This window comes from Geotrypetes seraphini, chromosome 10, assembly GCF_902459505.1.
Source record: "Geotrypetes seraphini chromosome 10, aGeoSer1.1, whole genome shotgun sequence".
NCBI lineage: Eukaryota > Metazoa > Chordata > Amphibia > Gymnophiona > Dermophiidae > Geotrypetes > Geotrypetes seraphini.
The window spans coordinates 129507774-129651952 of NC_047093.1; the positions used below are offsets into that span (position 1 = coordinate 129507774).

General features: G+C 43.0%; 2 protein-coding genes across 2 annotated transcripts; both read right to left on the minus strand.

The window, feature by feature from the left end:
• Positions 1 to 25229: 25229 nt before the first annotated feature.
• RGS5 (regulator of G protein signaling 5) lies at positions 25230 to 98013 on the minus strand. Its single transcript, XM_033961860.1, has 5 exons — positions 97864 to 98013; positions 45502 to 45612; positions 38008 to 38069; positions 28360 to 28526; positions 25230 to 25611 (listed from the first exon to the last, which is right to left on the minus strand). Exons 1-5 carry the CDS (start codon positions 97905 to 97907, stop codon positions 25450 to 25452), a joined length of 546 nt encoding a protein of 181 aa, XP_033817751.1. The 5' UTR covers positions 97908 to 98013; the 3' UTR covers positions 25230 to 25449.
• A 13592-nt stretch (positions 98014 to 111605) lies between these two features.
• LOC117368574 (sperm surface protein Sp17-like) lies at positions 111606 to 112483 on the minus strand. Its single transcript, XM_033962305.1, is given in 2 exon segments — positions 111606 to 111920; positions 111922 to 112483. Coding segments are annotated over 2 exon segments (708 nt in total). The 5' UTR covers positions 112315 to 112483.
• Positions 112484 to 144179: the final 31696 nt, after the last annotated feature.

Consider the following 144179-nt stretch of genomic DNA (forward strand, 5'->3'; position numbering starts at 1 on the left):
TGCTCCTCCCATGGCCACACCCCATTTTGAGTTGCAGACTATAAAATTTAGGTTAAAATCCTGATTCACTCACTTGTCCCGCACTATCTTCACAAATTCTTTTTTAGGGGGGAGGAGAAGACTTTGGAAGCTCAGCTATATGGCATCCACAATCGTAGAGCTGAGCAAAATCACCATAAGTCAGAAAAAACTTCCCTACCTCTTCATTTCAATGCCCTCTTGAAAACCAGGATGAATGAGCATTGCTTGTGTTTTCTACACAAGAAGACAGAAGCACCTATGGTGTTTCATTGTGTGGCTCTTGTCCATTCATTTGAAGATCTATGATGTTTTGCGATTGACCCCCAGGGACCCCTGAAGAAGACTTTTTGTCGAAACGTGGACCGTGTTGGGTTCTGTATCCCTAGCGGACTAGGTCCTTTAAGGCTCTTATGTGGATGATTCACTTTTATGTGGATGGAATTATTTTATGTGGATGATTTCAGTGGACCTTTGGAACTTTGACACTTTCAAATAAAGTCCATTTAGGAACATCGTCACTCCACAGAGTTTTTTTGTTTTGTTTTGGTTTGGTTTTCATTTAAATAATAGGCACCATTTTGAAAGTGTAGGATGGCATGAATTGTACTTCAAGCAAATAAAGCAGTGAGTTCAAATAATAGAAAAAGTATTTCAGGGGACCCATTTGAGGCACACCATAGAAAATAGTTTTTCTCTCATTTCTTCCTACAATTTTCATGTAGGAATTTTTGAGGTTGGCTTCCTTTTTGTTTCAAGGCAGAAACCGCCTCCCAAAACGTTCAAAGGTATAACAGGTACTGGAACATCAGGAAGGCAAGTCTTCCTCCCTTCAGTGGTTTAGGGGAGGCAGAGCAGGTGAAAGGGAAGATGGAGTGCTACAGTCTATCTTCTAAAACCAAACTAAACCTTACCCCCTCTTTTACCAAGGTGCGTTAACCGATTAGTGTGTGCTAATCGCTAACGCGTCCATAGACTAACATGCATGCATTAGAGTTTAGCGTGAGCTAATCAGTTAGCGCACCTTCGTAAAAGAGGGCCTTAGTTTTATAGACTGAGTCATCAACGAAGAGGAGCTCGACTCGGTTAACAATAACATAATACCTAATATATAAACTTGACAAGGAAAAGTCGACTGAAATAGTTAATTTCCAAAATGTTTAGCAAACAAAAAAGTTTTCAGAACTTTCCGGAATAAAGCAAAAGAACCTAAACTTCTTCATGTAAGCGGATGTATAGAAATAAGAATGCTGCAGGGTGGACCAAAACCGCAGCCAACCTTAGAAAAAAATTACTCATTGACGTCAAAACTCAAGTGTAGGCATCGTGATTCTATTTATATGCATCTATGGAACTGCACCCTCTGAGGGGAGCAGGATGCAAAAGCACATTGATGGGATGGTGGTAAAGCTTAATGGGAACCTCATGTTAATGGCAATTTTAGAAGGGCTGCCCCTGAGGAAGCTGGAACGTGAAACAGAGGCTCCATTGAGCATTAGCCATTTCAATTAGATCCTCTAGTATGCGTCGAGTTAGGATAAAAACTTGTTTTGATAAAACTTGCATTGCAACTATGGCAAACTGTAGCCCATTAACTGAATATTATGCATGTTAACCTGTAAACCGTGCTGAGCTCTATCTTTATGGAGATGATGCGGTATACAAACTTAAGGTTTAGTTTAGTTTCTCTTCTTCTCTCTCTTTTTTTTTCTCTCTCTCTCTTCCTCCTTTTTTTCTCTCTTCTTCTTTTTTCTCTCTCTCTCTTCCTCATTCTTTTTTTCTCTCTCTCTCTCTTCCTCTCTCTCTTTTTCTCTCTCTCTTCCTCTCTCTCTCCTTTTTTTCTCTCTCTCTCTTCCTCGTTCTATCTTTTTTTTTCTCTCTCTCTCTCTTCCTCTCTCTTTTTTTTCTCTCTCTCTCTTCCTCCTTTTTTCTCTCTTCTTCTTTTTTCTCTCTCTCTTCCTCATTCTCTCTTTTTTTCTCTCTCTCTCCCTCTCTTTTATCTATTCCTCTCTCTTTTTTTCTCTCTCTTCCTCCTTTTTTTCTCTCTCTCTCTTCCTCATTCTATCTTTTTTTTTTCTCTCTCTCTCTCTTCCTCTCTTTTTTATCTATTCCTCTCTCTCTTGTTCGCTCTCTCTTTCTCCTTTTTTTCTCTCTCTCTTCCTCTTTTTTCTCTCTCTCTCTCTTCCTCTCTCTTTTTTTCCCCTCTCTCTCTCTTCCTCTCTCTCTTTTTTCTCTCTCTCTTCCTCTCTTTTTTATCTATTCCTCTCTCTCTTTTTCTTCTCTCTCTTTCTCTTTCTCATTAAAAGGCGTCATGTATGCAGGTAAATTAGGGAAATCCCTTTTCTTCAAATTCACTGAGCTTTGGAACAACCTCCGCTGCTGAACCTAGGCTCATTCCAATTATTCCGAAAGCATCTCAAAAACCTGGCTTTTCTCCAAAACGTAAAGCTATTTATTTAAAATGTAAAGCTAGCTATCCTCTTCATAACCTCTAATTTCTTATTATGTCCTGCCCTCATTTATTGAATTACCTGTAAACCGTGTCGAGCTCTATCTTTATGGAGATGATGCGGTATGCAAACTTAAGGTTTAGTTTAACTGATTTAGCACGTGCTAAACATTAGCGTGCTTTTCGGTTGGGTGAGGTCCGAATTAGGAGATCTTAGCTCAGTTGCTACCAGTCAATAGGCTGAAATTGAACTATTAGAAAGTGAAGATTGGTAAGAACAAAGGTCAACAGTGGAGTGCCCCAAGGATCTGTACTGTGACCCGAGTTATTTAACATCTGGGAAAAGGAGGAGCCCTTTTAGTTGTAGGTCGTGAAGACACATACTAGCAAAACACGGACCAGGATCAGGCTTGACTAACAGGGGTGAAACATCTACCGGCTGAACATTTGTGATATTCGATTATTGCATCCTTGAAAGCTAAAGAAGATTTTTTATATGTGTTAAAAAAAAAAAAATATATATATATATATATATATACACGTAGATCCGGTTGGTTTTATTTTCCTTCAGCGAAAACGTGCCGCTTTAAGAAATTCTTAGATAGGACTCCGGCGTTTCATGTTTGAATGCTCTTGTTTCTCCAGCCCTCACTTATTATCAAGTTCGGAAAGATCTTAAAACTTATCTAAACAATGCACAATTTAATCGATTTTAAAATTATTTTGATAAGCAGATTTTTTACTATTTTTATGGAATGTTTTACAGTTTCTTATCTATCTTAGTATAAATAATTTGCATTGTGCATATTTTTACTTTAAATAAGTTTAGGGTCATATTTTGTTAGTCAGTATCTTTATTGAATTATGTTATTTTCTTTTATAAGACACTTATCTGGATCTGCATTTTAATTACTTGCTGTAATTATTATTGGGTAAACCGCCAAGAACTGATGGTTTGATGGTATATAAAAATAAACTATTATTATTATGATTATTTTGTGGAGTTCAAGATGGACAATAATGTTGTTAGGTTGAAAGTTTTTATGGTCACTAGAGGGGTTTTGTAGCATGAATGATTGGGGTTGTATTGTATTATAAGATTGTTTTGAATTATTATGTTGACTGATGAATTAAAATTTATAATAAAATTGATATTATTTATAGTTTACTAGGTCAATAGCTTTCTTCATTTTTAGGAGCATTATATTCTATGGGCGTCTCAGCAAGTCGCCTTAGTAAAAGGACCCCTAAATAAATAAATAAATTAAGTTACCAATGTTTATTATCCAGCACTGCACATATTTTTAGATTCAGGGCTCCTTTTACTAAGGTGCGCAAGTAGCGTTTCTATGTTTCTACTACGGTTGCCACCGAAGCCCACTCAAGCCTATCCTGATCTGTCTTTTGGGACACAGACCGTAGAAGTCGGGTTGGTGACGTAAAAACCCTCCCCATTCTGCCCCCCAACCTCATAAAGCCTCGTCTCTTCTTCCCTGAGCTCTGGCCACGTCTGGAGGGCCTCTGAGCAAGCACAGATGTCACGGCATGTGTATGACATCATCCACGCATGCTCGGAGGCCCTCTAGACGCAGCCAGAGCTCAGGGCTTTCCCAAACCCAGGCAAACTGCTGGGTTTTGGAAAGTCCGTCCAGGCACCCAGGCAGTCCTCTTAAAAAGAGCATCTGCTAACCCTACGTAGAAGTCTACCCAGGACTGGCCGTGCTTTCCAACTTTTGGAGTAACCATCTAAGCACCACTCCTGCCCATCATGACATCAACAGCCATGAAAATAACTCTAGTTGTGCCAGAGGGTTTCCCTAAAGATAACTTTCAGCAACATGGAACAGCTGCTGAATATTTGGCATAGTTGACCAGGTATCGATATGTGCTTAACTTTTGTTGGTCTTTGTCTCTACATAGATGAGAGATTATTATACTGGAAAAGAGAAGATAAAGCTATGCATTACGGAAGTGCGGTCTTGAAGATTCTCTCCAGATGCTCAGCTGCTCCACACCCTTGCATTTCTTCCTAGATCTTTAGCTCAGACGACCACTTCCTTTCTCTCTTCTTTGCTTTTCTTCCATGAGAATTTTCTCTCTTCTTTCTCCTCTCCTTGTCTTTTTTCACAGCCTCGTCTGTGCGAGATCACACAGCCCAGGGCGGGGGTAGGCAATTCCGGTCCTCGAGAGCCAGAGCCAGGTCAAGTTTTCAGGATATCCACCATGAATATGTACGAGATGGATTTGCATGCACTGCCTCCTTGAGATGCAAATCTATCTCAGGCATATTCATTGCGGATATCCTGAAAACCTGACCTGACTCCGGCTCTCGAGGACCGGAATTGCCTACCCCTGGCCTAGGGGATCATTGCAGAGTTGGGTTAACAGCCGCAATATTTGAGCAGGCCATATGCCCCTGGCTGTATGAATAGGCACTCAGCTACTATCGTAAGTGCTACCAACCCCTTCGGCATTTGCAAAAATGGTATAACATAAACACTTGTGAAAGTTCCTAATAAATTATTACAGCCAAGTCTGTTTACTTACAACATGCTGTTAGAAAATACATCAAAAGAACCGTAATGTATTCATTAGCAAATGCATTAGCTGTCCTGATGCAGTGTTTTGAGCAGCAGTTGGCATGTGTTGATGCCATAAATTTCAGATGGAGCAAGATGTTGATAGCATGACAGTATTGTGTCTCATCTCTTCTTCTTCTTTACTCATCCAGTTTCCCACCTGAATATATATACATATATATTATTTTTTTCTGTAGAACTTATAAAGGAATAACAGAGCTAGCAATAACTACTGTATATCCAACTAGAATTCAAGAAAGACCCGAGATAAACTTCTTTACATATCTTGCTGCCAATACAATTAAATGCTGACCTTCTAGCATCGAGTATCATGGTCCTGTCTCTGCCTGTAATGCTAATGAACCCCGCACTTTTACTTAAATGTGAGATGAGAGAAAGGCGAGATGCTGGACGGCGGGGAGTAAATAGAAAAGGGAGATGCTGGATGTTAGGATGGAGGTGGGAAAAAGGAAAGATGCTGAACGGGCAGAGCAACGAGAGACTGGGGAGATGTTGGAAGGTGGGCAATAAAGAAGTAAAGAGAAAGGGGAGATGTTAGACAGGGGAGATAAGAAAAAGGGGAGATGCTGGATGTTAGGATGGAGGTGGGAAAATGGAAAGATGCTGAACGGGCAGAGCAACGAGAGACTGGGGAGATGTTGGAAGGTGGGCAATAAAGAAGTAAAGAGAAAGGGGAGATGTTAGACAGGGGAGATAAGAAAAAGGGGAGATGCTGGATGTTAGGATGGAGGTGGGAAAAAGGAAAGATGCTGAACGGGCAGAGCAACGAGAGACTGGGGAGATGTTGGAAGGTGGGCAATAAAGAAGTAAAGAGAAAGGGGAGATGTTAGACAGGGGAGATAAGAAAAAGGGGAGATGCTGGATGTTAGGATGGAGGTGGGAAAAAGGAAAGATGCTGAACGGGCAGAGCAACGAGAGACTGGGGAGATGTTGGAAGGTGGGCAATAAAGAAGTAAAGAGAAAGGGGAGATGTTAGACAGGGGAGATAAGAAAAAGGGGAGATGCTGGATGTTAGGATGGAGGTGGGAAAATGGAAAGATGCTGAACGGGCAGAGCAACGAGAGACTGGGGAGATGTTGGAAGGTGGGCAATAAAGAAGTAAAGAGAACGGGGAGATGTTAGACAGAGGAGATAAGAAAAAGGGAAGATGCTGGATGTTAGGATGGAGGTGGGAAAAAGGAAAGTTGCTGAACGGGCAGAGCAACGAGAGACTGGGGAGATGTTGGAAGGTGGGCAATAAAGAAGTAAAGAGAAAGGGGAGATGTTAGACAGGGGAGATAAGAAAAAGGGGAGATGCTGGATGTTAGGATGGAGGTGGGAAAAAGGAAAGATGCTGAACGGGCAGAGCAACGAGAGACTGGGGAGATGTTGGAAGGTGGGCAATAAAGATGTAAAGAGAACGGGGAGATGTTAGACAGGGGAGATAATAAAAAGAGGAGATGCTGGATGTTAGGATGGAGGTGGAGAAAAGAGGAGATGCTGAACAGATAGCGTGATGAGAGAATGGGAAGATGGTGAGGAGTAAAGAGAAAAAGGAAATGCTCGATGGGGAATAAAATAAAGGGAAAATGGGGGTTGATGTGTTAGTGGGGTGGTAGGTTTGAGAGTAGAATATAAGCTGAAAGGTTTTAAGGACTGTTGTATGGGGTGAGAGACCAAAGGGAAGGAGGGGATTCGAGGGTAAAGGGGTTATGGATTTGATATATCGCCTTTCTGAGGTACAACTAAACTGGTTTACACATTTTACTTGCAGGTACTGTCTTTGTCTTTGTCTCTAGTGAACTCACAATCTAAGTTTTGTACCTGGGGCAATGAATTATTGTATGTTTATATTTGATCATTTTACCATTGTTATTCCATTAACACTGTAAGTTTTATGTTGAACTGTACTTGCTGTATACCACCTTGAGTGAATTTCATCATAAGGGCAGTTGATAAATCAATAGGACTTGAACACTGCCTTTTGCATTCAAAGCGGTGGGCACTGGAGGATTAAGTGACTTGCCCAGGGTCACAAGGAGAAGCACCGGGATTTGATCTCACGACCTCTGGGAAACAGAGCTGCTGCTGCCACCCCAGAACTCTCTCTACTAGCCAAAACCAACCCTGGTCACGTGCTGCTGATAGATTTAATTAACATATTCAAGTTTCAAGTTTTATTTATATTTGATTAAACGCTTAATTAGATTATTTCTAAGCGAATTACAGTTTGTAAGTAAACACAATATTGAAACAGTAAATAACATAAAATATAAAAAATTTAACAATTTATACATTAAGTTTTAAGATAAAATCATATTAGTAAAATATACAATTACAAATTAAATGTTAGAAGATATAAAGATCATAAAAATTACAGAAATTTTAGATTAAAAATTATATCATAAAATAAGAATTCAGCAATATAACGGATCTTGAGATATAAAAAGAGCACTTGGATAATTTTAAATATTAAAAGCGTCTTTAAATAAAAAGCATTTTAAATTCTTTTTAAAATCGTTTAAGTTATTTATTTCTCTTAAGTATAAAGGTAAAGAGTTCCAGAGTTGAGGTGCTACTACAGAAAACATATCCTGACGACGGGTTCCAATGATTTTTAACGAAGGAATAGTTAGAAGTTTGTGGTTATTTGATCGCAAAGAACGTGAAGAAGTATAGGGGATAAGTAATTTATTTATGAATTGGGGTTCATTGGTGTCTAAGGTTTTGAAAGTTAACAATAGAATTTTATAGGTAATCCGATGATTAATAGGGAGCCAGTGTGATTTAATTAAGAAGGGAGTCACATGGTCATATTTTTTCCCTTTATAAATGAGTTTAATGGCGGTATTTTGTATGATTTGTAAGCGTTTTTTTTCTTTTTGGGTAATGTTTAAGAAAAGAGAGTTACAATAGTCCAGTTTAGAAATGATCAAAGAATGAAGTAGAATGTTTAGCGATTTAGGTTCTAAAAATTTTGAGACTGAACAAATCAATCGAAGTCTATAAAAGCATGATTTAACGATGTTATTTAAATGTTCATGATATGAAAAATTGTTATCAATAATGATACCAAGTATTTTTAACGAGGATACAATCTCTATAGAGACATTGTTAAGAGTAAAAGGCATTTGCAAATTAATTCCTTGTTTCCATGTGAACATCATAGCTTTAGTTTTTTGGATATTGAGGGCCAACATGTTTGTAGTGAGATCAGGGGTGCCCACGCTTTTTTGGCTTGTGAGCTCCTTTCGAAATGACCAAGTCAAAATGATCTACCAACAATAAAATTTAAAAAAAAACGCAAAGCACACTGTACGCAGAGAAAATGTTTAATTTGTATTTGGGAGTTTTTTTTCCAAAGAGGTCAAGGCAAATGACTTTAAAATACGCAATGTCACTTCAGTAACAACTATACAAAAATAGACAAATATACCCCCCTCCCTTTTCACTAAACCGCGATAGCGGGTTTTTAACGCAGGGAGCTCCACGCTGCTCTCGACGCTCATAGGCTCCCTGCGCTAAAAAACGCTATTGCGGTTTAGTAAAAAGGGAGCCATAGTGCAAAATAAAGACAGCAGATATAAATTCTCAAAATGGACACATTTTGATCACTAAATTGAGATACAATCATTTTTCCTACCTTTTTGTCTGGTGATTTCATGAGTCTCTGGTCGGCACTTCCTGCTTCTGTAAATCCAATATTTCTTTCTTTCTGCCCCCTCCCCTTTTCTTTCTGTTTCCCTTTCTTTCTCTATCCCCCTGCCCCCCCCCCCCCCCACCAAGCCATAAAATAATAAAAGGATTTGATAAAATAGATCAAGAAGCAGCATTACTAACTTTTTCGGATGTGACACGGACAAGAGGTCATAGACTGAAACTGAGTGGCAGCAGGTTCAGGACGAATATCAGGAAGTACTTTTTCACACAGCGCGTGGAGGATGTTGTGACAGAGATGACTGTTCTGGGATTCAAGCGCAAGTTGGATGCACACCTTCTTGCAAATCATATTGAGGGCTACGGTATATCTGGGTCTCCATTCGGCAGTACCTAAATGGGCCGCCGCGTGTGCGGAACACCGGACTGGATGGACCTCGGTCTGATCCGGTGAAGGCTTTTCTTATGTTCTTAACATTTCGTTTGGAGCAAGACAATTCTCACTACTTATCTTCAACCATCCCATTAGTTGACATATCTTTCTCTATCCCAGGTTTGTCTTTCAGAAACAGCTCTAACTGGGAAGGACCCACAAATGTATACCTATTATTCCCATAGGAAACCAAGCACTTACAGCAGGGGTGCCAAAGTCCCTCCTCGAGGGCCGCAATCCAGTCGGCTTTTCAGGATTTCCCCAATGAATATGCATGAGATCTATTTGCATGCACTGCTTTCATTGTAAGCTAATAGATGTCATGCATGAGATCTATTTGCATGCACTGCTTTCATTGTAAGCTAATAGATGTCATGCATGAGATCTATTTGCATGCATTGCTTTCATTGTAAGCTAATAGATGTCATGCATGAGATCTATTTGCATGCACTGCTTTCATTGTAAGCTAATAGATGTCATGCATGAGATCTATTTGCATGCACTGCTTTCATTGTAAGCTAATCGATGTCATGCATGAGATCTATTTGCATGCACTGCTTTCATTGTAAGCTAATCGATGTCATGCATGAGATCTATTTGCATGCACTGCTTTCATTGTAAGCTAATCGATGTCATGCATGAGATCTATTTGCATGCACTGCTTTCATTGTAAGCTAATAGATGTCATGCATGAGATCTATTTGCATGCACTGCTTTCATTGTAAGCCAATAGATGTCATGCATGAGATCTATTTGCATGCACTGCTTTCATTGTAAGCTAATAGATGTCATGCATGAGATCTATTTGCATGCACTGCTTTCATTGTAAGCTAATAGATGTCATGCATGAGATCTATTTGCATGCACTGCTTTCATTGTAAGCTAATAGATCTCATGCATGAGATCTATTTGCATGCACTGCTTTCATTGTAAGCTAATAGATGTCATGCATGAGATCTATTTGCATGCACTGCTTTCATTGTAAGCTAATAGATGTCATGCATGAGATCTATTTGCATGCACTGCTTTCATTGTAAGCTAATCGATGTCATGCATGAGATCTATTTGCATGCACTGCTTTCATTGTAAGCTAATAGATGTCATGCATGAGATCTATTTGCATGCACTGCTTTCATTGTAAGCCAATAGATGTCATGCATGAGATCTATTTGCATGCACTGCTTTCATTGGATGCTAATAGATCTCATGCACATTCATTGGGGAAATCCTGAAAACCCGACTGGACTGTGGCCCTCGAGGAGGGACTTTGACACCCCTGACTTACAGGGAATTCTAAGGTAGAAAGTAGCGCCTACAGCTATAACACTAGATTTCAGATGAAGGAACGGTTTCCTCCTCATTTGGGTCTGTTTGGCTACATCCGGGAAAACTTGAAGTTGACCACAAAAATCACCAGTCTCTTAGCATAATAAAGCTTAAGAACAGTCTGTTTCTCAACCTCTGTTCTAAATGTAACTAGCAATGCAGCATGTTTTTCAATATAATCCTTTGAGGATTCCAAAAACCGGGACATATTTAAACTGTCGGGAGACACCAGTTGATCTAGTTGACCTTTCTACAACTGTTTTTGATCCTCTGGGAATGTAATAAAGATTATCAGGAACAAAAGAGTCCACTATTGAGCACTGAAGAATCTCTCTTAAATACATTCTCAGTCGCTCCAATGGAGCCAGATAATGAGAGATTGGAACGGTAAGAAACCTAAGATTCCTATTTCTAATCAAATTTTCCATCTTCTCACATGCCTTAGCATCTCTTCCTCTCCCTCCATGGCCTAGCATCTCCGTTCCATCCTTCCTTTCCCACGGTCTGGGCATTTCTCTTTCCTCTCCCTTCCCTGGTCTTCTTTCTCCCTCCCTTCCCCCCTTTCTCCCTCCCCCGGTCTTCTTTCTCCCTCCCTCTCCCCAACTGGGAGCAGCATTTCGCTCCCCCTCCCCCCTCTCTCTCTCTCTCTTTTTCTCCCACCACCCCCCAGTCAGCAGCACAGCATCTCTTCCTCTCCCTCCATGGCCTAACATCTCCGTTCCTTCCTTCCTTTCTCAGGGTCTGGGCATTTCTCTTTCCTCTCCCTCCCCTGGTCTTCTTTCTCCCTCCCTCTCCCCAACTGGGTGCAGCATTTCTCTCCCCCCTCCCTCTCTCTTTTTCTCCCCCCACCCCCCAGTCAGCAGCACAGCTTTCCGAACTCACTGCTCTTGCTGGCTTCAAGCCTTCCTCTCTGTCGGGTCCTGTGGGGTACTTCCTGTTTCTGCAAAGGCAGGACCCTGCAGAGAGGAAGTCCCAAAACAGACAAGAGCAGCAAATTGTGAACGCTGCTGCTGTTGCTGCCGGTACAAAGTTCTTGACCCCAGCACCAGCCCTCAGGGGAGTCACCGGAACACCCCCTTATGGGCTGCACCGGGGGAGGCCTGCCCCCTCGCCCCTTGGTACACCACTGGTTCCAGATGAGTTACATCCAGATAAATTAGATCCAGATTTACCCGGACATGTTCTCTTTTTAGAGGACTGACCAAGCTTTTCAAAAACCCGGCAGTTTGTCCGAGTTTTGGAAAAGCTGTTGAGATCAGGGCCGAGTCTGGAGTGCATCTTTGCGTGCCCAGATGCGCCACTGTGATGTCACATGCACCCGAAGAGACGGGGTTTGCATAAGGCTGGGGTTGGGGGGTTGGAACGAGGCAGAGCTGGAGGCAGAATAGGACGAGACCGGGGGTGGGCCTGGGGCGGGCCATGCATCCTCTTTATTCCAGATGCAAAATCTGGTAACCCTACTACGACTACTATTTATTTCTATAGTGCTGAAAGGTGTACGCAACGCTTTACAGATTAACACACAATAGACAGTCCCTGCCCAGAAGAGCTTAACATTAGGTATTTTCCTAGGAGCTAAGTGAGTTACCAAAGAAGAGCCAGCCTAACCTATGCACCAGGTGAGGTTAAAAGGTGCCAAACGCCTGACACTGTGATGTCACCAGCCCATACGTTAAGCTGAAGCCAGGCAAGGAGAGAGGGGTTCAGCTTGCTTACCATCCTGAGCAGCATGCAGGCAGGAAACAGGCTTTCAGTTTTCCTCTTCCCTTCCCTGATGTGCCGTTGCTCCTATTGTTTCAGGCCCTTCCCCTTTGTGGCAGCAGGCCTGTGATACCGACACCCTTCCCATTCTTTGAGGCTGTTTAGGCCTTCCCCCCTCATGGGAGCTGGTTTCTAATAGATCCACAGAGTATGTTAAGACTGCCCCCTGCCACCCTCCCTCCAGGAAGACACACGGGTTGGGTGTCTAAACCCAGCATGCCTTGCAGGGAGGAGTGGTGTTGGTCCAGGGTTGCACAGCCTCTTGAGCTGGCCATATGGCCAAGGAGCAGCAGAAACATCTAAATCTAGCTGCCCTGGTTCTTGGGCGGTTACTATGCCCATTAAGGTACTCCTCCACTGGGATGTTTGTTCATTATTTTTGGGGTGTTTATGTCCAAATTATCAGCTGGAGGAGCTAGAGGCTTGGAAGTTAATTGAAGAGGCCACAAACTTGAAGAGTAACAAATATTCCCTTGTTCCAGTCTTAGTTCAATGCAAAAACAGTCAAAGCAAGACAGTAGATGACAGGCACACAAATTCAAACACCCCCCCCCCCCTCTACTCCCAATCTGGCTGTACTTTTACCACAGGGAGAGTGGGAATTTCCAAGAAGCTCATTACCCTCATTAGGTGTACACTAAAAAAAGCTTAATATTTACATGTAGGTTTTCCAATTATGCATTTTTATAGGATTGTTCTGGAAAGTAATGTATCAAGGTGATCATGGTTGTTAAATTTATCAGAGTCTCAAGGGAGGGCCTAAGGGCCTTGAAATTGAGGGGACCATGAGACCGAAACAGTCTTGTACTAGTCCTGGCCCTCTGCAAAAGTAGATAGATTCAGACTCATCAACACCTTGTAGGCTGTCTTGAGATGGAGCACCTTTTGTTCACCCTGGGGATCTTTCTCCACCATTAGCCACACTGGTGTTTCTCGGCCCTGTCTATATTTGTCAATTAAACTTTTTCGGACCGTTACTGTTTTGCAAAATACCAAGAGAGCCCCACTGTCATAAGGCTGCATGAAGTGACGGTGACAGTCCTTGGTGCGATTAAAATATGATTCACTGTAGCCTCATCACAGCACGAGAAACTGGAAATACCCCAGGCAGAGCTTAAACAGATGGCTGCCAATAAGGACGACAATGAATGCATAACTAATCATAGAGTGATAACAATAATGCTGGCAGGTATTGATTATATTAAAATTACATATGTATAAACATATGACACATACCAGCATCTGGAATTCTGAAACCCATTACATTTAATTTCAGTCTACATTTGGTACGCAACATACATGAAGATAACATGTATGATACATCTCTCTTGTACGGTTCATAGACAAAACCGCGGAAGACAAAGGCGCGTGCCGACAACTGAGCGCAAGATGGAAGCGCGCGCCGAAGAAAAAGAGTGTTTTTAGGGGCTCCGACGGGTGGTTTTGTTGGGGAAACCCCCCCCACTTTACTTAATACAGATCGCGGCGGCGTTGTGGGGAATTTGGGGGGGTTGTAACCCCCTTCATTATACTGGAAACTTAACTGTTTCCCTGTTTTTTAGGGAAAAAGTGAAGTTTTCAGTAAAATATGGGGGGTTACAACCTCCCAAACCCCCCACAATGCCCCCACAACGCGGCGCGACCTGTATAAAGTAAAGTGCCCACACCCCCCCCCCCCCGTTGGAGCCCTTTAAAAGAGTCATTTTCTTTGGCACACGCCTCCGCGCTGCACTCAGTTGTCTGTGTGCGCCTTTGTCCCAGCGCGCTTTTGACCTGACACCCTCTTGTACTTGCTGGCAATGTTTAGCTTTCCAGGAAGCGATCGTTATTATTCAGAATTAAGTTATAGGATGAGGCCTTCGTTTACTACCATTATTATTACATATCTTAATCCCCCCCATTGCCCCAGGTACATTAGATAGATTGTGAGCCCACCAGGACAGACAAGGGAAAATGCTTTGAATACCTGAATAAATTCATGTAAACTGTTCTGAGCCCCCCTGATAACTACAGCTGGTATTATGACATCATAATGCCTCATTCCACCAATGCCTGAGAGCCAACCTCATCAGTGATGTCACAATGGCTTGATTGTCCTTTACTTGGCTCACTTTTACTACATTTTGGTATGGTAGGGTTTGGGTGGGTTCATGCTGAACACCATAGATGTTGTGGTTAGAGTGCCTTATGGACCTGGGTCCTCCTCTCTATGGTTCACTAGCCTATCTACCGGGTTACTTAAGACACTAGGCTTTCCCATACCAAATACTATTGTGCTACAGACAGGTATGTAACTCTTTCATTTAGATTTTTGGGGGTTAATGAGCAGTGAGGGAGCATGGGGGAGGGGGACTTCCCATCCCTGGGGCCTGCACAGAAGGTCTCTCTCACTTTCCCACACCATCACCTCTGCTGTACTCCAGCAGTTTCTCTTATTTTGGGAAGTCCATAACGCTAACAGTTAGTCTCTTGACATCTGGAGTGGATATACCTCACTAAGACTTGAAGATGAACTTCGTCTTTCACATTCAGGAATGTCATATCATTCCCTGATCAGTTCTTGGGTTTTTTCAAAGGTCAAGGTCATTTCCATTCTTTTTTACAGCCCTGTGCTAATGTCATCCTACGAATTGTTTATTGAACTTTTAGAAACCATCTAATCTTTTTCCCTGAATGTATGCTGTGGTCAACTGGTCAGTTTGAGTACCTTTTTGGCACTTAGATGCTTCTAAAACAGGTCTAGCTTCGAGCTAGTGTCCAGAAAGACAGTTTCAATTATAGGCACTTGAACTTCCAAGCAATTAGAAGGTCCAAGTGCTGACTTAAGCGGGTTTTTGGATGGTTTTTCTTTTTCATGAATACCCCTAATTGTGTTTAACATTAAAATAAATGTTATATATACCGTGCACAAATGAATGGATAAGAAAGACATTTATTAAGCCATGCGATAAATGGTTTATTCAATAAAGTTTAAGTCAGTTTTCCAATTACTCAGTATTCTTGACTGATCATAAGCAGACCAATAAGCATAAGTGAATAAGCACACAAGTTTTCAAACAGGTGGAAGTTATTTTGCTGAAACTGAACAATAATCCTCAACGAGAGGAAAAACAGCCATAGGGCTGCGTTCGGCATAACAGTATTATCAATGCAACCATTCGTTAGAGGCCTAGCGGCAATTGCAATGCTATTTCCCCTGAAGGCCGGAGGATGCTACTTTGAATCCTAAAGAATATTATCAGTAAAACTGTCCACACTATGAAGAAAAACAGAAAGTTAGTATAATTTCACACAACGTTCAGCAGGATTGGGGCATGTACAGAAAGTAATGGTTAGAGCAAGAGAAGAAGATGACCAAAAATTGGGTAATTTCTGTAATGAGAAAGCAGGAAGGTCAATTGGGCAGACTAGCCAGGTCAAAGTCCCTCCTCGAGGGCCGCAATCCAGTCGGGTTTTCAGGATTTCCCCAATGAATATGCATTGAAAGCAGTGCAGGCACATAGATCTCATGCATATTCATTGGGGAAATCCTGAAAACCCGACTGGATTGCGGCCCTCAAGGAGGGACTTTGAGACCCCTGGCCTATCCTGCCTGCCCGTCCATATCATTACTGCCCTTTCCTCTTCTCTTAAGCACTTGTCCCAAGCTTTATTGCAGGGGTAGGGAACTCCGGTCCTGGAGAGCCGCACTCCAGTCGGGCTTTCAGGATTTCCCCAATGAATCTGCATGAGATCTATTTGCATGCACTGCTTTCAATGCATATTCATTGGGGAAATCCCGAAAACCCGACTGGAATACGGCTCTCGAGGACCGGAGTTCCCTACCCCTGCTTTATTGAATTCAGAAACATTCCCTGTTTTCTCACTTGCACTGGGAGACCATGCCACACCTTCACCACCCTGTCCATGAAGAAGTATTTCCTTAGGTTTCTCCTGAGTCTGTCCCCTTTTACCTTCATCCTATGCACCCTTATTCCAGAGCTTCCTTTCAATTGAAAGAGACTCACCTCCTCGGGCTAAAGTCCACAGTAAAAATCCTAAGAATCCCAACCAATTAGAGATCAGGCAGGAAGTTCTAGGGACCACAAGTCATCAATACACATTGTAAATATTGCACATATCCCTTAACCACCACCTTTGTTCCAGAGAAAAATTGTAAGAAGGATATTCTGATTTCTTTCTATGAAGCCTATTTTAGGAAAACACTTTAATTAATTTTCAAGTTAAGCAAAAGTTATTCCTGAATTAATATCTACACAAAATTGTATCCCAGTGATTGGTGCCTAATCCAAACTGCTTCACCCCCCAACAAGCCAACTTACAGCTGAGGCTAAAGTCTTATAAAACCACTACCAGAGTCACCAAGTTACATCCCGGCCAACGTGCTCAGAGAAGCATATCGATATCAGACCAATAATGTCTTTGTCCTGTACAAGAAGCTCTATCATATTTCTTTACAGCTTGCTTGGTTTAGAGAAACACGTTAATTTCACACTTTTGGGTAGCCAAGATAAGATGGAATTGTGGTCTTGTCAGCCCTCTTAAAGGAACAACGGACCCAAAAAAGTAGGCAGGGTTAGGGGCGGAGAATAGCGGTGATTGACAGGCATCTCTAGGCATCCGCGCCTAGCCCCACGAGGTGGGATTCTATAAAGGATGCCTAGCAGTTGATTGACAACTGCGCAGGGCGGTACCTACAATGTAGACACGCTTGGGCGCCGTTTCACATGCTAATGGGAATATTAGTACAAGACCAGAAAACACAAAACAGAAATGCTCTTAAAAGTGCCATGCTTAGCGCACAGGAAAATAAGAACATAAGTATTGCCCCTGTCGGGTCAGACCAGAGGTCCATTGCGCCCGGCAGTCCGCTCACGCGGCGGCCCCTCAGGTCCATGACCTGATAGTGCTCATAACCTAAAACTCTCTTACCCTTTTCGCTTAATGTCATGTAAAGTAACCCTCTATCTGTACCCTGCAATCCCCTTCGCTTCCAGGAAGTCATCCAGTCCCTTTTTGAACCCCAGTATTGTACTCTGTCCTATCACCTCACTTGGAAGCGCGTTCCAGGTGTCCACCACCCTCTGAGTGAAGAAGAACTTCCTTCTTGAGTTATCACATTAAACCCAAATACTATATATATATTTATCAGACATACACCTTAACAAGATTCCTAGAGGCCAAAGCCCTTCTTTGACATATATATGTCTAGGCTAGACATGGTAATATGTGTTTATGTCGGCCCCCGTAATATGTTGTTGAAGCATCTTCAGACACTGCTCTTCATCTTTTGGGTAATGCTCATCACCAAGATCACGTTTCACCTCTTCTTCTCTGTTTTTGCTGGCTTCCGATAAAAATTCATATCAGCTTTAAGTTCTTGCTCCTCCCAGCTTTGGCCTCTCCTTATGCCCCTAACAGACCCCGCTGCTCCCTTCTTAATGGTTATTCCACACCCCTCTACGGTTTGTTGGGTCACCACTTGGGATTCCACTTTTTAAAATTTAGCTTCATGTCCTTGGAATCAACTCCCCACTTAACTTTCATGCAGAAGGAAGTGTGAGAAGATTTAAAGCTTGTTTACAGGCTTTTTTTTTTTTTTTGCTTGCTTTTGAAGACCAAATCTTGGGTTTACTGAAGTTCTTTTTTGATGCCTGGGAATTTTTCTTGTATATGAAGAATGAATGTTTATATCTTTTCTATTCATAATCGAAGTTACATTCTCTTTATTTTATACTGGCTGTTCATTTTATTGTACCCTGCTGTGATGCTTTTGGCAAAGGAGTATATCAAATTTTGAATAAACTGCTAAAGTAAAGTAAAAAACCTAATTTTCCATGTTTGCAAACAATGCGGCCCTGGACCATATTATGTGTGATAATATCTCACAATCTTCCCGTGCACGAATTTCACATGCCTGGGAAAAATCATCGGACAGCAGGAGAAAAGCAGAAGGAGAAGAAGTTTCATAGTGGTTATACACAAAAGAACCTTAAAAATGAGGTGGAAAAAGTACAAAGGACCTCCAGGCAGTGGTAGAATTGTGGATATTAAAATAGATTTTATTCAAAGTACAAATAATAGGGAGGAATCGATGCGGCCGTGTTTCGGCAAAGTGTCAGGAGTCAACATGAAACCAAACCAAAACTGCAGGAAACGTTCAAGGTAGAGGAATTTATTCAAATAAAAGTGTAAAAATGAATAAAAACAATGCTACTGACAACAATACAAATTCCAGAATTGTTTAATCTAATCTAATCCTTAGGTTTGTATACCGCATCTTCTCCACGTTCGTAGAGCTCGACGCGGTTTACAGTAGGAGAAATAGGAAGGAACTACAACAGAGGGTTATACACCAAACAGATCAAAATTCAGCTTTACCGAAGAAGAATGTAAACCCAAGGCTCGTTGAGACTGGCAAAATGACTTTCTGCTGTGCAGGAGTTAAAAAAAAACACGGTACTCTCTTGTAGGCCAAATACGAAATTGTCGTGAAAAGGGTTTGTTTAGGAAATTACTCAAGATTGCAGCTATTTGTAGATGCTTTTTTTCTAATCAATAATTGCTTTTTCATAAAGCTGATGAATTGCTCATGATCTTTTTACTATCGTTTTAGTTTGTAATAATGTTTTTTTTTTCAATGATTTTAAGGATTATTTGTATGCTTGTGTTATGATGATTTTGTCTCTAAATTATGTATGTAGTTTGCGAACTGTTTAGCTATAAACGGTATAAAAATTTTTAAAATAAATAAAAGTAGTTCTTGACGTAAGACGTGTCTGGCTACCAATTTTTACTGTTTATTTATTTATTAAAAAATTTAGATACCGCATACAACTATGCGGTTTCCACATCACATACATAGAATCTGGTTTCCCTCTGATTATCACGTATAACATATATAGCGTTAATCATCCCTGTTATAATAGGGATAGAGCACAAATTTGATCAATTCAGAAGTACAAACGTGCTTTAAATCATAGTTCGATGTCTGAGAAAAAAAAAATAATTCTAGAAGGCGATTATCAACTGAAATACATCTTAGCCTAAGAAGGCATTGTTAGACAATGTCTTAAAATTCATCCTCCCCATACAAAACCGCAGGATACCAGGCAAGGCATCCCATAGTTGTACGCCAGCCAGAAATATCTTTGATGCTCCGATCCTAGCTTGCAAAGTCGACATTCTACCCGCCAAACTTAATTTCATCCCATTCACGTCTCTAAGCTCTCTTCTCGGTTTATAGATCCGGAAGAATTCTTGTAAGATCTTGGGGGAAGCATATATAATTGCAACAATCTTAAACCACATTCTTTGTTGCATAGGAGTTAGATGGGTATCCCTAGGAACGCCTGCGATTAATCTTGTAGCGGAGTTGATAAGCATTTGCAAAGCCCTCAACTTCCCTTTCACAACTCCTAGGTATAGTGTTGTTACCATTGCTTTTACACTTTTATTTGAATAAATTCCTCTACCTTGTACATTTTCTGCAGTTTGTTTTTGTGTTGCAATTTTACCGAAGTTCTTTGTTGCCTTCTTTTTGCGTTACCTCAAGGAGTCAACATGAACCCGACTGCAAATCCTGAATGAACCTGGATGACACCCAAATGTGCCTATCGCAAATCCAATCTGGAAGATGTTAACTTATGTGATCGACGATGGAAAGAAAAAGTCGGCATTTCACAGACTCGGTCACTTTCACCTCACGTTTTGGTCCTAGGAGAAAAATCGCCTCCACACTATGTGCCTTGAAATTCAGCCATGTTTTATTAGTTCGCTTTTCGGCCTCTTGGTTTGCGCGTCATTTCCTCAGAAAATCCAGAACGTTCAGCAGCCACCTCAAAACTTCATATTTTTCACTCAAAGTTCATAAATGAAAAGCACATTATGTAATCAGCAGGCCTTGAGTGCAATGATACAGAAAGAACAGACTTTGCTAAATACTGAAGACTCTGTTGCAATAAGTACAATCTGTTACCAGGTTAATGTAATCTAGACCAGTGTTTTTCAACCTTTTTAGACCTATGGACCGGCAGAAATAAAAGAATTATTCTGTGGACCGGCATTGGTTGAATAACATTGAGCTAAGTCGTGGGCTAGACCCCTCCCATCTCTACCCAATCTCCACCCTAGACCCCGCCCATCTCTACCCAATCTCCATCCCATAATAGTACTAATTGCACCTTGCACGTCCCGTGCCTCATCTGGAAGCCTTCACTCTGACGTTGCAACATCAGAAAGAAGGCTTCCGGTTCAGGCGCAGGATGCCCGTAGGAGCCACTGCCCGTGCCTTTGTGCACCGAATCAGTTAGGAAGAGGGAGCTGGCTCGAAGATAACGCCGCATCGATCGCACCGTGGACCGGTGGTTGAAGAGCACTGTTTTGGGCCTGATGCACGTGCTGGCCCTGTGGACCGGCAGGAAATTTCTGTGGACCGGCACTGGTCCGTGGACCGGTGGTTGAAGAACACTGATCTAGACAAACCATCTACCTTTGAATGGTAGGTTGTTTTTTTAAAAACAATAACTCGAGACCTTTACTACAGGCGAGAGAATAAAGAAATGCAATATGACTACCTTGACAGAGAACATAAAACAAAGAAATATGCTTCCCTTCTTGCTGTGCATGGCTTCTGGGAGACCATGGCTAGCGCCAACATCATTTAGAAGCTAATACATGATTCATATGCAAGCGATATTGCTGCCAGGGGATGACCACAGTTGCTCATTGCCAGCATCAGTTTGTGCACGGAATTGATCCATGTGCACTAAATTTGAGAGTGACTTTTCCCCCCCCCCCCCCCCCCCCCGAGTACAGTCAAGAGCTCTCTCTGCCCGACAGTTCCAAAAAGTAAGTTGAATAGCCTAGCTCCGAACTCACAGCATAGTTAGGGTGACTGAAAACTGTTAAGCAAAAGTGCGTGTGTTGTTCTACTCGCAGGGGTCTCAAAGACCCTCCTTGAGGGCCGCAATCCAGTTGGGTTCTCAGGATTTCCCCAATGAATGTGCATGAGATCTATGTGCATGCAAACCCGACTGAATTGCGGCCCTCAAGGAGGGACTTTGAGATCCCTGTTCTATTGTGTATATACTTATATATGCATCCCATTTATGTCTCTAAGCTCTCTTCTCGGGGCGAGTTAAGCTCTCTAGGGGCGAGTTAGAGCACAGGATACTAGAATACTTGGGGGGTCATTCTATCATGGTTGCCTAGATTCGGGCAGTAAAATGCAGGGCGTTGAGCACGAATTCTGTAATGACATTTGGGCCCCCAGATTCTGTTGTAGAATTGAGCACAAGTTGGCGTTTGCTGCCAACGTTTAGGCGCTCTGGTGCCACGTGAAAGGCAGGCCTAAGGGACCAGATTCAGTCTCAAATTTAGGTGACGGGAAAAAAAAGCCCATAAAGGGTGCTCCGGGCCGAGGATTTACCCCTGCTGAAACCCGATGGGAATCCTGGCCTGAAAGTTGGCCGCATAACCCCATTGCCCCAGTGCCAACATTTTTTTTTTTTTTTTAATCGTCCCTGATTTGACCATCCCCTTCCTGTGGCCACGCCCCCCCGTTGGGTTGCACGCAAGATGACTTAGGTGTGCAGCGTTATGGAACAGCGTGTAGGCCAACCCGCATGTCAATCCAGATTAGGGCCAATTAACGCCAGCAATTGTGGGCGACTCCTTAACCTCTTAATTTGCGTGCGCATTTGGGCAACCAACTCTGGGTGACCTATACAGGATCCAGAGTTAGAATACTTTAAGTTACGTGCTAAGTGTGGTACTTGTCCATGCCCCGCCCATGTCTACGCCCGCTGTCATTGTGCGCGATGCAGGTTGTTAAGCTGTTATATTTCCGCACTTATGTGTATGAAAATGTGAACTTTATGGGTGCTACACTTAAGACCCTTTTAACTAGCCACGGTAGAGGTTTCTACCGCAGCCTGGAACGCTACATGCTCCGACGCTGCTCCATCACTCATAGCATTGAGTGCTCTGGGCTGTGGCAAAGTCTTGTACCACAGCCTAGTAAAAGGTGGGGTTCGTGTACAAATTGTGAGGCCCTGATTCTATATAAGGCATCTAGAAAATCAGCGGAGCATTAAGCGTGAATCTGTCAAAGTTAAGTGCACCGTACAGAATCAAGCTTAGTGCCGTCCAAGCGGCATCAGGCAACGCTAGGCGTGACAACTTTTAGGTGCCCCCTAATTGTGCCAGGGTTTTCTTGGCATAAATGCCTGCGCCTAAGTTAGGCGAACTACGGTGCCTAACTCAAAAACAGGCTCCTAACTCAAAAGCACCCCCACTTTTAATTAGGTACTCTGCATTAGACGCCTTTTATAGAATCTTACCTAGTGAGTGGCGCGCCTAGCTTTCAAGGAACTCCAATTGACGTCAATTATGAGCTGTTACGTGCCAATTATCAGTTGCCGATTAAGCCTATTACTCAATTAAGTTATTCCCCTACTTTGGCTTGGCACGCCAGACTTTATAGAACAGGGCCTAAGATTACAGAACAGAGGGATGTTTTTGCATTTTGAAGACTATCCCCCTCTTCTACAAAACCGCACTAGCGGTTTTTAGCGCAGAGAGCCACGCTGAATGGCTCGCGCTGCTCCCGGCGCTCATAGTAGCTCTCTGCGCTAAAAAACGCTAGCGCGGCTTCGTAAAACAGGGGGGGGGTATATGTATTGTTAGAAAGGGGCTCAAAGATCTATCATACGAAGAAAGGCTGAACAAATTGCGGCTATACTCTCTCGAGGAACATAGGGAGAGAGGGGACATGATTGAGACGTTTAAGTATGTCACTGGTCGCATCAAGGTTGAAGATGATGTTTTCCTTCTTAGGGGACCCTCGGCCACAAGAGGACACCTGCTGAAAATAAAGGGTGGGAAGTTTCATGGCGACACCAGGAAGTACTTCTTCACTGAAAGAGTGGTGGACAGCTGGAATAAGCTCCCAGTACAGGTGGTTGAGGCCAGTAGCGTGCCCGTTTTTAAGAACAGTTGGGATGCTCATGTCGGATCTCTACGAGGGAAAAGGTCATCAGAGAGCGATTAACTAGGGGGGTGGGTCAATGGAGTGGGCAGACTCGATGGGCCTCGGCCCTTTTCTGCCGTCACTTTCTATGTTTCTATGTAAATTTTTGCAAGTACTGTACCCCCTTTCCTAGATCAATGATTCTCAACTCTCTTGTGAAGGCACATCTACACACCTAGCCAGTCAGGTTTTTCAGGCTTCCACAATGAATATGAATGGGACAATATGCATACAAGAAGTCTCCATTATATGCAAATATATCTCGTACATGTTCTTCGTGGTAACCCTGACAACCCGACTGGATGGGTTAAGAAGCACCGAACTAGACAGGTCTCGGAGATAACGTGCATGCGTGCATTCCCTCTAGAACTGCTGCAAATCACCCACAGCCTTTGTGTTTTCTTGGATATTTCTTTTAGTTTAACATAAGCCGTTTTAAAAATAATTTTAAAAACCTTCTTGTTTAAAGATGCTTTTACCCTCCGATTGGAATATTTACAGTGCAGTAGACTTTTTACCAAAAAATCAAAAATAGAAGAAAGGGGGGGGGGGGGAAAAAAAAGATACCCTTCCTGATGTTTTTTTCCCTTTATTGTTTCCTTCTTTTCAAAATTATTAATTTTGTAACTTTATCCCTTCACTCCCTTCGTAGTCAGTTTTGTCTGTTGGTCTGTTCGTCTAACCCCTTCTCTTATTAGTTGCATTTTTTAAATTGTATGTTGTATGCATATCTTGGATTTTAATGTTATTCGCTTAGTAAATTATGTATAAGCGATTCATCAAATTTCTAATAAACTTGAAACTTGTGTGAACCGAGTATGCGTAACTCCAAGGAAAGAACTGTTGCAAACCAACTTCTTGGTTTATAGGGTCCGTTTCCGAAATAAGGTAGAACCTTGAGAAAGTTCAGCTACAACAGGCCTCATAGTCAGTCAGTTTTGGTCAAAGGTGAGCTTTATAATGATCTTCTACCACTTTCGTTTAGTAATTCAGTATTCACACTTTTACTTTTCGGACTTGGTAAAAACAAAACAAAAAAAAAACACGTCTTGGAGGATTTTAATTTCAAAATGGCAGCTATAAGCTGCTTAGAATTTTTCCAAATTTTCTGTCCTCTGGGTTAGGCTACAACTTTCCATCCTATAAAGCAGTGGTTCCCAAACCTGTCCTGGGGGACCCCCCAGCCAGTCAGGTTTTCAAGATATCCCTAATGAATATGCATGAGAGAGATTTGCATACCTGTCACTTCCATTAAATGCAAATCTCTCTCATGCATATTCATTAGGGATATCTTGAAAACCTGACCGGCTGGGGGAACCCCAGGACAGGTTTGGGAACCACTGCTTTAAAGGATGGGTAAACTGTTTAGAGCAGTGGTTCCCAACCCTGTCCTGGAGGAACACCAGGCCAATCGGGTTTTCAGGCTAGCCCTAATGAATATGCATGAAGCAAATTTGCATGCCTATCACTTCCATCATATGCAAATCTCTCTCATGCATATTCATTAGGGCTAGCCTGAAAACCCGATTGGCCTGGTGTTCCTCCAGGACAGGGTTGGGAATCACTGGTTTAGAGGTACTAGTGCCTATATGCAAATCAAATACGGCATAAGAAGCAAGAGAGATGACGCCCCCCCTCCCCAATCATTCAAAAACAAGGAAAAAGAGAAAATGTTTTCTGTAGACAGAGGTGGATTCTCACAGATTTCCTCACATATGACACTAAGGCCCTCTTTTTACTAAGGTGTGCTAATGGAATTAACTATCAATTATCAAGTTTCTTTCTTCTAGTTCTTGACACTGCTCCCTTAACTTTCCCGCCCAGTAAGTTTCTAAAACCCTTGCAAATTGCTTTTGACCGCCTCAGTTCCAACAACCGTGTACACAAGCATTTAAAAACGAGTTAGAAATGCTCTGTGAGGAAAATCAAAGACCTGAATCGGGCGTCAGAAATAAGAGATTAATTTGCAAAATGTTTAATTTTGGGAGGTCAGTTCTTAACATCCTGAGGTCTTTTTTTTTTTGGGGGGGGGAAGCGTGACTATTCTTTTGCTGGAACTGATACCTGGCAAATTCAGCACAGCGTCTTAAAGAATCATGGTAAATCGTACAGCAGCATCAGTACATATGTATCACTGCTACAGAAAGCTGGGATTTGGACCCCCAGTAATGCCCTGCACAGCTTTGCCACATGGCTACTTGATTAACTCCTGATACATATCGGACCGCACAAATCTGGGGAGGGAATCTTTCTCCATCAAAGCATGGATCTTCTTCTGAGCCAGGTCAAAGCTTGTGACAGAGGGCTCCACCAGGTTCTCAGTGGTTATGGCCTTAGTAACGTGATCAATATTAACCTGTAAAGAGGAGAAAATTTCAATTAGTACCATCTACTAGATATTATAAAAAAAAAAAAAAAATAAGGGCAAAATGGAGTATAAAGCTCAAGGAGTTGTGGAACCCTGAGCTGACACTTGTGAGAGCAAATGGGCATGTTATCAACACTGTGAAGGATGAACAAGTGACTTTGGGAGGCTCCTAAGTTAGGCGCCTAACTTAAGGCTCCTTTTACCGCTGCTGGATCAGACCAGTGGCCCATCGTGCCCAGCAGTCCGCTCATGCGGCGGCCCTTAGGCCAAACACCAGTGCCCTATTTGAGTCTAGCCTTACCTGCGTATGTTCTGTTCCAGTAGGAACTTATCCAACCTTGTCTTGAATCCCTGAAGGGTGCTTTCCCTTATAACAGCCGCTGGAAGAGCGTTCCAGATTTCTACCACTCTCTGGGTGATGAAGAACTTCCTCACGTTTGTATAGAATCTTTTCCCTTCCAGCTTTAGCGAGTGCCCTCTCGTTCTTTCCACCTTGGAGAGGGTGAACAGTCTCTCTTTCTCTACTAAGTCAATTCCCTTCAATATCTTGAGTGTTTTGATCATGTCCCCTCTCAGTCTCCTCTTTTCAAGGGAGAAGAGGCCCAGTTTCTCTAATCTCTCATTGTGCGGCAACTCCTCCAGCCCCTTAACCATTTTAGTTCCAGTTGTCTACCACTCTCTGGGTGGAGAAGAACTTCATGTTTGTACGGAATCTATCCCCTTTTAACTTGAGAGTGCCCTCTCGTTCTCTCCACCTTGGAGAGGGTGAACAGTCTCTCTTTCTCTACTAAGTCAATTCCCTTCAATATCTTGAGTGTTTCGATCATGTCCCCTCTCAGTCTCCTCTTTTCAAGGGAGAAGAGGCCCAGTTTCTCTAGCCTCTCGTTCTATGGCAACTCCTCCAGTCCCTTAACCATTTTAGTTCCAGTTGTCTACCACTCTCTGGGTGAAGAAGAACTTCATGTTTGTACGGAATCTATCCCCTTTTAACTTGAGAGTGTCCTCTCGTTCTCTCCACCTTGGAGAGGGTGAACAGTCTCTCTTTCTCTACTAAGTCAATTCCCTTCAATATCTTGAGTGTTTCGATCATGTCCCCTCTCAGTCTTCTCTTCTCAAGGGAGAAGAGGCCCAGTTTCTCTAGCCTCTCATTGTAGGGCAACTCCCCCAGTCCCTTAACCATTTTTGTCGCTCTTCTCTGTACCCTGTAGTAGAGGTTTCTACCATGGGCCAGTGAGGTCAATGCTCTAATGTTCATAATTGAAAATTAATTGGGTGATAGGCATGATTCTACAAAAGATAGGCAACTAACATGGTGCCTAGCATGCACCTAATACCAACGTAGGTATGTTTAGAAGCAGAGAAGGATTTAGGCGCTGCTAGGCACAATTCTGTAAAGGGCTCAGGCGCCTATAATGGAGGCCTTTAAAACCCTGGCCTACATTGACAGGCACTTAAGTTAGGCGCTCGTAGGTGTAATTCTGAAAAAGGCGCCCAAGCGTGATTGACACGTAATATAGGAGCTTATCTTTTTAGACGCTTTGGGGATGCTTTAGGGGAGTGGGGGTGGCTGGAGGACATGTCCAGGTTTTCCAGAACATATGGTAACCCTAATGCCTCAATCAACGTACAGCATATTGAAATCTCCCATTAGAGGTCCGTCCCCTTTTTTGTGAATGTCTTTCATTTGGTTTGTCTGTGAAGGAGGCTTATATATCACACCAATGTAAATAGATTTTCTATTACCTCTTTCTGGATTAATTCACGTCGCCTATTCCTTACCCCATGTCCTGAAATTCTGTTACTCTTATTTTATGTTTCACATATAATTCCAGTCCTCCTCACTTTTATCTTATTTTACCACCTTAAATAGATTATAGCCTGTCACAACTATGGTATGTTCCAGTCATAGTTTTCCAGAAGCCATGTCTCTGTGGCTGCTACTAAATCCAAATAGGCCTCTTCCATCACAACCTTTAGATCCAAATTACGGGCATTACTATACACATTTTTCTAGATATTGCATTTTTCCCCATTTCTATAGGGGTATTAATATCAAAGGCATTTTTATCAACTGGGGACTTTGTTCACCCATCCCCAAAGATTTTAGATTTAAACTTTATTATTATGCCTCAGAGAAGAGCGACAAAAATGGTTAAGGGACTGGGGGAGTTGTCGTACAATGAAAGGCTAGAGAAACTGGGCCTCTTCTCCCTTGAGAAGAGAAGACTGAGGGGACATGATCAAAACATTCAAGTCTTAGTAGAGAAAGAGAGATTGTTCACCCTCTCCAAGGTGAATAGAACGAGAGGAACGAGAGGAAAAGATTCCGTACAAACGTAAGGAAGTTTTCTTCACCCAGAGAGTGGTAGAAATCTGGAACGCTCTTCTGGAGGCTGTTATAGTGGAAAGCACCCTTCAGGGATTCAAGACAAGGTTGGATAAGTTCCTACTGGAACAGAACATACACAAGTAAGGCTAGACTCAAATAGGGCACTGGTCTTTGACCTAAGGGCCGCTGCGTGAGCAGAGTGCTGGGCACGATGGACCACTGGCCCAGTTGACCCAGCAGTGGCAATTCTTATGTTCTGTAGATTTATGTCCTTCCATTGCTACTACAATATCACGGTCGGATGAGACTATGAACCTATAAGGCTATCAGTGTATGTTTGGAATTAGAGCCCGAATACATATTCTCAACACATAGTCTGCAGAATCGTGATCAGTGTCCCCACAAACCTCTCTGGGAGCCTCGGCTTGGATGTATTCCTCATAGATTTTCTTGGCCTTCAGAGTCAGTTTGGCGGGTGACTTGGTCTTCTTGTAGTCCTCGCATGCAATCCAGAACTCAATATTCTCCTCACTGAATTCGGACTTCAGAAAATTTCTGAAAGTTGCGAGCCCATCTGAAAATATAATAGCAGAAATAAAAATGTTGGACCTGATAGAAAGGCTTTAACCAATATTCAGTCCACTATCTAATTAGCTAACATTTCATTTCTAGACTGCAAAACCTCTCGGATCAATGTGGTTCACAAAAATAAGAAACTGGCCAACCCCAGCGACCTACAGAGTAACTATAAACATTATTTAATTTCCTAGAAACCTCACAAATAAAATCGATTTTACTAGTTTATGAACGTGACCGCGCAGAGTATGTAACTCCCTGTCCCAACTAGGGCCTTATAGGCATACAAGCACTGTAAAACAAGAGGAAACACGAATAAAGACGCAATACGTAATGGTTGATCCACTTTAAAGAAAGTAAATAATTCCAGTAAATACTCAGGTGCTTGCCCATACAAAGCTTTATAACAAAGGGTCCCAAATTTAAATAGTATTGCCGATATCTGGTTACCATAGTCTGGATATATAGTGCCAGGACCTAAGGGGGAGGGGTTTATTTTTCAGATATATATTTATACTTTCAGAAAATAATTTAATCTTATTTGATCAATCATCTGTATAAAAGTAAGGCCCAATATTCAGTGGGATACATATGGTAGGTGAGAAGAAACGAAGACATATTCAGACAACCCAAATTTTGGATTATGGACTTCAGAAAGACAGACATGGGAAGTACAGTGGTGAGGAGCAAATGATAGTACACAGAAAGCCTCTTACCCTCCCAAAATTACAGGACACAGAACTAACCAGTATAAACACTGCCAGTGTCAGTTACTAGGGCTAGAATTAAAAAACTTAATGGATTATAATAAGACTATGAGCAGGGCATAAATTTTCAATTTAGGATTTCTCCCCAATTTTCAGACATTTTGGGTTCATTTTACACTTTTGTTTTAATAAGTTTTAAGCCTTTAAAACAAATAAGTGCACCAATTAATACATATAAATGTATATGCTGACACACATTAAGGGCCTCATTTTCAAAATAGAGAAATGTCCAAAATGTGGCATAAAGGGGCAGGTGGACTGCTTTTTTTATTTTTTTATTTTTTTTTCGTTAAACCCTTCCGAAAGCCATGTCCTAGATGGATTTCTAGGGTGGTTGTCTGCACTGTGTCTAAATCTCAAGGGGGACTTTGGCGGGCTTATGATTTATAATAAATCCTATCTAATCACTAGTATATCTACTAAAGTCCCTTGAGCAAAGGCCAACTTAAGATCAAGAAGATCCTTGCTTAGTAATATCGGGGATAAAGACTGCAAATCTCAAGTGCCCGTGGCCAGGTACCAGAACTAATCGTGGCTACTTAGCCTACATACGGGCTCTCGTTGATCAGAATCTTTCCCCGCTATATGAGCATTTCTTGCCTTTTTTTATTGCTAGTAAAACAACTTATTGTTCTTAATGTTCAATAATATCGTATAATATAGAGAATGACACGGTGACAAAATTCATCACCGTTCCCGTCCCCGCGGATAACCGCGGGAAATAATCCCATGTCATTTTCTAGTGTCTATTTCAACCTCGGTCCTTCTACACCAGCATTCTTCAAAGCAAAGCTTGCGGGTCAGTGGTTGTGGCCATTCATACTCCGATTCTTATGGGAGCCAAGGATAATGAAGCCATTGTGACATCACTGATGTGATTGGCTCTTAGGCACTGGTGGAATGAGGCATTATGACATCACAATCTCTGCTCTGGAATGTTGCTGCTCAATCTCAGCATTCTTCAAAGCAAAGCTTGAGGGTCAGTGGTTGTGGCCATTCATACTCTTGATTCTTCCCTCTCTCCTTAAAGAATGACATGAAGATGGTTTCCCGCGGTTATCCGCGGGGACGGGAACGGTGATGAATTTTGTCACCGTGTCATTCTCTAGTATAATACTTAGCTCGGGGAAAGACTCTGATCAATGATAGCCCGTATGTAGGCTAAGTAGCCAAGATTAGTTCTGGTAACTGGCCACGGGCACTTGAGATTTGCAGTCTTTATCCCCGATATTACTAAGCAAGGATCTTCTTGATCTTAAGTTGGCCTTTGCTCAAGGGGCTTATGATTTAACCACAAAAAACAGGGAGGAATGGAGGAAGTGTAATCCAAAAATATCACCCCAAGACAAAAGTTTCAAGTTTAATTAATTTTAATATACCGACCATCGACGTGCACCTGGCCGGTTTACAATGCTAAAAATGAAAGGTTAAAATAAATTTTTGTAGGGGGAGAAATGTGAACATTAAATAGACAAATTACAAATATGAACATGAGGGGAAAGGGGGAGGGGAAGTTAATAATTACATCATTAAAAACAAATTAATTAAAGGGAAGAGGGGGGGGAAGGATAAAACATCAGGAATGGCCAAAAAAGCTAGTTTATTACTTAAGCGAAAGAAAAACCTCAGATGAACGGAGGTGGACCCACACTCTTTCACCCAAGCCATCATAGACAAAAAACTTTCACACAGGTAGGAGCAAAAAAAATAGCTGAGAATGATTAATGGTAAAAACCACTGACCACAAACAGGCCAGGCCGACGATCGTTTCGTGACCGGTAACCACTGCTTCAGGGCCTTAGCGCCAAATCCACGCTATCAATACGCCGATCCTAACTGCTGCTTGAAACTTGTGCGAACGTTTTTTTGCCTATGATGCTTGAGTGGAAGAGTGTGGGTCCACCTCTCCGTTCGTCTGAGGCTTTTCTTTCGCTTAAGTAATAAGCTAGCTTTCTTGGCTTGTGTGGTGCTTTTGTCTTAGAACATAAGAACATAAGCTGCCATCTCCGGATCAGACCCATGGTCCATTGAGTCTGGCGATCCGCACACGCAGAAGCCCAATCAGGTGTACACCTGGTGTAATTTTAATCACCCATATCCCTCTAGGCCTCTCGTAAGGAGATGTGCATCTAATTTGCTTTTGAATCCTAGAACGGTGGATTCCGTAATAACCTCCTCTGGGAGAGCATTCCAGGTGTCCACCACTCGCTGCGTGAAGCAGAACTTCCAGACATTTGTCCTGGACTTGTCCCCCCTTAGCTTCAGTCCATGTCCTCTTGTTTGTGTCACTTTGGACAATGTAAATAATTTATTTCCTTGCCCTATTTTGTCAATGCCTTTCAGTATTTTGAAAATCTCAATCATGTCCCCTCGCAGTCTCCTCTTCTCAAGGGAGAACAGTCCCAGTTTCTTGGAGTGATATTTTTCGATTTTTGTATTGGGCTTACGATTATGATTTAAACATTTTCTGCAATAAGTGAACATTTTAGAAAACATCCAGTGGACAAGTTGAACATTTGGGGCTAGACCTGTTTTTACCACAAATAAGTGCCAAAAGGGTGCCCAAATTGACCAGTTGACCGCTGGATAGATGAAAGTATAATTCTTCCAAATTCCCCCCAGTGGTCACTGACCCCCCCTCCTACACCCCAAAGATGTAAATGAAACAGTAAGTATTTGCCCGTATGATAGCTTCAGATGGTATGGCCAGTCCTGATAGAGCAGCAAGCAGATTCTTGGAGTCGCCGAGTGGACATTGTAGCCAACCATAGAAAGGTGACCTTCCAAAATCCACCTAAATCCCACTGTACTTACATATAGGTGCCACCTGCAGGCATAAAGGCTATTGGGTCCAGTAGGTTTTGGGTGGGCTTTGGAGGGCTCAGCAAACAAGATAAGAGGGTTATGGTGAGATGTCTACCTGGGCCTTTTTATGTGAAGTTCACTGCAGTATCCCCCTGAGGTGCCACCCTGCTCTGCTGGGATGTCTGTGTGGCCAGTCTACTACAAATGCTGGTCCTTCCTACGTCCCGATGGTTTGTTTTGTGTGATTTTCTTTTGGATGCATTTTTTTGTGAAAATGGATCCAAAAGATAGATGCACTGAGGGCAAGCACACCTGAGAAATGACCATTTTTGAAACCAAAATATAGATGTTTTTCGGTTCCAGAAATGATCATGTTTGCTACTGGAGTGTTGTGCCTGTTCCGTGAAATGTCCCAAATCAGATTTGGGTGTCATATTGAAAATCTAGTGTGTTCCAAAATTTTATGGCACGGGAACGAACTGGATGTTGCAGTCGCAGCCTAGCCTGAGAACCTCATGTCACCAAAAACAGAAGTTGATTTCCCCCATCGCCACCCTGACCCTCTTTCTTCCTCTTTGCCTCAGATCATCACTGTGGTCCCCAGTCTCTCCTTCCATGCCATCAATTCAGAACAAGACTGGACAAATTTCCAGTCATTCTATCCCCCCCATATGGGGTTGGCCTCATGTCTACTATCACCATATTCAATATGCACCAGAGGGAGCAAGTTCAACTATTTCAAGGTACAGTGGAGCTGTTATGAAAGTTGTATAGATAGTGTGAACCTCACTGAGGCTATAGAAACACATGTACTTCAGAGCGGTCAAACTGCATATGGGAGTCAGGACAGGAGGAGACAATTGAGAGAGATCCGAGGAAAGTTGTTTACAGTGGTGGCAGTTCGAGCTTTCAAGAGGCTGGAGCTGATGTTTTGAAAATTAAAATCAACATGTTCGTTTCATTTGTTTTCAAAAGAAAATGAAGCTAAACAGGAAATTGTTCATTTCCTACAGAATGTTAGAAATGAAATCACATCCCAGCTGAGTCTTTCAAAACATTAACTGGATAAACTTCTGGGAGTGATCAAGAGGGAATGAACTTCTGTTAGAACTGCTGGGTCCTTCCAAGTGACCCAGACAGAGCACGGTTGAAAACAGGATGCCGGGCCCATGGATCGTGATCACCTCATGGAATATCTTATGTCACTTGAGTGCTGCCAGAGAATGAATTCTAGGTTTTGTGAGAGTTATTTCCTGCTTTACTGTACTACTAAGTGCTGTAAAGATCATTTTATATTGCAGCGGCTGTGAAATTTTCTTTTGTTCCTGGCGTGCAGCAGGCTAGGATTGCTGCTCCACGCCGGGAATGATAAAGAGGCCCGAGGAAGGGAAAGAGCGGATGGGAGAGCAGGAAAGGGGCTCCACCGCTCCGGGTATCTCACCCTAACTACGCCACTAGGTTAGGGGCATTCCAAATATTTAGGTGCAGTGGTATAGAATACTGGGGTTATGTACTCAACTTGTGAGCCAGGATTTATACCAGGTTCCTCATGCCCAAAGCGGGACATAGGAATCCACTCTATATGCTTTTCTAGGAAGGGAGCTCCGTCCGGAGTGTCCTTTATAGGATAGCACTTAGAGTGGATTTTCCCTGTGCATAAATTTGAGCACCGTTTACTGAAGCTAGGCCTAAACCACAGCGGGAATTGAACCAAATTAAAACCGACTTATCCCCACCCCATGTCTTTCACTTAGCTTCTCAGCCCTTTTTAGATCACTGCTTTATACGCAGTAATTGTCCCAAACTCTGTCACCACCAGTGTTCCCTCTAAGCGGGCGGGTGTTGTGAGCAAACTTTTTTCACTGTGAGCTAAAAATATCGGGCGCCAGCAAGTTATGAGCCAAATAAATATGTTGCTTTCTACCACAGAACTTCCTTACGTTTGTATGGAATCTATCCCCTTTCAACTTTAGAGAGTGCCCTCTCGTTCTCCCTGCCTTAGCTACTAAGTCTATTCCCTTCAGTACCTTGAATGTTTCTATCATGTCCCCTCTCAATCTCCTCTGCTCAAGGGAGAAGAGGCCCAGTTTCTCTAATCTTTCGCTGTACGGCAACTCCTCCAGCCCCTTAACCATTTTAGTTGCTCTTCTCTGGATCCTTTCGAGTAGTACCGTGTCCTTCTTAAAGTACCAGTGCTGGACGCAGTACTCCAGGTGAGGGCGTACCATGGCCCGGTACAGCAGCATGATAACCTTCTCTGTCTCTTCAGTCCAGCATCTGCCCCTTCCATTCACTGTCTGTCTTTCCCTGCCATCTCTCCTCCTGCCCCCCCCCCCTACCCCCCAATTTGGTCTAGCATCCATCATCTTCCTTCTGTTCCCCTCATGGTCTGGCATCTCTATCCTTCCCTCCCCCCTGTGGTTTTTAGCATATCTCTCTTCTCATTTCCTCCACTCAGATCTGATCATTCTCTGCTCTCTCTTCCCTTTTCTTCTCTGGTCTTCCTTCTCTATTTTCTGCCTCCATCTAAATTAAATTCTTTCTTACTATTTAGTCCCGTTTCCCTCTTTTCACTGTGTCTACACACAGCTTGTCACCCCTTTCCCTCATCCCTCCATTATCTTACTATTTTCTTCCCCCTTTATTTATCTCCTCCTTCCATCCAGTATGTGTTCTTTCCCCACTTCCATTCAGCATCTGCTCTCCCTTCTCAACTGACATCCATCTGCCTTCTGCTCTCTCTCCCTTCTTCTCACTTCCATCATCTGTCCCCTTCTCTCTCTCTCTCATCTCCTCCATTCCATCATCTGCCCCTTCTCTCTCTCTCTCTCTCTCCCCCCCCCCAACTTCCATCATCTGCCCCCCTTCCCCTCACCTTTGTGGGTCACTTTCTTTCCCCTGAGGGTGGCTCATGTCACAGGGGAAGCTTTGGCCGAGCAGAACCGCTTGATTGACAGTGGAACTTACTTGATTGATGTCGATGCTGGGGCCCGTTGCCGTTTGAAGGAAAAAAAAAAAGGTGGAAAAAAGGAACCTGTAAAGGCGAGAGGAAGGGAAACCTCCAGGACAGCTGCTTTTTGCCCTCCTTCAGCGGCCCAAGAGTTCAGACCAGCAGCGGCAGCTCTGTATGCTTTTAACTTCGGCACAGAGCTGCCCCTAATCAATAGTTTAGCGCGGTTTCATGAGGCAGCCTCAGGGCCTTTGATAGCCGGCCCGCTTCGATGATGCGATGTGGGCCGGCCTAGCAAAGGCCCCGAGGCTGCCTTATGAAACCGCGCTAAACTATTGATTAGGGGCAGCTCTGTGCCGAAGTTAAAAGCATACACAGCTGCCGCTGCTGGTCTGGAGGTGCGGAGACAAGGCAGGAGGCAAACGCGGTGGAAGGCAGGAGTCCCGGCACAGCGACTGCAACAGGAAGTTGCAAGTCAGCTGACGCCGGCCTTTCGTTGCGGCGGGGACCGAATCCTTCGCGGACCGGCAAGATTTTGTTTGCGGACCGGCGGTTGAAGAACTGTGCTCTACACTGTGTGCGCTGTGACGAGAAACTTGTGCGCTGCGAGGTAATATTTTGTGCGCCAGCGCACCCCAGCGCAGCTTAGCGGGAACACCACGCTGACCTTCCTACGAGTAGGCTATTTCAGAGCTTGCCATCTTGGTTTCCACAAAATCCGTGTTCCAGCTCCTTTAGTCTCTTACAACTAAGGTTTGGAATCAATACATCTACTAAAACCAGTGAAGCTGTTTTAGGTTGCATTTGCTGTAGGCATCAGTCATTCTTTCACAGAAGAGGGTTTTTTTACTGTTAACAGCAATGCGAGCGACAGTGGCCTGGCTCTGCAAATTTCTCCCAGAAATCCTCTTTGTTTTTCCAGGCCCATTCCCATTACTGCCACCTTGTGGTGGCCTTCTGTACATGGCAAAATCTGCTGCTCCTCGCCTGCTGCCTCTGCTTCTTGGTTCAACAAATAAAAAAGATCAGACACTTATATGACCGTTTGCCTACCAGTAATGCTCTTTCAGGAGAATTTGTGGAACTATGCTGAAGATAACTTTGGGGACAGGGTTTCTGATGATGTTTAATATCATAGGATTGCCCTTTCAAACAGCAAAAGTGGTAGTCGCATGGATGAAGGGCATTGAGTATAAGAAATAAAATCACAAATTTGTTTTTGCAACTTAACTTTAAACTCCAAATCTATCGTATTGCTAGTCCACAATATGAGGGGACGGAGCTGAAAGAAAGACTGAAAGAGAGAAAAGCAAAATAAAACAAGGAAGCAAATATTTTCAGGAAATAAAGATAAACTAGAAGCAGCCCTCAAACTTGTCCCCCTGAGCGAATTACTTTAAATTATTTGTTTTAAATGTTTACTTAGACTTCCAAAAAGCCTTTGACAAGGTACCCCATGAACGCCTACTTCAGAAACTGAAGAACCATGGGGTGGAAGGAGATGTACACAGATGGATTAGGAATTGGTTGGAGGGTAGGAAGCAGAGGGTATGAGTGAAGGGCCACTACTCGGACTGGAGGAGGGTCACGAGTGGTGTTCACAGGGGTCGTTGCTTGGACCGCTGCTAGTCAATGTATTTATAAATGATCTAGAAACAGGGACGAAGTGCGAAATAATAAAATTCGCAGATGACACCAAACTATTTAATGGGGCTAGGACTAAAGAGGAATGCAAATATTTACAAACGGACCTGAACAATCTAGAGGAGTGGGCGACAAGATGGCAGTGTAGGTGATCAAGGCAGACAGCGTGCCAGACTTTAAGAATAAATGGGATACCCATGTGGGATCCCTACGAGGGTCAAGATAAGGAAATTGGGTCATTAGGGCATAGACAGGGGGTGGGTAAGCAGAGTGGGCAGACTTGATGGGCTGTAGCCCTTTTCTGCCGTCATCTTCTATGTTTCTATGAAGTTCAATGTAGAGAAATGTAAGGTCTTGCACTTGGGAAACAGAAACCCAAGGTACAGCTACACGATGGGAGGGCTGTTATTGAGTGAGAGTACCCAAGAAAAGGGACTTGGGGGGTATTAGTGGACAAGACAATGAAGCCGTCGGCACAGTGCACAGCGGCCGCTAAGAAAGCAAATAGAATGCTAGATATAATCAAGAAGGATATTACAACCAGAACGAAAGAAGTTATCCTGCCTTTGTATCGGGTGATGGTGCGCCCACATCTGGAGTACTGCGTCCAGTATTGGTCGCCGTACCTAAAGAAGGATATGGCGACCCTCGAGAGGGTTCAGAAGAGAGTGACACGTTTGATAAAAGGTATGGAAAACCTTTCATACGCTGAAAGACTGGAGAAACTGGGGCTCTTTTCCCTGGAGAAGTGGAGACTTAGAGGGGATATGATTGAGACTTATAAGATCATGAAGTGCATAGAGAAAGTGGAGAGGGACAGATTCTTCAAACTCTTGAAAACTACAAGAACGAGAGGGCATTCGGAAAAATTAAAAGGGGACAGATTCAGAACCAATGCTAGGAAGTTCTTCTTCACCCAACGGGTGGTGGACACCTGGAACGCGCTTCCAGAGGGAGTGATAGGACAGGGTACGGTATTAGAGTTCAAGAAGGGATTGGACAACTTCCTGAAGGAAAAGGCGATAGAAGGGGATAAATAGAGGGTTACATACTTGTCTGGACCTGATGGGCCCCCGTGTAAGCGGACTACTGGGCACGATGGACCTCTGGTCTGACCCAGCAGAGGCACTACTTATGTTCTTGTGATTTCTTTTTGACTTTTACTATTATCAAATGTAAAATTGCATAAATAAATAATAATAAAAAAATCAAATCAAATCACTGGTAAAAGGGGTTAATAGAAGAAAAATCATGCTGAAATTACAATCATCATACACCACGGAACAGAAGAAGGGATTAGATAATTCACTTACAGTTGTTCTGTAAGAGTTTCTCCAAGGAGTCACGCCACTGCAAAACATCATCAGCAGGAGGTCTGGGTGGGGGAAAAAAAAGCACAGCACAAAATATGCGGGTTGGATTTCTCTAGTTTTCCTTCATGGAGATGCAAAGGCACAAAGAGGGCAATTCTATACCGGGGTGTCTCCAAAGGAAAGCGGGCGCCTACAGGTTAATCCTTTATATACTGTCGAGGCCTCTGAGGTCCTCTCAAGTAGCATCACGGTCTGTACCCTCATCAAAAGAAATCGTACAATGCGATACTCACTAGCAAGCCGTCTCGGGAGTAACTACCACACTCCCAGAGGGGTTACGTCTACATCCTGACTACCTCGACTTCAGAAACTAGTTTCAAGTTTTTATGACAATTTGATTTAGTCGCTTATCCAATTTCTAAGCGAATTTACAAGGTAAAATGCAAAAGGGAAAACAAAACCAAAAACATGATAAAGATAAAAACAATGCCATTGACATTAACAGAGGAAATACAATTTTTTAAAAAAAACATCATCTAATGAATGGCATATTGAAGGGGGACAAAATGTGACAGACAAAAGGAAATTAGGTTGGAACTACAAATTCGATAGGAATGAAAGCCAAATAAGGAGAAAACAAAAGGAATGGGAACATTGCTACTTGTTTCTTTGAAGGAATTAGAGAGATACTATGAATAATTAAATCAAGTTGAAAGCTTCTTTGAATAGATGACTCGAGTAGGCCTTTGAAACGCTCAAGGTTGGTCTCCTCCCTTACGGGAGCTGGTAGGGTATTCCAAAGTTGTGGGGCTACAACTGAAAAAATGTCGTGCCTTTTTGTTCCTATTATTCAAAGGGAAGGGACTGTATGCAATTTACAATTGGATGATCTAAGGATGCAGGATGGCTCATGTGGAATAAGATATTTATCAATAAATTGGGGTAATTTAGAATGAATCGTTTTAAACGTTATTAATAAGATTTTGTAAGAAATTCTTTGATTGATTGGCAGCCAATGGGCATTCCGAAGCAGGGGGCCATATTTCCTAGATTTTGTTATTAATTTGATTGTAGCATTTTGAATTATTTGAAGGCGTCTCAATTCCTTTTGGGTTATTCCTATAAATAGACTGTTACAGTAATCTAGTTTTGCAATGATTAATGAATGGACCAATATATTAATAGATTTCGGGTCTAAAAATTTAGAGATTGACCTTATCATCCTTAACTTGAAAAAAACAAGTTTTGATTACAGAACTTATGTTTTTGTGAAATGTCAATTTAACCCCTGGAATTTTTATAGAGTCAACACAGTCTAGGGGAGACTTGTCAAGGAGGATTGGGCCATTTAGTGCTATTCCCTCTTTCCAGGGGAAGAACATTATTTGTGTTTTTGATGTATTCAATGCTAGCATGTTATCTTTCAGCCAAAGTGTGATCTGGTTGAGTTTGTTGTTAATTCCGGTAATTTCACCCAAGCCTTTATTACATAGGGTGATTGACTATACACTCATTCTGCACCAGGACTAGCTTGCCACACACACGAACTAAATCCGTTTCCTATGCCTTGTTTAACTGTATAAACAACTTGCCTTGAGTTTAGCCTCTCACCTGTTTATCCCAACACCCATCTTGTCCCCCTTCTTGTACCACCCATCTTGTCCCCCTTCTAATATCTGCATTTGACGATAAGCTGTATTATAGAAAAGCATTAGTGTTATATCTATGTTATTTAAGCTTTACTGGGTCAGACCAATGGACCAGTAGCCCGTCCTCACGGTGGCCAATTCAGATCACTAGACCCTGGCAAAACCCCAAAGAATAGCAACATTCCATGCTACCGATCCAGGGCAGGCAGTGAATGTTCTGATCTGTGCTTATTAGATGCTTCATAAGGGTTGTCTTCCTAAAACTCTGATTGGCCAGATACGTAAGGCCGTACCCATGATTATTGTACATGAAAAAGAAATTAAGACATTCCCCGAAAATAAGCCCTAGTGCATTTTTTGGAGCACAAATTAATATAAGACCCTGTCTTATTTTGGGGGAAACACAGTAGTGTTTTTTGTACCTGGGACAACGGAGGATCAAGCGACTTGCCTAGGGTCACAAGGAGATGCAGTGGGAATCAAACCCAGTTCCCCAGGATCTCAGTCCGCTGCACTAGCCATTAGGCTCCTCCTGCCTGGAATACAGTACTGTGGTTAGATAAACTCCATCCACAGGTCATCATTACATTGGATTTCAAGACTCTGCCGAGTTTGTGCAACTTTCCCGTGTCCACCTAGCAATGTCATATGCCATTTCATCTGGATTATTTTTTTAGATTTGGCTTAAGATAATGATTCATGGGCGGCAGCTGCGGAGTAGCTCTGTTTTTCTCTGTTTCCTGCAGCAAGATGTGGTGGGGTCAGCAAACCATTCATCTGGACATCAATGTTTGCACCGTGTTGGAATACGAATGAATCCACATCAATGTTCCACTTGCAGGCGCTAAGCAGAGAGGTCCAGCCATCCACAGACATAGCAGTCATATCTGCACCATGAGCACCAGCACTTGAACAGCCTCCAAGGTCATGCTGGACGTTGAGTTTTTTTGTTGTTCTTGTTGGTTTTTGTTAAACTTTGATGTTATTTTAATATTTGATATCATTTTATTATTCTGTCTTAATTGTCTTTACCCTACTCAAATGCATTATGAATGTTAGCCGCTTTGAAACGTTGAAAAGGCAGGATAACAAAATTTAAATGAACTTGAAACTAGAGAGTTGCATGGGGACAGAAATCCCACCCATCCCCGCCAGGATCCTCTCCGTCCCCACCCGTCACCGTCAGGATCCTCTCTGTCCCCACCCGTCCCCGCCAGGATCCTCTCCGTCCCCACCCGTCCCTGCCAGGATCCTCTCCGTCCCCACCCGTCCCTGCCAGGATCCTCTCCGTCCCCACCCGTCCCTGCCAGGATCCTCTCTGTCCCCACCCGTCACCGCCAGGATCCTCTCCGTCCCCACCCATCACCGCCAGGAACCTATCCGTCCCCACCAGGATCCTCTCTGTCCCCACCCGTCCCCGTCAGGATCCTCTCCGTCCCCACCCGTTCCCGTCAGGATCCTCTCCGTCCCCATCAGGATCCTCTCCGTCCCCACCCGTCCCCGCCAGGATCCTCTCCGTCCCCACCAGGATCCTCTCCGTCCCCACCCGTCCCCGTCAGGATCCTCTCCGTCCCCACCCGTCCCCGTCAGGATCCTCTCCGTCCCCACCCGTTCCCGTCAGGATCTTCTCTGTCCCCATCAGGGATCATCAATTCCACAGTTTCTTTTGCTGTTTTCCTTGTGGAATCTCTTTGGTGGAACCCTTTTTTTGTTTTCTGTTCAGGTAATTAAATTATAAACCCCCTTTTACTAAGGCTGAAGTGTCCATTATATTATATGGGCGAACCCTGCTTCCAAAGCCTTCCATCCCCGTGGGAGTCCCGTGGGCCAGAGGGGGTACCCATGGGAGTTCCGTAGGTTAAGGGGGGATTCCCGCGGGACCCGCAGGATTCCCCCGATCCCCGTTCCGACCTCTACTTGAAACGCACAATAGCACTTGGGTGCCATGCTAGCATTCACAGGTGCAGCCGTGCCCAGGATATAGAATAATAGTGCGGATTTTTATGACCTCTATTTAGGGTTACCAGACATCTGAGAAAACCCAGACATGTCCTCTTTTTAGAAGACTGTCCAGGCTCCCGGATGGACTTTCCAAAACCCGGCATTTATCCGGGTTTTGGAGAGCCCTGACGAGCTCCTGCTGCATCTGGAGGGCCTCTGAGCATGTGCAGATGACATCACACATACCCGCGCAGGCTCTAGGCCGGGGGTGTCAAAAGTCCCTCCTCGAGGGCCGCAATCCAGTCGGGTTGTCAGGATTTCCCCAATGAATACGCAGGAGATCTATTAGCAAACAATGAAAGCAGTGCATGCAAATAGATCTCACGCATATTCATAGGGGAAATCCTGAAAACCCGACTGGATTGCGGCCCTCGAGGAGGGACTTTGACACCCCTGCTCTAGGCCCTCCCGACGTGGCTGGAGCTCGTCCGGGAGAAGAGAGGAGGCTTTCTGGGGGTGGGACTGGAGGCAGAACAGGGCAGGGTCATGTGTCCAGGGTTTCCCAGAGAAAAAGATAACCCTACTTATAATGATCAGTTGTATGTCATTTCAGATTCAAAGGGTTTCTTTGGCTGGTCACGTTCTGAAGTGTTTTTACTCTTTTTTTTATCATTAATTATGTCCTTTGAACTGCTGATTATTTTATTATTATTTTTCAACTTGCTGTTATGATTATGTTATTTACATTTCAAATATGGTCCATCGTGATGGTGAAAAGCAAAGTAAAGCCATTAACCAGCGGAAGACTATTTAATCATGCTGAAGGCGTACTGGGCCTGCTGAAAAGCTCTTTGTGATTTTATCCAGTCCCGTTCAGTGACATAAAACAGAATTTGCTTTGAAGTCTCGGTTTAGTCAATAACGAGAGCGGGTCTTAGCTGTTGGTGTCTGGGAGAAAACATCTGCCGAGCCACTTCATCTCCCCCTGTGTCTCGCTACATTGAGCAGCTGCACCGGGGCTCCGGCTCGGGAAATGAGATAAATGATTTTCCTTCCAGAGAGGTTTATGCAACTGGGCTCACTTTTACCCCAGATCTATAAATCAAGCCGCTCACCTGAAAGCTGGCAATAAACTTTCTTCTTCGTTTGGGCACGATGTGGATAAAGCCAGACTCTTGTGCATACAATAAAAAATTTGCCTTCTTAAATCAACCCTGTGCGACGCGATGGAATTTTTTTTAAGCAGCCATACTTACTGCATCCTAGAAAAGAGACATTCTGGCAGATTTTAGACAGACAAGTATACAGTAAGAAAGGAACAGAGGTAGTTTAAAACGCATATTTACACTATTACTTTAGATGGCATCTATGAGTTGAACTTGGATTATTGTTTACTAGTGTTTCAGCCCATTACATTAACGGGTGCTCGAATAGATTAGTCTGATCCAGTATGGCTATTCTTCTTATGTCTTACCCACATATTCAAGCTCCCATTTCCCCTTCCCTATTTCAACTGTCCCCCTTTCTCTGCCCTTCACCTCCCTAGAACTCCCTCTCCATTCCCCCTTTCCCCATCAACCTTCACCTATTCTTCCAGCTCCTATCTTCAGCCCCTTTCTCTCACATGCCCCCTTTTTAGCCTCCAGCTTCAGTCCCAGTCCTTTTCTCTCACATGTCCCCTTCTCCCACCTCCCCCTTTTTTCATCCCCCAGCTCCCTTCTCTCACACATTCCCCTTTTCTAGCCCCCCACCCTAATCCCCTCCTTATACCTACTCTTCCAGCGCTCAGTTCTAGCCCCAGTCTCCTTATCACACCCGTCTTTCTTTTCAGCCCCCAAATCCAGATCCCTTCTCTCACGTCCCTTTTGCAGCCTCCTTCTCACACATATCCCCTTTTCTTCCCCCAGCCCCCTTCTCTTACACATCCCCATTGTCAGCTCCCAGCTCCTTTCTCTAACATGTTCCCTTTTTACAATACCGACCCCAGCTCCTGCCCCCTTCTCCCACCTACCCCTTTTTTTTTTTCAGCCCCCAGTTCCCTTCTCCTATTTGACCCTTTTGCCTCTTGAACCCTGGTCCAATGAAATCAGTTCCCATTCGCTCTGGAATACCGACAGCTCAGCGGTTCTACTGTACTGCGCATGCGTTTTAATATGGCACGGAAGCACGGAGTTTCAATCATAGTGCACATGCGCTAACTAAGGGAGTCACACTAGATTGTCATCTAACCATGATAGAATATACTGATTCAATGATTTAAAAAATGCTTTTTCGCACTATGGAAATTAAAGACCATAAAAATATACTTTGATCCTTTAGATTATTGGTGCAGGCACTAGTTTTATCCATACTGGTTTATTGCAATATTTGGGAGCTCCAAAGAAAGTATTAAGAAAATTGAGAATAGTGCAGAATACGGCTGTCCAACTGATATTTGGATTGAAGAAAAATGACCATATTAGTCCTTACTATTGACTGCTGCATTGGCTGCTGGTGGAGGTGCGAGTACTATTCAAATTTTCTTGTATCTGTTTTAAGTTGATTTGGGGATTGGCTCCAATTTATCTTTTATCTCATTTCATGTTGTACAGTCCAACGAGGAAAACTAGGAGTTTGCAGCCAGTAAATTTTGGATAAGCGAATAAATGTCCCGTTTTTAATGGGACCGTCCAGTTATTGGCCCGACCGACCGGCCTGTTATCCCCACCCACCGCTTCGGGACGCTGAAATGTCCCGTTTTCAGGGACAGTGTCCCGAAGCTGTGTGTGGGGACAATGGACCGGCAATCGCTTCCCCTCTCTGCCGCGCTAAAGCCTACCTTCCTCCAGCACCGATTCAACTCTCCCGGTCCACCGCAGCCGCTGATTCTTGATACCCAGAAGCCTTCTTCCCGACGTCAATTCTGACATTGGAGAGGAAGTTCCGGACAATTGGCTGGCCCGGAACTTCCTCTCCAATGTCAGAAGTGACGTCAGAAAGAAGGCTTCTGGGCGGCAAGAAGCAACGGCTGTGATGGACCCGGGGGGGGGTGGGGTTTGGATCGGTGTGGCAGGGAGGGAGGCAGGCTTTAGCACGGCAGGGAGGTAGGCAGGCAGGCTTTGGCACAACAGGCAGGCAGGTAGGCTTAGGGAGAGGGGTGGGACAAAGGCTGGAAGGCAGTGAGGGGACATAGGAACTTCAGGAAGGAGGCACTGAGGACACTTAGGACATGGGAAGGAGGCACTGGGGGCACTAAGGACATAGGAAGGAAGGAGGGAGGGAATAGAAAGGGGCAATTGTTGGGCCTGAGTGCAGAAAGAATGAAAAAGGATGCACAGTCAGAAAGAAACGCAACCAGAGACTCATGAAATCACCAGACAGCAAAGGTAGGAAAAGTGATTTTATTTTCAATTTAGTGATCAAAATGTGTCAGTTTTGAGAATTTACATCTGCTGTCTATATTTTGCACTATATTTGTCTATTTTTCTATAGTTAGTGAGGTGACATTGCATATTTTAAAGTCATCTGCCTTGACTTCTTTGAAAACCCCCTAAATATAAATGATAATTAACATTTTCTCTGCATATAGTGTGCTTTGTGGGTTTTTAAAAAAAAATTTTATGGTTACCATTATGAATTAATAAGATATTATGTGTACATGAAAAATGAATGGAAGAAATTGGGGGCGGGATTAGTGTGGGGCTAGGGCAGGATTAGGGCAGGGCTAGGGCAGGATTGGAGGCGGGACTGACAATTAATAGATGTCCCATTTCGATGAAAAAAATAAATGGTCACGTTATGTATTATTAATGTATAGTTTACTGTTCACTGAGGGAAAATTTGTTCTTGGATCAGCATAATACAAGTTTTTGCAAAGTAAAGACATATATTTGAGCAGAATATACTGAAAGAGTCAATGACTTACTTCTGAACCTTGATTGGCTTTTCAGGTTTATCCGGATAAGGGATGATCAAGTCGATGGCATTCTCAGGCTTCTGCAGGAGGGTGCCTAGTTTGATCTTAATCTCCTTGGCACTGGGAAGAAAAAAAAGGAGAAAATAATGAGAACGAGTCTGAAAGTTTATGCTGGGAGCATGTAAGGAATAACACAGCTCTTGCCTATTGTGCATCACCTTTCTTTGTCAGGTTGACACTGTGAAAGCAAATTTACATTGCCCGCATTATTATAAAGTTCAGCAAAAATAAACACATGTATCTAATATAATAAAGCCCTAAGTGCGCATGTGCACTCCCACCTGCGTGCTCCCGTTTTCCGTGTGCTGTAGGGACCACAGGTAGGAGTGCGCATGGGCGTGGCCCACGCTCACGGCAGCAGAAAGAAGAGGCCGTACAGCACCGCGTCTCTCGCGGCTTCGGAGTGTGAACTGGCCAGGGCGACGTCAGCAGGGGCTGGACCGGAACTGGAAGGGAGAGAAGCTGCTCTTCTCCCCTCCCCCAATGGACTTTAATTCCTGGCTCCCAAGGCTTCTCCTCCTGCTCTGGCTGGGCCCGCGTAAAAAAACCAAAAACCCCCAGAGCTCGCTTCGGGTCCGGCAAGGGCTGCGGGTCCTGAAACCTTCTGATTCAAGCAGCATCTGCAGCACTCTACACAGGCTGCTTCGGGGCCTTCTACTGCCCTGATTTGCTGGGCAGTAGAAGGCCCCGAAGCAGCGTGTGTATTATGGATAAGTTTAACAGCCGTAGTTTGTATTATTTGAAGTCTTCTTTTTTCCCAAAACACTGTAGCCATGACCTTTCCTGCTGACTTTGGGGTCTTGGATTTCCTGGCCTTGGAGAACCTGAGTGTCACCATTGCATGGGCTGTTGTTTCGTCTCAGGATAATAATACTAGTTTATATACCGCAGGACCGTGAAGTTCTGTGTGGTTTACAATGATTCAAAGATGTTACAGATTGAGAGTGGTATAACCATGTTTCATCAACAGTAACTAGTTCCAAAAAGTTAGCACCAGCTTGCTGAAAATGCTGCAAAATCAAATTAGAAACATAGAAAGATGACGGCAGAAAAGGGCCATAGCCCATCAAGTCTGCCCACTCTATTGACCCACCCCATTAAGTCTGAATGCTAATGACCTGGTTCCTTAACTCGACCCTCGTAGGGATCCCACGTGGATGTCCCATTTATTCTTAAAGTCGAGCACGCTGGTGGCCTTGATCACCTGCACCGGAAGTCTGTTCCAGTGATCTACCACCCTTTCTGTGAAGAAATACTTCCTGGTGTCACCACTAAATTTCCCTCCTCTGAGTTTGAGCGGGTGCCCCCTTGTGACCGAGGGTCCTTTGGGAAAGAATATATCGTTTTCCACCTCGACACGACCCTTGACGTACTTAAATGTCTCAATCATGTCACCCCTTTCCCTGCGCTCCTCTAGGGTATAGAGCTGCAGTTTGCCCAGTCTTTCTTCGTATGAAAGAAATTGAATGTGTCCACTCTATGATGTTTCTCGTCAGCATTCAAACATTTGGGCACGTACTTGGCTGACAGCTTCTGCATACCCAGCTGCTCATGGATAATATTAGAGAATGACACGGTGACAAAATTCATCACCGTTCCCGTCTCCGCGGATAACCGCGGGAAACCATCTTCATGTCATTCTTTAAAAAGAGAGGGAAGAATCAGAGTATGAATGGCCACAACCACTGACCCGCAAGCTTTGCTTTGAAGAATGCTGGTGTAGAAGGACCGAGGTTGAAACAGACACTACAGAATGACAGTCTCTGGTATCCAGAGCAGATATTGTGATGTCATAATGCCTCATTCCACCAGTGCCTAAGAGCCAATCACATCAGTGATGTCACAATGGCTTCATTATCCTTGGCTCCCATAAGAATCAGAGTATGAATGGCCACAACCACTGACCCGCAAGCTTTGCTTTGAAGAGTGCTGGTGTAGAAGGACCGAGGTTGAAATAGACACTACAGAATGACAGTCTCTGGTATCCAGAGCAGATATTGTGATGTCATAATGCCTCATTCCACCAGTGCCTAAGAGCCAATCACATCAGTGATGTCACAATGGCTTCATTATCCTTGGCTCCCATAAGAATCAGAGTATGAATGGCCACAACCACTGACCCGCAAGCTTTGCTCTGAAGAATGCTGGTGTAGAAGGACCGAGGTTGAAATAGACACTAGAAAATGACAAGGGATTATTTCCCGCGGTTATCCGCGGGGACGGGAACGGTGATGAATTTTGTCACCGTGTCATTCTCTATATATCCAACATGTTTCCCTGGATATCTGTAGTGTCTCAGCAATTGTTTTAGCCAATATCTACTGATCTGTCAAAATCAGGTAATGGACATGGTCAACAATTTCAGGAATTGACATTGTTTGAGGCCTCCCAGACCTTGCTGCGTCTTCAGTCTTGAAATATTTACGCTGAAAACGGGCACATCACTTCTTCACTGTGGAGTACGATAGGCATTTGTCACTCAGTGTTTGCATCACCCATTCATGGATTTGCTTTGGCGTCTTCTTCTATAAGAATAGTAACTTCATGACGGCTCGGAGTGCCACATTTGAAAATTCCACACTTTTCGTTGACATGGTTCCATCAATGATCTAAAACAATGTCAAAACATAGCATTACGATTCTGCAAATTGGCACTTTGCAAAATAAAATGGCGCTCTTTTCAGCTGTAGTGGCAAAATAACGCTCAGAATTCCGGAAGTTGCAGTACATGAGGGGCTTTTAGCAGCCCTTCATAGATAGGACTGTGTTTTATCTGGTCCTATTTATACGGTTATCCAAACTGCTTAAGTACTGAATATCGGCATTTAACCAGCTAAGTGCCAACTCGGTTCATAGACAAAACCGCGGAAGACAAAGACGCGCGCCGACAACTGAGCGCAAGACGGAGGCGCGCGCCAAAGAAAATGACAGTTTTTAGGGGCTCCGACGGGGGGTTTTGTTGGGGAGCCCCCCCACTTTACTTAATACAGATCGCGGCGGCATTGTGGGGGTTTGGGGGGTTGAAACCCCCCTCATTATACTGTAAACTGAACTATTTCCCTGTTTTTAGGGAAAAAGTGAAGTTTTCAGTAAAATGTGGGAGGTTACAATCCCCCAAACCCCCCACAACGCCCCCACAACGCGGCGCGATCTATATAAAGTAAAGTGGGGGGAACCCCCCACACCCCTGTCAGAGCCCCTAAAAACAGTTATTTTCTTCGGTGCGTGTTTCCGCGCTGCACTCAGTTGTTGGCGCGCACCTTTGTCTTCCGCGGTTTTGACCTGACACCGCCAACTCTGCTCTGGTAACATCCACAAAAAAAAGCTAGTTTTGTTTTAGGCACTAATCAGGCATTTTCATTGGCACTTTCAGGTTAAGTGGTGATAAATATACTAGTTTAGACCTGGAAAATTTAAATGGCCAGAAGTCATATCAGGCTGTTTATCTCGCTTTGAATATACAGCTGAGGGAAGGCTTACCTTACCAATATTTAGATGGAAATAATGTAACTGTTCCTTGAGAAGGTGTTTGACAAAGTCTCTCGTTAGAGAATCCTATAGAAACTTAAGATGTCATAAGACAGGATATAAAGTTTTATTGCAATGCGTGGTGGTGGTAAAAAGGGCAAACAGGGCCTACTCCTGCTGGAGCATTGGTCAAAGACTTGGCAACTAAGTTTCAATGCCAAAAAATGGGTCGGGGTCGCAAACTGGTCGGGATACGATCGGTGAGCTTAGTGAATCTAGCCCTAAGTCTTGAAATGGAGACGGATGGAATTATGTTGGGAAAGCATCTTTAAACTAAAATGCTTTAAGATTAGATTTGAATTTTGCCAGGCAGTCTTCTTTTCTAAGGTAATGCGGAAGGGCATTCCATAAGCTAGGAGCAGTAACTGGGTGGTATCATCAAATATATGATGAATCGAGGGGACTGAAAGAAGATTTTATTGGGCTGAACGAAGTGATCTTGAGGGGGAAGATGGTATTAGCAGTCCAAACATTTCTAAACAATTTAAAAATGGAGTTATAATGAAGAAAACGTATGGAGGTTTTTGACCGATGAAAGACAAGTGTGGAATCCAGAGTGGTCGATTTTGATAAGCTCAGGATGTGTGAGGTCTTTTCCTCCTTTCCAAAGAAAATATTTTGTCGAAGAGAGATTGTTTGTTGATGTTTCTGTACTTTGCATTCCAAATGGTTCTGTTCCTTGAGAAAGCATTTGACAAAGTCTCTCATTAGAGAATTCTGATCTGAGGAAGAAGAGGTTACCTTCAAAAGCAAATCATAAACTACATTGTTAGTTTGACAAAAAAGGTATCATATTTTTCTTTCCTTTATGTTTTTGTTCTATTTCTAGATATTACCTTGAAGAGTGGACTATCATGGCCACCACACCTTTTCACTCAAGAATTTTGGTTGCCCTTCTTTATATCTTTTCTAATCCTGCTACGTCTTTTTTGACATGCAGTGACCAGAATTGCATGCAGGATGTAGTCTCACTATTAGAATATTCTCCGTTTCATTCTTCATTCTTTTCCGTATGCATAATTTCCAACTTTAGCTATGAAACTAACCAGGCACTGGTCTGAATATTGGACAGGGCCCGGAATACTTCTGAGTCACTGCCGTGACCTTCCTAGGCCCCCTTGATCCTCCTCCCCAAGAGCAAGTAGGGCTAACTGAGCCCACCCCTGTAGGCCCCATGTCCTATCATGAAGAGTCCCGTTGGTCCAGTGGAGTCCTAAGGGTAACAGCGATACTCATTCACTCCTAACCATTGTGGCTGTTTGTTCAAAATGTCTGCCACAACTTCTAGCATTAACTATCTGGGGCTGATTCTGTCCAAAAAATGTTGACCACTACAGGCTGAACATTGGCCAGACTATTGTTAAGAGCTAATGAATGGCTGACAAAGTTGTCCTGTAAGGAACTAAGTATATTATTTTCATTAACATGAATGGGGATAACAGGATGATAGGTTTAGTTAGACAGTTACTAACTTAAAATGGAAGACAAGAGGAAAATTCTCTCTCTCTGGAAATGGCTGACAGACCCGATTGCTTAATTCGGTTTCTTTTCAGATCAACAGAAGCCCTTTTGGCTTCTTATCTGATAATTGGCAATGATCATATATTTAAGTTGGGCCCAAATATGGATGATCGTGCAAAACCAACAGGGATGAAGAGCAGACTTATCAGACATGCCTGAATACGGGGAACAAGGTGACCTGGACCAGAAAGAATTCTGGGAAAAAGGAGATTGGCGTGATCATGGATGAACCAATCGTAAGCTAAGGAAAAGGGGTATAGCATAATCTTGCTCCCTCTGTACGGAAGCTGTGTAAGAAGACATGTGCCCTAAGCCACATATACATGGATTTTGGGGACTTTCCATAGGGTCACATGGTGTAAATTTTATGGATAATAGTCTATTTTTTTTTTATTATTTGATTGAATTTTGTTAACCACTTGGACCCGTAAAATGAACAAGCGGTATTTTGAGAGGAATTGGGGGCTGCTGCCTTTTTAGGGCAGCTCCTGGTTTTGCCTCTACTGGGTGTGTGAGCTTTTCCACAGTGAGAATCAGTTTGAGGTAATATATATATATATTTTTTTTTTCTTTGATCTAATTTAAAGAATAAAGGTAGAATTGTTTATTTATTTCTTCCATTTGTGCATTACACATACCTATAGAATCTCTTGGCGACATTACAGAGGAAGGGGTTAGAAGAGGATAGGGAGGACAATGGAGGGCAGGAAGATACAGGAGGAGAAGAGGATACAAGTGATTAGGTGTCAAATAGATGAGTTTTCAGTTTCTTCCAGAATTTGGTGTGGTTAGGTTCCGTCCTGGTCATTTCAGTAAGATCATTCCAAGTTTTTACGCCTAGAAAGGTGAGCATGGAGTGGAAGACATGCTTGTACTGCAGATTTTTTGTGGAAGGGAGGTTTAGAAGTATTCTGTTGAGGGTTCTGCGGGAAGTAGACCATGCCTTGGAGAAGAATTGGGCGAGAGGAGCCGCTGAGTTTCCGTAAAGTATACAGTGAATGATGCATGCGGTTTTGAAGGTTATTCGTGACGGGATGGGTAGCCAGTGCAGTTGCCTGATGAAGGCTGTAATCGAGTCATATTTTCTCAGTTTGAATATTAATCTGACAGCGGTGTTTTGGATGAGTTGCATTTTGTGAATCAGAGTGGTGTTGATTCCCATGTAGACGGAGTTGCAGTAGTCAACTGTTGAGGAACCAGTTTATCTTTAGGTGAGGAGAATATGGGGTAAGAAGAGCTAGCTACCTTAGAAGGGTTTAAACTGTGATCAAAAGCAGAAATGTATTTGCCTCCAGTTTATAGATTAACTAGCTGCCCTAGTTCAATTCTTTCTTGTAATTGTTCAATTAATTCTTTCAATAAACCAATTTGATGAAGTTCATTTCTGGTTTCCATTGTCATATTTGGGGCACAATCCTTGTGAACGGAAATCAAAGGTTCTGGGTCCCAATTTCCTAACAATAGTTTAATTAGATACTGGTTTTTGGGTAAAAGCATAGCAAAAGAGAGAAAGCTCACAGGTATTTTGGGTATAAATTACAAAAGGCAGGTTTCTTTTACTCTAACAGTCCTATTAAATCTTAGGCGTCTGTGATAGGCACCAGTAAATTAGGCCAGGAGAACCCTGTCCTGGCACCTACCGACACATAACCCACTTAGGCATTGCTAGACGTGATTCTATAAATTTATTTATTTATTTATTTATTTATTTATTTTATTTATTTATTTATTTAGATTTATATCCCGTTCTCCCAGTAGCTCAGAACGGTCTACAAGTAAACATACACAGTAGAAGTAATTAGGCAAATAAGATGTACAATAGGTTTAGGTGCTTGGACATACAAAATTGTGCAGTATTTATCAGGGTACAAACAATTTTTCAGAGTACAGACAATTTATCAGAGTACAGCCTAAGAGAGGACTATACTGAAATTTAGGAGAAGTTAAATAGGGGAGAGAAGAGTGAGGTGGGGTTTAAGGGGGGGTGTAGACTGAGGGAGATCTTTAGTTGAAGAGGAGGGTCTTTACCATTTTACGGAATGTCAATAAAGAGTTCTGTTGCCTGAGTTGGGGGGGGGAGTTTATTCCAGAGATGTGGGATGAAGTGGCTGTAGGATCGTTTGCGGGCAGTTTCTGAGAGGAGGGACCTTCCAGGGGGAATGCATAGGCGTATTTCCGATTTTGAGCGGAGGGAGCGAGTGGGGGTGTAGATGGGAAGCTTAGATTTTATGTAGGAGGGGGTGGTGGCATAAATTCTCTTGTGGGCTACTGCTAGGGCCTTGAAAGCACAGCGCTGGCTAATTGGGAGCCAGTGTTCAGCGCGGAGTGCTGGGGAGACGGGATCATGGTAGTTGAGGTTGTGTAGGAGGCGGATAGCTGCATTTTGGACACGTTGGAGGCGTTTGAGATTATTTTTGGTTAGTCCATTAAATAGGGAGTTACAGTAATCCATTCTGGAGAGGACATATGCGTAGAGGAGTTGGGCGAGGTTTTTTTTTTATACTTTATTTTATAACTTTATTTTTCTATACTGCCACAATCTTGCGACTTCTAGGCGGTTCACAAAGAAGAAGAGCTGTACAATCAGCGAATTAGATGAATACAAGGTGGTTAAAAGGAAAATTATACATAGGTTGAATTATAAGAAATTAACTATTTTACATCTTAGAATTGAAAATAGTCGGACACCAGCGAATATCAGGGTGTCAGGTCAAAAGCGCGCCGGGACAAAATTACTGTTTTTACGGCTCTGACGGGGGGGCGTGGGGGGGAACCCCCCCACTTTACTTAATAGAGATCGCGCCGCGTTGCGGGGGGGTTGTAACCCCCCACATTTTACTGAAAACTTCACTTTTTTCCTGTTTTTAGGGAAAAAGTTAAGTTTACAGTAAAATGTGGAGGGTTACAACCCCCCAAACCCCCCACAACGCCGGCGCAATCTCTATTAAGTAAACTGGGGGGGGGGGCTCCCCAACAAAACCCCCCGTCGGAGACCCTAAAAACTGTAATTTTCTTCGGTGCGCGCCTCCGTCTTGCGCTCAGTTGTCGGCGCGCGCCTTTGTCTTTCGCGGGGTTGTCTATGAACCGAATATCAGGATACAATTATGAAGAGGGAATTTTAGCAGACAGGGAATGTGGATACCTAGTGTGAGGAAGAAATTCAGGGTAAGGTGTGGAAGTTATGTTCGCGGGAGAGTGTCTGGCTAGGACTAAGAATTTCTTAAACAAAGTGGTCTTTAGTTCTTTCCGGAAGATGCTGTAGGTCAACCTGCGCTGAGCGGTGCCATTGATAGAATCTGCGCCTTTGCTTTAGCTCTATCTTTTTTACATATACAGTAAAACCTTGGTTTATGAGCATAATTCGTTCCAGAAGCATGCTTGTAATCCAAAGCACTCGTATATCAAAGCGAATTTCCCCTTAAGAAATAATGGAAACTCAGATGATTTGTTCCACAACCCCAAAACTTTAATAAAAATACTATAAGTACTTATATTGCAAGACCTCGCTCGTTTAGAAACGGTCACCACACTCCTGCAGCGCTAGAGAGAGAAGAACCATCGGCTGAGATGTGATGAGGTGTATACTGTATGTACTCGTATTGCAAGACCTCGCTCATTTAGAACAGTCGGTACGCTCCCTCAGCGTCAGAGAGAGAAGAACCATCGGCTCAGTTGTGATGTGTGTATACTGTATGTACTCGTATTGCAAGACCTCGCTCATTTAGAACAGTCACTACACTCTTGCAGCGTCAGAGAGAGAGAACCATCGGCTCAGTTGTGATGTGTGTATACTGTATGTACTCGTATTGCAAGACCTCGCTCATTTAGAACAGTCGGTACGCTCCCTCAGCATCAGAGAGAGAAGAACCATCGGCTCAGTTGTGATGTGTGTATACTGTATGTACTCGTATTGCAAGACCTCGCTCATTTAGAACAGTCGGTACGCTCCCTCAGCATCAGAGAGAGAAGAACCATCGGCTCAGTTGTGATGTGTGTATACTGTATGTACTCGTATTGCAAGACCTCGCTCATTTAGAACAGTCGGTACGCTCCCTCAGCATCAGAGAGAGAAGAACCATCGGCTCAGTTGTGATGTGTGTATACTGTATGTACTCGTATTGCAAGACCTCGCTCATTTAGAACAGTCGGTACGCTCCCTCAGCATCAGAGAGAGAAGAACCATCGGCTCAGTTGTGATGTGTGTATACTGTATGTACTCGTATTGCAAGACCTCGCTCATTTAGAACAGTCACTACACTCTTGCAGCGTCAGAGAGAGAGAACCATCGGCTCAGTTGTGATGTGTGTATACTGTATGTACTCGTATTGCAAGACCTCGCTCATTTAGAACAGTCGGTACGCTCCCTCAGCATCAGAGAGAGAAGAACCATCGGCTCAGTTGTGATGTGTGTATACTGTATGTACTCGTATTGCAAGACCTCGCTCATTTAGAACAGTCGGTACGCTCCCTCAGCATCAGAGAGAGAAGAACCATCGGCTCAGTTGTGATGTGTGTATACTGTATGTACTCGTATTGCAAGACCTCGCTCATTTAGAACAGTCGGTACGCTCCCTCAGCATCAGAGAGAGAAGAACCATCGGCTCAGCTGTGATGTGTGTATACTGTATGTACTCGTATTGCAAGACCTCGCTCATTTAGAACAGTCGCTACGCTCCCACAGCGTCAGAGAGAGAAGAACCATCGGCTCAGCTGTGATGTGCGAATACTGTATGTACTCGTATTGCAAGACCTCGCTTGTATATCAAGTTAACATTTAATAAAATGTTTTACTTGTCTTGCAAAACGCTTGCAATCCAAGGTTTTACTGTAGGAGAAAGGGATTGGGACTTATATAATCGCCTTTTTGCAGTTTTACAACCACACTTAAAACGGTTTGCATACAGGCGTTTCAAGCATTTTCCCTATTTGGAGGATTAAACCCCTCCCCCCCCCTTTTTTTTTTTTTTTTTTACAAAACTTCAGAAACAGTTTTTAAGTGCAGGCTGGTGCGCTGAATGACCAGCGCTAACCAACACTTTTGCTGTTTTGTAAAAAAAAAAAAAAAGGGGGTGGGGAGGTGACTGGCCCAGGGTCCCAAGGAGCAGCATGGGATACAGAGGCTGTGGTTCTAACCACTATGCCACCCTCTCTTGAACCCCAAAGAGTAACAGGGTTCCAGAATCCCAAGAGCAACAACATTCCATGCTACCGATCCAGGGCAAGCAGTGGCTTCCCCCGTGTGTTTCTCAGTAACAGACTATGGACTTTTCCTCCAGGAACTTGTCCAAACCTTTCTTAAAACCAGCTACGCTATCTACTCTTACCACATCCTTTAGGGGACTTTTTGTTAGTCTGTGCATTGGAGAAGGATATTTTGAGAGCATTGTACAGTTTTAGCTACAGACCCTACCACAATTGTTTATGAACCCACCAAAGGGGGTCAACTCAACCACACATGTCAGAGAGGTCTATCACATATCTTTGAATAATTTTGTACACTATGCGGATGTAATCACCTCACTCGTCACTCCTATCCAGTGGCGTATTAAGGGGTGGCTGCGGTCCGCCACGGGCGCGGTCTTTCTCGGAGGCACCTCTCTGCCCCCTCTTCCCCCCTCCTCCCCTGCTGCTTGCATGCCCCTTCCCTTCTTTCTCTCCCAACATCACTTCCGGGACCCCGGGCCTATGAAGTGACATCAGAGAGTGTGCCGAAGCCGACGCAAACAGTGCATTGGTGGCTGCTCGCATCAAAGTTAAAAAAAGGTACGGGGAAGGGGCGCACGGGACAAGGGGGTGCCACCCTCACTACGCCATTGCTCCTATCTCCGGATCATTAATGAACACGTTAAAGCACAGGTCCCAGTCCAGATCCCTGGGGCACTCTAATAGTCACCTTTTTCCCCATTAGGAAAATTGGCCTTTTCATTCCATACTCAGTTTCCTGCCTTTGAACTAATTTTCAATCGACGACAAGGCGCTGCTTTCTACCCCAAGATTTAAATTTCCCATGAAGTATCGCATAGAAAACATTGTCAAGTGCCAGCTGGCTCACTTTTAGCCATAGGATTGTTGATGCAGTAGCACAGAAAGATAGTGGATGATGACAGATAAACGGGGACCAAAAAACATGAGAAAACCCAAACGCTCCCATAAAATACTAATGGGAAAAACAACAAAGAAGTGGGAATGTCCAAACTGATGAGTCGGTTACAATTATTTATACCTCACATTTATTAAAAATGAGCAATAATTTATTTTTTTTTATTTTTTATTTTTTTTATAATCTTTATTCATTTCATTCAGTTCTGTTGTTAAAACCTGCTTCTTCAAATTACGTATCATCCGCTCTCTCAGTTCTATTTTAAATACAGACTCAATTAATATTCTAATCCACTCCTTAGTCATTTCACATTTAGACTATTGTAACTCTCTTCTTAACGGTCTACCTCAAAAAGAAATTCGACGTTTACAACTCATACAACATACAGCAATCAAATTAATAAATAAAAAAGGCAAATTCGAACATGTCACTCCGCTCCTTAAAGAGGCTCACTGGCTTCCTATCACTCACCGTATAACTTATAAAATTATTCTCCTCTCTTTCAAAATTAAAAACTCTCACTTACCTTCATTTCTTGATAAATTATTAATACCCCAAAGTTCACCTCGCTCTTTAAGATCTACTGATCAAAAACTTCTCTATATACCATCCTTAAAAGAATCCTATTACACTAGAAAAACTAATTTCGCAATAACAGCACCCACCTTATGGAACTCTCTCCCTCAATATCTTCGTGATGAATTACAACTACCAAAATTTAAAATCAATCTCAAAACTTTTCTTTTTCAAGATGCATACGACAAACCCTAATCTTAAAATCATCTTTTTTTTTTTTTTTTTTTTTTAGAACAGTCCACCTTCTTTATTATGCCCCCACCCCTTATGTGTCATCCCCTTCCCCTCTATATCCTTTTTTCTTCTTTAATTATGTAACTTTTTCCCACCTCCCCATCTTTCCTCACTTTCTAGTTTGTCTGTAAATGTCATACTTGTTCACTCTATCTACTCTTTTACACTCTTTTTTATTTCTCTCTATTCTATATTAAATTATGTTTTGTTTTGTTTTTTAATTTTCTTTATTTATAATTGTAAACCGGTCAGATATTCATTTTATGATCGGGATATTAAAAACTAATAAACTTGGAAACTTGGAAACTTAATACTTTCATTAAGTGAATCCAAGGAAAAGAATACATTTTACACTTTATACATCACCTAAAGTCTTTACAATAATTTATTATTATTAGAGGAAATTTGTTTCTTTGCCCTCATTTCCATGCCAAATAATACTGTGTCATATGATAATGCCACATGATTTTCTAAAAGGCAATTCATTTGGTTCCAAATTGATTTCCAAAATTCTAGTATATATGGACGATAGAATAACACATTTATACAAGGTGAATCGCAACGTTGCATGCATAATAAAATGCGAAAACAAATGACGTAGAAAACATGCTACAAAGCAATAAGAACATAAGAAGTCGCCTCCGCTGAGGCAGACCAGAGGTCCATCTCGCCCAGGGGTCCGCTCCCACGGCGGCCCATCAGGCCTATTGCCTGAGCAGTGGTCCCTGACTATTCCTATAACCTACCTCTACTCCTATCTGTACCCCTCAATCCCTTTGTCCTCTAGGAACCTATCCAAACCTTCTTTGAAGCCCTGTAACGTGCTCCTGCCTACCACAGCCTCCGGAAGCGCGTTCCATGCATCCACCACCCTCTGGGTGAAAAAAGAACTTCCTAGCGTTTGTTCTAAACCTTTCCCCTTTCAATTTCTCCGAGTGCCCCCTTGTACTTGTGCTTCCCCATAATCTGAAAAATCTGTCCTTGTCAATAACATGCAAACATCAAGAAAGCTGGAGGAAGCTGAGCTTAATATCAATCCAGCGCCATACAAAAATCACATCAGGAGGCACATGTCATTTGACAAAAAAAAAAAAGATACCACTTCAAAAAAGTTTCTTACACTGGCCCAAATCTTTCTGCTCTCGATCATATGCTGGAAGTTTGTTCCGCTACACAGGTCCCGCACAAGAAAAACACTACTACCGTACTACTGTGACTTATTTCTATAGTGCTACCAGATGTGCGCAGTGCTGCACAAAGTCACAAAGAAAAAGAAAACAGTCCCTGCTTGAAAGAGCTTACAATCTAAACAGCCAAGACAGACAAACAGGATGTCATGGATACAGTTAAGGGGAACGGTCAATCAGCTGGCAGAGGGGAGTAGAGGACAATCAAGTCATTGTGACATCACTGATGAGGTTGGCTCTTATTGGTGGAATGAGGCATTGTGACATCACAAACTCAGCTCTGCTTTCCAAAGACAAACAGGATGTCATGGATACAGTTAAGGGGAACAGTCAATCAGCTGGCTGGGTTGGAGGGCAGAGGGGAGTAGAGGACAATCAAGTCATTGTGACATCACTGATGAGGTTGGCTCTTATTGGTGGAATGAGGCATTGTGACATCACAAGCTCAGCTCTGCTTCCCACTACTACTACTACTACTACTACTACAAATTATTTCTATAGTGCTACCAGACACGCAGCGCTGTAAAGAGTCACAAAGAAAACAGTCCCTGCTCAAAAGAGCTTACAATGCAAGCAGGCAAGACGGATAAACAGGATGTCATGGGTACAGTTAAGGGGAACGGTTAATCAGCAGGCTGGGTTGGAGGGCAGAGGAGCAGGGTTAAGGATTGAAAACTGAAAAAGGTGGGTTTTCAGTCTGCTTTTAAACAAGGGGCTTGACGGGCAAGCTCGGGTCATTTATTCCAGGCATAGGGGGGCAGCTAGATGAAATGAACGAAGTCTGGAATTGGCAGTAGAGGAGAAGGGTAACCCTAAGAGTGACTTATCTGAGGAACGGAGTTCTCTGGGAGGTGTAGAAGGAGAGAGAAGCGAGGAGAGATATTGAGGGGCGGCAGAATGAACCCACTTGCAGCTCAGCCATAAGATCTTGAACTGTATGCGATGGCAGACAGGGAGCCAGTGAAGTGACTTAAGGAGAGGGGGCGACGTGAGCGTAGCGAGGTTGGTATGATACGATATGTGGAACAGCAACTTTAAACAAAAATAAATTCAAGTTTCAAGTTTGTTAGGATTTTCTATACCGCCTATCAAGGTTATCTAAGCGGTTTTTACAATCAGGTACTCAAGCATTTTCCCTCTCTGTCCCGGTGGGCTCACAATCTAGCTAACGTACCTGGGCTATGGAGGACTGAGTGACTTGCCCAGGGTCACAAGGAGCAGCGTGGGATTTGAACCCACAACCCCAGGGTGCTGAGGCTATAGATCCAACCACTGCGCCACACAGTGGAGTGGCACTGCAATCTATATTGAGAAATTGGAAAGACGTCACACTTTTGAACGTTCATTTTTGGTGGGAAACAGTACGTCTCTTATCGCTATGAAGCTACAGTAATTTAGCTGAAAGATCTGAGAATATGGCCTCATTTAAGGATGTAAGGAGCCCTTTAGAGGGTTTTGTTAAACAGTATGTGTGATCGCATGAATGACCTGCCAGACAAATGGAAGGGAGGGTGGGTGGGGGCTGGGTAAAGGTGAGTGGGGGTTGATGGGTGGATAAGATATTGATGCGTTCTTGTTAAGAATTTCTTATTGTAAGTATATATCTAATCTAATCTAATCCTTAGGTTTGTATACCGCATCATCTCCACGTTCGTAGAGCTCGATGCGGTTTACAGTAGGAGAAATAGGAAGGAACCACAACAGAGGGTTAGAGGTAGAAGTGTGAAGAAAATTTAGAGGACTTGGGATGCCAAGATAGAAGAGTTTCCTTGATTCCTAAGTTGGAGGGAGACTTACATTTTTTGAGAAAAGCCAGGTTTTCAGATGGAGGGAGCTCAAGTTCCGAAGAGGGGAGGTAAGGTTGTTCCAGAGCTCAGTGATTTTGAAGTGGAGGGAGGTCCCTAGCTTTCCTGTGTGGGGAAGGATAGTTTTAATTTGTGGGAGGATCTATTTGTGAATTGAAGTAGTCTGTAAGACAGTGCTTCTCAACCCTGTCCTGGGGGACCCCCCCCCCCAGCCAGACGGGTTTTCAAGATATCCCTAATGAATATGCATGAGCGAGATTTGCATACCTGTCACTTCCATCATATGCAAATCTCTCTCTAGGGGACCCCCCAGGACAGGGTTGAGAACCACTGCTGTAAGATGTTACAATTTAACGTTCCTTAAATCCCTTAATCAGTTTACAAGATACTGTACCAGGAAAAAGAAGGGAATAAAGCCTTGATGAAAACAAGGAAACATACTGTAATTATCAAAGTTCCTGACATTGTTTTTCAGCGTTCAAAGACATTTAAGCAAAGACATCGGGATTTCTTTTGTGCCAACTGCCATGTTCTTAATAATGTGGTGTCAGGAAATGCACTTTTAATCCCCTCTCCTTCAGAATTACCTATGAGTCATTATGGAGAGAGCGAGAGAGTAAAGAAAACTGCAAAAGATTCTCTTAAATTAAGGAAACCTTTCTTCTAGACAGCGTCAGGAAACCATAAACCTTAATGAGAAAGAACATTCCTCCATCCAGGGTAGCTCACTAATTGTCACTTAAGAACATAAGATTTGCCGCTGCTGGGTCAGACCAGTGGTCCATCATGGCCCACAGTCCGCCCCCGTGGCAGCCCATAGGTCAAAGACCAGTGCCCTATCAAAGTCTAGCCTTTCCCAGTAACTCATTTATTGTCACCTGAGATTTTATTAAGGAAGTATTTTAAAGAATACTGGGAACGACCAATGCTGAGAATTTTCCAATAAATTATTATTATATTCCTCCCAAAAAAGGTTGAATCTGCCCAGGAGGTGGACCATCTGACCACACCAGAGGTAAATTTGACTGAATTTTTGGAAGATACACAGGATGTGATCCAGAGTCGGTCCGCCCTGGTAATAACATCCCTGAGCGAGGTGGATAAGATGTTGATAATGAGACTTTATTTTAAAAACAGGTTAATGAAATTTTGTGGGGATTTGGTTAGGATTTTTCCGGATGTATCTAGAACCACTCAGTTGAGGAGGAAAGAATTTTTGAAATTGAAGGATAAGAGTGTTGGCACTGGATGCATCCTTTTACCTGAATTTCCCTGCAAATGCTTGATTAAGTTACAAGATATTGAATATTTTTTTGGGGATCCTATACAACTACAACAATTTTTAATTGCAAGAGAAAAGAAATAGAAATGAGATTTGTTTCACTTAGCTGAGAATATGAGGAGAATTAATATAAATAGTATCCCAGTTTAAGGAATGATTCAAGGCTCATTAGTATGAACCAGGAATTATTGTCCTTTATACTTCTTGAACTTTATTTTATTAGAAATAGCAAGATATACTCCCCATTAATGTGGGCTTGAAAGGAATGTATGATTTGATTATGTATTGTTTTATGCGATTCTCCTTTTTTCTTTTGAATTATTGGATATTGTAATGTATTCAAAATTATTAAAAAAAAAAAAAAAAAAATCTAGCCTTACCTGCGTATGTTCTGTTCCAGTAGGAACTTATCCAACCTTGTCTTGAATCTCTGAAGGGTGTTTTCCCCCTGTAACAGCCTCCGGAAGAGCGTTCCAGTTTTCCGCCACTCTCTGGGTGACGAAGAACTTCCTTACGTTCGTACGGAATCTATCCCCTTTTAATTTTAACAAGTGCCCTCTTGTTCTCTCTACCTCGGAGAAGGTGAACAATCTCTCTTTCTCTACTAAGTCTATTCCCTTCAGTATTTTGAATGTTTCGATCATGTCCCCTCTGTCTCCTCTTTTCAAGGGAGAAGAGGCCCAGTTTCTCTAATCTCTCGCTGTATAGCAACTCCTCCAGCCCCTTAACCATTTTTGTCTCTGTTCTCTGGACCCTTTCGAGTAGTACTGTGTCCTCCTTCATGTACAGTTTCTGCTCTCTGCCGCCCTTCCCCACAGTGCGAGCCCGTGGTTTTAACCCGTGGGTTTAGAGTGGGTTAAAACCACGGGCTTATGCTGCAGAAAGGGGAGCCAGGCAGAGAGCAGGAGAGTCAGGGAAGGTAGTACTCCGAATGGAGCCTCACCCAAAAAATAGCAGGGCAAAGAGCAGAAAAGCCTGATCGGGGCAGAGAGCAGGGCGGCCAGCACAGGAGAATCGGGGCAGAGAGCAGTTTTTTTACACATGTGACTGGTCCTCACTAGTCGCTTATTCTTGATCGGCCAGCCAGTCGGTGTGTCAGGAAAAAGGCGTGAATCATGTCCTTCGTGCTTTTATGCCGATTCCCCTCATTTGCATGCACGGATCGGGATGGGATCGCAACACAGGTTAGTGAATCGGGTCAGAGGGAAATCGGGTCGCAAAGGGCTCGCAAACCAATCGGTACACGATCAGTTTGCTTTGTGAATCCAGCCCTTAGTTTTTACAAATTTCAGAGTCAATATCATTAACAGTGTGCACTATTTTTCAGTAGAGCCAGAGTACGCTTCAAATTCCATTGCCTGCTATTCAAAGCTATAAACGGAAACAGCCCTGCCTACTGGAACAATCGACTAACTCTTTCCACCTCAGACAGACACAGGACAACCCACACAATATTCACACACCCGCCAACCAAAAAATGTCAAACAATGAAAAATGTATGACAACCTACTGGCCACCAGAGCAGCGAAACTGGACCGACAACTCACCAATCTGCTGACTTCGACCACAGACTACAAAACCATTAAAAAAAACCCCAAAAAACCATTCTACTCTTTAAACAAATACATAAAACCAATATAACACTAACTTAAACTAAGCTAAACTCTTAAGTTTATGTACCGCATCCTCTCCATGGAAGTGGAGCTCAGCATGGTTTATATGAACTTAAAATATAAGAAGAGAAAGGAAAAGGTTTATATGAGCTTATATATAGAATGGAAGAGTAAGGGGGAAAATAGAATTACATGTTAAGAGAAGAGCCAAGTTTTCAGTTGCTTGCGGAATAGTTGGAGAGAGCCCAAGTTCCGCAACGGGATAGTAAGGTCGTACCAGAGGCCTGTGATTTTGAAGAGAAGAGATTTTCCCAGTTTACCTGCATAGAGAATACCGCGTAGAGAGGGTAAGGATAGTTTATATCTTTGGGCGGGTCTGGTGGAGTCAGGACACGAGGAGTTAAAGGATAGTGGGATTAGGGGAGGAAGGATGCCGTGAATGATCTTAAAAGCCAGGCAGGAGCATTTGAAATGGATTCTGGAAATCACTGGGAGCCAATGAAGATTGGACAAGAGTGGGGAGACGTGGTCAGATTTGCGTTTTGCAAAGATCAACTTGGCTGCAGTATTCTGGATAAGCTGGAGTCTTTGAAGTAAATGGCATTACAGTAGTCTAGTTTGGAGAGGATGATGGATTGGACGAGGTCAACACAACCAATAATGTTCCGAATTCCTCCTGCATTACCAACTACTCCTTAGCAAATTAGAAAATGGTCAATCTATTCCTTAGTACTTCTTAATATCTTATCAATATGTCCTTCTTAAGATCATAACAATTCTTACGTAATCGCCTTGAACCGCAAGGTAAAGCGGAATAGAAATCACTAATGTAATATAGAGTGCATATTCGTGCATCACTTTGCATTTGTCCACATTAAATTTCGCCAGCCAGCCAATTTTCTAAGGTCTGCCTGCAAGTTTTCACAGGCTGCATGTGTTTTAACACCTTTGAAGAGTTTTACCCCCTCTTCCACAAAGGTGCGCTAAATGCTAACGTATACAACAAAGCTAATAAAGGGCGTGGAGAACTTGGAATACGAGGGACGACTTAAGAGACTGGGATTGTTCTCCCTTGAGAAAAGGAGACTGCGAGGGGATATGATCGAGACTTTCAAAATACTGAAAGGAATCGACAAAATAGAGCAGGAAAAAAAAATTATTTACAATGTCCAATGCGACACGGACAAGAGGACATGGACTGAAGCTAAGGGGGGACAAGTCCAGAACAAATATCAGGAAGTTCTGCTTCATGCAACGAGTGGTGGACACCTGGAATGCTCTCTCAGAGGAGGTTACAATGTCCAATGTGACACGGACAAGAGGACATGGACTGAAGCTAAGGGGGGACAAGTCCAGAACAAATATCAGGAAGTTCTGCTTCACGCAGCGAGTGGTGGACACCTGGAATGCTCTCTCAGAGGAGGTTACAATGTCCAATGTGACACGGACAAGAGGACATGGACTGAAGCTAAGGGGGGGACAAGTCCAGAACAAATATCAGGAAGTTCTGCTTCACGCAACGAGTGGTGGACACCTGGAATGCTCTCCCAGAGGAGGTTACAATGTCCAATGCGACACGGACAAGAGGACATGGACTGAAGCTAAGGGGGGACAAGTCCAGGACAAATATCAGGAAGTTCTGCTTCACGCAGCGAGTGGTGGACACCTGGAATGCTCTCCCAGAGGAGGTTATTGCGGAATCCACCGTTCTAGGATTTAAAAGCAAACTAGATGCACATCTCCTTACGAGAGGCATAAAGTGACACGGGTAAGGGTAATCTAGATGCACTTCTCCTTATGAGAAGCTCAGAGTGATATGGGGACTAAAACTATGCCAGGGTACACCTGGCGCGGCCTCCGCGTGTGCAGATCGCTGGACTTGATGGACCTAGGGTCTGTTCCGGGGGTGGCACTTCTTATGTTCTTATGTGATCCTATGGACGCGTTAGCGGTTAGCGCATACGTTGATTTAGCGGGCGACATTAATGGCAGACAAAATGGAATGGAATTTGTGCGTGCACTTCTGAAACCCGCCTAGATTGTTCTGGATATGCGGGATAAAAGTGTTTTTAAATTTAAAAAAAAAATTTTTTTGTTGGAAATCAACAAGACATGACATTGGCCCATCTCATGTCCAAAGACCGCACGTCCCTCATTCAGAATATGATGGCGTGAGTATCGACGAGGAACAGAATGCGTGACTAAACTGCCATATTTACGAGCTTAGCACAAAAAGTAAACTGTGGAACAAATGTGCGGGTTGCAGGCGTTTTATTCCGTCAATACAATGGTGCATACAACAGCTCAAATCTACATACAGTATGCTTTAGGACAGGGGTGTCCAACCTGCGGCCCCGTGAAGCATTTTGCGCGGCCCCGGTTGAAGGCGATGCAGTGTTTTCCTCTGCGGTTCATAGTCAGTGGCGTGGAAGACGCCAGCATGCCGACAATTCGGCGCAAGACAGAAGCGCCGGAGGAAAAAGTAATTTTTAAAGAGCTCCGATGGGGGGGGTGGTTTGGGGTGGCAACCCCCCCACTTTATTGGTTGGTGTTCGCGCTGCTGTTGGAGGGGGTTTGGGGGGTTGGAAACCTCCATTATAGAGAAAACAGCGTGAACACTAACCAATAAAGTGGGGGGGGGGGGGGTTGCCACCCCAAACCTCCAGTCGGAGCTCTTTAAAAATTATTTTTCCCCCCGCGCGCTTCTGTCTTGCGCCGAATTGTCAGCACGCTGGCGTCTGGCGCGCGATTATCCCGTCACCTTCCTCTGCTACCCCTGGGTGTTTACCGTCTTGCCGGCTCCTTCCTCTGTCTTGCTGCAGCGTTTGCGCGGCCCCCGGAAACATTTTTTTCTGGCCAATGCGGCCCAGGAAAGCCAAAAGGTTGGACACCTCTGCTTTAGGAGGCAAGCACCCGACACGGCCTGCGTTTCAATTAAAACATCTTCCTCAGGGGTCCCGAGAAAACTGTATTCGAAAAGAGAAAGGGAAAAAACCTGCAAAAGAGGCAGTGGGACCCCTGGACGACCAGGGAAGAAAAGGGTACATCAAGGAAGATAAACAAATCGCAGACAAACTAAATTCCTTCTTTGCGTCCGTCTTTACGAAGGAGGACACCTCAACAATACCTGAAGCGGAGAAAGTGTTTGCAGGAGAAATAGAAGACAGCCTCACCACAGTTGAAGTGGACTTAGACCAGATATACTATCAGATCGACAAACTTAAAAGTGACAAATCCCCTGGACCGGATGGAATTCACCCGAGAGTCTTAAAGGAATTGAAGGTTGAAATCGGAGAGTTATTGCAAAAACTTGCAAACCTGACAATCAGAACTGGACAGATACCGGACGACTGGAGGATAGCGAACGTCACCCCAATTTTCAAAAAAGGATCGAGAGGGGAACCGGGCAACTATAGACCTGTGAGTCTTACGTCTGTCCCCGGCAAGATGGTTGAAGCACTGATCAAGGATAGCATAGTCCGACACTTGGACGCACACGACTTGATGAAACCCAGTCAACATGGATTCAGGAAAGGGAAATCATGTTTGACGAATTTACTCCAATTTTTTGAGACCGTGAACGAGCAAATTGATAGTGGGAAGCCGGTGGACATAATATACTTGGACTTCCAGAAAGCGTTCGACAAAGTTCCACACGAAAGACTTCTCAGGAAACTACAAAGCCATGGCATAGAGGGGGATATACAAAGATGGATAGGCAAATGGCTGGAAAACCGAAAGCAGAGAGTGGGCATAAATGGGAAGTTCTCCGACTGGGAGAAAGTGACTAGTGGTGTACCCCAGGGCTCGGTACTTGGGCCGATCCTTTTTAATATTTATATCAATGACCTGGAGGAAGGAACATCCAGTGAGATCATCAAGTTTGCAGACGATACAAAACTATGCCGGGCGATCAGATCGCAGGAGGATAGAGAGAAACTCCAGAGTGACTTGTGTCGGTTAGAAACATGGGCGGAGAAATGGCAGATGAAGTTCAATGTGGAGAAATGCAAGGTAATGCATTTAGGCAATAAGAATAAGGAATACGAGTATACAATGTCAGGTGCAACTCTGGGGAAGAGTGAACAAGAAAAGGACCTGGGTGTACTGATAGATAGGACCCTGAAGCCGTCGGCACAATGCGCGGCAGCGGCAAAGAAGGCAAATAGAATGTTGGGCATGATAAAGAAAGGAATCTCGAGTAGATCGGAGAAAGTTATAATGCCGCTTTATAGGGCAATGGTCAGACCACACTTGGAATACTGCGTCCAACATTGGTCTCCTTACCTAAAGAAGGATATAAAACTGCTGGAGAGGGTGCAGAGACGAGCAACAAAACTGGTGAAGGGTATGGAGAAACTGGAATACGAGGACAGACTTATAACACTAGGATTGTTCTCCCTTGAGAAAAGGAGACTGCGTGGGGATATGATCGAGACCTTCAAAATACTGAAAGGAATCGACAAAATAGAGCAGAGAAGATTATTTACATTGTCCAATTTGACACGGACTAGAGGACATGTAATGAAGCTATGGGGGGACAGGTTCAGGACTAATGTCAGGAAGTTCTGCTTCACTCAGAGAGTGGTTGACACCTGGAATGCCCTCCCAGAGGAGATTATTGCGGAATCGACCGTCCTAGGCTTCAAGAGCAAACTAGATGCATATCTCCTTAAGAGAGGCATATAAGGATATGGTGGACTATAAATTACGCCAGGTGTACACCTGGCAGGGCCTCCGCGTGTGCGGATCGCCGGACTTGATGGACCGAAGGTCTGATCCGGAGATGGCAGTTCTTATGTTCTTATGTTCTTAAAGTGTACAAGTCAAAACAAACAGGCAGCCACCATAGCAAGAGCTAGCGAGCTTTGTTTTGGTTGCTATTAGTATTATGTTACTATAATAAGTTCAAGCTATTCGATCTGGTGCACTGTGTATTCAGTGGAGACGCACCAAAGTACTTTATTATGGTTATAAAAATGATTAAAGCTTTATGCTCATATCAGTGCGATGACAGCTGATGATCCCATCGGTGAGGCTTTTCGCCTTGCTGAAACTCATAACCGGACCTTCTCATTTGCAGCTCCAGTGGAGCGAAACAAATTGCATTTAGAGGTCAGAATGCTGGAGAACGTATGCGAGTTTAGGAAGCAGCTAAAAAGCTTTTGTTCTCGTAAGTTTTCTAACCCTAGGCCAGGGGGAGACGATTCCGGTCCTCGAGAGCCGGAGCCAGGTCAGGTTTTCAGGATCTCCACCATGAATATGTACGAGATGGATTTGCATGCACTGCCTCCTTGAGATGCAAATCTATCTCAGGCATATTTATTGTGGATACCCTGAAAACCTGACTTGGCTCCGGCTCTCGAGGACCGGAATTGCCTACCCCTATTGTGGATACCCTGAAAACCTGACCTGGCTCTGGCTCTCGAGGACCGGAATTGCCTACCCCTATTGTGGATACCCTGAAAACCTGACCTGGCTCTGGCTCTCGAGGACCGGAATTGCCCTAGGCAAACAGGACAAAAAAATTATAAATTAAGGAGGCTACTCTGGTGGCCTGTTTTCTGTTTTATTATGGCGACTTGCTTATTTGGGGAGGCTGAAGCAGAAAAGCGGCTAAAAGACTCCCTATTTTCACCCTCACAGCTCCAACCAGGGAGCGTTTTTCTAATTAATAGTCTCCATCAGGTAATAAACTAGTTTCTAATCTTTGATGCCTATGGTTTTATTTTCTGGTTCAGTGTCTTTTCTTAAATTCTTTCCCCTTTCTGGTCTTTTTCTAGAGGCTTGGTTCCTTTTATTCTTTTCTACTTCCTCATCTCTTTCTCAGAAGTAAATAATTCAGGACTTTCTTTATCTCTCTTTTCTATCTTCTGCTTTTTTTTCTTCTTCCTCCTCATCCTTTTTGTCTTCTTTTCCTGTTCATTCTAGATGTTCTCTTTTCATTATTCTCGTACCTTTTTTGTACCTATGCTGTCACCTTGCATTCTTTCCCTCCCCCAGCCAAGGGTCCTCACATTCTCCATTTCCTGGCACCTCTTATCCTCTTTCTTCCCCTTAGCTCTTTTTCTTACTTTTTCCCTTTCCTTTATTCTCCCTCCTCCATCTTGCTCTCTCCTCTCCCACCCAGTTTTCTCTATTTTAATTCTCCTCTCTCCCCCACCTGTAGACCCTGAAAGGGGCTATGTGAGGATTACCCCCCCCCCCCTCCTGCCGAAAACCTATATAGTGAAATATAGGTATAAAGAATATTGCTCTGATATATCAGCTAAGACTTGCTATGGTAGAAAGCTTGCACTCTGCCCTAGAAAACATCCTTGCTTGAAGATAAAGGGTTTTACGACGTTATGACCTTGTAATGCATCTTTTGCCCATTGACCATATGACCTATGGCTTGCATCTTGTGACATATGTAATCAATGCCAATAATTTGACCTTTGCGTGTTATTTTGTCTCCAAACTTCTCAATAAAAGGAATCGGTGCTATATGCCTCTCCGAGTCATTTCTTGACGAGGCTGCTTTAAGCATCAGATAGAGATCTCCCTGAAGCTTCAGTTACTGTATATTATATTATTCCAGTTGTGTGTGCCTGGTTTGTTTCTCCTCTCGCTCTCTCTTAGCAACTCAGTGAGAAATCCCCTACTAAGACCGGGGGGGGGGGGGGGGGAGGTTGCTACCTGGGTAAGTGATTTTTTACTCTACAACAACCCAAACAGACTTGATCTTCCTCCCTCAGTGCTTGCTTGCTTTTCTTGCTGTTCTCTCTTTCCGTCCCCACTCCTGCTTCCTCCCCGTTTTCCCCTCTTTTTCATCTCTCCCCTTCTCACTCACCCCCATTTTCTTGCTGTCTCTGTCTTTCTCTTATTCACATGCTCTATCTCTCTCTCTTCTCACTGTCCCCTACAATTTTATTCCCCACTTTCTCATCTCATATACACAACCCCCCCCTCCCTCCCGACTGTAAAAGATTGTGCGCAAATTGCCACTTAGCAATGACCACTGGAGGAATGAAGAAGGCATGACATCTCCATTCCCCTAATTGTTGCTGGCCCTCCTCCCAACCTCCAAAGATGTGAATGAAATAATATACAGTACACTTGCTTGTATGAGAGCTTCAGATGGTATGGCCAGTCCTAGTAGAGTAGCAAGCAGGTCTCTGGAGTAGTTTGGTGGTCAGTGCACTGGACTCCAGAGAAGAGAACTCAGGCCCATATCCCATTCTAACTCCTACAATGTGAGCACACCAAACCCCACCCAAATCCCACTGTACCCACATATAGGTAAGACCTGAAGGCATAAGGGCTATTGGGTTGGTGTACAGTTGGGAGGGTGTACCTAGGCCTTTTTATATGAAGTTCACTGCAGTGCCCCAAGGGTGCCCCACTGCTCTGCTAGATGTCAGTGTGACCAGTCCCTTAAAAATGCTGGCCCCCCTTCTACATCCGAATGGCTTCTTGTGTGCATTTTTCTTTTGGACTTGTTTTATGTTGGGGTTGTTTGTTTGTTTGTTTTTAATGATCGAAAAATATAGATGCACTAAGGGTGAACACATCTAGAAATGGTCATTATCAGGAAAAAAAAAAAAAAAAGATGGACATTTTCCTGTTTCGAAAATGGTTATTTTCTCTACCTGATTTTTAGATGCACTTACGAAATGCCTAAAAGCTCAGATTTAGCGTATACAATGGCCCTCCACATCTTCTCCAGATAGTTCTCGAGTTAATTCACTTTCATATCATTTCATTTATTTTAGAGGTCATCTGCTGTGAAAATTCAGAGTTTTTGCACTGCCATTTGCAACAGTGTCTGAATGAACACTTTTCCAAGAGAAATCAAGATGGCGTCAGAGTAGGACGCGCCTGAAGAGGTGCCTGCACTACTGGCAAAATCTTATGATTCAACGTCCCTATTTTTCCTTCATTGAGAGGATAATTCTCACTTTGAAATGCCTATACACAGAGGAATGATCTTCCTGCCTCCTCTGCCACTTCATTATCGTGACAAACAGCAATTGCAACTTATGCTGTTCCTGTTGGAGCGGGCGGATCCATGGACCGAGGTGGGCAGACCTTGGACCTGGACGGCAAAGTATCGCCGAGCCCAGTGGGTCTTGGCGTTCCTCCACGTCCCAGGATGTCGTCGGTGATGCCAATAGCGCTGCAGGAAGCTCTCCACCGGGGAAGCTCTCCATTGGGGCTGCTGGTTTCACCCTTGACCCCGGAGGTAGTTCGAACTCAGCCGAGTTTACATCAGCCGGCGTTAGCGTTCGGAGGACTTGGTCTCCAGAAGATGATGAGAATGGAAAATGGTGTTCAAGACTCTTCAGAACCAGTTCCTTCAGGTTTATTACCCTCTATTCCATCCCTTAGCCCTTTGGTACAACCAGCGGTGATAGGTATGGAGGCGTTATGGGGAGCTATTGAGAGCTTGCACCAGGTATGCTCCTATTTTATTTCCTCAACTCCAAATTCTGCAATACAATTTAAAAACTTGTGAAGAAAAGATTCAACAACAGACTATTAGACTGGACCAAGTAGAAAAATTGGTCTCAGATATTAAAGTTTCCTCTAATCAGCAATTGAAAGATAAAAATTTGTTAATAAGGAAAACTGAAAATTTGGAAAATGCCAATAGAAATTTAAACTTGAGGTTGATTAATTTTCCGGTTTCCAGATTGCAATCTCCAAAGGAGTTATTTCAACTATTTCTAACTACAGTCTAAAAATACCCCGAGACCAATATTCCACCATTACAGAAGCTCTACTACATAAATTTACTCAAAGAAGAAAAAGATAAAGAGGCGATTTGGATCCTACTGGTATGTTAGAATCATCACAAATTGAAATTTCAGCTAGGGCCACTTTATGGGTGATTTTTGCTTTCATGCAGGATAAAGAAGCAATCCTTTGTCTATTCTATAGGTCTGAGAATGTTGAATTCTATGGTCACAAAATGGCAGTGGGAGAGAATAGGCATCTCTCCCGCTGCTGGGGGGAGGGGAGGATGCTTCTCAAAACGGCTTTTCTAGCAGTTTCCGACACTGCTATGCCGGGGTTTTCACTGTATTGGCACCTCTGGACGGTTCATAGACAACCCCGCGAAAGACAAAGGCGCGCGCCAACAACTGAGCGCAAGACGGAGGCACGCGCCGAAGAAAATTACAGTTTTTAGGGGATCCGACGGGGGTTTTTGTTGGGGAGCCCCCCCCAGTTTACTTAATAAAGATTGCGCCGGCGTTATGGGGGGTTTGGGGGGTTTGGGGGGTTGTAACCATCCACATTTTACTGTAAACTTAACTTTTTCCCTAAAAACAGGGAAAAAGTAAAGTTTTCAGTACTCGTAGTGTTCCCTCTAAGCTGAGCAGGAGTCCTCCACCCACAGTCTCACCAATAGAGGGTGCTGTTTTACTGTCACATTTTTCAATTGTGAGGGACAGGCAAGTTCTGCAGGACTCCAGGGAACATACCTGTCCTTAGCGACTGAAAATATTCCACCCCCTAGTGGTAGCAATGCAGCTGGAGGACACCTGCTCAGCTTAGAGGGAACAGTCTGACATTTAACCCCCCAAACCCCCCACAACGCGGCACGATCTCTATTAAGTAAAGGGGGGGTTCCCCCCCTGCCCCCCCTGTCGGAGCCCTAAAAACAGTAATTTTGTGTGGCATGCGCCCCCGCACTGCGCTCAATTGTCTGGGCGCGCCTTTGTCCCGGCGCGCTTTTGACCTGACACCCCTCTGGACCAGTCGCCAAAAGCCGACGCCGCTCTTGGAGAATGGCTCGGCGATTTTAAAGAATCCACCGGAGGGCTCATTTTAATGTTGAAGAGCCCATTCGCATGTCAGTGTCAGAGACCGCTAGAAACCTCGCTAAAAACAGAGATAAGCCATTTTGATAATTCACCACTAAAATACGTGCAGGCCAAACCGTCGGAAAACAGTTTAGGGAGGGCGTTCAGTGTTTGAGAATCTGGGCCCGAGTTACTATTTTTATCGTTGCATTTGTGCACTGAAAACAAAGGAGCCCTTTGTGAGTTAAGTGTTTAAATTCTAATGAGAAAACAAGAGTAGCCTGGAAGTTTGCGGCTCACAGATGTCAGTGAGATGGCTTTGTTCTTGCTTGCATTGGAAATGGTACAGAGCAGCGACGAGAGGCAGGAAGAGGAAATGGTAGCCATCAGTCCTGGTACATTAGCTACAATTTCAGATCCATTGTTCTGTTCAGTGTGCCACCCTTCTCTTGACATTTATTTACAGACACATTCTAATTACTTGCCATTATATTTCTTCTTTTCATCAGTGGAATAAAAAAAAAACCCCAAAACAAAGTGATGGCGAGTTGCACTGTAACTAATTCACGCGGGGTGGTTGGATTCTTCTTGCGTACTTGCAATTAAAACGAGCAGCGTCGAGAACAAAGGTAGTCCAAAACCACTCAGCCATACATCAATCCTCACTGTCTGGGGTTTCGGGAAACTGCTAGACTTCTGAATATGTGACTGAGGCTGGGGGGAGAAGTTGGTGAATTCGTTTCAAAAGCATTCTTTCGCAGGAGCGGTTATTTAAGAGTTCAACGAAAAGAACATGTTTTTCTAATTAAAAAGATGGATCGTTTGTAGCTTACTGCACCGCAGGACAAATCCAAAATTCTTCAAGTCACTCTGGGTCTGTTGGTCCTGAGTTTTAAGCCATTTATAAACTAGTCCACGAAATCAAATTATACAACTGACCTAAATTGGTTACTAAACCTATGGAGAGTGATCAAAATAGGTTTATAAAAACACTCAGAGATATTGAAACTCTATAAGGAAGGCTGAAAAACCTCCCTTGGGTGAAGAGTTCACCTTCCAGTCATTGATATTTTATAAAAACATTGATCACCGACTCCAAGAGGTGATGTTTAGCTCTGTTTCGAAGAATTTCACATAGATATTTCTTGCTGATATACTTGAAAGTCACTGTATAGTATGGTATATGCAATTTGCACTTAGCTTAAACAGGACTTGGGGGGTCCCAACGCGGCCCCGTTTCGTTCCCTGCGGTTTTTGAATTTTCAGAATTTATCCTACCGGCTTTCCAGCAGTGAATTATTTACCAGTCACGAGTGCATATCTATCAGCTGCATTTAACCAGGAACCTGTTTGAACACCATCTATTGCCCCATGTACAAAAACTTAGGGGCCCTTTTGCCAAAAAGAGACCTTAGTACACTCTTATAGGGGGTCATTCCTGCATGCTAAGGCTAGAGTAAAAAGGACATAGTACTACTCGAAAAGGTCCAGAGAAGAGCGACACGAATGGTTAAGGGGCTGGAGGAGTTGCCGTACAGTGAGAGATTAGAGAAACTGGGCCTCTTCTCCCTTGAGAAGAGGAGACTGAGAGGGGACATGATCGAAACATTCAAGGTACTGAAGGGAACAGACTTAGTAGAGAAAGAGAGATTGTTCACCCTCTCCAAGGTGGAGAGAACGAGAGGGAACTCTCTAAAGTTAAAAGGGGAAAGATTCCGTACAAACGTGAGGAAGTTCTTCTTCACTCAGAAAGTGGTAGAAAACTGGAACGCTCTTCCGGAGAATGTCATAGGGGAAAACACCCTCCAGGGATTCAAGACAAAGTTAGATAAGTTCCTGCTGAACCAGAACGTACGCAGGTAAGGCTAGTCTCATTTAGGGCACTGGTTGTTGACCTAAGGGCAGCCGCTGAGCGGATTGCTGGGCATGATGTACCACTGATCTGGCCCATCTACGGCAATTCTTATGTTCAACTGACTCTCTCCTTCTGCACACCCTGATGCTTCAAACTCCACGCGTGTCTGCTAATCCAGAACAGTTGAACCAGACGCATCTCACTGTACCCATATTGCCTTAGTCTTCTGTGCTTTGTGGTTAATTGTTATGTGCCTTATTTGGTAACTGTTATGTTCGTTACCGTGTAACCCAATCTAAGCTCCTTGGGGAGGATGGCATATAAATTGAATTTAATTAATTAATGGCCACAATCTAATAATATCATTAAAGCACGACTACTGAAACAGATTAGTGCGTAAGCTACTCATTTACCCCCCTTTTACAAAACCGTAATGTGGCTTTGAGCGCCGGCCGTGACGGATAACAGCTCCAATGCTCATAGGAATTCTAAGAGCATCAGAGCTGTTACCGCCATGGTTGGTGCTACAAACCACGCTACAGTTTTGGAACAGGAAGGGTTAAGTAGGCAGTTAGGCCCAGATTCTGTATAGGATGCCTACATTAGTCGCTCTTAGGTGCCCTAATCAAGGACACCTGGCAACACCTAGCTTCGGAATCCACATGAAACTTTATTTTAATTGGCTTAATTGGCATGGTAATTGACTGCTAGTTTTCAGCCAATCCCCCCTCCCCCCCGAATTTAATAATTAAGAATTCAGTGCCGAACTCTTAGGATGTCTAGCAACACCTAAGTCAAAGCACCCTCTGATGCCTATCTGAAAAATAGGCGTGGTTAGGGGCGGAGAATAGGCTTGGTTGACTTAGGCATCATTAGGCATCTGAGTTAGGCGTTGGTAAATTAGGCCAAGTAGAAGCTGGCCTAATATATTGGCACCTACCTCCAGGATGCCTAGTGACACCTAAGTACGCCTAGGCACTGCTAGGCGGGATTCTATAAGCGGCGCTTTGTGATTGATTGACAACTACGCTGGGCATTTATAGAATCTGACTCTCTCTCTTCCAGACACCTCCTCTGTGCCAAAAAATATTTTATTTTTGAGCACGTGGGTAGCGCATATCAGTGGCAAGTTTTCTGCTGGTCATCTCGGCATGCCCAGCATTATGCCATTTTCGGTGCGGTAAGCATGCATGGGCGTCAGAATGGGAGAGGCCGCAGGGGCCATGGCCTCCCCTCAAATTGTCTGTCGGTCACAGGAGGCGGTTATGGGAGGCTCTACTCCCCCTCCCAGTCGCTGTAATTTTAAGTCTTCGGGCATATTCATCTAATGGAATTATTTTGGTTGTTGCAAATAAAGAATAATTTAAGAGAACATTCATCAGTAAATAGACCATTTAAATTGCACTCTATAATATATATTGGAACGTGGGTCCTATGCTGCTAGGGTAGATGACAGTCCGCTGGTTCTCTCTGAAATTAGGCAACTTCATCTAAATCAGTTTCTTGGAACGTATAAAGTCCACACATTTAAAAATTCACATCCTAATACCATAAATAGTATAAATCAAGCACGAGTATTACTGCAGAGTACAACGTGCATACACACAGTCATAAATTTCTGGAGAATGCAGGACATAAGGAATGTTACAATAGGTTGCCTGAGGTTCCACACACAGACAGATCTGCAACCGTTTCCTCCGTAAGCAGTGATGCGAGACGAGGTCTCCAATTTCATCCCTTATTTCAGGATTCTGTGGGATTCTACTGTGATACGGTGCAACGCTGCACGGAAAAATCTTAATAACCGCAAAAACTACAAATTTAATTCTGGAAGCCCAATTGCAACAATTTGCAAGGCTTCTGTTGTTCAAGTTTGCCGGGTCTCTAACAGAGCAGCTTAGCTTTAAACCCTAACTGGCCGGTACTCAGTGAACATAAAAATTGCCACCGCTGGGTCAGACCAGTGGTCCATCGCGCCCAGCAGTCTGCTCACGCAGTGGCCCCCAGATCAAAGACCAGTGCCCTAACCGAGACCAGCCCTACCTGCAGGACCTTGTCTAACTTAGTCTTGAATCCCTGGAGGGTGTTTTCCCCTATAACAGCCTCCGGAAGAGCGTTCCAGTTTTCTACTACTCTCTAGGTGAAGAAGAACTTCCTTATGTTTGTACGGAATCTATCCCCTTTTAACTTTAGAGAGTGCCCTCTCGTTCTCTCTACCTTGGAGAGGTTGAACAACCTGTCTTTATCTACTTTGTCTTGAATCCCTGGAGGCTGTTTTCCCCTATAACAGCCTCTGGAAGAGAGTTCCAGTTTTCTACTACTCTCTAGGTGAAGAAGAACTTCCTTATGTTTGTACGGAATCTATCCCCTTTTAACTTTAGAGAGTGCCCTCTCGTTCTCTCTACCTTGGAGAGGGTGAACAACCTGTCTTTATCTACCAAGTCTATTCCCTTCCTGTATTAATGGTTGTACTGGTCTGCCTCTGTTGGATGTCCGTGTCCAACTGTCTATTGTAACTTCCTGAGTAACTGACCCAACCTGATGTAATTTGACCTTGAAAGGCATAGGTAAAGGAAGAACAGAATACCTGATTAACAGAACAGACGGCTAACCACTAATATTCAGAATGAGATGGCCGTTCAATATTAGCATGTAGCCAGCTATATCACGCGACTTAGTAGGCTATGATTTTAGAATATGTACCATTGCGATTAATTGCAACAAGCATAAAAAGGAGTATAGAATTACTTTTAATAAATATGCTCTTCAAAATTTGATTATCAAAATACCAGCAATATATCGTCAAATATTCAATAGTGTCCATAAATGCAACATTAAAAATTTTTTTTAAAAAAAATATAATGCGAAAAGTGCTCAGGGTCCTTTGTCTCCTGCATAGACGGTGCCGCTAAGAGAACAAGTTTGGGACCATCATAACAGTCTTCCGTCCCAATACAAACAAGTTATTACAACGGCTACTTATGGAAATGGAAAAGGTAGCACTTATCTTATGTTAAGGAGTAACTGATCTTGTTCCTTCATCATTACCAAATGGCGGCTTGGCAGGAATTTTTGTTTGCTGTTTCTTTGCTGGTGCATGCCCATGAAATTGAGTACTTTTCACATTATAAATTTTATTTATTTTATTTTTTTAAAATGTGTTATTTATGGACACTATTGAATGTTATATATGCTGGTATTTTGGTGATTAATTGCATGCCTGCTTTTTGCTTGTAATTCCTGGATATGACCAGTTTGATTCGCTTGTTACGTGCTTCGAACTGTAAGTTCATGGCGGAATGTAAAACAATAAATGTAATGTATCGGCAAAATTCAAAGCACTAACCAGCTAAATTTAGCAACCAAATCAGGCCGCATAAATTTAGCTCAGGGCTGCCCAAGTCCGGTCCTCGAGATCTCCTGGCAGGCCAGGCTTGCAGGATATCCACAGTCAATATGCATGAGAGAGATTTGCCTGCACTGCCTTCTTGGGTGAACAGCAGAGTTTTCAGGGCTTTACGAAATTGTTGTAGCTGGCCAATCAGTCTAATGGAGTCAGCAAGTCCATTCCACATCTCTGCCAGCTTGAAGGCAAAAGATTGACTAATTTGGCTGCGTGGCTTAATTTGCATGCGCAAAATCACAAAGACCCACTATTGTCTAACTCACTCCACAATGGCAACCAAACAGTAGATCTAGTGATATCTTTCTGAATTGAGGGGAAAGACCTGAAACGCCCAGGCGTCCAGACGTTTTACGGCACTTATCGTGGGTTATGATCATCATCGTTGGTCTGAAAAACCCAATTATGTATCACATATTAACGATTAAACCACATGCTTGTGTGCTTACAAAGCATGTTCACAAATTTCACTCTTGAGTGCATAAATTTCACAAACTTCATCTCGAAGCATGATGGTGACACTTCACCAAATGCAATAAATGCAGCGATACATGTTGAGAGGCAAAATACCAGAATAAGCAGTGCGTTTCACATCAGAACAGCTTCTTCAGGGGAAGCGCTGTCTTCCAAAGTATGAGTCACCAAATTTAGAATCCAGGGGTTTTCTTTTCCGAGAGGCCTTCGAGAACTGATATACTTCGATACGACTCCCAATCTTCATGCCACACAAGTCACAATATCGCTACTCGGGCTTCGATCTGGCAGCTTTTAACCCTTAATGTTTTAGCCCTTCTTGATCCTCTTTACTATAATAATTTGTACTTCTACCCCTCCTTCCCTGAGATTCAAGTAAACGCCAATGTCTGTTTTTATATGCTCTTTTTTTCCCCCATTTTTATTATGCAAATCGCTTAGAAATTTTATAAGCGTTGTATTAAATTTTTAATAAAACTTGAAAAGTATGTTTTTCAATACCGTTATTCTAATCGTTTACTTGTGTAATTGGCGCTTATGTGTTAGCACCCACTTTACTACCGAAATGTTCCGTGCTGGTTTCAGACCAAAGGTCCATCTAGTCCATCTATGTCTCTTCGTATCTTGATTTTAGAAAATTGTTAAAGACTCAACTCTTTGATAGGCTGGTATCTTAATGCATTCTGCTTCATTTTTTCAGTCAAGTTCCTTATATTCAACTTGATGTATTTGATCTGTCCTATGTATTACTTCTTTCCCTGCCATGCCGGTATTTTCTGCATTATATTGTAAATGCTTTCTGTCTTTATCTGTTTTTAAGTCCATTATTCTAATTTGTATTATATCCGTATCCCATGTATTAGCTCACCTTGTTGTGAACCGCCTACAACTTTTTCAGTATGGCGGTATACAAGAATAAGTTTCAAGTTTATTCATAGCTTGATATACCAACCGTCACATGTATCTGGGCGGTTTACAATATCACAAATTAAAAATTTTAATATGAATCGATAAAATAAAATAATATGGGGAAAACCTAAAACTATGACAATTGAGACTGATTGGAAACGAGAGGATTTGGGGGGATAGGAAAGTAATTCATTACAATAATAAATAAAAATAAAAGGAGGGATAGAGGAGAGGGAGGAAACATAAGGAAAGCAGGGATATTGCTTCGTGAAAGCGTTTTGTTGTTATTATTATTATTAATCCAGCACCCAGCCTCCAACAATGGTCAGTCCTGGTCACTAGTAAGTACCTTGCAGATCCTAGAGCAGACAATGTTCATGCTCGAGGGCTGGAGATACTGGGAAGCAGCAAAACTGGAGCCAGTGGCGTAGTTAGGGGAAGGGTGGTCCACCCCGGGCGCTGTCTTGGTGAGGGTGCAGGCCCCCCACTCCTTCCCCGCAGCCCTCTGCTGCGTGTATGCCCATTATCTAGGAAGTGACGGCAGAGGAAGAGCCGACACTGACACGACAGCCGCTTGGGGGAGACACCTGTGCCTCTCCACCCCTTGCGTCAGAAGGGAGCCAAGACTGTATGCGGGGTGGAGGGGGCAGGGAGGTGCTCAAGCAGCAGGGAAGTGGGGGGCGCACAATGCAGCGATACCCCCAGGCGCCAACTTCCTCACTAGTTGCTACACCACTGCATATAAGTACCTAGCTTACAAGTGTTCTCTAAATTGAGAAACCAAACGACAGCTTTATAGCAGAGTGTGGGAAGAGTATGACATTTAAACCTAAGTAGTGCCAATGAATTCCATTACAGACGACACTGCTTTTCCTCCAGCCTCCTTAGTGGCAATTCTTGATTGGGGTCTGTGAGAAATTCCTGGCTGGGTTTTCCAGGAACCATGCACAGTCACCCAATCAGCTCACACAAACCACTTTAGAAGGTGCAACCATATGTTTTATTGAGACTTCTACCTGAGCCATTTCCCTCATAGGCTCAGGCAAGGCAGAGATATACTTTTAACTTTCATATCTCGTGGTTACTGCAGTTAGCCATACCATGTTCAGTCCAGTAACCTCAGCTATTGGTCAATTTCCCCAGTTCTCTCAGGTTTAAAGCACCAGAAGTCTGGTTCCTCCTTCGCTTGTTAAATAGTCCAAACAGAACATTTAGAAGAAAGAAACCCCTTTTCTCCAACAACAGTCTCAACTGGCTTCAGCCTAGCTGCCACACCCCAAACACAGGACAGTCACTTTTAAACCAGCAGAAACATAGAAACATGACGCCAGATAAAGGCCAAATGGCCCATCCAGTCTGCCCAGCCACAGTAACCATTATCTCTTTCTCTCTCCGAGAGATCCCACGTGCCTATCCCAGGCCCTCATGAATTTAGACACAGTCTCTGTTTCCACCACTTCTTCCAGGAGACCGTTCCATGCATCTACCACCCTTTCTGTAAAGAAGTATTTCCTCGGATTACTCCAGAGCCTATCACCTCTTAACTTCATCCTATGCCCTCTCATTGCAGAGCATTCCTTTCAAATGAAAGAGACTCGACTCATGCGCATTTATGCCACGTAGGTATTTAAACGTCTCTCAGAAAATATCATAAATAGTAACAAAAACAAATAATCCAAAATGCAAAAAAATTACTAGCCACTGGTGGGATAGCCACAGGGGATCCACATTAATGATCAAAAAGTGAAGAAAAAGCCTCAAATATACATACAAACGGCAGCAACCCGCCTGGATTTCAAGCTGCAGCTTTACTTGTCATAGGCATTAAAACCCCCCATGAATTAAATGTACATCTCACATTGAGCCAAAGCCCACCACTGTACATAGGGTATGCAAATATGTAATCTATCATTGAAAACTGGGGAGATCCCGGAGGACTGGAAAATAGCAAATGTCACGCCTATCTTTAAGAAAGGATCAAGAGGAGACCCGGGAAACTACAGGCCGGTGAGCTTGACTTCGGTTCCGGGTAAGATGATGGAAGCACTTATTAAGGACAGCATCTGCGAGCACATGGAAAAAAATGGGCAGCTGAGGGAGAGCCAACATTGCTTCTGCAAGGGAAGGTCTTGCCTCACAAACTTACTACATTTCTTTGAGGGAATAAACAGCCAGATAGACAAAGGGGAACCCATAGACATAATTTACCTCGACTTCCAAAAAGCTTTCGACAAGGTACCCCACGAACGGCTGCTTAGGAAGCTAAGGAACCACGGAGTGGAGGGGGATGTATACCGATGGATTAAACACTGGTTGGCGGGCAGAAAACAGAGGGTTGGAGTGAAGGGCCAATACTCAGACTGGCAACGGGTCACGAGCGGAGTTCCGCAGGGGTCAGTGTTGGGACCGCTCCTGTTCAATATATTTATAGACGATCTGGAGACAGGGACGAAATGTGAGGTTATCAAATTTGCAGATGACACCAAACTCTGCAGCAGGGTTAGAACTACGGAAGACTGTGAAAACCTGCAAAGGGACCTAACGAAGCTGGAAGAGTGGGCCAAAAAGTGGCAGATGCGTTTTAATAAAGAGAAATGCAAGGTCATGCATGTTGGGAAAAAGAACCCGATGTTCAGCTATACAATGGGGGGAACATTGCTAGATGTGAGTACCCTTGAAAGAGACCTGGGTGTGCTGGTGGATACAACAATGAAAGCATCAGCACAATGCGCGACAGCCTCAAAGAAAGCAAACAAAATGCTGGGTATCATCAAGAAGGGTATCACGACCAGGACAAAGGAAGTCATCATGCCACTGTACCGTGCAATGGTGCGCCCGCATTTGGAGTACTGTGTCCAGTATTGGTCGCCGTACCTCAAGAAGGACATAGCATTGCTTGAGGGGGTCCAGAGAAGAGCGACGAAAATGGTAAGAGGTATGGAAAACCTTTCATATGCCGACAGGCTAGAACAGCTGGGGCTGTTCTCCCTGGAAAAGAGGAGACTTAGAGGAGACATGATACAAACTTTCAAGATCCTGAAAGGCATAGATAAGGTAGACAGGGACAGATTCTTCAGACTGTGGGGAACAACAAGTACAAGGGGGCACTCAGAGAAACTGAAAGGGGATAGGTTTAGAACCAATGCCAGGAAGTTCTTCTTCACCCAGAGAGTGGTGGACACATGGAACACACTCCCGGAGGTTGTGGTGGGGCAGAAGACACTACAGGGATTCAAAGAAGGTTTGGATAAATTCTTGAAGGAAAAGGGGATTGAGGGATACAGATAGAAGTAAGGATAGGTTTTTTTAGGGCAGGGAACACTTGACAGGTCATGAACCTGATGGGCCGCCGCGGGTGCGGACCGCTGGGTGCGATGGACCTCTGGTCTGATCCCGGTGGAGGCAACTTCTTATGTTCTTATGTTTATGTTCTTATATCTCCCCCCTCTCCTGCCTTTCCTCTAAAGTATACCAATTGAGATCTTTGTCCCAGCACGCCTTATTACAAAGACCACATATGATTTTAGTAGCCTTCCTCTGGACCGACTCCACCTTTTTATATCTTTCTGAAGGTGTGGCCTCCAGAATTGTACACAATATTGTAAATGAGGTCTCACCAGAGTCTTATACAGGGATATCAATACCTCCTTTTTCCTACTAGTCATACCTCTTCCTATGTACCCTAGCATCCTTCTAGTTTTTCACCGTCACCTTTTCAACCTGTTTGGCCACCTTAAGATCACCTACAATCACACCTAAGTCCCACTCTTCTGTCGTGCACTTAAGTTCTTCACCCCCTAAACTGTATGGTTCCTTCAGGGGAGGGCTTCAATGGCTGGGAGGGTTTGGATGGGCTGGAGTAAGTCTTAACAGAGATTTCGGCAGTTGGAACCCAAGCACAGTACCGGGTAAAGCTTTGGATTCTTGCCCAGAAATAGCTAAGAAGAAAAAAAATAAAAAAAATTTAAATTGAATCAGGTTGGGCAGACTGGATGACCATTCGGGTCTTTATCTGCAATCATCTACTATGTTACTATTTTACTATGTTACAGTTTACAGAGGTTTTGGATTAGTGTTTTCCTATATGGGTTCTCAGCTAGTTTTCTCACTCCAGTCCTCCCCAGGGCTTGAATGCAGCCATGGCTAGGGAAGGTTTCTCTCTTCGGGATCCTCTCACTCTGGGACCTTCCCAAATCATTCTCCTCTGGGGCAGATAAAACACCTCTCTGTTGAGTCCCACCCCCTGACTCAGCAAGGTTACCTTGTTAAGGTAAAGCTGTAAAGCCCAGTGCTGACTGGGACATGTAGTCCACTCAGTCTTGGGCTAGCAGCCCCTGCTGTATGGAGGTGGAATGGTAGCATTAGTGGAAGATAACCCATTACTCTTATGCAGGGTCACAGACCACATCTGCTTCTGGAACCTATGGCCTAGATTCTATTGTTAAGAATTTAGATTGGCGTGCCTAGTCAACCTAGGCACCTAACTTAATTACTTAAAAAGCGTAATTAATGTTGATGACAAGCAATTAGCACCTCACAACTGGCTTAAAGTAGGTGTGGTTAGGGAGCAGATTGTGGATGTTTTGGAATATAGGAGTTTGTTTCAGAGTAAGGCGCTGGTACTTAAGCCAAGAAAACCCTGGCATAAATAGGGAGTGCCTAAAGTTAAGCATCGCTAGGCGCGATTCTCTATAAACAGCGCCTATCTTAAGATTGATATGCACTAGGCACCACATTCCTCGACGCCTATATTTTAGGTGTCATTTATAGAAAAGGGTTGCATATGTCAACCTGGTCAATGGATTCTACTCTTGTGCAGTGATTGAGACCCTCACCTTCACAGAAAAGATAAATGCTGCTGATCAAACATGGTTTTACAGACAAATTGATGCTTTACTATGGAAAACTTGATGAAAACAAGTATGGGCTACATTGCCCTGGCTCAGGATAACAGCTGAAGAAATCAGATTCCAGTAGCGTCCATGACGGGGCTACAAGTTTTGCAATCGTGTTTGGAGCTTTGCGAGTTAGTCACAAGAGAAATGTTTTATTCCATTGTATATCAGTTGAATAACCAAAAGTGGACTTTTATGTCTTTTCACATTCCCTAATGTAGATGTGTATTTTCTGTCCTTCTCCCTCCCCACTCCCCCCATGGAATTGATGTAATAAGCAATGGTTTACTTTGGGTTTAGTCCATAAGTTTGATGTACTAATACATCTCCCAATGCGGATAATGTTTTTAGCATACAAAAAAATCCATATGAATCCCTTTGCACCCCTTCCCCTCTCTCCCCCTATTTTTTCTTCCTCGCCCTCTTTCAACCTCCTCATCCTATAATCTTTTTCTTTCTCTCCCATTTTGTTGCTTCACGTCTGTGCTTTTCTTTTTTGCAAAACATTATGAAGCAGCATAGCATGAATGGCAGCAGATCAAATAGTGCTGATAAGTAAAGGAAGTAAACACAATAGGCATGGTCATAAGAACATAAGAATTGCCGCTGCCGGGTCAAACCAGTGGTCCATCGTGCCCAGCAGTCTGCTCATGTGGCGACTCTTAGGTCAAAGACCAGTGCCCTATTTGAGTTTAGCCTTACCTGCGTATGTTCTGTTCCAGTAAGAACTTATCTAACCTTTTCTTGAATCTCTGGAGGGTGTTTTCCCCTATAACAGCCTCCAGAAGAGCGTTCCAGATTTCTACCACTCTCTGGGTGAAGAAGAAATTCCTTACGTTTGTACGGAATCTATCCCCTTTCAACTTTAGAGGAGTGCCCTCTCGTTCTCCCTACTTTGGAGAGGGTGAACAGTCTGTCTTTATCTACTTTGTCTTGAATCCCTGGAGGGTGTTTTCCCCTATAACAGCCTCCAGAAGAGCATTCCAGATTTCTACCACTCTCTGGGTGAAGAAGAACTTCCTTACGTTTGTACGGAATCTATCCCCTTTCAACTTTAGAGGAGTGCCCTCTCGTTCTCTCTACCTTGGAGAGGGTGAACAATCTCTCTTTCTCTACTAAGTCTATTCCCTTCATTATCTTGAATGTTTCGATCATGTCCCCTCTCGGTCTCCTCTGTTCAAGGGAGAAGAGGCCCAGTTTCTCTAGCTAATGAGCTGCAAATGCCAATTATTTCCAGTGCAGCAAAGTATACTAAATTTTAGCACTGCTTAATTTCTCCCTAGTATTAATAAATTAGCCATTAATTAATTTGGAAGACTGATCCTCTCTACTATTTACCTTTTTGTCTCATTTACCGTACTTTAGCATCTCTCCACAGTTCAACTTCTGCATTGACTTCCTCTACTCGGTGTACTTGTTTCAACCAAAACTGACATGGCTACTATTATCACAAGAGGTTTTACTACAAAAATCCCCCAACCTCAATATGATCAAAGACCTGTTGCCTTAAATCCAAGACAAAGAGGCCTGAGGCTAGACACGATGTTCCTGCTCAATCAAAGCAACAGCCTTCTGTCTGACTGTGATAAGCCTCCAGTTCTTGAAGAATATATATCCTATCCTGTCTGTGAGGTGTTGGGTTCAATTTTTACTTCTGGTCTAGCAGATCAGATCAGATACACGAGTCCTTTCTATCAAAGTTGGATACAATCTAAGATTCATCAGCCATCCCCTAGTTAGCGTCTCTCAAACTTTTTTTTAGCTCTGGCACACTAAACATAGCAAATGTTTTCACGACACATTATAACTGAAATTATAAAATTTCAAAACCAACAAAAAAATAAATTTGAGAGTTATTTAGTTAAAGTTCATTAAGCTATGAGTGGGCAATTGTAACAACGGTGAAACTAAAGTAGATAGAATAGAATTGCTAATCAATGAGATGAATGTACTTGTTTTTGAGTGCAAATTAACTCAAAAGGCGGCTCGATAGTTGACAAGCAAACACGCTCGACAGTTGACATGCTCTTTTTTTCGATTTAATTTCTGTCAGCTAAAAATCCATGTTTGCAAATATAAGAAGATCCAAACGGTAACAACGCCTCGATTGCTTTGTTGCTCAAGTTAGGATAAAATTATTTGCCATTAGTTTTCAAGGACCAATCACTTCAAAGAATGAAGCTTGTCTGAGCAATTGTATCTTCATGCACTCAGACGCTCATAACTTTGACAGATTCTTGTGTACATGTCATCTCTTCTAGTGTATACTTATGAAGGGAATTTTTAAAAATAAAGTAAAAATCTGGAATCGTTCATGGCACACCTGGAATCACTTTGGGGCAATCACTGTGCCGTGGCACACAGTTTGAGAGACGCTGCCATAGATTTATCTTTATCATGGACCCAAGTGCCCTCAGACTATTTCAGTGTCTTCTAAGAAGTCTACTTGTTCCTTCATGCCAAAGTCAAAGAACCTGTTTCACCACAGGAGAGGAATTAAGGTTACTACTCATTGTACTTCCTCTTCTGAAAAAGCACCTTGCTCTAGATCTCAGAGACTCCAACTGTTAACGTCCTCAAGAAAGAGCTCGGAATGATAACTATCCCCTCCCCCCCACCCATCCTTCCTCTGCTCTGGATTTCAAGGACGCATATACACGTATTCCAATACATGCATGTTACAAACAGTACTTCAGGTTCACCCTACAGTACAATCCAATCATTTCTAGTACAAAGTTCTCCTTTTTGACCTGTCGTCGACCCCCAGACTATTTTTAAAATGCCTCTTGGTGATGGCTGCTTACCTTCACTTTGATTAACTACATAATTTGGATGTTTCAGCTGACTTAAATGCCTGAAGTGAATCAGAATTAAAATAACATACATAATATATCCCTACTACTTTCTTATTTCCATCTAATTAACTCATCTCAATAAAAACGTTTTCTAAAAAACCAAGCCTTCAAAGATTTCCCTTAAATTTTTCATAAAAGTATATTTGACGGAGCTCGAAAAGCGACTTGTTCCACATTTTAGGTCCTTGTAGAATGCAATTTGACCTTTCTTGTGAAGCTGCCCTAAAATGCCTATTTGGATTATATTTCTTCAACAGATAAAATAAAGTAAAGGACGCTCAAACTGTACAGCATTATATAAGACAGCAATTTAAAAAAAATATGCTGCTCAATAGGTAGCCAATGTAATTCTGCCAAGAGAGGCATAACATAAGAACATAAGAATAGCCATACTGGGTCAAGCCCAGTAGCCCGTTCTCACAGTGGCCAATCCAGGTCACTAGTACCTGGCCAAAACCCAAGGAGTAGCAACATTCCATGCTACCGAGCTTTCTCAATAACAGACTATGGACTTTTCCTCCAGGAACTTGTCCAAACCTTTCTTAAAACCTGCTATGCTATCCGCTCTTACGACATCCTCTGGCAACGTGTTCCAGAGCTTAACTATTCTGAGTGAAAAAAAATTTCCTCCTATTGGTTTTAAAAGCATTTCCGTGTAACTTCATCGAATGTCCCGTAGTCTTTGTAATTTTTGACGCAGCGAAAAATTGATCCACTTGTATTCCATGCTACCGATCCAGGGCAAGTAGTGGCTTCCCCCGTGTCTTTCTCAATAACAGACTATGGACTTTTCCTCCAGGAACTTGTCCAAACCTTTCTTAAAACCAGCTACGCTATCCGCTCTTACCACATCCTCTGGCAACGTGTTGCAGAGCTTAACTATTCTCTGGGCGAAAAAATATTTCCTCCTATTGTTTTGTTTTGTTTTTTCCAAATTCTTTATTTTTCCATCTTACATCAAGTACACAAGATTACATCATTAAAAACTTGTACATATTATTTGAATTTCTTTCTTTATCATCTTAAATACATAAATTTATTCCCTGCCCATACCCCCTCTTTTACTGAGGTGCGAAAACCAATTAGCATGTGTGCTAAACGCTAATACATCCATAGACTAACATGCATGCATTAACGTTTAGTGCGTTCTAATCGGTTAGCGCACCTTAAGAGAGGACCATAATCAGGCTGCCATGTTCTCTTCCAACTGTACACATCTCCCTTGTTATTCGCGGGGTATAAAGGCAGAGCCAGACCGCGAATAGGGAAATACCACGAATATCCACCTCTGACGCACTCTCACCTCCCTCCTTCCCCCCGGCATCCCGGCCTTACCTGGTGGTCTAGCGGGCTTTCGGGGCAGGAGCGATCTTCCTACGCTCCTGCCCCGTACGGATCGCCAATAGGAAATGGCTGCGGTGAGTTGCCGTAGCCTCTAGAGACAATGACGGGGACTCCCCACAGCCATTTCCTATTGGCGATCTACACGGGGCAGGAGCGTAGGAAGATCGCTCCTGCCCCGAAAGCCCGCTAGACTACCAGGTAAGGCCGGGATGCCGGGGGGAAGGCAAAAATATGGGTTTGTTTTCCCCCCCCTTCAAAAAAATCACGATTTTGTGAAATCGCGAGTGCGGAAACCGCGAATGGGGAGGGGGAAGTGTAGTCCTATTACTTGGGACTTTATTAGGCCACAGTACAAACCTTAAAGTAAATCAACCCTAAGGCCCTCATTTACTAAGGGGCGCTAAGCGTTTTAGCACGCGTTTAGCGTGCACTAAATCAACACATGCGCTAACCGCTAACGCGGCCATAGGATAACATGCATGTGTTAGGATTTAGCGCGTGCGTAGCGCGCAATAGCGCACCTTAGTAAAAGAAGGGGTATATCTAGCCAACGTCACTTAATTTATTGACGCCGTCTTGGACTGAATTCAGATGCTTATGGCTTTTGTTTGCGCGATACAGTCAGTGCCCAGGGTCACAGCCAGAGCACACTTACAGATGGTCCAAGTTGTTTCCTTAGCCCATCTAAAAATGAGATGCAAGTAATGGAACTCAGTTTCCAATGGGATCATCACTCTTTCATCAATAGTTTTCCCATCCTCTCTGCTGTACCTCGTATTATGGCGATGGACACACAAAGCCATTCCGACAGTTGGTATTCCCTTTGCACCATGGCAACATTAGTTAGTCCCAGCTATAGATGCTTCAAATCAAGGGTGAGGAGCCCATCTCAATAAATCATCGTTTTCAAGGGATGCGGTCAAAGTACTAAACAACTCTTCATATCAACCACTTGGAACTCGTAGCAATTCTTGAAGCTCTCTTTTTTCCAGAAGTTTCACTGTATTCATTCAGACAGACAATCAAGTAGCAACAAGCTTGTAAAAACAAGTTGAATTTGAAGTCTCTTTTCTTCATTTATGGTGATCATAAATGGGTGATTTTTTACAAATTCACGTTTCATGCTTCCTCAAAAAAACACGAGGACCCAGGTTCTCCGCAAATTTGTGGGTAGCAGCCAGAATCAGGGACTATGCCATAATTGGTCACATCCAGATACAGACTACCTACGAGGGCTGCTGGAATGTTCTCGGCCCAACCAACAAAGTTGGGACACTCTCCATCCAGGGCTGTCCACTTAATCTAGTGATTTTCCACTTTTTCATTCTGTTGGAAAAATACGGAGGGAAAAACGTGGAAAATTACTGGACTAAGTGCATAGCCCTCGATGGAGACTACCCCAACTTTGTTGGTTGGACTGAGAACTTTTCAGCAGACCCTCACACATATTCGGTCCATAGAATCAGTTAGTTGACAAACTCAGCAGAGTGCTTCAGACCCATGAACGGTCCTTGAATGCAACTATTATGTGGGCCCAACTGAATATCAGCTGGGACCAACATACCTTTTAAAGTTTCCCAACCTCTCTGATCCCTCTCTTACCTCCCCCCCCCCAAATAGCCTTGGTAGGGTAAGAAGGGGATCTTAGGGGCTGGGAACCCCCATAGCTAAGCACTTGACTTTAGGACAGCTTTTAAGCTATTGGTAGTTGGTAGCCCTATTGGTATTGGAATATTGGTAGTTGGTAGCCCTGAGCGATTTAAGCAGGCAGGAGCATCTCCTGCTTAAATCGCTGTGAACATCAACCCATCTGTGTTCAATGAGCCTTTTTCAAAATGCTATAACAGTTTTTCATGTATAGACCTAAACATCTGTTTTCTGATCTAGATGTCCTATACAAAATCAGGCTGCATGTCAAGATATCCCAGATGTTACAAAGTCATGTCTTCAAAACATATTGGTATGCTAATGCAAAACGCATGGCTAGAATATGTTTGCAAGCTTTTAAATGGTATCAAATTTCTAGTGTCATTACCTGATCACGATAGAAACATAGAAACATAGAAAAAGATGGCAGAAAAGGGCTATAGCCCACCAAGTCTGCCCATTCCAAATACCCGCCCCCCTGATTTTACTCCCTTAGGGATCCCATGTGAATATCCCATTTTCTCTTAAAGTCTGACACGCTGTTGGCCTCAATCACCTGCAGTGGGAGTTTGTTCCAATGATCTACTACTCTTTCAGTGAAGAAGTATTTTCTGTAGTCGCTATGGAACTTCCCTCCCCTGATTTTCAGCGAATGTCCCCTGGTGGTCGAGGGTCCCTTGAGGTAGAAGATATCTTCTTCTGACTCGATACGACCCGTGATGTACTTAAACGTTTCAATCATGTCTCCCCTCTCTCTTCGTTCCTCAAGTGAGTACAGCCGTAGTTTATTCAGTCTTTCTTCATACATGAGATCCTTGAGCCCCAAGACCATTCTAGTGGCCATACGTTGAACTGACTCGATTCTCAGCACATCTTTCCGGTAGTGTGGTCTCCAGAATTGAACACAGTATTCCAAATGAGGCCTCACCATGGACCTGTATAGCGGCATCATGACTTCAGGTCTCCTGCTGACAAAACCTCTACGGATGCAACCCATCATTTGCCTTGCCCTGGAGGAAGCCTTCTCCACTTGATTTGCAACCTTCATGTCATCACTAATGATCACCCCTAGATCACGTTCCGTCATGGTCCTGGCCAAGGTCTCACCATTTAGTATGTGAGTTCTGTGCGGGTTTCTCTTTCCCAGGTGCATTACCTTACACTTTTTAGCATTGAAGCCTAGCTGCCATGTTGCTGACCACCGTTCCAGCAGCAGTAGATCCTGTGTCATATTATCTGGCAAGGTGTTTTTACCTACTATGTTGCAAAGTTTGGCAGCGGCGGCGAACAGTGATACCCTTCCTCTAAGTCCTTGGGTCATATCTCTTATGAATAAGTTGAATAGAATCGGGCCCAAGACCGACCCTTGCGGAACTCCACTGATCACGCCTGACATTTTGGATGGGGTACCGTTTACCACCATCCTCTGAAGTCTACCACTCTGAGGACTTGTCCTCAGATTTATTATTAATAAAGGTTGAACAGAACAAAATTTCAAAATTGAGGTGTAGAGTTTGCCTTGATTGTATTGGGGTGTAATCAAGCCGACACAAATTCATGTTTCACACACACCAGGCAATTCCCCTTTTTGACGCTCTCCCAAAACACATTCGTTCTTAACAGCCTGGTGTGGGCGAAACATGAATTTGTGAGATCCTGTTTCCATCAAAAACACTTTGCCGTCCTTGTACAATGCATCATCCTCTCCAGATTAGACTATTGCAACTCTATCTACTTAAGCCTAACTAAGAAAAGCCTCCATAGACTCCAGCAGATTCAGAATGCCGCGGCTAAGCTTATTTTTGAAAAAAATAAATTTGACCTTGTCTCACCACTCCTGTCCAAGCTTCACGGGCTTCCAGTAATCTCCAGGGTCCACTTCAAATGTGCCTGCCTAACTTTCAAGATCCTACACAGCATCCTTCCTCCCGTTATTCCACTATCTTGGAATTCCTCAAATCCTAATTCCACCAGATCCTCCCTAAAATTAAAACTATCCTTCCCTTCTATAAAAGGTATATCCCATGCTGGAAAACTAGGGACATCCCTCCCCTTTAGAATCACTGAGCTCTGGAACAACCTTACATCCCAACTATGAAATTCGAACTCCCTCCACTCTTCCGTAAACATCTGAAAACTTGGCTTTTCTCAAAAATGTAACACTTCCCCCCTCTCTGGCACCCTAAAACCCTCTATTTCTTTTTTACACTTAATCCAATAACCCTCCATTGGAGTTCCTTTCTATCTCAGCCCTGTAAACCGTGCCGAGCTCCACGATTGCGGAGAAGGTGCGGTATACAAACCTAAGGTTTAGTTTAGTTTAGTGTTGGCTTGATTACCCCCAGTACAATCAAGGTAAGTGTTTGGCTCTCCTTAATGTGCTAAATAAGACTGAAGGGCAATTTCTATGAGAAGCGCCCAAAAGTTAGGTGCCTAATTAGGCCCTGTTCAGTGCGATTCAAGTAAAATTGGAGGGCAAATTCTATTTTGGAGGCGCCCAAGAAATAGGCCAGCTCTAGGCACAACTAAAAGTTAGGTGCCAATGTGAGCACTTAAGCACGCTTAAGAGCAGCGCCTAACATGTAACAACTTAAGCACACTTAAGAGCAGCGCCTAACATGTAACAACTTAAGCACGCTTAAGAGCAGCGCCTAACATGTAACAACTTAAGCACGCTTAAGAGCAGCGCCTAACATGTAACAACTTAAGCACGCTTAAGAGCAGCGCCTAACATGTAACAACTTAAGCACGCTTAAGAGCAGAGCCTAACATGTAACAACTTAAGCACGCTTAAGAGCAGCGCCAAACATGTAACAACGCCCACGCCTAACATGCATAACGCCTATGTTTTTGAAGGCCGCCTACATTTTAGGAGGCATCTGGTTACAGAATTGCACTTTCTTGATAGGCGCCTATGTTTCAATCAGTGCTGATTAAAAAGCTTAATCGAGCTTATTCTTCAATTTAGATAGTTGCCTATCTAGTTGGGCGCCTCTGAAATAGTTACTTAACTTTAGGCGCTGGTTACAGAATTGGGCCCGAGTCATTAATTATAATTTGGAGGATACAAATGCAAAATTATATTATCACTAAATGATTACACTTCTCCCTCATTATTCGCAGGGGATAGGGGAAGAGCCGGACTGCGAATGGTGAAAAACCGCTAATATCCGGCTCTGACCCACCCCCGCCTCCCTTCCGCCTTCCCCTGGCACCCCGGCCTTACCTGGTGGTCTAGCTGGTTTTTGGGGCAGGAGCGATCTTCTCGAGAGACTACGGGAACTCCCCACAGCCATTTCCTAATGGCTATCTGCACGGGGCAGGAGTGTAGGAAGATCGCTCCTGCCCCGAAAACCAGTGAGACCACCAGGTAAGGCCAGGATGCCGGGGGGGGGGGGGGGAGACAAAAATATGGGAGGGGGTTTCCCTCCTCCCCCCCCAAAAAAATCGCGATTATGTGAAATCGCAAGTAGGGAAACCGTGAATGGGGAGGGAGAAGTGTATTAGGAAATTGGATAAGCAACAAAAAAAAAAATAAGAGTGATGTGAATTTGAGTATGGGACTGATGAAGAATTTCTGGTGAAGCCGCAAATTCATTGCTTTCATCTCACCTCTGATGGTCCTTTAAATATGAATAAGGAATGATCGAAGTGTGTCTAGGTTTTGTACGCAATATTGCATAGAGTACACATCCTTTCCGTTATGTACGGTGCATTATTACCAACAGCGTATAAACATTAAATCCGAAAATGGCAAAATTCGGCCATTTTGGGGCCACGACAAAAAGTGGCATTATAACACAGAAAAGACCTGCATAAGGGGACTCCAAGGCCATTTTTTGCCACAGTTTAGTAAACTGGCATCCGATAGGATAGTATCCAACACACAACTAGTATTTACGCATGCATGGTATCCACTTACCCACGTAAGTTCTAGCATTCTATAAATTTGAGTGCATAGATAGGACTTCAATTTAATCACCAAATTATGAAATGAGGGGGTGAGTGTATTACTCTATGGCGGGGGTGTCAAAATCCCTCCTCGAGGGCCGCAATCCAATCGGGTTTTCAGGATTTCTCCAATGAATATGAGATCTATGTGCATGCATTGCTTTTAATGCATATTCATTGGGGAAATCCTGAAAACCCAACTGGATTGCGGCCCTCGAGGACTGGAGCTGCCCACCCCTGCTCTAGATCCAACCAATATGAAGAACCTAGATCAGGGGTCCCAAAAGTCCCTCCTTGAGGGCCGAATCCAGTCGGGTTTTCGGGATTTCCCCAATGAATATGCATGAGATCTATGTGCATGCGCTGCTTTCAATGCAATTCATTGGGGAAATCCTGAAAACCCGACTGGATTCCAGCCCTCGAGGAGGAACTTTGGAATAGCTGGTCTAGAGTTTGGCAACTAAAATTTAATGCTAAAAAAAATCATACATTTAGGCCAGGGGTGGGCGACTCCGGTCCTCGAGGGCCGCAATCTAGTCGGGTTTTCAGGATTTCCCCAATGAATATGCATTGAAAGCAGTGCATGCACATAGATCTCATGCATATTCATTGGGGAAATCCTGAAAACCCGACTGGATTTGGCCCTCAAGGAGGGACTTTGGGGACCCCTGATATTGGTTAGATCTAGAGCAGGGGTGGGCAACTCCAGTCCTTGAGGGCTGGAATCCAGTCGGATTTTCAGGATTTCCCCAATGAATACGCATTGAAAGCAGTGCATGCACATAGATCTCATGCATATTCATTGGGGAAATCCTGAAAACCCGACTGGATTTGGCCCTCAAGGAGGGACTTTGGGGACCCCTGATATTGGTTAGATCTAGAGCAGGGGTGGGCAACTCCAGTCCTTGAGGGCTGGAATCCAGTCGGGTTTTCAGGATTTCCCCAATGAATATGCATTGAAAGCAGTGCATGCACATAGATCTCATGCATATTCATTGGGGAAATCCTGAAAACCCGACTGGATTGTGGCCCTCAAGTAGGGACTTTGAGACGCCTGATCTAGAATGTTCTTCACCTGCTCTAGATATTCTTAATGCTCCAAGTATTACTAGGCAGAGCCACTCATTCTAGGGCTGCGGACTCCTGTGGCTTCTGCAAAGTCATCTATGAAGCACCACAAATGACCGCAGAGTTGCCATGCTCTGCCCTGTAACTAATAAAGAGCCAGACTCCACTGTAATACAGATGCTGAGCACAACAGGCTGGATTTACTCCCTCTTCCTCAAAACCGCAGTAGCGGTTCTTAGTGAAGAGAGCGCGCAAAGAGCCACGCCAAATGGCCCGCACCGCTCCCAACGCTCATAAAATTTCTATGAGCATCAGGAGCAGCGCGGGCCATTCAGCGCAGCTCTCTGTGCTAAAAACCGCTAGCGCGGTTTCGTGGAAGAGGGGGGGGGGGTTGGTAAATGGCATCCAAAATTCCACCGTGGAAAAAGTTGGCGCTGAGAACAATTTTATAATTTACCTGTTATAGACTCATGCTTAGAATTCCTATGAGGGTCGGAGCAGTTACCGCTGCCGCCGGCGTTAAAACCCACGTTATGCGTTCGTAAAAGAGGGGGAAGTTAAGACGATTTATGTTCCTCACAAATTACCACGTAACCTCCATGTGATAATATACAATACTTTGGAATACTTTGCTTTCAAAAGAATTTGAACATTTTTGTACACTTATGGCCAAATTTAAGTTCTGAGCAAGTGCTTGCAAGTGGTGTCAGGTCAAAAGCGCGCCGGGACAAAGGCGCGCCCAGACAATTGAGCGCAGCGCGGAGGCGCGCGCCGCTCCAAATTACTGTTTTTAGGGCTCCGACCGGGGGGCGTGGGGGGAACCCCCATCCACTTTACTTAATAGAGATCGCGCCACGTTGTGGGGGCGTTGTGGGGGGTTTGGGGGGTTGTAACCCCCCACATTTTACTGAAAACTTCAAATTTTCCCTGTTTTTAGGGAAAAAGTTAAGTTTACAGTAAAATGTGGAGGGTTACAACCTCCAAACCCCCCATAACGCCGGCGCGATGTCTATTAAGTAAAGTGGGGGGGGGGTTCCCCAACAAAATTCCTCGTTGGAGCCCCTAAAAACAGTAATTTTGTGCGGCGCGCGCCTCCGCGCTGCACTCAATTGTCCAGGCGCGCCGTTGTCTATGAACCCTCTGTACAGTTCTAAAACACTCTTTACTAAATGATTTAATTTCATATAGATTCTGGAAGGATTAAAAGGCCCAAGCGAAGGAAAAAATAGATGAGCATAATTTGAAGGGGGCGTTTCAACCAATTTTAAATTTGGCCAATGGGAAGGTGGCAGCATTTTTCTGCAGAGTATAGATTTGTACAAATTTCGAGGGGGTGGGTGGGGGGTACCCGTCCGGAAGTTGCAGAAAATGACATTGCAGCTTTCCCCCCTAAAAAAAAGCAATGCTTTCTTCAAACTTCAAAGGGCTCCTTTTACTAAGGCGAGCTTGCTTTTTTTAAGCGCGTGATCAGTGCTGCGCCGGCGAGACGCCAACGCCTCCATAGAGCTTGCGTTAGTATTTTCGTCTGTCGTGCAGTTTTGCGTGCGCTAAAAAAAACAAACGCTAGCGCACCCTTTGTAAAAAGGAGCCCAAAGGGACTTGCAGGGCGTTAGTGCTCTTTTCCCCGACAGAGGATCTTCCAATAAGAGATATAAAACCCCAAAATAAAATTTACTGGACACCATTAGCTAGATTGTGAGCCTTCGGGACAAGCTAGGGAAATCCAAAGTACCATTTTCATTTATTTTATTTTAAAGTATCTTTAATCTAGCTTCATTGTAAACCGCTTTGAACCTCGCGGTATAGCGGTATATAAGAAATCAAATCAAGTCAAACCATAAGGCAAAAATGACAACAGAAATTCCATGCAGTAAACTATTCTGTCCTATTTAATATTTTACCCAGTTTGTGATACAGTGAGTGAAGAATTTTGCTTTTATATTAGTTGTTTTGCCTACTCTGGGCTACTCATTTAGGGGGGTTTTTTTGGTGAACAAATGAGCTCTCTTAAGAATTCTTGTATCATGCTAATGTAACCAAATGTATAATGTATTGGTCAATCCTAAGCGTGCGTCCAAGTTTCTTATGTTTAAATTAGGAGCTTTCATTATGTTGCTTGCAACGCATTCCTTTCGGCTAAGATACACTCTGGAAATCTAAACTTCTGCATTTGGAGAAGAGCTGAAAAGAGCCCCCCGACTGCTGGTAAACGTGTCCACAGACTGGCATGCACCCTCTCATCACCTTCGCTGACAAGAAAGAAGAGTTCCCCTTACCGCTCCAGGCACGTATGGGGTAAAGCAGCCAATCCTTTGCACATTTTGGCGTTTGGCTTTGTCTCCGCTCTCGAATGAAGTTTGACCGTGCGTGCAGGATCCACTGAGGATCGGCTCTCCTCTTTTCAGGAATATATAGAGGCTCTGTTCTGGAGCCCGGCCAGACTCTTAGCCAATCAATGCTGAAGAACAGACTGCGGGCTAGAAAAACAGACCCAAAACACCCCCCCCCCCCCCCACACACACACACAGGAGGTTTTCTTTCCTGAGCAAAGTCATACACACACATGAATACTGCCAGAATCCTTTTTTATAATAATCCTTGTGCATAAACATAGGAGCTGTTCTGTGGGTGCTGGAGCAAACCCTTCGACTGCATCCAGGGAAGGACATTTTCCACTGGATTTAGCACCCCCTCCCCCCCACAATCTTTGTGAAAAGTTGGCTTCTATCTGCATAAGTAATCTTTTTTAGTTTAAAAGTTTTATCGATTTCATACTAAAAAGAAGATACACAAATGGTAACTAAGACATGATACGATCAAGTCGCACGTATATGCATAACATAGAAAAGCCAAAAATCCTGAAACAATGCACTTCTCCCTCGATATTCGCAGGGTTTAGTGGCAGAGTCGGCCCGCGAATGTTGAAAATTCGCGAATAACTTTTTGGCCGGCTCTGACCCATCCCCGCCTTCCCCCCATCCCCCGGCATCTTGGACCTTCTACCTCTAACCCTCTGTTGTAGTTCCTTCCTATTTCTCCTACTGTAAACCGCGTCGAGCTCTACGAACATGGAGATGATGCGGTATACAAACCTAAGGATTAGATTAGATTAGATTACCTGGTGATCTAGCGGGCTTTCGGGGCAGGAGCGATCTTCCTACGTTCCTGCCCTGTGCAGATCACCGAGACAAAATGGCTGCGGGGTGTTCTCCTAGTCTCTGGAGACTATGACGGGAATTCCCCGCAGCCTTTTTGTCTCAGTGATCTGCATGGGGCAGGAGCGTAGGACGATTGCTCCTGCCCCGACAGCCCACTAGACCAACAGGTAAGGTCCTGGGAGGTCTGGAATGCAGTGTTTCCTGTATTTAAAAAAAAAAATCTAATTTTTCACCGTCCCCGAGGGAACTCATTTTCCCTGCCCTTCGAGTTCTTTTCCTGCCCCTACCCCATTCCTGTAAGCTCTGCCCTCATCTGCACAAGCCTCAAACATGTTAAAATCATAAGTGTTCAAGATTTGTGTGGTTAAGGTTGAGTTTACAGGAATGTGGCAGAGACAGCGACAGCGACAAAACTTGTGGGGACAGGACAGGGAAATTAACCCCCTCTTCTACAAAACCGCGCTAGCGGGTTTTAGCACAGAGAGCCGCGCTGACTGGCCCGCGCTGCTCCCGATGCTCTTAGGAACTCAAGGAGCGTCGGGAGCAGCGCGGGCCATTCATCGCGGCTCTCTGTGCTGAAAAAATGCTAGCGCGGTTTCGTATTAGAGGGGGTCAGTTCCTGGGGGCAGGGAAAAATTTGTCCCCATGTCATTCTCTATTTTGGGTGCCATTTACTGAATCTCATCCAGACTGTAAATTCCCCATTTTACAAAGGAGAGAAAAAAAAAAAAAAATCATTGTCAAGTTTTATATAAGCTCCAAGTGCTCATTTCTCCTCGGGCTTTGCATGAGGTATTAGAGAGTTATTCTCCCCAATACCTGTTGTTTCTTTCCACGTGCAAAAAAAACCTAAATTATTGTGGCCTCAGTACTTAATTCACTGGTTGCCAGTAGAGTCCAGAGACCTGTTTAAGTTCTCTTGTATTTGTTATAAAGCAGTTTTCGGGATATTACCTGGCTACCTTGCTCCTCACTTTTCTCTTAGTCACTCCAACAAGATTACCACGTAGGATAAACTTGTTCAACTATCCCTCTATAAAATTTTCCCATTATGTATAACAATTTTTATTGAAAGAATCAAATAATCAGTACAATAGGATCATACAAAAATACATTCAATACAACAAGAATTGCAATAATATTTCAGACAAATTTAAATCCTTCTTTCAAATTTAATTTCCATATGAATTAATTCAGGCTTAGCTACACCCCCCTTAATTCCATCCCCTACCCACTATCTTCCCCTAAATGAAATCCCTCACCCTGGATGAAAGTTGACAAAAATAAAGAATTAAAATAAATAACTGGAATGTAACTAGTAAACCTAATTTTCATAATAAATCATTGATAACCAAACTTCGTATTTTTGGTGAACGATTCTGAATATAAGGATCCCAAACGTCCATAAAAAGATGAGTTTTTTAGGCGAACCTCGAACCTCCCAACTCTCAAATAAAAATAAGCGATGTAATCGGTTCCTCCAATGCCAAAAACTTGGAGATTCTTTCTGCAACCCAAATTGCATAATACATTTATGTCTAATCATACAGGCTTTCTGAAATAAAAGACATTTTAGTTGGCCAAAACCCCCACAAGCTGATGCTTTACCAAAAATTATACCCCTAGGACAACCCACTATCGAATTACCCCATAAAGAACCCAAAAATCTTGCCATTATAAGAAGTTCTTTGAGAGAACTTTCTCATTTCAGGCTGCCAAATTGAATATGTGACTCGGAAATACTATGCAAGAGGCTTGATTTTATAAAACTGTTAAAGACACATCTGTTTGATAGGTTGATATCTTAATGCATTCTGTTTTAAACTTATCTCATTTTTTAATTGATGTATTTTAATAATATTTGCTTGTTTTATCTGTATGTTATTTTATTTGCACTGCATCAACTTTTCCTGTTGTGAACTGCTTTGAACCTTTTTGGTATGGCGGTGTTTAAAAATAAAATGATTATATTAATTGGCAGAGCTTACATGTGTAGGTTTGTACAATGACATGCAAAGGAGCAGAGCAGAAGGTAAAAAAGAAATCCAAAAACAGCTTCATTAACCACCACAAATGACCACACAGAATGTCTGACACGGCCAGTCTCACCCATGTAGGGGCTGCATTAGGGGCAAATATTCTCAGCCGTTTGTTACTGCATTTTTGTGATTTATTAGCATTTGAAGAGAAGAATCTGCTTAACCATGTTTGCTATTGTAATCTTGTTTAATTATGTAGATTTTATGACATGGTTTGTGTGGTTTTTTTTTCCAGAGAAAGGAAAATGGTAAAACCAGAGGACATAATTTGAGGTTGAGGGGTGGTAGATTCAGGGGCAATGTTAGGAAATTCTACTTTACGGAGAGGGTGGTGGATGCCTGGAATGCGCTCCCGAGAGAGGTGGTGGAGAGGAAAACTGTGACTGAGTTCAAAGAAGCGTGGGATGAACACAGAAGATTTAGAATCAGAAAATAATATTAAATATTGAACTAGGCCAGTCACTGGGCAGACTTGCACGGTTTGTGTCTGTGTATGGCCGTTTGGTGGAGGATGGGCTGGGGAGGGCTTCAATGGCTGGGAGGGTGTAGATGGGCTGGAGTAAGTCTTAACAGAGATTTTGGCAGTTGGAACCCAAGCACAGTACAGGGTAAAGCTTTGGATTCTTGCCCAGAAATAGCTAAGAAGAAAAACTTTAAAAAAAAATTTTTTTTAATTGAATCAGGTTGGGCAGACTGGATGGACCATTCGGGTCTTTATCTGCCGTCATCTACTATGTTACTATGTTACAATTGATGTAAACCATTTTGGGTTTTTTGTAAACGATATTAAAAAACAAAAAAAGTTTTTAAAATAAATAAATAAACAAACAACAAAATACAACTGTTAAAACGCAATCACCTAAAAATATTAACATGGTATGAATCCAGTTGTTAAGGTTATTTTTATAATCATAAAATACCGAGACAAGTTAAAAAAAAAACCTTTTTGACGGGAGCCATGAGAAGAAACGGCAGTCAATTGATTTTTGGCATTTTCTGTTGAATAATGTTAAAGAACTTCCTTACTGCTCTAGCTTTTTTCAACCCCTGACGAAGCAAGCATTGGCGAAACGGCTGGTCTCCCGTCCGTCGGGTGAAATCTACGTACAGTATGTCTATAGCAGTCTAAATATAGATTTTAGTCAGCAAGTATCTTAAATTTAAAAAAAAAAAATGGGAATGACAACAAGTTGGTGATGATATTCATATCCCAGTAAACACCGGAAGGTGGAGGGTGTTTGGGTGTTTGAAACCTTCTGTCTTATCCATGAGAGATATCAGACAATTGGGTCATTGGCCATTTTGAATCACGTATCAAGTTGTGCTCTATACTGCTGAATATTATCCCCTGACGAAGCCTAGTCGGGTGAAACGGAGGCCTCGTCGGGTTTCACTAAGCAGTGCCGTTTACATTCAGCGGCGTTTACAAAGATAAGTGTTTTTTTGCATTATGGGCACTATCTTCTTATAGTTATAAGCATTGTGCAAAGAAATTACATGCTCTTGAAGATTTAAAAATATTAAAAAAAGTAAAAAACACTAAAATTATTTTTAAAAATTTTTATGTTTGTCAGCTGGGGAGGGTGGGGGTGGTTTCCGTGGGAGGATGGTCAGGGTTGGGGATGTCTCCGTTCGGTGCTTGCTGAGTGGCATGCATATGAATACAGCTTGCTCAGCAGTTCTTCTGGTCTGCTTGTTTTCTTTTGGGAGATGGGGTGGGGTATGGGGGTTGAGATTCCAGTATGAGTGGAGTGTATGCAATCGGGAGTGGGCAGAGTGGGAGAAGGGGGTCTATTTCCAAAACTTGTCTTGTTGTACTTTGGTTTTCTCGACCCTGTTGTGCTGTTGCTTTGTTCTGTGTGTTTGCTGATTGTACAACAATAAAACATGATTAAAAAAAAAAAACAATAAAAATTTTTAATTAAAAAAAATTAAATTGAGTATTATCAGGAGTTTGGGCCGATGATTGAGCTATTAACCTGCAACAAACATCAGCAGTCAACTGCCTGAATATAGGTCTCCGAGGCCCATCTCCTTCGTTAAAAGGTAGTACTTTGTGCGTGCTATTTTTTCTGGGTGTTTTTTTATTTTGTTAATATATTTTGAACACCACATTTTGTATTTGGGTGAATAATGACATTCATACCCCAGTAGACACCAGAAAGTGGAGGGTGTTTGGGTGTTTGAAACCTGCTGTCTTATCCGTGAGAGATATCAGACAATTGGTTCTTTTTTGACTTGTCAGTATTTTATGGTTTATTGAGTTTGTATTTGAGCAAGTACTGTTCCGATATGTCTGCATAAGGTTATTTTTATTACATGTTACTTTCTATTATGTATTTATTTATCTTATGCTAATTTATTTATTGGTTATAAGTTAATATTTTATTTTATTTGAAGTCTGCCATTATTGTATTGATGTATCTTACAGTTTTTATGATTTGGATGTAAGCTTGTGTTTTCCTAGTAATTAATGCTATTAATATTTTTAAGTGTTTTAATTGTTGTTTTATTTGTTATTTGTTTACTATTTGCTCCTGACGGCTATGTCAAATATTCTGTATTTGAGAATTAGAATAGACAAGTGATGTCATTGTAATTATTTCTGGCGGGACCAGGACGTGATGTCAGAAGAGAGCCGAGGAGGAGACACTGCTCATGCTGGTGAACATTTCAAGCGGTACACAGGGGGCGGGGCGCTGAAGCGGTGGGGGCCAACCTACCTCACTATGCCACTGGCTTAGGTTGACCTAAATATCTTTTTAAAAGATATCAGACCATTCAAAATTTCACAATAAGGTTGCTATTTTCTTTATGTAAATTTGACAGGATTACCCCTTAAATGAAATTATTGCATTAGCTTCCCATTACTGCCTGAATTACCTTTAAAACGTGTACAATATTTTTAAAATTCTATATGGGCTGTTTTCTTTGTATTTACTGGATTTAATCTCTTTACAATAAGGGAGAACAGGCCATCAGTCTTGATATTTGTTTATTATTAATTTTCCAATTCCTAAACGGATTAAACGGTTTAGTCATTGGTTTAGATCTTTTTTTAAATCATGCACCTACAATTTGGAATAAGGTTCATTTTCTTATAAGGGCTGAAGGCAATTACATGACATTTAGGAGATTATTAGAAAAACATTTATTTAAGAACTCTTTAGGTGTTTTGTTGTAGACAAATTATTCGTAATGGCGGAATAGAAATCTCTAATGTAATGTAATGTAATATTACGATTGTTTAACTGGGTTTGACACTAGTCACTGTTTTTCTTTGTGATCCTCTTTGAGCTCTTTGGGGTAGTGGTGGAATATAAATCATAATGTAATGTAAAGTAATTTATATTCAAAAATGTATATTCCATATAACAACACTGGAATCCTACTGATCTACAGACCCCCCCAACTCTCAACCAAGCATCCAAGCTCCAAAATGATAGCAATAATAACGAACCTGGCATGCCAACACACCAAACTGCTCATCCTCGGAGATATCAACCTCCCTCTCGAATCTACCGAGATGTCTCCAAACTCAAAACACTGCTTGACGACTGCGATACCCTCAGGTCCCACTCATGAAAAAGGACATACCCTTGACATACTTGCATCTGCCCCCGCTAATCTTACCACCAACATCAAATGGACTCCAGTTCCATGGACAGACCACTACCTACTAAACGTCGGCCTAAACATGCCTTCTGCCTTCCCTCCCTACTTCCTTTTCCACCTCTTGCCTTTCCTTCCTCTCTTCCTCCGCCCGACCCTCTTCTACTCTTTATGTCACCTTGAGCCTATATAGGTATGTGTGACGCACAAATAGAAGATTAGATTAAATTTATCGTTCTTAGTGGATCAGAAATCAAACGTATATAATATGGCCCCGATTATGCCTAAGTTAATTTTCTTAATTGACTTAATCAGCGCCATTTATTGAAAGCACCATTAAAAGCAATTTAAAAACCATTAAAAATTAATTAGCTGGTAGCCTCCTATCAATTCAAGGAGGCGTCTACTCTGAGGCACCTACCACCAAGTAGGCACAGTTGGGAAAGATTCAGGGTAAATTTTAGGTGTGGTTTGACTTAAGTGCCAGTAGATGCCTAACTGGCCTAAATGGGAATGCGCCCAACCTTTCAAAACCTACTGGTGCCTAAGACCACTTAGGCACCACTAGGTGTGATTCTAAAGACGGCGCCCAGTGGATGATTGACAATTGCACTCAACGGTACCTAGGAGTTATGTACCATTTATAGAATCATGGCCTATCTGTATAACATAAGACATATATCAACAATTAAAATCATTAATCAAATTAAGACTTGTTTATACTAGTTCTTTAACCACTGATATCAAAAGCCCATTCAAACAGAACAGGTCTTCTTAAACATTTTTATATTCTTAATAGATCTTAAAGTAGTAGGCAACATATTCAGATTTTTGGGTCTGCAGCATAAAAAAAATAGAATTTTGATCGTCTTCAAGGTGTACAACACAAAATGAAGGACAACCAAAAGATTTGGTAGAGGTCTGGAAGGCTGATATAAATGTAGGCTTCAGGCGATTACCAAAGGAACCTTATCATTATTCAACCAGCGTAGTTTTATCAAAGTTGAAGAGAGATGACCAAATTTAGATAGTCAATACAAAACGCACGCCATAGCATTTTGTGCAATTTAGAGTGATTTTCACTGCTTTTCTAGATGTCCCCCCAAATAAGCTATTACAATAATCGCATTGAATGATTTTGCATTTCAAAAAAATATCACCCCAATCAACTTCGGCACATGATATCTCATGCTCGGGGTAGAATCGATGATTACACCTAGTGATAGACCTAGTTGACATGTAGGCACCCAACTTTAGATACAACCACATGCCATGACTATGGTATTAATGGGCACACCTAAATGCTGCAGTTGCATGCCTAAATGGAAGTATCTTATAAAATGTATGCTAAAATATTGGGAACGCCAATGACCCACTCATGCCCTTCCCTTGGGAATGTTCCTTTTGCAGTTGTGTGTGAGAAAACTTAGGCACCCAGTTATAGACTAGCGTCTAAATACACTTACACGGAACGAGTGATAGAGTTTCCAAGTTTCCAAGTTTATTAAATAGTTTGATTAATCGCCATTTCAAAATTCAAGGCGATGTACAAAATAAAATAAAACACATAGTTATGAAACATGGGTAAAATATTATATACAATATATACTGTTATAAACACAAATCACAATATTAAAATAAAAATAGATTATTGGACATTGTTAGAAACAAAAGGAAAGTTCATTAATGGTTACAATGCATATTAAATTCAAAATAATAAAAAAAAAAAAAAAAAAAAAAAAAAAGAAGGTAATAACATAGGGGGAGGAAAATTACTAAAAATATAATATTAAAAGATCGTTAATCGCTAAAAGCATCATTAAAAAGGAAACTTTTAAGCTTACTCTTGAATTTATCTAAATTTTTTTCTTCTCTTATATATGTTGGAAGATCATTCCAGGATTGAGGAGCTGTCACCGAAAAGATAGTAAGACGTCTAGTATTGATGATTTTTAAAGAAGGAATGGTTAATAAATGTTGGTCCTGTGATCTCAATGTTCTAATGGTGGAATATGGAATTAGGACTCTATGGATGAAAGCCGGAGTTTGAAAAATGAGAGTTTTAAATGTAAGTAGACATATCTTGAATAGAATACGGTGTGCTATAGGTAGCCAATGTGATTCTTTAAGTAAGGGAGTGACGTGGTCAAATTTTTTTGCTTTATGAATTAATTTAATAGCGGCATTCTGAACAATTTGTAGACGTCTAATTTCTTTTTGAGGTAAACCTTTGAATAAGGCATTGCAGTAATCGAGTTTAGAGATGACAAAAGAATGAATCAAGATATTAAGTGATTTTGCACATAAAAATTTAGAAACTGAACGAATTTGTTGTAATCTGAAGAAAGTGGATTTAACGACATTGCTTATGTGGTCGTGGTATGACAATTTATTGTCAAATATAATACCTAAGATCTTTATGTTGTGTTGAGTCTGTAATGAATTGCCATTGATAGAGATTGGAGTAGTAAATGTACTGCTATCCTTCCATGGGAAAAGCATAGCATTGGTTTTTTGAATATTTAATGATAATAATTTATAGAGCATTGGAACCCAGACTTCAAGAATAAATGGGATACCTATGTGGGATCACTGCGAGAGTCATACCAATGAATAGGTTCGCTAGGATATAGACTTAATAGAGCAGGTCAGTAGAGTTAAGGGGGCCAGTAGACTTAAAAGGGGGTCAATGGTATGGGCAGACTTGATGGGCTGTAGCCCTTATCTGCCGTCATCTTTCTATGTTTCTATGTTTCTACCAGTCATTTTACCCCCATTTTGGTACTCAACTAGTTATCTTCTGGTTACATACTTAAAGTTGGATGCCCAGCGTAGGGCACCCTGTATATAATTGCCCCCTTATTTTTTTTTTTAAATTACTGTGTAATTTTATTATTCATACACTTCTTCCTCTGTATTCGCGGTTTCGATTATTCACGGTTTTTAGCTTGCTGGCTCCTCCCCCAAAATTACATCAGCTTGCATAGAGAAATTGCAGATTCCAAGCGTTTACGGGGGGGGGGGGGAAAATCGCCAATTCCCAGCATTTCCTTCACCGTGTTTTGCCTCTCCTTCACGAACAGGCCAGGTCTCCCACTATGTTATTCACGGTTTCACCATACTCCTGATGATTTATTATAGAAAACAGAGAATAACATATGAAAAAGTTATTTGCGGTTCTTTTAATCCCCTATCGCAGCGAATACGGAGGGAGAAGTGTATGCCTCCTTGAATGAATGCATCCATATTAGCAGTACATGAGATTTTATAAATAAATGGAAAAATCAGAGAGAGAGAGAGAGAGAGAGAGAGAGGTTGCCAGAATGAAAGCTACTCTCTCTAGCTGCCTGTCGCATTTAAGTTAATCCAGTTTTTGGCCCTGAATGGGATTGTAACTAGGGACAAGGAGAAAGCAGAATGTCAGAATTAAAGCAATGGAATCTGCTAGTAAGGCCGTAATTTAAGGTAATTTCATTGTGGAAAGTAAAATTGAGAGGCTGGAAAATGTTCTCAGATCTAATACTCTACAATTTATTAAGCTTCCTATTTGTAAAACGATTTCAGGTAAAGACATGTTAGCCAGATATATTTTATTGATATTTTACATATGGGTCTCTGCCAGATACTTCAAAAGCTTATTACTGGATTATTTTTCTTGCTTAGTGCAGTGGCTTGGCCAGACCCAGTATTTTAAATGGGCTTGCATGGATGGACCCTTCCACATTCTTACCTCCCATCTCCCCCACCTCATGGAGATATTAAAAAAAATTAAAAAGATGAATACTGATATGTTGGGGCATAACAATTTTTTTAATTTGGTTTGGGCCCGTTGACATCTTTCGTTACTTCAACATAGATGTCTTATTTTATTTTTGTTTATTTTTGTACATATCCAGGACGGGGTGGGGGGGGGGGATATTTTTTTGGTTTATTTCTTGATTAAATTGTTGGATGGGAGGGGAGGGATATTTTTTTTCTGAATTGTTATTGATGGAATTTAAGTGCTTACATTGATTATTAATGTCTGTATAATTCCTAGCACTTTGTTTTAGTTTTGAAAATTAATAAAGATTAAAATTTTTTTTAAAAAAACAGGTTACATTTATGCCCATTCAACATGCTCTCCTCTCTCCTCCAAGTTTGTTCACTGTTTGATATACCGACCATCGACAAGTATCTGATCGGTTTACAATGCTAAAATTAGGTTAAAAATAAAAACCAAAAGAGGACTGTATATAAATAACAGATATTAAACGAAACAGACTAATTTGATATGAGAGGAACTGAGAATGGGTAAAAGATAAAAGTACATTGAAGTTGAAATAAATTTAAAAGGAAGTTAAGAAGGGGATGAAAGTAAGGAAGGGTAAATTGCTTCTTAAAAGCAGTTCTCATTCATCATTAATGTTAGCGAGAGAGGGATCTTATCTTGTGTTTTGATATGCGTCCTGAAATAAGAAGGTTTTGAGTTTGCTTTTAAATTTGACAAGGCATTCTTTAAGGTGGATGTCTGATGGCAGAGCCTTCCAGAGAGCAGGGGCTGTAGCGGAGAAGATGGTGTTATGTGTGTAGAAAAGTTCCTTGATTGGGGGAACCATCAACAAATTCAGAGCCTAATCAAGGAACTTTTCTACACACATAACACCATCTTCTCCGCTACAGCCCCTGCTCTCCCTCCTATCATTCAACCCTGACCCTCCCCAGTATATCTTGCACACATCCCGGTGCCTGCCATGATTCATTTCTGTTGCTGGCGCCAACCCTGAAGGCTTCCCTCTACCACATCTTTCCCTTTCAGCTCCTCCACATCATCACCCTTGAAAATCATTTCCAGTTCAGGTAGATCTCTTACATCTTCTTCCGTAAAAGACCGAAGCAAAAAAATTCATTCAGTCTCTCTGCTATGGCCTTATCCTCCCCAAGTACTCCTTTTGCTTCTTGATCATCCAACAGTCCCACAGATTCCCTCACAGGTTTTCTGCTTCCGATGTTCCTAAAAAAAATTGTTACGAGTTTTTGCCTCTTTAGCAAGATTCTCTTCATATTCTTTCTAAGCTGTCTTCAAGATCATTGGAGAAGGACATCGTGTTTGGAAAGATCAAAGGAACCAGGCGAAGAGAGCAACCTGCAGTCAGATGGAGGACCTGATGTCGCTGGAGGACCTTACCGCACTAGCACAAAACCAATCTCTTTTTAGATATGTAATTCATTAAGTCGCTAGGACTCGGCACGAGTCGATGGCACCTAAGTAAAACTAGAGCTGGCAATTGTCAACAGCTAGGGAGTTAAATCACCTATAGTTCAACCAGGCTGAAAGGAATGAGGTCGTGATAACATGGCGTAGAATAAATGGACCGAAGCATTTTAGTCAACTCATTGGCTATCTTCCCCCTATATGACAGGCAACTGTTACTGGTTACAATTGAACTCATACAAGGGGAAAAAATGCACAGCCTGGGGAAATATTTCAAGGAAAGCTAGGGACCTCCCTCCACTTCAAAATCACCGAGCTCTGGAACAACCTTACCTCCCCTCTTCGGAACTTGAGCTCTCTCCAAGTTTTCCGCAAACATCACTCAAAAAATGTAAGTCTCCCTCCAACTTAGGAATCAAGGAAACTCTTATCTCTTGGCATCCCAAGTCCTCTAAATTTTCTTCACACTTCTACCTCTAACCCTCTGTTGTAGTTCCTTCCTATTTCTCCTACTGTAAACCGGGTCGAGCTCTACGAATGTGGAGATGATGCGGTATACAAACCTAAGGACTAGATTAGATTAGATTAGATTAAGCTGAAGAATTTAAAACGTCTTTGCAAGCTATGGCAGCCTTGTTTTCTTTTCCCAAATGAGCCAAATTTTTCATGGCGTTCCAATATTTTAAAACTTGTAGTTGGAACACATACTTTCCTTCCTAAGCAATTGCTAAGTTTTGTTGATGTCTGGATGCCTGGCAGCAAATCGCTTGTAATTCTCTCATCTTTCACTGGAGAATCAGAAAAGCAAACTTTACAGTAATTCAGAACAAATGCAAGACTGTTTACCCATTCCTGCTTTTGTAATACAACTCTATATAAAGCACTCTCTGCTGGGCTAGAAACCATTTTATTGGTACAGGGATGTACTTCGGCCGAAAAAGACCTTCCGATTTTGACACTTCCTGCAAGTACATCCTTTTATATTTATTTAGTAAAAAAATTATATACCGCAGACAACTATGCGGTTTCCATAACACACAAAAAAAATCTTATTTCTCTACGATTACCACATATAACATAGACATGTCTAAGTAACATCATGGTTAATTAAATAGTTAAATATACAAAGACAGAACTTAAATTGTAGCAAACCTTTCTCTTCACTTTCTTAAACCAAGTAATACTGACAGGAACAAGCCTCAGAAAGTGGTGTAATTTATCTCATACTGGAATTTCTTCCAAGAGAAGAAAAATTTTTTTCTCCCGATGACATCATAGGCAACCTGTCCTTCCTACCATTATTTAAAGTATCAATTCTATTACTTTATTAATAAATTAGCAAAATTGAAATGAGCTGATAAGTATTGACTAAACAAAGTGAGTTGAACAGCAATGAAGTAGCCATAACGAACGGAGCTAAATAGCACTAAATGAAAATCGTTTACAGCACTGAGATACCTTTTTTGAAATACTCTGGAAAATGCTTGAAGCATAAACGCACTTTAAAAAAGTTAAAATATCATATGTTGCCGGTCCTGAGTGTTCAAATAGGAAAGTCACTGCTTCTCAGAATTATAACTGTATTATTCACATAATGTTAAATAGAACTCTGCTCAGAGACATGAAGGCAATTTGTTCCACCTCACCACCCAATCATTGCAGTGTTCTAAAACTATATATGGTTTTGCTCTCACTACTCAATGGCTAGCTGTTACAGCTATGCTAGGTACCTTCATTCAAAATATGATATTTGAAAAAATAGTAGTTTGAAAAACTTAGCTTAGCAATGTGGCTGGTTCCGACGTGCCACGTTTCGACCCTGCGTCAGGGAACCGACAGCAAAAGCAATTTGTAAGTAGGAGGTGAAGGCTCATGCAAAAACCGCGATTATACTGCGTGGCGTACACATTGAGAGATACAGCACGCAGTATAATAGCAAGATGGTGCTGGTGAACTTGAGCAGCGAGAAGATGAGTATCCTGAAGCCGTTATAGAGGCCTTAATAGAACATGGGTTTACTGTTCTATTAAGGCCTCTATAACGGCTTCAGGATACTCATCTTCTCGCTGCTCAAGTTCACCAGCACCATCTTGCTTCTTTGCTGGGCTCTCTCTTTCTAAATGATCTTCAGTTTCAGTTTCTAGAGGACCAGTTGTAAGTTGCAAATTTCCTCTGTGTCCTTCCATGATCCCGGCTACTGTCATATCTGGTTCCACATGTGTTGTTCCAACAAATTCACTTGAGTCAATTTCTTGAATGGCCTTAACTTTTTCATCTGAAGAGACATCTAGGTAAGCTTTTTTATCTGATTTCATTTGCTTGACTTTTTTTTCTTTCCAAGTGCCCTCTATAGGCAGCCTGGATTGTTGTGCTAGCCTTCATCTTAAGTAGGTAATTTTCACTTGTCTGGTTCTCCTGGTCTCCATCATGAGAGAGCTTCTGGGCTTTTTTGGTATCAAATGAACTGCTCTTCTGCTGCTGCTCCCTGATCTCCTTAGACTTAAAAGAGTAGTTGTTGTAAAATCTATCTTCTAACTTTGCTCCCCATTCTGTAGGGTCAAAGCCTGTTTCTTCTCGTTTTTTCAACAGGTTTGCAAAATATTTGGCAGCAAAATCTGGGATATCTTTAGGCTGTTCCCTTAAGACTTCTCTGGTCAGCCCTTCCAGAAGATTTCCAAAGCCTCTTGGAATACGATAATGGGTGTTTGAGAACGGAATAGCCATATTCTCTACTATCTGTTTTTTGTTTTTTTTTTACCCTTTCATAACATACTAAGATTAGTATACTTGTTTGAAATCCTAGTACTTTCTATCAGTCCATAATTCAGATGTGGAATCTGCATCCATGGATCCAGTCAAGCCCATTAGTATAGCTGAGGATTTTCCAGCCCCTGCCCCGCAGCTTTGCTTCTCAGGTGCCCCGTCCTCTCCAACACAACTCTTCATTTATGTAAAGTCAGGGGAAAACGATAACTATTCTTTACAATAATTTATCAATGGCCCCCACACATCCTTAAACTTATTAAAATATCTTTTTTGAACAGCTAACGCTCTTTCCATTTTATACATGTGACACACTGAACTCCACCAAAAACTATAATTCAATCTTTTCCAAATCTTTCCAATTATACGTTATTTGTTGAATGGGAGGGACTTCTCTTGATTTTTGATATACCTGCTTGTTATACGATTCCTGTAGGTTGACAGATCTTTGTCTGGCTATAAAAAAAAAATCTCCATTGCTCATTATGGGGCCCTTTTACTAAGCTATGCTATAAAGTGGCCTTTGCTATTATTAGTGCCGGGACTTCTTTTTAAAGCAGCAACAAAATGGTTGCATTTTCCATTTTCTGAATTAATATCCAGGTGCTAATTTCCCTATTAGCTTGTGGCCATTACCATCGCCTATTTTGTAGGATATGGCGTTACTCGAGAGGGTTCAGAGGAGAGCGACGCGTCTGATAAAGGGAATGGAAAACCTTTCATACGCTGAGAGATTTGAGAAACTGGGACTCTTTTCCCTGGAGAAGAGGAGACTTAGAGGGGATATGATAGAGACTTACAAGATCATGAAGGGCATAGAGAGAGTAGAGAGAGACAGATTCTTCAAACTTTCGAAAAATAAAAGAACAAGAGGGCATTCGGAAAAGTTGAAAGGGCACAGATTCAAAACAAATGCCAGGAAGTTCTTCTTTACCCAACGTGTGGTGGACACCTGGAATGCGCTTCCAGAGGGCGTAATAGGGCAGAGTACGGTACTGGGGTTTAAGAAAGGATTGGACAATTTCCTGCTGGAAAAGGGGATAGAGGGGTATAGATAGAGGATTACTGCACAGGTCCTGGACTTGTTGGGCCGCCGCGTGAACAGACTGCTGGGCACGATGGACCTCAGGTCTGACCCAGCGGAGGCATTGTTTATGTTCTTATGTTCCTTGTGCTAATTGGTCAGCATGTGTCAGCTTACCTGTGCTAACCAATTAGTGCAGAGCACACCCGGTGTCTGGGTAGCGTGTGCCAATCTCATAATTACCATGGACACCAGAGCGCACCGCTTGGTAGTACCTTTTTAAACTATGATAAGCAATCATTCTTGCTTAGCACAGCCTAGTAACAACCCATTATTAAGAAACTACCATGTTACTTTTACTGTTGAATCCTAATAGTTTTTCTGTTATCAGAAAAGACGGGGAGAGAGCCAAATAAATTAACATAATCCCTAAGAATGTCCTAATGCCCCTGCATCGCTCCATGGTGCGACCTCATTTGGACTCTTGCGTTCAATTCTGGTCTCCTTATCTCGAGAAAGATATAGCGGCGCTAGAATAGGTTCAAAGAAGAGCGACCAAGATGGTAAAGGGGATGGAACTCCTCTCGTATGAGGAAAGACTAAAACGGTTAGGGTTCTTTAGCTTGGATAAGAGACGGCTGAGGGAAGATATAATTGAAGTCTACAAAATGCTGAGTAGTGTAGAACGGGTACAAAATGCTGAGTGGAATAGGACGGGTACAAGTGGATCGATTTTTCGCTCCGTCAAAAATTACATAGACTAGGGGACATTCGATGAAGTTACACGGAAATGCTTTTAAAACCAATAGGAGGAAATTTTTTTTTCACTCAGAGAATAGTTAAGCTCTGGAACGCGTTGCCAGAGGATGTGGTAAGAGTGGATAGCGTAGCAGGTTTTAAGAAAGGTTTGGACAAGTTCCTGGAGGAAAAGTCCATAGTCTGTTATTGAGAAAGACACGGGGATGCCACTGCTTGCCCTGGATCAGTAGCATGGAATATTACTACTCCTTGGGTTTCAGCCAGTTACTAGGGACCTGGATTGGCCACCATGAGAACGGGCTACTGGGCTTGATGGACCCAGTAAGTCTATTCTTATGTTCTTAAACAATAAAACAGTAACAGTAATATATTACTCATACATTTTCCTCCAAATTAAAAAGAATGAACATACTTCACTCCTAAAAAAAAAAAAAAAAAAAAAAAATATTAATCAAGTGGGCAAAACCATAGATAGTTTAGGAAAATATTTTAAAATCTAGCTACATTCTCTCATTATTTCATCACTTCTTCTGTGTTCTGGGCACAGGCAATTCAGTCACCTCCCTGGCTGTATTAATATATACATGCCTGACTCCAAAAAACAACAGAAAACTCTTAACTATGGCCTTGTACTACGTTGAGCCAATTTTCTTGGAATTTCACCAATTAAATTCTAAAAACAGTAATACCACCTTTGCACGCAGCCTTGGCACGTGCAACCACGTTTAGGCCTGGAACTTGCATAATCAGATAAGGTAATTACTCATAAAAACGCGATCCCGTTTGTGTTGGAACAAATTTTCTAAAGATGACTTTAAACAAGTCACCAAATATGGTTATATGGACTGAAGAGTGCAGAGGAACAATATTTACCTCTATAAACCCTTTCTTCAGTGGCTTCACAAATGCTGTCTTTATGCTAGAGTTTATGGTATATTAGTATTTGATAAATCGCCTACTTTGCCAAGCAAATTAAAGCCATGTACAATGAAATGGCTCGGGTAACGGTGGAAGAAAGCTTTTCCAAAGATGCAAAACCATGTCCACGCTTAGGTTGTCTCAACTTTGGAAAAAGATCAGGATTCTGCGCTTGATGGACCTTCAGTCTGTCCCAGTATGGTAATTTTTATGTTCTTGGCGGGGGTGCAGGCATCTCTCCTCCTTTCTGCCCGCCCACCCAGCTCTTCAAATGATCGTCATACCTGCTGCTCACATTGCCTCAGTTCTCCCTCTGACATGTTGAATGCCATTACGTTATACACAGAGGGGCATCATCAAAAGATACGACTAGTTGGCCAAAGTCAGCAGCGGCAAAATGTCCATTCTCGAAAAGTACGTCCCAAATTTTTTTTCCCCTGAAAATGGTCTATCTGTATATCCAGATGTTTGACCGTCCAGACTGCCACTACATCTATCATTATACCAAAAATTTATCCAAGTCCCAAATGCCCAGAACAAGACCTTTTGGACATGGGAGGGGCTAGCATTGTGAAGGTCTGGCCACTCAGACATGGCAACAGAGCAGTGGGGCACAGTATAAGGCACTGCTGTGAACTTCACAAAAAGGGTGCCACATAAACATCTCACCAGATATTCATTCTCAGTGCCAAGACATGGCCTGGTACTGAATATCCAGAAATATGAATACAGCAAACGGCAGACATAAAAACGCCGCCTATTGCCAACTGAATATTACCTGGATTGCTTTGTTGATTTGCAGCTCAGAAGCACCCTATCTCCTAAGTAGTTAATATCACTTAGAGTTATCCATTTGTCTTTGTACAACTGATCCTTTGCTGGCAGAACACAAGTCAGATCTCAGAGATAAGATGAAACAGTCCAGGCCCTTCTATTAATGCTTTCTAATTTTCTAGAGAAGACATAATAGAGTTAATAGCAGGGTAAGGCTTTCAGAGCCCTTTCTACCATGCCAGTTATAATTACGCTAAAGGCAGTAACGATAAGCAGCATTTGGGCTTCTACGGCAGTCCGCCTTCTCTGGAACATGCGTGCTAACCAGGAGTCTATTTGTTTATTTAGATCTGATCGATCTCTTATCGGGTATCTCTGGGCATATGGTGAGAGTACTGATGCCACCACATTGTCCCAGCAGGGCATAACACTGATTAAATGTTAGCTGCCTCCTTTTAACTTTCAACTTTCCTTCAGCTTTGTTTCCCGCACCCCCCTTGATCTCCATGGACCTAAACCTGTAAGTTCTGGCTTGGTTTGTTAATTCTATCTCCTCTGAATCCTTGCCTGATATCTGTTTCTCTGTCTACCTCTGACCTGCAGCTGGTCCCTGCTTTCCTGGTTTCCAGTCTAGTCTAGTGCAATGGTTAGAGCTACAGCATACACATTATAATTAGAGAAAATGAATCATCTAACTGTTGGGATGTATCTTTTTATTTATTTATTTTTTTTTAGAAATTTTCACATTATTTAACAAGCATATCATCTTGTACAGAAAGTGCAATTAAGAAAACATAATATTAAAGTTACTTTCAATCCAAAAAAATAAACCCATCAATAATAGGAAATAATTCTCAACTTAATCACACACTAGTCCTCAAAATTAGGATCCAAGACTTAAGAATCGGAGTGATTAAGGTACAAAGTAGCAACCACACAAAAATCGCATTATCTGATACTGAAAAGGAGCTAATTATTCCTTGGACACAGATTTTTCTCCATTTCCAAGGCGCTTCGTGGAAAGGAAGACCGTCAAATGAGCTGGTTCAAAAAACACATATTTCAAAGTATGATACCTTACTACACTGTTGGGATGTATCTTATGTAAACCAACTTTAGACAAGTCTTTCCATGAGTGCAATATGTCCTTGACTGCCAGTGATATCTAAAAGATTTTGTTTAAGGTGCAAGATATCTATGAAAATTATTCTAACAGGTCATTTTGATATGGATAATCCTGATGTACTAGGGGCTTTGTTTTCAAGCACAGCACAGAGATCCTAAAACACTCCAGGCACTGACCATCAATCAAATAACCACAATAGAAATGGTGCAGTTAATTACAATATTGCTATTTTGGTTTTCTTCTTGGACCTTCAGATGGTATAAAACAAAAAAAACCAACAACCCAGGCCTGAACCAATCACCAAGTTTATTGGATCAGAGTTGCATCATCATCATCGGTCCCATGTTTTATCCAAAAAATGTAATTCCAAATGCAAAACAAATTTCAGTCCAAAATGACCAATTGAAAACTTATCAGACCTTATCTGAGTTTGAGTCTGTATCACTCATTAATATAATGAATTAAATCTGCTTCCGATATAATGTTATATTTCACCCAGAGAGGCTACATCAGGGAAGCTCCTTCTAAAACAAACAAAAAATCTTACAAATAATTCAACAAACTCTTCAGACCGACGATTCCACAACAAATTGCATTTGAACATGGCCGCAGCACCCGACGACATAAATTTAAAGCACCCGAGGCCCAAAGAAAAAGAGAGCCAGAAAAACATCCAATCAAAATGCAGAGACCACTTCCAATCACATCACACCAGAGACATCCATTCTAGTTCTTCAGGATGCCGGGATCGGAGCATCAGTGATATCTGTGGCTGGCGTAGAACTATGGAATGCCTTGCCTAATATCCTGCGGTTTTGTGTGGGGAGGATGAATTTTAAGAAAATGCTGAAAACTCAATTATTTGCAAAATGCCTTCTTATGCTAAGGGATATTTCAGTTGATAATTGCCTTTTAGAATTCTTTAAGAACATAAGAACTGCCAATGCTGAGTCAGACCAGTGGTCCATCGTGCCCAGCAGTTCGCTCATACGGCAGCCCTCTGGTGAAAGACTGAGACTAGCCCTACCAGCGCACGTTCTTGTTCAGCAGGAACTTGTCCAACTTTGTCTTGAATCCCTGGAGGGTGTTTCCCCCCTATAACAGCCTCTGGAAGAGCGTTCCAGCTTTCTACCACTCTCTGGGTGAAGAAGAACTTCCTTACGTTTGTACGGAATCTATCCCCTTTCAACTTTAGAGAGTGTCCTCTTGTTCTCCCTACCTTGGAGAGGGTGAACAACCTGTCCTTATCTACTAAGTCTATCCCCTTCAGTACCTTGAATGTTTCGATCATGTCCCTTCTCAATCTCCTCTGTTCGAGGGAGAAGAGGCCCAGTTTCTCTAATCTTTCGCTGTACGGCAGCTCCTGCAGCCCCTTAACCATCTTAGTCGCTCTTCTCTGGATCCTTTCGAGTAGTACCGTGTCCTTCTTCATGTACGGAGACCAGTGCTGGACGCTTGATTCTATTTCTGAATTGATTAAATTTGTGCTCTATCCCTGTTTATAATAGAGACGATTAATGATGTTGCTTAGACATGTCTATATTATATGTGGTAATCGCAGGGAAACTAAGATTTTATGTATGCGATATGGAAACCGCATAGTTGTGTGTGGTATATACATTTTTTAATCAAATCAATCCATCTCTGTTCTTTATAGTTCAAGATCTTATCATAATTACCTCCCTCCCACCCACGTTGTACAGAGTCTATCACTCACCATCACAAATCCAAAATTGAATGGTGAAATTGACTCCAATGTTGCGCCAATGAAGCTAAGAAATTGTGGGTGTTGATCCGAGATTTATGTTCATTGAGTCACAATAGACATGCACCCAATATACATTTTTCCAAACATAAATTATAAAACTTGATTACAGTCAGTAGCAAATTTGGATGCGATAGGTAATTCCCTCATTGGAAGTTTCCAGTCCGAGCTCACAATACACAACTAAGATCATTGGCCAGTGCCACAATCAGAATGCCAAAAGATCCGCTCAGGTGAGACATGGAAATTACCTTTCATAGTATTAGTTCTCCAATGTTCATTTGTCTTCAATGGGCTACAATAGAAAAGTCTCGGCTCACCAACAGCACACTAAAAATATGCCAATGGCAATAGACAATTTTCACAATATCAGAAGCCAAGTTAGAAAAAGGTAATACGAATGCCTGACAGTAATCCTGTTCCAAGTTATTTTGACTCCATATTGCAGAAATAATTGCTGTTGAGTAAATCTGGCTCTCAAGTACGTGCTCTTTTGATAATGTGTTTAGGATAACCCCTACCCAGTAACCGTTGTTTCAAAAAAAAAAATCAGTATGCATTTTAAGAGTTCAAAGAAGAAAAACTTATATGTAAATATAGAAACTGAGTGATGGAAAGTCTGGCTCTCTTTTATGAGGGTAAAAGCTATGAAAGCGTTACAATGGTTTTACGATCTGAAGTCTTCCAATACAAGTATGGCAGTCTCCCCACCCCAAGCTATTGTATAGACCTTCACATCCAGGACTTCCACAGCAATGTCACTTTAAACTGCAAATTTGCTTCCCTGAAATTCAATCAAAGAATTCCAGGAGTGTCTCCCTAGTCCCAGACCAAATGAAAAAAAAAAAAAATATCATCCAGGAAGAGCTTCCAAACTGATATAAGTTCTTCCAATAATGCAACATACAATGTTGCCACTGGTTAAGAATGCTTTGATTTTTTTGGTTCAGAAGGAGTTTCCCCGATGAAGCCTCTCTGGGTGAAATATAACATACTGGAAGCAGATTTTATTCACTAAATTAATGAGCGATAGAGATTCAAACTCAGATAAGTTCTGATAAGTTGTCAATTGGTTGTTATAGACTGAAATTTGTTTTGCATATATTATACAAGTTGGAATTACATTTTTTGATAAAACATAGGACCAATGATGATGCAACTCTAACATGGCTTCTTGATAGACACAAAAAAAAAAAGTGATCACTTTTAGTGATCCGAAAAAAGCGACTGGTCAAGACCACTTGAATACCTGTCCTACACATAGTTCAGCCCTGAAATATATTTATTGTTAAATGTATTTTATTGAGCTCAACAAGTAAAGGAATAGAAATGCAACATAAGACAAAACAAGCTCACATTATTAGTGTCAGAAAAACAACTCCCCCACACCAATTCACCCATACAACCCCCAACCCCAACCTCAAAACCCTGAAAGGGCCCCAATACCTGGTGCCACAAAGGAGCAAACCAGTTACAAGTAATAGGATAGAATCCAACAGAGAAGACAAGCCCATAAGAAAGACAAATACCAACCAATCCCTGCCCCCCAATACCCACCCGCCACCCCCGGTCCTCCTTCAAGTCTACCCCCTGATACCAAACAAGACAAAGAGACATAAAGTTCCAGAAAAAGCAACAAGTGTAAGCAGCAGCCCCAGGCAATAGAGCAAACAATCAACAGTTCAATAAGCGACTCCGAGCCCTTGGGGTCAAAGTGTTCCAAAAAGGCTCCCAGGTCTGTTGGAATGTGCACCCAAGTAGGGAAGATAAGTCCTGTACGTCTCTGCCTGAAATATAACTTTTTTTTTATTTTTTTTTTTTAATGGGCACAGATGCTGTGCTCCATTTAAAAAACAAAAACAAAAAGCGAGCTGAGCTGCCCTCCCCCCACCCCCGATGATGAGGTCCCTGAAACCCCTGATAATGATGGCCGCCCTGCGACAGTGATGTACTCAGAGGGACAGGAGGGATGCCCACTCCTTCCTGCCTCAGTAACAAAGTTGTGCATCTGGGCCACCTGCACTCCCCGACTCACCCCAGCACTCCCCCATGCTCCCCCCCACCCTACATGAAGATCCCCTTCCCACCACCACATCAACAAGACCCCAAAAGACAGCCCTGGTGGTCTGATGGGCTGGTGGGGTCAGCTCAGAACCCCCCCCAGCTGAAGCAACCCCCCCAAGCTGCTCTCCCATACCTCATTATAGAAGCTGGCAAGAGGGATGACCACTCCCTTTTGCCAGCAGGCCCACCTCTTCAAAATGGCAGGCCTTCCCCTTCATGGTGCATCCTGGGGTGCATTGGGAAGGGGCCTAAGGCCCTGATTGGCCTGGATACCTTATGCCCCTCATATGGGAAGGGCCTTAGTTATCCAGGCCAATTGGAGTCCTAGGCCCTTCCCTGGTGCATCCCCCCCCCTCCCCCCCCCCCCAAAAAAAAGATTTCCTGCCCCAAACAGCTAAGTGGCAGGAGGCTGCTTCGGGGCTTTCCCTGCCTCTCAGCTGTTTGGGCTTCTCCTACAGGCTCTGCACACGTGTTAGAGTTGTTCTCATCGTGATTCATCGGCAGGACTGGAGAGGGATTATGATGAACTTCTGCTCAAATCATTTGCATGCAAACTTGTTTGAGCATCGGTCGTTCTGTTGGAATGAGCCAAAAATCAGACCCACGTGATCTTACCGATCCTGTTTGGTACATCTATGCCAGTGGTCTCAAACTCAAACCCTTTGTAAGGCCACATTTTGGATTTGTAGGTACTTGGAGGGCCTCAGAAAAACAGTTAATGACAATTTGGCGTGAGGTAAAACTCAATAGTTTATAAATCTTTCCTTTTGGCTAAGTCTTAATAATAATATTGTCATTTATAGCTAAAGAGACATATGATCAAGAAATTGTTTTATTTTACTTTTGTGATAATGATAAACATACCGAGGGCCTCAAAATAGTACCTGGCGGGCCGCATGTGGCCCCCGGGCCACGTGTTTGAGACCACTGATCTATGCCCTAGTGAACTGTTTTATAGTAGCAAATTTTCATAGAAAAGTATGCTTTTATAAAACCTTTCCTTCAAATAGTATTTCCCCAAAAAGGCACAACCCCTTTATCTATGACATTTATTTATTCATTTCAAGTTTCTATACTGTTCTTTCAGAGGAGCTCAGTTTACATGAATTTATTCAGGTACGCAAGCAATTTTCCCTGTCTGTCCCGGCGGGCTCACAAACTATAATTTAGCAATATTTAAATAAAAATAACAAATCCCACACAGAATTAGTTTTTACTTCAATTACTTGAACAAAAGGACTGACCCCCAACCAGAAGAACTTTTAATTTAATAAACTAAAAAGAACAGACTCCACACAGAAATAGCTTTACTTTAATTAAAAAAAGGGAAAGTCCCACACACACTGTGTTTTACTTTAAAAAACATTCTGGCTTTTTATTTTTTGCTTTAAGATATCCAATTTCCAGGAAACAGTACTTATGAGTCTTCTTCAACCCCCAGAAGAGAGGCTGGCTCTGCTTGTCAGCACTTCCTCTGGATATTCAACGACTCCCCCTTCTGCTTCTATTCCTTTCTCTCCTCTCTTCTACCTTCCAAAGTATTTAGATCAATGCTGTCTTGTTAAAATGTTTATTTTATTTTTATTTTTCCTCTAACTCTACTTTTCACTTCTCTATTACCCTCCAGGTACTTTAGTTAGATTGTGAGCCTTCGGGACAGTAAGGGAACTTTTCAAGTACCTTTCTTATTTCTAATCTTAATGTATATTTTCTGTAAACCGCTTAGAACCTAACGGATGTAGCGGTATATAAGAAATAAATTACATTACATTACATTACATGGACCATTTGGCCTTCATGTGCCATCATGTTTCTAGGTTTCTATAACCATAAAGCTCTATGACATCACAATGCAGGCAAAGAGCCTTAGCCAATGGGAAGAAGATATGCAAATGTTAAGAGCCTTAGCCAATAGGGAGAGGAGGAGATAGTGGATGCTGCAGAATTCTACTGTTCAACGGCTCCCCCTTCTGCTTCTATTCCTTTCTCTCCTCTCTTCTACCTTCCAAAGTATTTAGATCAATGCTGTCTTGTTAAAATGTTTATTTTATTTTTATTTTTCCTCTAACTCTACTTTTCACTTCTCTATTACCCTCCAGGTACTTTAGTTAGATTGTGAGCCTTCGGGACAGTAAGGGAATTTTTCAAGTACCTTTCTTATTTCTAATCTTAATGTATATTTTCTGTAAACCGCTTAGAACCTAACGGATGTAGCGGTATATAAGAAATAAATTACATTACATTACATTACATTATATATTATACTCTAAATTAAATTAGATTCAGCTGAAATTTACTTTGGTTACCGATGGGGTAACTTACTAAGCTTAAACCTGTTTTGCTTTTGCGAGCCTTTCCAAATTGAAGAAGTGAGTGATATGCTAACAGTTCTTTTCCTCAGTCAAGCAGAAGCTTGGTGAGATAGGTTTTAGGTAAAAACATAAGAATAGCTTTACTGGGTCAGACCAAAGGTCCATCAAGCCCAGTAGCCCGTTCTCACGGTGGCCAATCCAGGTCCCTAGTACCTGGCCAAAATCCAAGGTGTAGCAATATTCCATGCTACCAGTACAGGGCAAGCACTGGCTTCCCCCATGTCTTTTTCAATAGAAGACTATGGACTTTTCTTCCAGGAACTTGTCCAAACCTTTCTTAAAACCAGGTACGCTATAGAAACATAGAAACATAGAAGGTGACGGCAGAAAAGGGCCATAGCCCACCAAGTCTGCCCACTCCAATGACCTACCCCCCCCCCCCTTGATTTTAGCCCCCTAGAGATCCCACATGTGTATCCCATTTCCTCTTAAAATCCAGCACGTTGCTGGCCTCAACCACCTGACGCGGAAGATCATTCCAACGATCAACCACCCGTTCGGTGAAAAAATACTTCCTGGTGTCGCCATGAAATTTCCCACCCCTGATTTTCAGCGGATGCCCTCTTGTGGCCGAGGGACCTTTAAGAAAGAAAATATCATCCTCCTCCACCTCAATACGTGATATATTTAACGTCTCTATCATGTCTCCTCTCTCTCTACGTTCCTTGAATGAGTATAGCTGCAATTTATTCAGCCTTTCCTCATCTTTGAGTCCCGAGACCATCCTGGTGATCATTCGTTGAACCGACTCAACTCTCAGCACATCTTTTTGGTAATGTGGCCTCCAGAATTGTACACAATATTCCAGAAGAGGCCTCACCATGGATCTTTACAACAGCATTATAACTTCGGGCTATCGGCTGATAAAACTTCTACGGATACAACCCATCATTTGTCTTGCCTTCGATGAAGCCTTCTCCACTTGATTGGCAGACTTCATGTCTTCGCTAATGATCACCCCCAAATCACGCTCTTACCACATCCTCTGGCAACACGTTCCAGAGCTTAACAAGTCCGAGTGAAAAAAAATCTCCTCCTATTGGTTTTAAAAGTATTTCCATGTAACTTCATCAAGTGTCCTCTAGTCTTTGTAATTTTTGACTGAGCGAAAAATCGATCCACTTGTACCCGTTCTACTCCACTCTGAATTTTGTAGACTTCAGTCATATCTTCCCTCAGGTGTCACTTTTCCAAACTGAAGAGCCTTAACCGTTTTAGTCTTTCCTCATACGAGAGGAGTTCCATCCCCTTTACCATCTTGGTCGCTCTTCTTTGAACCTTTTCTAGCGCCACTATATCTTTCTTGAGATAAGAAGACCAGAATTGAACACAATACTCTAAATGAGGTCGCACCATGGAGCGATACAGGGGAATTATGACATTCTTAGTCCTGTTAACCATCCCTTTTTAAATAATTCCCAGCATCCTGTTTGCTTTTTTGGCCGCCACCGGACATTAGGCGGAAGGTTTCATTGTATTGTCTACGATGATACTCAGATCCTTTTATTGGGCGCTAACCCCCAAGCTGGACACTAGCAACCGGTAGCTGTGATTCAGGATATTCTTCCCAATGGGCATCACTTTGCATTTGTCCACATTAAATTTCATCTGCCACTTGGACATCCAGTCTTCCAATTTCCTAAGGTCCGCCTGCAATTTTTCACAATCCGCATGCGTTTTAACAACTTTGAATAGTTCAGTGTCATCTGCAAATTTAATCACCGCACTCGTCGTTCCAATTTCCAGATCATTTATAAATAAGTTAAATAGCACCGGTCCCAGTACAGACCCCTGCGGCACTCCACTGTTTACTCTCCTCCATTGAGAAAAATGACTATTTAACCCTACCCTCTGTTTTCTATCCGATAACCAATTCCTTATCCACAATTGAACTTTGCCACCTATCCCATGCTGTAATTTTTATGTTTTACTCTGTGGATGTTTTATTGTAGTCCACATAGAATTGAAGAATATGTGGAATATAAAATGTGTAAAATACATTAAACATAAATAATATAAAATTATGCCATTTTACTTCAGGAGTAACTGATCAGCAGTAACACAGTATGCCCAGAACTAATAAAGGAATAACACAACTTGCAATTGCACCTCTCTTAAAGGGGCCAGTGCTGTTTACAAAGGCCACCCGAGATACCCCCTCTTCCTGAAGACACGGAAGGGGCAAATGCTTATCCTCACGCCACTCCTTTTTGACCTACCCCAGGCCTATCATCAGAAATCATTGGAACAATCCCCAGTAGCTCCTGGCACTCCCTGCTCAAAATAGGACCTCTAACCCATGGGTGTCAAAGTCCCTCCTCGAGGGCCACAATCCAGTCAGGTATTCAGAATTTCCCCAGTGAATATGCATGAGATCTATTAGCATACAATGAAAGCAGTGCATGCAAATAGATCTCGTGCATATTCATTGGGGAAATCCTGAAAACCCGGCTGGATCGCGGCCCTCGAGGAGGGACTTTGACACCCCTGCTCTAACCTGATCCCTAGCAAGATTACTACTAGGGATTGTGACCACCATTATAAAACCTCAAGCTGGCAAAGATAAGAGTGATTGGGGATTGTTGCTGTCCTGCAATCCCTGGCTCACCAATGACTTCTGCAGGTAAGCCCACGGGGACCTATATGGAGGAGGGGGGTTTGGGGAGAGGGGCTTAAGAACTTGCCTCTTTTCAATCTTTGTGGGTAAAGTGTATGAGGGTTTCAGATTAGAGAATGACACGGTGACAAAATTCATCACCGTCCCCGTCCCCGCGGGAAACCATCTTCATGTCATTCTTTAAGGAGAGAGGGAAGAAGCAGAGTATGAATGGCCACAACCACTGACCCACAAGCTTTGCTTTGAAGAATGCTGCTGTAGAAGGACTGAGGTTGAAATAGACACTAGAAAATGATATGGGATTATTTCCCGCGGTTATCCGCGGGGACGGGAACGGTGATTAATTTTGTCACCGTGTCATTCTCTATTTCAGATATGTAAGGAGGTGGCTTTTGTTAGATGAAGGGGGACCCCTGGTTTGTGCACCTTGTTAATAGCTCCAGCTTTTTAAAGAGAATCTCCCTGGGAGCATCAAGCACATTAGCCCTATTGCTCCTAGGATGGAAAAAAATACCCTTTGCCAACTACATCACCATTCCTAGTTACCACCCGCAGACACAAAACATATAAGGCCTCTTTTACAAAGCTGCGCTCATGGCTGCCACGCGGCAACATCCCCGAAGCCCTTTAAATCTCTATGGGCTTCCGAGCCGTTGGCACAGCGCAGCCGCTAGCGTGGCTTTGTAAAAGAGGCCGATAGTGCACCCACAGAACACGGAGATCCGCACACATAACCGATGAGTTGGAAAGAATATCATGAACCGTGCTCTGCATGCTTTCCCCACTTGTTTTACTTACTTGGTTGAAAATAATACTGTGCTGGTATTTTGTAAGAAGCAAAAAAAAAAGTAAAGGGTTCGACACTGAAAGCGATTTAAGCAAGTACCTATTAAAATTGTGCCGAGCGGACTGGCTACCAATATTCGGCAGCACTGCCGAATATTGGCACTAACTGGCCATGTTGAAAGTGAGCAAGAGAGGAATGTTACAGGGGTAGATGTTTACCATCCCATGTCTACCGTGCTAGGTTCTATCATACTACGGGTCATACTGGGTTAGCCACACTTGCAATACTATCCCCCCTCTTTTACAAAACCGCGATTGCAGTTTCTAGCGCAGAGAGCCGCGCTGAATGGCCCGCGCTGCTCCCGACGCTCCTAGGAACTCTAGGAGCATCGGGAGCCAGCGCAGGCCGTTCAGCGCGGCTCCCCGAGCTAGAAATTTCTATCGCAGTTTCGTAGAAGAGGAGGTATGTTTGCCATGCTATGTCACGCCATACCATGTTTTGTTATATCGTTTTACCATGATTTTTGCCCCCTTTTTCAGATAATGTCCTGCCATGCCATGTTTGCCATCACTTTGTATAAATACACTTTGTTATGTGTGAAAACTTGTAACCCGTTCCGAGTTCTCCTGGGAGGACTGGATATGTCCAATCCATCATCCTCTCCAAACTTGACTACTGCAATGCCATTTACCTATGCTTAACAAAAAAAAGCCTCCAAAGACTCCAGCTTATTCAGAATACGGCAGCCAAGCTGATCTTTGCAAAACGTAAATCTGACCACGTCTCCCCACTCCTGGCCAATCTTCACTGGCTCTCAGTGATTTCCAGAATCCAATTCAAATGCTCTTGCCTGGCTTTTAAGATTATTCACGGCATCCTTCCTTCCCTAATCCCACTTTCCTTTAACTCCTCGTGCCCTGACTCCACCAGGACCGCCCATAAATTAAAACTATCCTTCCCCTCCCTACATGGTATTCTCCACGCAGGTAAACTGGGAAAATCACTTCTTTTCCAAAATCACAGGTCTCTGGAATGACCTTACTATCCCACTGCGGAACCTGAGCTCCCTCCATTTATTCCGCAAGCAACTAAAAAACCTGGCTCTTCTCTAACATGTAATTTCTTTTCCCTTAATTTTCCACTCGATTTATAAACTTATGTAAACCTTTTCCTACCCTTTCTCATTTTTAAGTTCTTGTAAACCGTGCCGAGCTCTACTTCCGTGGAGATGATGCGGTATATAAACTTAAGGTTTAGTTTAGTTTAGTTTAAATAAATACACAGAGGGTTATGTAGGTACCAGCTAAGTCAGCACCATTGCCTACATGGCTAACCAGGCATATAGGACCACATAAATAACAGTCCTATCTTTGCCCAATTAGCTATGTGGGTGCCAGCACTGGATATCAACCAGCACCCACATAGAGTACAGGTACTAGCTATATTAAATAAATTGAACTTCATAAAAGAACGGAAAAAGTAGAAGGCAGTAATCGTGTGGCCTGTTTGTATTCAGTGGGGGGTTTTTTTTAACCATTAATCATTCTTGGCTATTTTTTTTTGCTACTACCTGCTAACTTTAAGCTTGTGTGAAAGTTTTTTGCCTATGAGGCTTGGGTGGAAGAGTGTGGGTCCACCTCTCCGTTTGTCTGAGGCTTTTCTTTCGCTTAAGTCAGGGCTAGGGAACTCCGGTCCTTGAGAGCCGTATTCCAGTCGGGTTTTCAGGATTTCCCCAATGAATATGCATGAGATCTATGTGCATGCGCTGCTTTCAATGCATATTCATTGGGGAAATCCTGAAAACCCAACTGGAAGACGGCTCTCGATAATACTGCGGTGAATAGAGTACCCAACCTGCTGATATACAGATAAGTGACTTTTTTTTAGAATAAAGTGAATATCATTAAAGTTAAAGGTTGGGTCAGGAACAGTAAAAATGCTATGATGGTCCCGATTCTACCCACAGTTTGGTGTCATCACTAAACATAGGATTAGATCAGGGATCTCAAAGTCCCTCCTCGAGGGCCACAATCCAGTCAGGTATTCAGAATTTCCCCAGTGAATATGCATGAGATCTATTAGCATACAATGAAAGCAGTGCATGCAAATAGATCTCGTGCATATTCATTGGGGAAATCCTGAAAACCCGGCTGGATCGCGGCCCTCGAGGAGGGACTTTGACACCCCTGCTCTAACCTGATCCCTAGCAAGATTACTACTAGGGATTGTGACCACCATTATAAAACCTCAAGCTGGCAAAGATAAGAGTGATTGGGGATTGTTGCTGTCCTGCAATCCCTGGCTCACCAATGACTTCTGCAGGTAAGCCCACGGGGACCTATATGGAGGAGGGGGGTTTGGGGAGAGGGGCTTAAGAACTTGCCTCTTTTCAATCTTTGTGGGTAAAGTGTATGAGGGTTTCAGATTAGAGAATGACACGGTGACAAAATTCATCACCGTCCCCGTCCCCGCGGGAAACCATCTTCATGTCATTCTTTAAGGAGAGAGGGAAGAAGCAGAGTATGAATGGCCACAACCACTGACCCACAAGCTTTGCTTTGAAGAATGCTGCTGTAGAAGGACTGAGGTTGAAATAGACACTAGAAAATGATATGGGATTATTTCCCGCGGTTATCCGCGGGGACGGGAACGGTGATTAATTTTGTCACCGTGTCATTCTCTATTTCAGATATGTAAGGAGGTGGCTTTTGTTAGATGAAGGGGGACCCCTGGTTTGTGCACCTTGTTAATAGCTCCAGCTTTTTAAAGAGAATCTCCCTGGGAGCATCAAGCACATTAGCCCTATTGCTCCTAGGATGGAAAAAAATACCCTTTGCCAACTACATCACCATTCCTAGTTACCACCCGCAGACACAAAACATATAAGGCCTCTTTTACAAAGCTGCGCTCATGGCTGCCACGCGGCAACATCCCCGAAGCCCTTTAAATCTCTATGGGCTTCCGAGCCGTTGGCACAGCGCAGCCGCTAGCGTGGCTTTGTAAAAGAGGCCGATAGTGCACCCACAGAACACGGAGATCCGCACACATAACCGATGAGTTGGAAAGAATATCATGAACCGTGCTCTGCATGCTTTCCCCACTTGTTTTACTTACTTGGTTGAAAATAATACTGTGCTGGTATTTTGTAAGAAGCAAAAAAAAAAGTAAAGGGTTCGACACTGAAAGCGATTTAAGCAAGTACCTATTAAAATTGTGCCGAGCGGACTGGCTACCAATATTCGGCAGCACTGCCGAATATTGGCACTAACTGGCCATGTTGAAAGTGAGCAAGAGAGGAATGTTACAGGGGTAGATGTTTACCATCCCATGTCTACCGTGCTAGGTTCTATCATACTACGGGTCATACTGGGTTAGCCACACTTGCAATACTATCCCCCCTCTTTTACAAAACCGCGATTGCAGTTTCTAGCGCAGAGAGCCGCGCTGAATGGCCCGCGCTGCTCCCGACGCTCCTAGGAACTCTAGGAGCATCGGGAGCCAGCGCAGGCCGTTCAGCGCGGCTCCCCGAGCTAGAAATTTCTATCGCAGTTTCGTAGAAGAGGAGGTATGTTTGCCATGCTATGTCACGCCATACCATGTTTTGTTATATCGTTTTACCATGATTTTTGCCCCCTTTTTCAGATAATGTCCTGCCATGCCATGTTTGCCATCACTTTGTATAAATACACTTTGTTATGTGTGAAAACTTGTAACCCGTTCCGAGTTCTCCTGGGAGGACTGGATATGTCCAATCCATCATCCTCTCCAAACTTGACTACTGCAATGCCATTTACCTATGCTTAACAAAAAAAAGCCTCCAAAGACTCCAGCTTATTCAGAATACGGCAGCCAAGCTGATCTTTGCAAAACGTAAATCTGACCACGTCTCCCCACTCCTGGCCAATCTTCACTGGCTCTCAGTGATTTCCAGAATCCAATTCAAATGCTCTTGCCTGGCTTTTAAGATTATTCACGGCATCCTTCCTTCCCTAATCCCACTTTCCTTTAACTCCTCGTGCCCTGACTCCACCAGGACCGCCCATAAATTAAAACTATCCTTCCCCTCCCTACATGGTATTCTCCACGCAGGTAAACTGGGAAAATCACTTCTTTTCCAAAATCACAGGTCTCTGGAATGACCTTACTATCCCACTGCGGAACCTGAGCTCCCTCCATTTATTCCGCAAGCAACTAAAAAACCTGGCTCTTCTCTAACATGTAATTTCTTTTCCCTTAATTTTCCACTCGATTTATAAACTTATGTAAACCTTTTCCTACCCTTTCTCATTTTTAAGTTCTTGTAAACCGTGCCGAGCTCTACTTCCGTGGAGATGATGCGGTATATAAACTTAAGGTTTAGTTTAGTTTAGTTTAAATAAATACACAGAGGGTTATGTAGGTACCAGCTAAGTCAGCACCATTGCCTACATGGCTAACCAGGCATATAGGACCACATAAATAACAGTCCTATCTTTGCCCAATTAGCTATGTGGGTGCCAGCACTGGATATCAACCAGCACCCACATAGAGTACAGGTACTAGCTATATTAAATAAATTGAACTTCATAAAAGAACGGAAAAAGTAGAAGGCAGTAATCGTGTGGCCTGTTTGTATTCAGTGGGGGGTTTTTTTTAACCATTAATCATTCTTGGCTATTTTTTTTGCTACTACCTGCTAACTTTAAGCTTGTGTGAAAGTTTTTTGCCTATGAGGCTTGGGTGGAAGAGTGTGGGTCCACCTCTCCGTTTGTCTGAGGCTTTTCTTTCGCTTAAGTCAGGGCTAGGGAACTCCGGTCCTTGAGAGCCGTATTCCAGTCGGGTTTTCAGGATTTCCCCAATGAATATGCATGAGATCTATGTGCATGCGCTGCTTTCAATGCATATTCATTGGGGAAATCCTGAAAACCCAACTGGAAGACGGCTCTCGATAATACTGCGGTGAATAGAGTACCCAACCTGCTGATATACAGATAAGTGACTTTTTTTTAGAATAAAGTGAATATCATTAAAGTTAAAGGTTGGGTCAGGAACAGTAAAAATGCTATGATGGTCCCGATTCTACCCACAGTTTGGTGTCATCACTAAACATAGGATTAGATCAGGGATCTCAAAGTCCCTCCTTGAGGGCCGCAATCCAGTCGGGTTTTCAGGATTTCCCCAATGAATATGCATTGAAAGCAGTGCATGCACATAGATCTCATGCATATTCATTGGGGAAATCCTGAAAACCCGACTGGATTGCGGCCCTCAAGGAGGGACTTTGAGACCCCTGGGTTAGGTGGTCTGAGCACTTTTACTAATTCATAAATATATATCCTTACAAGAGCTGTGATTGTTTAAGAGACCCTAATATTATATACATAGTTAAAAAAAAAGCTACAATAGAATAAATTGCACATAAAGCAAAACAGTGCCAGGCCAATATTCAGCAGGAGATAACCAGAATGGAGTCCTTCACACAAGTTATCTCCTGTTGACCACGTAATGCAGCTGTATAGTGTGACCGGGTAAGACCTGGACTGGAGTAGCCCAAGCCCTGACCTGGGTTTTCCAAGCCTCAGCCGAGCGGTTGAATGAGGCATGGAGGGGTAGAGGGATGTCTGCATCACAATAAAAGGGCCATTTTAAGATGACTTTATTTTCTGGTTTCATATTGTAGTGCAATTCCAAAAACATGCAAACAAAAACTCTCATTGGTGGCTAAACAACCTGTTGTTCACGACTAAAGTTCAAGCATAACACAAAAATAACTTTTCCATTTCAAGTCCTGGAACCTGCAACCTGCTTGCACTTCTCGGACAGGTTCCCCACAGTTCTCCTGCGATTATGCAAATTCAGAAAAACAGTGATTCTTAACTCTTTTATTACCCTTAATTACATCAGAAGCAGCAATTCCTGATCCTTCTGGGATTCTTAATTCAATCAGAGGCAACACGTATCAGAAACCAGCATTTTTACTTTCCCCAAACTCTACTCTGTAATCATGCTCTCAAATAAGCATGACTCCTCAGCTTCCATTTCAACATCATTTGTAAGCATTTCTGTATCAAATTCATTATTACCTTCAGAAGAATAACTAGCAGTTTCAGTCCTGAGGTTTACTCCTTGCTTTCCATGGGGAATGCTGGCTTCTGTCTCCTGAATCTTGGCTGGCACAGGTCTGTTTCTCTCCAAGGATTCAGGTATCCTGTAAGCTTGTGGCTGCCTCTGCCTCTCCCCCTTTGGCCTAGAGCAGGGGTAAGAAATTCCGGCAAATCCATCTCATACATATTCATTGTGGATATCCTGAAAACCTGACCTGGCTCCGGCTCTCGAGGACCAGAATTGCCTACCTATGACCTAGAGAACACCCCCTTTTCCCTAGCATGGGCTGATTGCCCCTCAAAATACCTGTGGTTCTCTGGTGCTTTGCTAATGAGCCTGCCCCAGCAGAGTTGATTGCAGGAGAAAATCCCTTTGTGGGTTTTGCTATCACCTGCCTGATGCATGCTGGTCCTTGTAGTTCTTTGCTTTTAGCATTTCCTACACTAGAATCGGTCAAGTATAATAGGGTCACTTTTGGGTTACCTTTCACTGAGGATAAATTCTGCAGGACAGTTTCCCTAACCTGCCTGCTTCTAGTGGTAGGTTTAGGGATAGTTTTAGAGCACTGCAGGGTTTCTTCCAGCATGACAGGACTCTCCCTGTCACAGTATCCAGGAGACTGCCACAGCGCCATCTGTGGATGGCATCAGGGAAAAGTCAGAGTTTATCTGTTTAGTGGTTGTATTCAGACTGCTCACCAGGTAGCAAACCAAATGAAATTAGAACAGGAAAAAGGCTGTCCTTATTTTTTCTGCATTGTTATCCATGCACCCATATGAATATTAGTCGGCACCCAGATAATTTTCTGCGGCTATACAATTCTTGGATATGGGTACAGCACTGAATACCTAGGTAATTTATGGCCTGGGGTGGTCAGTATCTTTACAATCACTGATGCCTCAGGCTGAATAATGGCGTGTAAATACATCCTAGTGGCTAATGGTGGTCTATACATTTGATTTAGCTTTTGGAAATGAACACACATCAATGGGCTGACAACCAGGGAAATCTGGTTCAAATCTGACTGCTGCTCCTTTTGACCTTAGGTAATTCACTTCACCCTCTATTGTCTTAGGAATATCAGAGAGCAAGAGGGAGATGCTGTGGAGATAGGGTAAAGGAGAGAAAAAAGACAAGCAGAGAGGACTAGAGAGGCTGAAACTGCTGCAGGCATGCAAAGGAGGGTAAAAGAGAGCCAAGGAGACAAGGAAGACTGATGGACCACAAATTCAAATATCAAATTCCAGGCCCCAAAAGACAATTTTCCAGTTATCTGTGCATTTCATACAGCAGATATAAATGTGGCAGAGGCATAGCTAGGTGAGGCGCAAGGGGAACGACTGCTTTCCTAAAGAAAACTTTCAAAACATGGTGCCTATGAGCATGCTTTGCTATAGACCCTTAAAACTGGCATATAATATGTCATGGGAGGGGAGGAAGGGGGGTTGGCTGCCTGGCATCTCACCTCTCTCTGTCCCTTTCCCTTGCTGCAATTTTCAATCTTTGGGGACTAGCAGCATAGGCACCCAGTATAACAAGCTTGGGGAGACTAAGCCTCCCCACCTGCAAGCTCCAAGCCCCTTACTCTCACCAGGTTACCCAGATCAGGGTCGATCCAGGTGCCTGCATCTCTCTCCCCATATCCATCCTGGTTCTTGCATCTTTTCTCTTTCCTTCCTCCCCCTTTCCCTGTTCCAGTGTTTCTCCTTCTTCCTCCCCCTCTCCATGGTCCTTCTTACTTTTTTCCACGGTAGTGGCACTGCTGCAATTAAATTAGTCTTCCTCAGGGCTTTGGGCCTTCCCCATTGATGCAGCTCACATTCTCTGACGCAATATCCTGCTTCTGTGAGGGCAGGGCGCATCACAGGAAAGGCCCGAGCAGGCTGATTTAATTGAACCACTGCCACTACCAGCTGCTATGGAGAAAAAAGTGAGAGGGGCTGTGGGGACAAGAGAGGGTGAAGACAGAAAGGGGAGGGATGCTGGAACTGGGACGTAGGGATGGGGAGGGGAGGGAAGGAAAGGGGACAGAGGCTGGACTTGTGAGATGGAGGGGGAAAGAAAGGTACAGAACCCAGAGGTGGAGAGATGCAGAAGATGTTGTTCTACTGGATCAGAGGTTGGAGGGAAGGAAGGGGAAAGATGCTGGAACTTGGAGGAGAGAGACAAGAGGATTGGAGGTGCTGCTCTGCTGGATTGAGGAGTTGGAGGGAGAGGGACTGGACTCAGGAGTTGAAGGGGGAGAGGGAGGGATAGATGCTGGACCAGCAGAGGGGGAGAGGGATAGATACTGGACCAACGGAGAGGGGGGAGTAGAAGGGAGGGAGAAAGAGACTGAGACTGGAGGAGAGGAAGAAAGGAGAAAGACTTTACCCAGGGGGGAGAGATATTGGACCTAAGGAGAGGCAGTAGGTTGGGCTGGGGAGGAAGAGAGAGATACTAGCCCTAAGGTAGGGGATATGGGGTGTGGGAGGAAGGGAAAGACAGAGACAGGGAGACAGAGAAGAGATATTGGGCATAGAGGGAGCAAATGGACAAGGACACACAGGGACAATGTTGGACATGGGGGTAGGGGATGCTGATCACAGGGCAAGGGATATAGAGTCAGAGTGGCAATGCAGGACAGGCCAAGAAAGGGATGCAGATGCTGAAAATAGGATAAGTCCAAAAAACAAAACAAACTGTGGCCGAAACACAATGTTCTTGACCTTCCTTTATTTCAGAATCATTTTGGCTAATGGTGGTCTATACATTTGATTTAGCTTTTGGAAATGAACACACATCAAACAGTGGAGATAACCTTGTAGTGCTAGAAGTCTTTAATCCACACAAAGAAACCGGACTTGCCACGATCACGTTTCAGCCTCTCAGCCTGCGACAGGAGTCTTCGATTTTGATTGGCCAACATACGATTAAATAGCTGACAGTGTTTCTTTAAAATGAAAATGCGAGTCAATCGTGAAAATGTGTGAGCGAGGGCATACAATGCCGTCAAATCCACCCAGTATATACCCCTTTGTGAAGTACACATTTCTTTGTGTGATTACCAATGACCAAGGACATGGAGGTATTTGAGAGGGTCCAGAGAAGAGCAACTAAGCTAATAAAGGGCATGGAGGACCTCTCATATACTGACAGACTGAAAAAGCTAGGGCTTTTCTCCCTGGAAAAGCGGAGACTTAGATGAGACATGATAGAAACCTTCAAGATCATGAAGGGCATAGAAAAAATAGACAGGGACAGATTTTTCAAATTAAGGGGATCAATAAGTACAAGGGGGCACTCAGAGAAATTTGAAAGGGGAGAGGTTTAGAACAAACGCCAGGAAGTTCTTTTTCACACAGAGGGTGGTGGATACATGGAACGCGCTACCAGAGGATGTGATAAACAGGAGCACTCTACAGGGGTTCAAAGAAGCTTTGGATAGATACTTGGAAGACAAAGGGATTGAGGGGTACAGATAAGAGTAAAGGTAGATTATAGGGATGGGATTAGAGGTAAGTTACAAAATTAATCAGGGACCACTGTTCAGGCACTAGGCCTGATGGGCCGCCGCGGGAGCGGACCGCTGAGCGAGATGGACCTCTGGTCTGACTCAGCGGGGGCAACTTCTTATGTTCTTATGTACACCTGTTATCTCCTTTTACTGAGTTGCACAGAAAGCATACCCTCCTCTACTTGGTGTGTAATTTTTATAAAATTACCATTACATAAAGTGTACGTACGCAATATTTTCCTCTAGCAGCATTTCCGCAAAACAGGAGTGAGAGGTTACATTTCCACAAATATGAGATTTGAGCACAGTGTTCTTTCCGCTATATACTGTACACATAAACATATTTTTCTCCCTCATAGCAATGTTGAAACTTTTCTGAAAACCTGTCACATTATAGCTAGGCAAAATGTTCTTTTTTCAGCCTTGGAATGTAACTGCAGGGTTCCCACAGTCTTACCAGCCACCATCCAAGAGATGTGCTCTGCTTCTAATATGGATAATCCAATCCGGGCTCTGACTAATGCACCTATAATATAATGATATCAACTGGCACTGGGTCCAGCCTACCAATTAATCTCATGTTGTGCTTTCATGCTTCCAAAAAAGGCAGAGAAGCTTAGAAAGTTTTTAGAGTGGCCAGCTTTCAAAATATGATGTTTTCTTTTTAGAGAATGGGACCTTATTTTGACTTTTCATAAATATGGGACTTATTTCAGGTTTAGATACACGGAAAAGCAATAAATCTTTATGTAAAGAGACCTTTGCACCCTTTGGGGTAATTTCTTAAGGAGCCACCATTGTAGAAGTCCATACAATCGAGCACAAATGCATGAACTAGATTAGAATATGCAAAGCATCCTGGTCTGGAACGGCCCTAATTGATTAAATCTGCCAGAGGAAGAAAAAAAACAAGACCTTTTGACAGAGGTCCACAATAGGATTACCAGATTTGTTCGTGCAAAAAAAAAAATGGCACACGACCCAGCCCTGTCCCGTTCTGCTCCCCACACAAACCTTGTCTCTTCTTCCCCCGAGTCCAGATCACATCAGAAGGGCCTCAGAGCATATGCGAGTGCAATGACATCACATGCATGGTCCTGAGCTCAGGTTCTTCCAAAACCCGGACAAACTCCTGGGTTTTGGAAATCCAGGCACCTGAACAGCTCTCCAAAAAAAAGGGGGGGGGGCATGTCTGAGTTTTCCAGGACATCTGGTAACCCTAGTCCAACACAAACCCTCAAATCGTAAGAGCATCAGAAGGGAGAATGGCATGCCCAGAGGTCCAGAGGAGGGCGACGAAAATGATAGGAGGCTTGCGCCAGAAGACGTATGAGGAGAGACTGGAAGCCCTGAATATGTATACCCTAGAGGAAAGAAGAGACAGGGGAGATATGATTCAGACGTTCAAATACTTGAAGGTATTAACGTAGAACAAAATCTTTTCCAGAGAAAGGAAAATGGTAAAACTAGAGGACATAATTTGAGGTTGAGGGGTGGTAGATTCAGGGGCAATGTTAGGAAATTCTACTTTACGGAGAGGGTGGTGGATGCCTGGAATGCGCTCCCGAGAGAGGTGGTGGAGAGTAAAACTGTGACTGAGTTCAAAGAAGCGTGGGATGAACACAGAAGATTTTTGAATCAGAAAATAATATCAAATATTGAACTAGGCCAGTACTGGGCAGACTTGCAGGTCTGTGTCTGTATATGGCCGTTTGGTGGAGGATGGGCAGGGGAGGGCTTCAATGGCTGGGAGGGTGTAGATGGGCTGGAGTAAGTCTTAACAGAGATTTCGGCAGTTGGAACCCAAGCACAGTACCGGGTAAAGCTTTGGAGTCTTGCCCAGAAATAGCTAAGAAGGAAAAAAAAAAAAATAAACCAAATTTAAATTGAATCAGGTTGGGCAGACTGGATGGACCATTCGGGTCGTTATCTGCCGTCATCTACTATGTTACTATGTAACATCAGGAGTAAGGGAGGTTTTTCATGCTGGAAGCCACAATCAGGGGTATACCTATAAAACAGGGGATAACACTTATGTGTATTACATGCATTAATGTTTAGAATAGTTACAAGTTTCAAGTTTATTAAAATTTTGATATAAACGCAATATCAAATATTTTCAATGCGTATAACAATAAAAGTTGTTTTTTTTTTGGGGGGGGACAAAATAAAACAATTTAACCAGATAAACATACAATCGATGTACACAATTAATTAGTGATACATAGGGAAAGAGGGGTGAACCACAATTGTTAAAGAAAGTAGAAGAACATTTAAGGAAAAACAACATCAGGAGGGTAATTGAAAATGTCTTACAAATAAAGCAAGGTCTAAAAGTGAAAGGGAGAAGTTGTGACCTATCTATAGATCTGGTTAGATTTAAGTATTTGAGCCTGAGATTGTTGATAAAAGAGTTATCCCGTTTATGACTCGAATGCATCTTTGTATAGGTGGCTTTTTAATGTGCTTTTACATTTTTCTAAAGAAGTTTCACCACGCAGATAAACTGGTAACTTGTTCCGTAGCTGGGGTGCTACGATTGAAAAAGTTGTAGCCCTTCTGGTGCCTATTATTTTCAGGGACGGGATGGTCAGCAAATGCTGATCTATTGATCTTAAGGATCTGGCCGGGGAATACGGTATCAAATAAGATGTAAAAATATTGGTGTGTTGGTTTGTTGAATTTTGAAGGTTAATAGTGCAATTTTATAGATAGATTACTAGTCTTATAGCCCGTTACATTAACGGGTGCTAGAATATATGTGTGTGTGTCTGTCTTTATTTCTTTCTCTCTCTCTCCTTAGCCACTTTCTTTCTTTCTGTCTTTCTTTTTCCTTGGCTGTCCATCACCACCCCTTGCCTGCTCCCCCTGTCCATTCTCCCTTCCTTTTACCTCCCCTGTGTCCACCACCACCCCTTCACTGCTCTCCTTATGCAGCATACCCCTTCTCCCTTTGTTTTACCTCCCCCCTGTCCAGCAGCACCTCTTTCCTTCTCCCCCTGTCCAACATTAGGCCTTTTTCTTCAGCCCCCCTCTCCATCAGCACCTCTTTCCTTCTCCCCCTGTCCAGCAGTAGGCGACCCTTCCTTTTTCTCCCCCCCTCCTTCTTATCCCTATGATACACTTACCTTGCTCTGCCCCTGATCAGAGGTTCCCGACAGCCGCCCAGTTGCACCCATTGGAAAAGTTCCCTCTGCCGCATCTCGCACCCCTCCTGACGCGACTCCCGCTGTCTTTCTTTCTGTCTGTCTCTGTCCCTGGTCCCCTTTGTCTTTCTGTCTTTCTGTGTATCTCCCTGCCCCTGTGTCTTTCTTCTTTTCTTTCTATCTCCCTTCCTCCCTCTGTCTGTCTGTCCAAAGCAGCATTCCCTCCCCCTCCATTTCCCTCCCCCCACACCAGTTCCCTGCAGCAGCATTAGCGTTTCCTCTACCCCCCCTTTCCCTTCCCGCGGTACAGACTACGAACCTGGCGATTCCAGCGTGTGCAGCAGTCTTCACACGCTGTTTCTGGTCCTTCTAACTGGCCTGATTTACTCTGGCACGTCACTGATGACATCATCAGAGATGCGGCAGAGCAAATCAGGGCAGTTGAAGGGCCCGAAGCAGCGTATGAAGACTGCTGCACACGCTGCTTGAATCGCCAAGGTAGTCGGATCCGCGGGAAGGGAAGGGGGGGGGGCAAAGGACTCGGGTCCCGATCCGGGGCGGAAAGTTTCTGGGCTCCTCGGTGGGGGCGCTGAGCGGCCGCGATCCCTCTCCTCCGAGACACCCCCCGCTTGCCCGCTCGCCCGCTGGAGGAACAGAGATCGGCGGCTGACTGCGGTCCCGGCTTGTGGAGGCATCGGCGGCTGGTGACGTAAGCATGCATGCGCACTCCTACCTAAGGTGCCCTACATCTCACGGAAAACGGACGCACGCAGATGGGCGTGCGCATGCGCGGCCTAACATTTTATTATATTAGATTCTATATGAAATTGGTAGCCAGGGTGCACATACACACACACACACACATGCATATACTAGCATGTCTTCTAAACGCTCTTCTCCAAACACCTTCTTAACATGTATAGTGAATGTTTACAAAGGGATGTACATATAGACACAGCATGGATGAGACACAGGCAGGCCATGTTACGTTGATCGTACCTATTTTGGATTATTGCGATATTTATTTGGGATCCTCCCCCCGAATTTTAAGAAGATTGAGAATAATTCAGAACACCGCGGTCCGATCGATTTTTGGTCTGAAGAAGAACGACCACGTCGGACCATTAGGAAACAGTGATCACAACATGATCCAGTTCAAAGTGGAAGTAGGAATGCCAAAGGGAAAGAGAATCATTGCAACAATGTTTAACTTCAAGAAAGGGAACTATGATGCCATGAGACTAATGGTGAGAAAGAAACTCAGAAACAGCTCCATGAAAGCACAGACTGTGAAGCAAGCCTGGTCCTTATTCAAGGACATGGTAAACAAGACGCAAAACCTGTTTATACCCAGATTCAGAAAAGGGTGAAAAAAGAATCAAACAAAAGACCCGGCATGGATAACAAATGAAGTAAAGAAAGCGATAGGAGACAAGAAAAAATCATTCCGGAAGTGGAAAAAGGATAAAACCGAGGAAAATTGGAAAGAGCACAGGAAGCATCAAAAAGAATGTCACCGCGTGGTCAGAAAAGCAAAAAAAGAATACGAAGAGAGACTAGCCAGGGAAGCATGAAATATTAAACCGTTCTTCCGATATGTGAAAGGAAAGCAGCTGGCGAGAGAGGAGGTGGGACCTCTGGATGAGGGAGATAGGAAGGGAGTGATGAAGGAGAAAAAAGAGGTGGCAGACAGACTAAACATAAGAACATAAGAACATAAGAACATAAGAACTGCCATCACCGGATCAGACCTTCGGTCCATCAAGTCCGGCGATCCGCACACGCGGAGGCCCCGCCAGGTGTACACCTGGCGTAATTTATAGTCCACCATATCTTTATATGCCTCTCTTAAGGAGATATGCATCTAGTTTGCTCTTGAAGCCTAGGACGGTCGATTCCGCAATAATCTCCTCTGGGAGGGCATTCCAGGTGTCAACCACTCTCTGAGTGAAGCAGAACTTCCTGATATTAGTCCTGAACCTGTCCCCCCTCAGCTTCATTCCATGTCCTCTAGTCCGTGTCAAATTGGACAGTGTAAATAATCTTCTCTGCTCTATTTTGTCGATTCCTTTCAGTATTTTGAAGGTCTCGATCATATCCCCACGCATTCTCCTTTTCTCAAGGGAGAACAATCCCAGTGTTATAAGTCTATCCTCATATTCCAGTCTCTCCATACCCTTCACCAGTTTTGTTGCTCGTCTCTGCACCCTCTCCAGCAGTTTTATATCCTTCTTTAGGTAGGGAGACCAATGTTGGACGCAGTATTCCAAGTGTGGTCTTACCATTGCCCTATAAAGCGGCATTATAACTTTCTCCGATCTACTCGAGATTCCTTTCTTTATCATGCCCAACATTCTATTTGCCTTCTTTGCCGCTGCCGCGCATTGTGCCGACGGCTTCAGGGTCTTATCTATCAGTACACCCAGGTCCCTTTCTTGTTCACTCTTCCCCAGAGTTGCACCTGACATTGTATACTCGTATTCCTTATTCTTATTGCCTAAATGCATTACCTTGCATTTCTCCACATTGAACTTCATCTGCCATTTCTCCGCCCATGTTTCTAACCGACACAAGTCGCTCTGGAGTTTCTCTCTATCCTCCTGCGATCTGATTGCCCGGCATAGTTTTGTATCGTCTGCAAACTTGATGATCTCACTGGATGTTTCTTCCTCCAGGTCATTGATATAAATATTAAAAAGGATCGGCCCAAGTACCGAGCCCTGGGGTACACCACTAGTCACTTTCTCCCAGTCGGAGAACTTCCCATTTATGCCCACTCTCTGCTTTCGGTTTTCCAGCCATTTGCCTATCCATCTTTGTATATCTCCCTCTATGCCATGGCTTTGTAGTTTCCTGAGAAGTCTTTCGTGTGGAACTTTGTCGAACGCTTTCTGGAAGTCCAAGTATATTATGTCCACAGGCTTCCCACTATCAATTTGCTCGTTTACGGTCTCAAAAAATTGGAGTAAATTCGTCAAACATGATTTCCCTTTCCTGAATCCATGTTGACTGGGTTTCATCAAGTCGTGTGCGTCCAAGTGCCGGACTATGCTATCCTTGATCAGTGCTTCAACCATCTTGCCGGGGACCGACGTAAGACTCACAGGCCTATAGTTGCCCGGTTCCCCTCTCGATCCTTTTTTGAAAATTGGCGTGACGTTCGCTATCCTCCAGTCATCCGGTATCTGTCCAGTTCTGATTGTCAGGTTTGCAAGTTTGTGCAATAACTCTCCGATTTCAACCTTCAATTCCTTTAAGACTCTCGGGTGAATTCCATCCGGTCCAGGGGATTTGTCACTTTTAAGTTTGTCGATCTGATAGTATATCTGGTCTAAGTCCACTTCAACTGTGGTGAGGCTGTCCTCTATTTCTCCTGGAAACACTTTCTCTGCTTCAGGTATTGTTGAGGTGTCTTCCTTCGTAAAGACAGACGCAAAGAAGGAATTTAGTTTGTCTGCGATTTGTTTATCTTCCTTGATGTACCCTTTTCTTCCCTGGTCGTCCAGGGGTCCCACTGCCTCTTTTGCAGGTTTTTTCCCTTTCACGTATCTAAAGAAGGGCTTGAAGTTTTTGGCCTCCTGGGCTATTTTTTCCTCATAATCCTGTTTGGCATCCCTCACCGCCTTGTGACATTTCTTCTGATCATCTTTATGTTTGTTCCAGGCTTCGGTTGTCTTTATGCATTTCCATTTTTTGAAAGAGTCCTTCTTTTCTTTTATGGCTTCCTTCACCTGTATGGTAAGCCATGCCGGTTCTCTTTTGCTCTTTGTTCTCCGATCTTTGGAAATCCTCGGAATGTAGAGATCTTGTGCTTCTGTGATAGTATTTTTCAGTAGGGACCATGCCTGATCTACCGTTTCAAGTTTGTCCACCATCTTCTCTAGTCGTTTTTCTACCATGGCCCTCATGCGATCGTATTTACCCTTTTTAAAGTTTAAGGTGGTGGTTAAGGTTTTGGCATGTTTCCCTTTCCCGATGTCAAGTTTAAAGTTGATTACATTGTGATCACTCGTTCCCAGTGGAACCACGACTTCCACTTCTGTTATCGGTCCCGTGAGGCCATTTAGGACCAAGTCCAAGGTGGCGTTGCCTCTTGTCGGCTCTTTTACCATTTGTTCCAGGAAGCAATCCCCTAGCACATCCAGGAACTTGGCCTCCTTGCCGCAGTTGGAGGTTGCTAGTTTCCAGTCTATCCCTGGGAAATTGAAGTCTCCCAATACAATTACATTGCCCGTCTTGCATTCTTGTTTGATTTCTTCCATCATTTCTGAGTCAGTTTCCTCCGCCTGTCCTGGGGGACGATAGTAAAGGCCAATTTTCGTATCTGCACCATATTGACCAGGAATTTTGATCCAGAGTGACTCAAGCTTCTCTTTCATTTCTGTTGTAACCATTTCAACAGAATCTATTCCCTCCTTGACATATAGAGCAATACCTCCACCTTTCTGCCCTACTCGATCTCTTCTATACAGTTTGTATCCCTGTAGTACTGTGTCCCATTTGTTTTCTTCATTCCACCATGTTTCTGTTATGCCAATGATATCCAATATGTCATGTCTCGCTATTGTCTCTGTTCTTCTCGTCGGTCTTTACAAGAGAGGACACATCCAACCTGCCGGAAAAATTATCATGCATGGAGGTAAGCCTCGAAGACGTACTCAAACAGATAGATAGATTAAAAACTGACAAATCTCCAGGCCCAGACGGAATCCACCCGAGAATAATGAAAGAGCTCAGAGACGAAACAGCGGAGTTACTGAAGCAGATTTGTAACCTATCCTTGAAAACAGGGGTGATCCCGGAGGACTGGAGGATAGCGAATGTTACACCTATCTTCAAAAAAGGATCGAGAGGCGACCCGGAGAACTACAGACCGGTGAGCTTGACCTCAGTT

What these genes read in the sequence shown, in the direction of transcription:
- RGS5 (XM_033961860.1), bottom strand. Translation starts at nt 97,907, where the DNA reads ATGTGCAAAGGATTGGCTGCTTTACCCCATACGTGCCTGGAGCG. An exon ending in CCCCATACGTGCCTGGAGCG is followed by an intron (nt 45,613 to 97,863) that starts GTAAGGGGAACT and finishes TTTTCTTCCCAG; the next exon opens with TGCCAAGGAGATTAAGATCA. An exon ending in GAAACTCTTACAGAACAACT is followed by an intron (nt 28,527 to 38,007) that starts GTAAGTGAATTA and finishes TTATATTTTCAG; the next exon opens with ATGGGCTCGCAACTTTCAGA.